Source organism: Miscanthus floridulus, chromosome 3 (genome assembly GCF_019320115.1).
Source record: "Miscanthus floridulus cultivar M001 chromosome 3, ASM1932011v1, whole genome shotgun sequence".
NCBI classification, from domain to species: Eukaryota; Viridiplantae; Streptophyta; class Magnoliopsida; order Poales; family Poaceae; genus Miscanthus; species Miscanthus floridulus.
Window position 1 is genome coordinate 145,113,141 of NC_089582.1, and position 114,245 is coordinate 145,227,385.

General features: G+C 45.4%; 3 protein-coding genes and 5 pseudogenes across 3 annotated transcripts; all 8 read right to left on the reverse strand.

Moving 5' to 3' along the window:
* Positions 1-6,488: 6,488 nt before the first annotated feature.
* Positions 6,489-25,355, reverse strand: LOC136544635 (uncharacterized). The gene is made up of 12 exons (XM_066536724.1): positions 25,218-25,355; positions 24,918-25,073; positions 13,601-13,675; positions 13,416-13,485; positions 12,458-12,543; positions 10,864-10,920; positions 10,446-10,538; positions 9,727-10,360; positions 9,447-9,650; positions 9,192-9,322; positions 8,054-8,097; positions 6,489-7,964 (listed from the first exon to the last, which is right to left on the reverse strand). The coding sequence occupies exons 1-8, from the start codon at positions 25,353-25,355 to the stop codon at positions 10,238-10,240; spliced, it is 798 nt and encodes a 265-aa protein (XP_066392821.1). The 3' UTR covers positions 6,489-7,964; positions 8,054-8,097; positions 9,192-9,322; positions 9,447-9,650; positions 9,727-10,237.
* A 3,506-nt stretch (positions 25,356-28,861) lies between these two features.
* LOC136547387 (uncharacterized) lies at positions 28,862-31,761 on the reverse strand. The gene is made up of 4 exons (XM_066539343.1): positions 31,632-31,761; positions 30,217-31,110; positions 29,740-29,889; positions 28,862-29,278 (listed from the first exon to the last, which is right to left on the reverse strand). The coding sequence occupies exons 1-4, from the start codon at positions 31,656-31,658 to the stop codon at positions 28,892-28,894; spliced, it is 1,458 nt and encodes a 485-aa protein (XP_066395440.1). The 5' UTR covers positions 31,659-31,761; the 3' UTR covers positions 28,862-28,891.
* Positions 31,762-32,643: 882 nt separating this feature from the next.
* LOC136547388 (uncharacterized) lies at positions 32,644-54,757 on the reverse strand (annotated as a pseudogene).
* A 2,261-nt stretch (positions 54,758-57,018) lies between these two features.
* On the reverse strand, positions 57,019-60,535 carry LOC136544636 (protein NLP1-like; annotated as a pseudogene).
* Positions 60,536-68,451: 7,916 nt separating this feature from the next.
* LOC136547390 (uncharacterized) lies at positions 68,452-73,190 on the reverse strand (annotated as a pseudogene).
* A 5,675-nt stretch (positions 73,191-78,865) lies between these two features.
* On the reverse strand, positions 78,866-80,783 carry LOC136544637 (uncharacterized; annotated as a pseudogene).
* Positions 80,784-81,850: 1,067 nt separating this feature from the next.
* LOC136547389 (uncharacterized) lies at positions 81,851-86,471 on the reverse strand (annotated as a pseudogene).
* Positions 86,472-89,432: 2,961 nt separating this feature from the next.
* On the reverse strand, positions 89,433-93,427 carry LOC136547392 (uncharacterized). The gene is made up of 4 exons (XM_066539344.1): positions 93,277-93,427; positions 92,871-93,125; positions 90,320-91,234; positions 89,433-90,243 (listed from the first exon to the last, which is right to left on the reverse strand). The coding sequence occupies exons 1-4, from the start codon at positions 93,295-93,297 to the stop codon at positions 89,824-89,826; spliced, it is 1,611 nt and encodes a 536-aa protein (XP_066395441.1). The 5' UTR covers positions 93,298-93,427; the 3' UTR covers positions 89,433-89,823.
* Positions 93,428-114,245: the final 20,818 nt, after the last annotated feature.

Below are 114,245 nucleotides of genomic sequence, written 5' to 3' on the forward strand. Positions count from 1 at the left end.
AATGGCTCGAAGGTAGAAAAGGCAAATGCAGGCAAGGTAAGGAGGAAAGGGGCGAGACTCATCGCGTATTTATGCAGGAAGGGGGGCGAAATGGATGGGCGACAAAATCGAGGAAGTTTCCCTTAGATCTGGCGCAGTTAATCCGGATCCAATTAAACCGCCCACGCGTCCACCTTTTCCTTATTAAATGCACGCACAGTAATGTCCCATCCACTGACATCGCATCGCATCCAACCGCAGTGACAGCAGGCACCGTTCCATCTCCCCAAGAAACCGCCTCAAAAGGCGCACCTACCGATTGTCAGCCGATGGGAAGGGAATATTCCCCACCCGATTCCTTTTAGGCTAAGGAACTAGGCGCCGAGCCCGCTATGGTCAAGGGGTTCGAAGGCTAGGCCCCCGAGGGTCTCGATAGCTGCCCTAGGACAACAGAGTCAGGGATGACTATGGGCGAGCCCGTACATGGCCGAGGCCCAAGCAGGCGACTGCTTGGGATGCCCTAAGTCATGTCCGAGACCGGCATGGAGGTCTCTGAATGGGATCCCACCATAGGGAGGCATCGAGCCCCTGGGGCCAATCGAACGGCCCTAGGACCCACTAGAGAAGCCCTCTGGTACTTTTGGAGTACGTCCCTAGACCACCAGCCGACCCATATCGAATGGGACACGGGCCTCCACTCGGACTTACCCAATAACAGCTCACCGAAAGTGTCATCGCTCGTGCCCACCGAGGGTAGCCTAGCATATTCCACCCCTCCTTCCGAGCAAAAAGGATGCGCGAGGGTCGCACAAAAAAGACAGGGAAACTCCTGATCGCCCTCTCGCTCTGTGCGGAGGCTCGGGGGCTCTTCCTGCAACCAAGCCAAGACCCAGCGACCTAGGCTCGCACTCGAGGGCTCAGCACACAACCCCTCCTTCCGAGCGAAAAGGATGCGCGAGGGTCGCACAAAAAAGATAGGAAAACTCCTGATCGCCCTCTCGCTCCGTGCGGAGGCTCGGGGGCTCTTCCTGCAACCAAGCCAAGACCCAGTGACCTAGGCTCGCACTCGAGGGCTCAGCAAACGAACCCTCCTTCTGAATGAAAAGGATGCACGAGGGTCACACTTCCAGCAACCAGGTCGAAGACAAGCAACCTGAACTCGCACTCGGGGGCTCGGCAAAATGTGATAAAGGACATCGAGCCCGTTATGGTCTAGGGGTTTGAAGGCTGGGCCCCTGAGGGTTTCGACAGCCGCCCCAGGACAACAGAGTCAGGGATGACTATGGGCAAGCCCATACGTGGCCGAGGCCCAAGCAGGCGACTGTTTGGGATGCCCTAAGTCGTGTCCGAGACCGGCAGGGAGGTCTCTGAATGGGATCCCACCGTAGGGAGGCATCGAGCCTCCGAGGCCAATCGAAGGCCCTGGGACTCACTAGAGAAGCCCTCTAGTACTTTTGGAGTGTGTCCCTGGACCACCAGCCGACCCCTATCGAATGGGGCACGGGCCTCTACTCGGACTTACCCGATAACAGCTCACTGGAGGTGTCACTGCTCGTGCCCACTGAGGGTAGCCTGGCATACTCCACCCCTCCCTCCGAATGAAAAGGATGCGTGAGGGCCGCCCAAAAAAGATAGGGAAACTCCTGACTGCCCTCTCGCTCCGTACAAAGGCTCGGGGGCTCTTCCTGCAACTAAGCCAAGGCCCAGCGACCCGACCTCGCACTCATGGGCCCGACAAACGCGATAAAACTCCTCACTCAATAGGGAAAAAGCCCCTGGAGGAGTAAATCCACTCCTCTAGGGCCTCGGGGGCTACACCCGGTGGGTGCGCTCGTGCACATCCACCGGAACGACAAGTACAAAACACAATCCCGATAGGAGTTGCTGCGAGCCAAGTCTCGATAAAAGCCTCAGGGAGAGTGCTCGCACTCCCCCCAAGGCTCAGGGGCTACTGTCAGATACCATAAAAAGAGGTACCCTAAGCAAGAACCAAAAAAATTGCTTAGACCTTGTAAATATCGAAGCCAAGTGACAACCGCGAGGCCTCAGCTGATTCTCCGATTCGCCCGAGGCCCCGCGCCGCACAGCCTCTACGCGAGGTGCCGACTCTTCTCCTTGCCGAGGCCCCCTCGCCTGAGGCCCCAACCCGCAAGGCCTTGGACGAGGTACTGATTCTTCGCCTCGCCCGAGGCCCCGCCCGTAAGGCCTCGGACGAAGTACCGATTCTCCGCCTCGCTCGAGGCCGGCTCGACAACTACCCGTCACCGCTGCCTTGACCGACTTCTCTGACAAAACGTCACGTCCAATTAACGCGTCCAACCACTCCCACAACGTCAGCCGCGCGTCGGCACAGTACAGCGAAGTGGCCGACGGGACGAGAGTCACATCAACGCCATGCAGTCAGGGACAATGCGAGGCAGGGGTTACCGGCCACTGTGCTCGGCACTGTGCCCCCTGCTGATGCTCGTACTGAACTATGCTACCTAACTCCTGCTCCAAGGACAGCGCGGCGTAGAGAGTCAGGTCTGGGTCCCTGTAGCCTCGAAATTAGTGTACAGGACCAACTGCTCCCTCCGAGCCTCGGCAATCCACTTCAGGGTCTCGGCAGCCTCAGGATTCGCGCCCGCTGAGCCCCCCACGATGGCTCGGCCTCGGCACCAACTGAGTCTCGGCTCTTTACGCTGTCGACACACAGCGACCGACACGTCATCTGCAGTACGCATCGTACCCTGCGCCAAGCTGCACCCACGTCACACATAGGGCCAAACCCCTGTATCCTCAGAGTCAGCACACTCGCGCCATCGCATCAGCCCGGCCTCAGCACTCCACGCCGGTCAAACATACAGCAACCGGTACGCCTCTCGCAGGAGAAGACGCGCCTGCCACCATAGGAGCTCCCACGTCTCACAGGACCAGGCGTGACCAGCACGTCGCTCTAGTGCACCAAGGACAAGACCGCTCCATCGACCATGCCGCCACAGTGACAAGCTATAGGGCTTGGCACGCCGCCTCTGCTCACAAAACGCCACGTAGCAATCCATGTACCATCCCCGTGCCTTCCTTCGACTATAAAAGGGAGTGACCGGGGTCGCTTCTAGATAGAGGGAGAACAGATCGAGGACCACGCTCGCACACACGCGCAAGCAACACTCTGTAACACACGCTCTTCCTCACTGCGAGAGATCAACATCTCAAGCAACCCACGCCGCTCCACGCTGAGACCTGGAACTAACTCCCTCTCTCGCCCTGCTTGTAAACCCCTACTACAAGCACCTCGGTGCAAGGAATACAGGATCGCTCTCTCGGACTGGACGTAGGGCACCTATTGCCTGAACCAGTATAAACCTTGTGTCTCTTTGCATCACCATTCGGGATTAGAGGCACGCAGTTCAAATTCACTAGTTGGTTGAGGACCCCCGGTCCAAAACACCGATAAATACTATGCTAAAATACTAAATGGATATTTATCGTACTAATATTCTAGAATAGTCACACTAATATTCTAGAAAAGTGCTATGCTAAAGTACTAAATAGATATTTATCGTACTAATATCCTCGAACAATGTAATTTTAGAACAAATTTATTGAAAAAATATAAATATTTATCGTACTAAATAGATATAATTAGATTCGTCACTAGAGTACCTATATATAGTATATAGGTACTTTCCCTCATGGTATTAATAAATACTCTAAGCCTAAGTATTCCTCGATAACCCATAGCGTACAAGTACTATGAGGGAAAGTACCTATATAGATCAAATTTTAGGCACTTTGAATAAAGAATGCACCTAGAATTCGATTCCTTTTAGGCAGAATTAGTACAAAAAACAATTGTCGCTATGGTTAATGTGCCGGTCAAACTTTTTTTAAGTTCGACTGGGTTTATAAAAAACATTAGCAACATTTGCATCTCCAATTAAGTTTATTATGAAAATATATTCAATGATCTATCTAATAATACTAATTATGTACTATAAGTATTAATATATTTTTATTTATATTTGGTCAAAGTTAAAAATATTTGACTTTTCAGGAAGTAAGAACGACACTTATTTTAGTACGAAGGGAGTACACCCACAACACCAAAATAAATGCATATCGCATACTCCTAGAAGTCAAACAAACTTAACTTTGACCAAATCTACATAAAAATACTAAGATTTATAATATCAATAATTATCATTAGATTAATCATATCATATCATATATTTTTATACTAATCCTATTTAGATGTACAAATTTTAATATTATTTTCTATAAATCTAGTTGAACTTGAGAGTTGTTTGACTTCTAGAAGTGCGCGATGTATACTTATTTTGGAACAGAGGGGGGAGTAGAATGAGCTCATGGATGGTACTGGTGTGATGTTCTTAATACTCCCTCTATCCTAAAATAAGTGTCGTTATAGTTTTCGTGCCGGTCAAACTTTTTTAAGTTCGACTAGGTTTATAAAAAATATAAGGAACATTTGCATCTCCAATTAAATTTGTTATGAAAATAGATTCAGTGATATAATGATACTAATTATGTACTATAATTATTAATATTTTCTTATATATATTTGGCAAAAGTTAAAAATATTTGACTACTCGGAAAGCGCGAACGACACTTATTTTGGGACGATGGGAGTACACCCACAGTACCAAAATGAATGCATATTTCATACTTCTAGGAGTCAAACAAACTTAAGTTTGTTCAAATCTACATAAAAAATACTAAGATTTATAATATCAAATATTATGATTTGATTAATCATATCATATATTTTTAAACTAATCCTATTTAGAAGTACAAATATAGATAATTATCTTTCTATAAATCTAGTTAAACTTGAGATTTGTTTGACTTCTCGATGCGTGATGTGTACTTATTTTGGAACAGATGGAGTACAATGAGCTCATGGATGGTACTAATGTGATGTTCTAAAATACTCCATCTGTCCTAAAATAAGTGTCGCTATGGTTTTCATGATGGTCATTTTTTTTAAGTTCGACTAGGTTTATAAAAAAATTAGCAACATTTCTATCTCCAATTAAGTTTGTTATAAAAATAGATTCAATGATCTATCTAATGGTACTAATTATGTACTATAACTATTAATATTTTATTATATATATTTTGTCAAAGTTAATAACAAATTGGATGTACCAAAAAAAGTAATGAGGCGAAATACATATAGAACATGCACAAAAATAATAAGCATAGAATGGTAAATACTCATCAGCAGTCCGAGAAACATGAGTATAAAAGATTGCTAATTAGAAGGCCAACGGATACGAGAATAAATTTCTTAGATGCCTAAAGGCAATCAATTAGGACTACCAATTTCTGCATTAGGTACAAAGTAGCTGCAAAAGTAGTTGTACGACCAATAGGAGATGCCTAAAGGCAGTCCGAGTGAATTCTACTCCCGTTGTTTCCAAAATCATAGATAAAAGGTACAAAGTTGTTGTATGACATCATGGACTATTCTATATATATAAAAAGGTATTGAGTAGCTGTATGGCCTAAGCAGATGATGTATGACATCGTGTTCAGCATTTACCCATGGCTGACTTGTACTAAGTAGCTACTACTTCGTCTCTTCCAAATCATAAATCGTTTTGACTTTTTTAGATACATCAAAGTTTTTATTTAAACATAACGTATATCTAAATACATATTTAAACACTTTGATATAAAAAAAGCCAAAACGACTTCTAATCATCGTGTTCCACCGTTTCCCTCTAGTTGACCTGCACCATTTCCCTCTAGTTGACTTGTCACAATGTAGTTTTTTAATGTACCTATCTGGCCACCTATAGGGGATGGTAATGTACGGAGTACTGTCTGCTGACCTACAAGGAATGATACTGATGTGATGTTAGCAATATTTGTATCTCCAAATGATTTTATTATGAAAATAGATTCAATAATCTATTTAATGATACTAATTATATACTATAGCCCTGTTCGCTTGTCTTATGAGCCGCAGTAAAGGAACAATATTTTTCTCTCACAACAAATCAGCGAACAATACTTTTAGCCATGACTTTTCAGTGAAGCGAATAGGGCCTATAAATATTAATGTTTTCTTATATATATTTGTTCAAAATTTAAAATCTTTAACTTTTTAAAAAAACGAGAATGACACTTATTTTGTGAAGGAAATTTGGGCTCTAGCCACTATATTTTGACTTTTTTTATGCTGAGAAATTTTGTTGATAGAGTAGGGCTGCAGCCTGCAGCAGTACCACCAGCACTACTCTGTCGAGTAGTAGTCAGTAGAGGCAAAACAGGGTTATGGATAGTACTGATGTGATGTTTTAAAGAATGGACGTATAAATACTCAATTCGTTTTAAAATATTTATGACAAGATAATTAAATAAAAAAATATAATTAACGTGTGCTAAGCATCATTTTAAAAACATTAGGAGTATATTAAATCAAAATAATTTGTATCTCAAGTATGAACATATGACAACTAACAACATATGACAAGTATGGTGGGTGAGGGATGGGAGAATAGCAGTGAAAGAGTACAATGGACACCAGGAGAGAGCGTCCAGTAGGACATCAAAGCTAATATTTTGACACGTAACTATTACAATACCTGCAAATAGCCTATGAACATCCATAAAGAAACATCCTCCCACAGTACAATAGTACGTCCACTTTAGCACTACTGGATTGGAAGCAGCAACTCCAATACACTTTTAGTCAAGCCAGAGCTGCACAGCATTGCGGAGGTGAAATGATTATTTACTCATGTACTTTCCAGCTGGACAATTCCTCGGCCCTCCCCCTTCGTGCCTTAGCTTCAGCTTTTTTAAAATTTCCTGTCGATTTGTTTCAGAGTTAATATAATACACGCCTTCGTGCCTTAGTTCCAGCTTTGTTCCAATCAGAAGCAGCAACCGTGAGAAATAAAGGACATCATATATATGATAGTAATCAGCAAAAACAAAGAGGCAAATAAATACTCCTGAATAGTATGAGAGTATCAGTAAGGATTAGCAGCCTGTTTGTTTGGTCATAAACGATCATGATGGATTATAAGCCAGAACAGTATTTTTCTCTCACAACAAACCAGCCAGCAGTAATAATCCACGATCGTTTCAGCCGAAATGAACATGCTGTAGTTCTTTCAGCCAGTGAAACTAACGAGATCCAGAAGTAGGAATGCCACCCTGAACCAACAAATTGTAGGTTATCGTTGTAAGTCCTAAAAATACAGGTACTACTAGGCAAACAAATTGAGATCAAATAAATGACCGACTTCAAAAACTTAGCTAGAGGCCCATTCACAGAATGGTTAAAATATTAAGAGCAAGCATTACGAACAAAAGAAGGAAATGTTAGCTAGCATTTGCCTTCTTTTTATAATTAGCTCAAGTTCTCAACTTGTACAACATGCATATCTCACATTCATGGCAGATTTGAACAGACGATATTTTTGGATTTATTTTAGAAAAATTCTTTGCCCACAAATTAGACATACTAGGGTGCACCCCGCGCTTCGCTGCGGGCAAGGGGTGAAGAATGATTTGACTGCTATAATATTGAATAAGCCATATCTAAAAAACTTATTATGTTTCAAGGTATGTAAAAAAAAGATGCATCCACCTATATAAGAAAACATGTCCAACGTACCTGACAGTTGGTATAAAGTGACATACTGAGATTTGGAGTTGTACAAAGAAAAAGGCCAATTCTTACATGGGCGATAGTTTGCTCAACCTATAACAGAATCGACATGGCTTCCAAATCTCGAATTCTAGGAAACTGTTGCATAACTGTATCAGAGGTAAGGCAAGAAGTGGCTTTCTCATGTTGCAGGAAAACCATTCCTTCTTTCGTCTCATCAGTTTAGTGCCTGCATTGGGTGAAATTTTTCATTCAATGAAGAGCTTGCTGCGTACCGCAGCACACTTTTAGAAGGCACCAGTCCTGTCACTTGGTGAGGTAATGAATGTTCATGCCACTGCAAAGGAAAATGAACCTGAAATTTTAGATAAGTCAGTTACCCTACCCTATGTGATTGAGTAATACTGGCAGCAACAAACATCACTCTATGGTGAGAAAATGAACCTGAAATTTTAGAAATCTTGAGCTGAAGAAATCAGATCACAAGGCTGCAAGGAAAAAAATCAGATTAACTTCCTATACCGCTATAAAGTTGGAGTTAATTGGTATTTTGAGCAATCGCATGTAGCTTGCAGGGAAAAAACTACACGTAAGATGATGGTTGGGACCTCAAACCTCAGAGTAAATGCGAGAACAAAATAGAGTTCAATTAAAAAAGGGACTGCATGGAAGTCATACAGCATACATGATGTCCCGTTAAAGCGACAGGCATAAAATTATAACAAACTGAAATGCAAAATAACCTTTGATCTGAAATTAGAATAAACCACAATGCATAATGTTAATTTGAAATCCAGCAGATATTCCTTATGATAAGTAGACAATGTGCGTATAATTTAAAAGGTTTACATGTGAAATCTAAGTAGCTTGGTAAGTGGGTCTGGAGTTGAGGTCACTATACCTGCCTATTTCATCTCTCTGTAATAAGCCTTACAAAAAGCATTGGTGTGCTGACTATAGAGAACATGCGTATCACAAGTTCATAGAATGTAATCATCTATCCAATGGACACGGACATATATGTATATCTTCACATCAGAAGCTCAACGTGGCTGGAGGCACGAAGCAGGCAGTTATGAAGCCACTGAGTGTTGCTAGGTTTGTTATAGGAATAGAGAAATTACAGAAACAACAAAATGGAATTGCACTTAATAGAAATAAAAGCAGACCATGAATGAATTGAACTTTCTAAGATGCGTCCAAGGAAAATTGAGACATTCAGGTTCGATCTCAAACCCGGGCACTGTCAGACAATTGATCTAAGCAGTTTGTTATAGGAATAGGGAAATTACAGAAACAACAAAATGGAATTGCACTGAAAAAGAAATAAAAGTAGACCATGAATGAATTGAACTTTCCAAGATGCGTCCAAGGAACCTATATGTAACTCATTGAGACATTCAGGTTCGATCACAAACCCGAGCACTGTCAGACGAAGCAATATGACAAGCGGCTTAAATTTCTGAGTTTACCAAAATGAATATGGCTAAAAATTTAATAACCAAAAGTAGGGAGTAATGGAACACACAGAGCTCCTTTGTAAATAAGCTGATCACAGGTGTATCAAGATTGAAGTAGCTACCTTGAGAGGAACTAGGCCCTGATCCAATATCTGAGTGGACATCGATATGCAAATGCTCTGCGATGATGCTCCCCCTGACCTGTACTCCAATCACCTCAATGACGTCGGGCATCAGGATGGAGCGATAATAGCTGGAACCATATATTAAGAACAAAAATCAATCTGGAACCATAGATCAAGAACCAAATCGTTCGGGGGACATAAGAACCGTCGATGAAGAACCAAACCAATTTGGGGAGCTAAGAGAGGCTGTACCTACGCCAGTGATGGAGAGGCCGACGCTGATCCCTGCTCGTGTTGCCGCGCGGGGAAAGACATTTTTTTTTATTGAGGGTGGGCCGTGGGGCGACGGAGAAGCGGAGGCGTACGCGCAGACTGCACATCTGCGCACCGGCACCACTGAGCATCTGTGCCGCGCAGACGCTGGGGATGGGGGAGATGAAGAGGCGAGGAAGCCATCTGTACGCGCAACCGGCAGCATGAGCGAATCGTATAGGAGCTACGGAGCACTGACGAGCGGACATGAAGGGCGTACCTGATTGCGCCATCCTCAGAGGCGGCCGTGGACTCACACATCAGCGACGAAGTGAGCGTCGGAGGAGACGATGTTATGTAAGGGCCTGTTCGGCTGCTCTAGACCGGCTGGCTGGGCTGGTCAATCAGCTGATTTGAATCAGCCCAGCACAAGCCAGGCAACAAGCTGCTGCTGCTGCTTGATTTGAATGAACTGGATTCAAATCAAATAATAGCACCAATGAAATATAGTTGGCGTCAACTCTCAAGCCCATTCAAATACATGTCAGTCAACCAGTAACAACATTGACATATACAAATTAGTACCAACCAGTTCTAATACAATTTCATTACATCTCATTCAAATGTGCTTTCAAGGCCATTGAAATAACACTTCATTACAACAACAGTGAACCATTCAAATGTGCCCCCCACTCAAACCTGCTGCATCTGGATGCATCTCGTTCTGAGGTCAGTGTGTTCCTTACCTTGCTCCATAGTTTCTGTCAGCATGGGGAGCCCCTCCATTTCTTCTATGCTGGGATTGGATGATATGTGGCAAGAAGTATGGGACTATTTGACTGTCCACACTTCCTTAGGCAAGCTACACCTTCTTCCTGGTACTCCTGCGTGGTTATCCAGCACTCAGGTGCATCCTGCATGGTCCAAACAATACGCAGGGAAGTATATTACTAGCAATCCATCATGGTGTAATATGATTCTGCATGACAGCACATATACAAGAATTATCTTCATGATTCCAGCAAAAATTGCACCTCCCAGGTACACCATGTGCTTTCTCCGAGGAGGATCCTCTATCCACAGTCGTAATTTCTATGCACAATGAGAGGCAATGTGTCACAGTTGGAAACAGAGAGCAAACGCTAAAACTGAGATGAATGCATATCCTTTCAGAAAGTGTATTTGGATTGTTCTGTCTATAAGTTCAATAAGTTTATGCACTTATATCTTCTATTTGTAAGAAAGGAAAAGCGCAGATTATTATCTAACAGAAATTTGTTGTAAAGGTCAACAGAGAAGAATAACAACTGTGGACCAACGATTACAACAATGCAAGGTAGAACTTCAACAATCTTACAACTCGGCTAGCGATCAACAATTTCCTTCATGCCATACAAATATAATGCATGTATATTACCTTCAGGCCATCTTTGTTTCCCTTCAAATCTACATCAAGATAGCGATCAAGAATTTCCTTCTCCACAACAACAACAACAACAACAAAGCCTTTAAGTCCCAAACAAGTTGGGGTAGGCTAGAGTTGAAACCCATCAGAAGCAATCAAGGTTCAGGCACGTGAATAGCTGTCTTCCAAGCACTCCTATCTAAGGCTAAGTCTTTGGGTATATTCCATCCTTTCAAGTCTCCTTTTATTGCCTCTACCCAAGTCAACTTCGGTCTTCCTCTGCCTCTCTTCACGTTACTGTCCTGGCTTAGGATTCCGCTACGCACCGGTGCATCTGGAGGTCTCCGTTGCACATGTCCAAACCATCTCAACCGGTGTTGGACAAGCTTTTCTTCAATTGGCGCTACCCCTAATCTCTCACGTATATCATCATTCCGAACTCGATCCTTTCTTGTATGACCGCAAATCCAACGCAACATACGCATTTCCGCGACACTTAGCTGTTGAACATGTCGTCTTTTCGTAGGCCAACATTCTGCACCATACAACATAGCAGGTCTAATCGTCGTCCTATAAAACTTGCCTTTTAGCTTCTGTGGTACCCTTTTGTCGCATAGGACACCAGACGCTTGCCGCCACTTCATCCACCCTGCTTTGATTCTATGGCTAACATCTTCATCAATATCCCCGTCCCTCTGTAGCATTGATCCTAAATATCGAAAGGTATCCTTCCTAGGCACTACTTGACCTTCCAAACTAACATCTTCCTCCTCCCGAGTAGTAGTGCCGAAATCACATCTCATATACTCAGTTTTAGTTCTACTGAGTCTAAAACCTTTGGACTCCAAAGTCTCCCGCCATAACTCCAGTTTCTGGTTCACTCCTGTCCGGCTTTCATCAACTAGCACTACATCGTCCGCGAAAAGCATACACCAAGGGATGTCCCCTTGTATGTCCCTTGTGACCTCATCCATCACTAAAGCAAACAAATAAGGGCTCAAAGCTGACCCTTGATGTAGTCCTATCCTAATCGGGAAGTCATCCGTGTCTCCATCACTTGTTCGAACTCTAGTCACAACATTGTTGTACATGTCCTTAATGAGCCCGACGTACTTCGTTGGGACTTTATGTTTGTCCAAAGCCCACCACATAACATTCCTTGGTACTCCAATCGTGTAAAAAAGTAGCAACTTGTTAAGCATATGCAACTCGGGTAGAAACTTATATGAACCAGGAAAATAATCACTACAAGAAACATTACAGGCAATCAGCTGATTTGAATCAGCCCAGCACAAGCCAACCCAGCTGCTGCTGCAATTTGATTTCAATGAACTGGATTCAAATCAAATTATGGTGCCAATGAACCATAGTTGGCCCCAACTCTCGGACCCTTTCAAACACATGTCCGTTAACAAGTAACAACATTAACACATACAAATTAGTATCAACCAGTTCTAATACCATTTCATTACATCTCACTCAAATGTGCTTCCAAGGCCATTGAAATAACACTTAATTACAACAGCAGTTAACCATTCAAATGTGCCCCCAAGATAATCCTGCTGTATCTGGATGCATCTCATTCACAGGTCAGTATGTTTCTTACCTTGCTCCATAGTTTCTGACTGAATGAATTCTTGTATGCAAAGATGTTGTACCAAGAGCAATCAAAGCATCCTTTATCTTGACCATCTGTACAAACCATAAGGTATTGTTTAGGAGCAAGGGGTAGAATTCTCATTTCTCAATGAGACTTCCACAAATAAGACAAGATGCAGTGCTTGTCAGCTAGTAAGAGCCGAGGGTACTTGCACGCCAAGAGCCGTGGCTCCGATGGCGAGTTCCTCTCCTACATCTGGCTCCAATTTGCAGTAATTACAACAACTCATTCAAATTTCTAAGATCGAATTACAACAATTCATTACAGCAGTACATTCATGACTTGTCCATAACACTACTACTTGGAGGATTAATAGAGCATTTACAAAACTTGTAGGAGTTGCACAAAATATTTGCATCACCTTCAGCAAAATGCGCCTTCTAATATGCGCATGTACTCCATGTACAACATCAATCTACTCTGGCATACAATCCTACAATTTCTAATTGGTACCATTTCAGTACACTAACCTACTGACCTAAGTGGTATCTGTACAAAAAATGTACTCTTTTCTAGGCACACAAGATTAAGCATGAAGGCAGTTCCCAATGGGTGCAGCACCTCTGCACAATCATTGTCCCCACATTCCCAAAGATATGAACTCTCTAACCACTGACATACTGTTACTAGCATTGAGCTCAACCCAGGGAGATGGTGGGTAGGTAGGGGATCCTAATCCATGCTCCCTACTGAACAAGTAATTGTGGAGTGCAAAGCAAGAAATTATAATAATCTTTTGCTTTGTCCGATGGCAGTACGGTACCCATCAAGAATCTGCCACCGGTTTTTAAGAACCCCAAATGACCGTTCTACAACATTGTGTAGCCTAGAATGAGTCAAGTTAAATTTCTCCTGTCGAGACATATTATCTACAGGTACACCCCTAAAGTCATCCAGATGGTACCTTGTATTTCTGAAAGGACCCATGTACCTTGACTCAAGTGCGTAACCAACGTCCACCAGATAGTAGCGGCCTGCAACACATTAACCAATTGCACAATTAGGTTTTGCGGACTGCACAAGCTACAGAAACAATGTAACACATTATTCTTTGGCAATAGTCACTCATCGATGGTTGTAGTGCCTAGCTTGAGGTGAAGAGCACGATGAAGTGGAGGACGCTGCTAGTGTGTGTAGCGTTATGAAGCACTTGCGAGCGGTGCACTGAAATAAACAAACACAATACCACATTGCCAATAAAAATTACTGTGCACAATGGAACATAATACATTGGCTTTGAAGAGAGGGCAGGTTAAATGGTATTCGCATTAGACAGCTGCTCAACTAGAAATAACTGAACAATAGCTAGAAGCAGGTTGCAAGCCCGGATAGAAAAAATAGAAAACATGAGTTCTACATATGAGGAGAATTTAACTTTTCTTATACAACTCTGTTAACCTTTCAATTGATAGAACAATGGCATTGAAGTAACCCGTAGCTGTGATTTATTGTTGGGGTGTAATCTAAGCATGAAACAATCATCTCATTGGTTGCTTTTCTCTGAATCTTGATCAGTCGTCAGCCTTAAGCCCTTAACAATGTCAGTATCAGTGAAGACTTCAATAGTGGTAGCATTTCCTTTTAAGTACTGGCCTATGTAGCTAGTTTCATATGAAAACCTTATAGGCTACTAAATCCCTATGAAGAAGTGTTTGATTAATAATGGACATAATTGTAAAATCAAGAAGTGCACTTAACCAACTACCAAATTAATGAAAAAGAAGACATAAATGATGGTTGATAAAAACGAAAGGAAGAAATAAGAAACCTAATGTCGGTGTTTCGGACCGGGGGGTCCTCAACCAACTAGTAAATTTGTACTGCGTGTTCCCGATCCCGGATTGTGATGCAAAGAGACACAAGGCTTATACTGGTTCAGGCAATCGGTGCCCTACGTCCAGTCTGAGAGATCGATCTTGTATTCCTTGCACCGAAGCGCTTGTAGTAGGGGGTTACAAGCTGGTGAGAGAGGGAGCTAGTCCCAAGTCTCGGCGCGGAGCGGTGCGGGCTGCTTGAGACGTTGCTCTCAGGCAGCGGGGGAGTGTGCGTGTTACAGAGTGTTGCTTGTGCGCGCGTGTCTTCCTCCCCTAGAAACGGCCCAGGTCCTTTCCTTTTATAGTTGAAGGGGGGACAAGGGTAATACGTGTGCTAACTACACGGCGTCGTGCGAACGGAGGCGGCGTGTCCGAACCCTGTAGCCTGTTCTTGTGGCGGCGTGGCCGTCGGAGTGGTCCGTCCTTGAAGTACTGGGACGACGTGCTGGTCACCTCCGATCCTGTGCGTCGTGGGAGCTCCAGGGCTACCTCGAAGCGGGCGTGGCGGTCGGCGTGCGGGTCACTGTAGGTTGACTGCGCGCGAAGCCGAGGCTCGGTTGGTGCCTAGGCCGAACCGTCGTGGGGGGTCTCGGCAGACGTGAATCTCGAGATAGCCGAGGCCCTGACGTAGAGTGCCGAGGCTCGGAGGGAGCGGTTGATCTTGTATGCTGATTCTGAGGTGATGATGACCCGGACTAGACTTCCCATGCCGCGTTGTCTTCGGGGCGGGGGTTACGGGGCACAGTGTAGTGCAGGCGCCGATCGTGGGCACAGCGCCAGAACACAGTGGCCGGTAATCCCCGCCGCGCCTTGTTCTAGCCGGTATGGCGTTGATGCGACTCCTTGTCCCGTCGGCCACTCCGTGGTGTCGAGCCGTCGTCCGGCTGAGATTGCGGGAGTGGTTGACGCATTAATGGGACGTGACGCGCTGTTGGGAAGACTGGTCGAGGCGGGAGCAACGGGTTATTGCCAAGCTAGCCTCGAGCGATACGGAGAATCGCTGTCTCGTTCGAGGCTGTACGCACGGGGCCTCGGGCGAGACGGAGATTGGGCTCCTTGTCGAGGCCTCGCGCGAGAGGCCTCACGCGAGGCGGAGATTCGTCAGGGCGTCGAGACCTCCCGTCGAGGCCTAAGGCGAGGTGGAGAGCCGGTGGGCTCGGACGGGGCCGGTGGTTAACCCATGGCTTACCTTCTGACTATGTTGTTGATGGGGTTTAAGTGACTCTTTTGGTGTACGCTCGGGGTACCCCGTTTTATGGTACCCGACAGTAGCCCCCGAGCCTTAGGAGGAGTGCGAGCACTCTCCCTGAGGGTTTGTCGAGACTTGGCTTGCAGCCGCTCCTGTAGGGATTGCGTTTTGTTTTTTGAGGTTTCGGTGGGTGCGCGCGAGCACACCCACCGGGTGTAGCCCCCGAGGCCCTGGAGGAGTGGATTTACTCCTCCAGGGGTTTTTTCGTATTGAGTGAGAAGTTTTTATCGTATTTGCCGAGCCCACAAGTGCGAGTTCGGGTCGCGGGGTTTTGGCAAGGTCGCAGGAAGAGCCCCCGAGCCTATGCACGGAACGAGAGGGCCGTCGGGAATTCCCCTGGCTTTTTGTACGCCCCTCGCGCGTCCTTTTCGTTCGGAAGGAGGGGTTGTTGTGCCGAGCCCCCTCGTGCGCGAGCCTAGGTCGCTGGGTCTCGGCAAGATTGCAGGAGGAGCCCCCTAGCCTCTGCACGGAGCAAGAGGGCCGTCAGGGGTTCCCCTGACTTTTCGTACGACCCTCGCACTTCCTTTTCGTTTGGAAGGAGGGGTGGAATATGCCAAGCTACCCTCGATGGGCGCGAGCGGTGGCATTTCTGGTGAGCTGTTATCGGGTGAGTCCGCGTGGAGGCCCGCGCCCTGTTCGCTAGGGGTCGGCTAGTGGTCCAGAGACGCACTCCAAGAGTACCAGAGGGTTTCTCTAGTGGGTGCCGAGGCCGTTCGCTGGGCCCCGGTGGCTCGGTGCCTCCCTACGGTGGGATCCCATTCGGAGACCTCCCTGCCGGTCTCGGACACAACTTAGGGCGTCCCAAGCGTTTCGCTTGCTTGGGCCTCGGCCCCGTGTGGGCTCGCCCGCGGTCGTCCCTGACTCTGTTGCCCTGGGGCGGCTGTCGAAACCCTTAGGGGCCCAGCCTCCGAACCCCTGGACCGTAATAGGCTCGGCGCCCAGTTCCTTCATCTGAAAGGAGTAGGGTGGGGGGAATGTCTCCCCCATCGGCTCGACAACGGCTGACGCGCCTTTTGAGGTGATTTTCTGGGGAGACGGAACGACGCCTGTTGCTGCTGCGGTCGGGCGTGACGTGGTGTCAGCGGATGGGACGTAACTGTTCCCGCGATTAATGAGGAAAAGGTGGGCACGTGGGCGGTAAAATCGGATCGGGGTTAACCGCACCGGATCCGGGGGAAACTTTCCCGATTTTGTCGCCCGTCCGTTTTGCCTTTACCCTGCATAAATACGCAATGAGCCTCGCCCCTCCCCGCCTTACCTTGCCTGCGTTAGCTCTGCCCCCATTGAGCCGTCGCTAGAGCAGTGGGCACCGGGAAGAAGGGAGAAGGGCAAGCCAGAGAGAGAGAGAGAGAGAGAGAGAGAGAGAGAGAGAGAGACAGACTCACTGCCGCATTCGAACCCTCCACCGCACTCATGGCCGGCGACATCGTTGTCATCGAGGCGGACCCTTGGGATCCATCTGACGTCACCGTGGAGATGCTTCAGTCGCTCGTCGACGGTGGACTCCTTCGTCCGGTGACTGACCCCAATAGGCCGGAGTGGATCGCTCCGTCGGGCGAGCCGGAGCCGAGGCCTCGCGATGGTTACGTCGTGAGCTTCGTGTCCTTTCACGAGCGCGGCCTCGGTGTTCCGCGGACCGGTTCATGCGGGCGCTCCCGCACTACTATGGCGTGAAGCTCCACAACTTCAACCCCAATTCCATCGCGCAGGCGGCCATCTTCGTCGCTGTCTGCGAGGGGTATTTGGAGATTGCTCCCCATTGGGAGTTGTGGCTTCATCTCTTCCGGGCGGGGCATACCACCAAGCCGACGGGCACGTCGGGCACGAGGAAGGCGGTGAGGGCCGACGGCTGCACTCTCCAAGTGCGCCAGGACCGGCAGCACCTCTACATCCCGGCACAGCTCGCGTCATCCAATCGTCGATGGTACACGAGCTGGTTCTATCTCCGCAACGACGACGGCGGACTTCCCCCCTACACTAGGTGGATTGTGGGGAGCTGCCCGGAGAGGTGGAAGTACGGCGTCCTGAGGGAGGATCAGCCCAAGCTGCAGCCGCTCCTGGAGGGGCTGCAGAGGCTACGGGACCGCAGCCTTACCGCGGCTGTGGTCGTGGCCGCCTTCCACCGCCGGAGGGTGCTGCCGCTGATGGCTCGGCGGCGGCGCCTGTTCGAGATGAGGCCGGATGAGCCGATCGCGGGCATCCGGATGTCTGCCTCCGCCCTCTCCGACGAGGAAATTCTTCGCCGGGTGAGGGAGACGGTGGATGCGAAGCTGAGGAGCAGTGGTTTGACCACCCTCGCGATGCGTCCGTCGTGGGGGTTCCTCTCGCTGGTAAGTTGCGCGCCGCCGCAGCCCCCGAGCCCTCTCCGTTTCTCATTATTTCTCGTTCCCTCATGCGCGTTCGCCGTTCCTGCAGGGGATGAGGGACGTGCGAGCCTCTCCGCCGCCCGTTCCCGAGGACGCGAGGCGGCGGGCGATCAACCGGGCGCACGCCGAGGCGCAGAAAAAGCGGAAGGACGCCAAGGCAGCGAAGCGCACGAAGCAGATCCTTGCGCGCGAGAAACTAGATGAGCGTCGCCGGCAGCAAAGGAAGGACGGCCTCCCGTTGGAGGAGTCCCCGTCGCCGTCGCTATCGACAGATGCCTCGGACGGAGATGACGAGGGCGAGATGGGCGCTCCCAGGGGGAGGAGGAGCTGTCCCGGGGTCGGCAATCGCCCGCCCCGGGGTCAAGGCCGACACGCCCGAAGCGCGGGCGCTGGGCAAGCGTGCCATCAGCCCGGTGGGCTCGACGGCAGTAGCGGAGCAGGTGGCGGCGGGGGCGACGCAACCGCCCCCGCAGAGGACCGAGGGGGCGCCGGGGTCCGTCGTGGACCGGCCGGCGCTGGCGGATACAGAGGCCGTGCCTCTGCCACCGCCACCGCCTTTGCAGACGAGGGTTGCCGTGCCGAAGCGGTTGTAGCCTCGCTCGAGGTAAGCGTATTTTTGGCAGAGCCGCAGCGTTTTTCTGTGTGTTCTTCAGTCCCGTGCTGACCCTGCGAGTGTTCTGTTCTTAGTCGGAAGCGACCTGTGGAGGTGCCTACCTTGGCGCCCCTTAAGGCGCTCAAGGTGAACCCCGGTTCCACCGCCCACTAGGTGGCGGAGGCGCAAGCCGCCCTACAACATGGCGTGGCGTCGGCAAGGGCCGACCCGAAGGAGCCGGCCACCCAAGGAGGGGCTGCCGAGGCAGCCCCGACATGGACGAGGGAGGGAGCGCCTACGCCCCACGAGGGCGAGGCCCGTGAGTCGGATGGGGTCGAAGTGCCCTCAGTTGCCGAGGCCACCGAGGTCGAGGCCCCCTTGGTCTCCGAGGCCGAGGCGGCGGAGGCCGGGGCGCCCAGGACCATCGAGGCCGCTGCGGCGGGCGCCAGAGCCCTTGCGACCACCGAGGCCACCCCCCCGGGACCACTGAGGCCACGATGGCGAAGGCCGGAGCCCCCGGGACCACTGAGGCCACGATGGCGGAGGCCGGAGCCCCCGGGACCACCGAGGCCGACGTGATCGCGGTGAGGCCGTTGGCCCAGGAAGTGGAGATGAAGGCGGCGGAGGCTTCGGTGGCACCCTTGGTTCAAGGCCCGCCGTCGTTGCGGGAGAGCGCCCGGGAGGTGGAGGTCCTTCCGATCTCCTCCGACGATACTTCCCGGGCGCAGGAGATGGCCGACGCCGAGGTGGCCGGTGCCGTGGAACAGCCGGTTCCGACCCCGAGCGAGGGAAGCTCGGCCCTCGCGCGGGTACGACCCGAGCCCCGCGGGTGGGATCACCCGCGTGTCCTGTGGCAGAGCCGGGAGGACCCTGAGGCGGAGCCTCTGTTTGCCTTCGAGGACGCGGCCGAGGGCGGGCGCTGGGACACGTTCGAGTAGTACCGCCAGCTGGCGGAGCGGTCACTGCGGACGATGCTGTCCGTGGTGACCGACGATCTGCCCGGAGTCGCCCAGGTTCGTGCTTTGTTTTCTCACGTGGTGGTCTTTTTCCGAGTTTTCTTTGTAGGGATTGACCGCTGTTCTGTTTCCCCCAGGAGCTCGAGACCCGGTCCCTTGGGAAGTCGGTCTTTCTCCGGCGGGAGAGGGACGTCTGGGACCAGCTTCAGCGGCAGAAGGGCCTTCTTGCCGGCGCCAACGAGCTCCTGTCGGCGCGGAGCGCAGAGGTGGAGGACCTCCGCCTTCGTTGTGCCGATGCGAAGGTCGAGGCGGCCACGGCCTAGGAGCAGGTCGCCCCTCTGGCAGCGCGGGTCAAGGAGTTGGAGGAGCTCACCCACGTGGCCGGTGATCGGGATGCCTTCAGGTCTCGAGCCGAAGAAGCCACGGCCTCGGGCAAGGTTCTTGCTGGGCAGCTAGGAGCAGAGCAGAGTGCGCACTAGCTGACAAAAGGCGCTTTGGATGAGGCCCTTACGGTGGTTGAGGCCTCCCGGACCGAGGCTGTGGTCTGGAGGGGAAAGGCCGAGGGTGAGTCCTATTCCCCTCGTTTTATTCGCTTTTCTTGTATTCGCCCCTCATTCTCTGGTGTGATGCAGAGCTAGGGAGAGAGGCTTTCAAGGCGGCCGAGGCCACTCGGGTCGAGGCCCAGCGCCTGAGGGAGAAAGCCGAGGCTTCCCGGGCCGAGGCCCTACGCTGGAAGGAGAAAGCCGAGGCCTCTCGGGTCGAGGCCCGACGCTGGGAGCAGAAGGCCAAGGGTGAGTCCCGTAGGCTTCCATCCCTATTTCGCTTATTTTCCTTTGCGCTCAACCCCATTCTGTTTCCCATGGCGTAGAGTCAGAGGCGGAGGTTACCCGGGCAGCCGAGGCTTCCGTCGTGGTGCAGGCGGTGCTCGAGACCGAGATCGGGGAGCACGAGGCGCTGAAGAGTGTCGCCCGTACTGCCTGCGAGGCCTTGGAGGTCGAGGGGGTTCAATCAGGCAGCTCCCTTGGGAGCCGTCTGATTGCATTGAGCGGTCAAGTGCATGAGCGGCTCCGAGGAGCGCTGCATACGGGCGTCAAGCGCGCGCTGGCCGTCATCGCCTCGCAGTACATAGGCGTTGACCTCCAAGCCATCAGCGATGGCTACGTCCTGCCCGATGATGACGAGGAGGCCGACGAGGCGGTTGCGAAGCTGATGGAGGCGGCGGAGGGCCCCGGTACGACGTTGGCCAAGCTGTTCGAAGAGGAGGTGGTCGCTCCTTCGCCGTCTGCCGATGCTGGAGGCCCTGAGCCGTGACCTGGGCCTAAGAGGCCATGTAAATAGAATAGGAATTAACTTTGTATCGTAATGCTTGTGGCCGTCGAGGCCTTTCTTTTAAAGTACTCGTGTTTCTTAATCGTTTGTCTTGTATTTCCGAGCCTCTGCCCTCTTGTTGTCTCTGATCAGATTTCTTCGCAAAAAACTTCCTTGGAGCCTAAGCCGTCCCCTGGGCGATAGGTGGTGAGGGAGCGTCGTAGCCCGGAGGCTTAGGCCGTCTCGCGACTCTACCGGCCTTCCGGCCCTGATACGGGCTTTCGGTCCTTGGGTTTTTCGCAACCGATTCGTCAGAGCGTGCTAGAGGGTTTGGCGTAGGAATTTTTTCGAAAAACGACTAAAAAATAGTGCGTAGGACTTAGGGGGGAATCCCCCATCTAGCCCCCGAGGGAGGCTCGGTTCTGCGGAGGCAGAGCCGAGTCTCCCTTACAGTGTTATCGTATTGCCGAGACCCACGATGGGCTCGGGGGGGTTTCTCGAAAAATTAGAACAACTAAAGAACGCTTCTCAATTGTATTCCGAGAAACTAAAGAACGCTTCTCAATTGTATTCCGAGAAACAATATATACAATGCTTGGAAATTTAAAGGTAAAAGCGACGTAGCTGTTCTATGTTCCAAGCGTTGGTGAAGATTTCGCCCTTCTTGTTGGCTAGCTCGTAGGTCCCGGTCTTCAGCACTTGGGCGACGATGTACGGCCCTTCCCATGGTGGGGACAGCTTGTGGCGGCCCTTGTTGGTCTGTGTCAGCCTCAACACCAACACCAGGTCGCCTACCTTCAAGTCTCGGCTTCGAATGCGCCGGGCTTGAAAGCGCCGTAGGGCTTGCTGGTATTTGGTCGAGTGCAGCAGCGCGACGTCTCAGGCTTCCTCCAGTTGGTCTCGCGTTGGTTGCCGAGGCGGTCGAGCCGCAAGGGGACCCCGTGGGTTGTTGGCGCCCGAGCGGGCTCGGGACGAACCGAGGCCTCCTTATCCTGCCGATGCGGTGCCGAGGGGAGGTCCGAGGCGGCTCCGCGCCGCCAGGAGGCGGAACTCTCGGCCTGCTGCACCGCGGCGGTCTTGAGGAGATCCCGGAGCTCGCCGCGAACCCGTCGCCCTTCCGTGGTAGAGGGCTCGGGCATCGCGCGCACTAGCATCGCCGCAGCCGCGACATTCTGACTAGCGCGATTGAAGATTGGGGGACGATCGTCCCCTTCGTCGTCGTTGATGCGGTGGTGCACGTCGCGGGCCCGCCGCCGGGCTCCTCCGCCGTCACCGCGGCCCTGTTGCTCCTGCTCGAGAGTGTTTCGGAGCTGTTGTAGAAGGAGTCGATCTTGCTTGACCTTGGCCTGAAGCTCACGGAGCTGCTCCAGGTCCGGGCGTCGAAGTTGTCCGAGGGTAAGGTTCTCGTTCCGTGCTGTCGGTGGGACAATGCGTGAGGGCGTGGCATCGCCCGTTCCCTGATGAAGCGGAGTACGGTTGCCTACCCCCTCGTCCTCATCGCCCGTGCTTGGCATCCCAAGTCCGACGTGTAAGCACTCACGAGTGGGATCGTAAGTACCTTCATCGTCAGAGTCAGAGTAGCCAAAGCAATAGTCACTCGCGGCTAGGAAACGGCACATGGCTTCAGGGTCGTGAAGCCCGGAGAGATCCGCTCTGGCCCACGCCTCGTCCTCCTCCAAGGAGTCGGCGTGGGAGTGAGTCGAAGTCGCGGTACCGAAGTCGAGGGCGAAGCGTTGGTGGTGTCCTGAGGGCTCCGCGTGAATGGAAGCGTAGGCATAAGTATAGGAGGCGGCGGCATTTCTCAACCCGAAGGGGTACGGAGATGGTGCCATCGCCGGATTCCGCTTTGCCGGAGCCGGCTCCTCAGGAGGTGACGGAGAAGAGCACGGTGACGGGGCGTTGCCGCACGCCACCGGCGTCTCTCCCTTGTCCAGGCTCAGGCCAGATAGGTCCCCAACCAGGGACCTTGTGCCAACAGCTGGGCACGGGATACCGGCGGAGCGCGGCGTGTCGTCCTGTGTTCGCGTGGAGTCGGCGTGGCTCCACTCGCGTCGCGCCTGGCGAGCGCGACGAGAGCGGCCGCCCGGGCGCCTGGGCTGTGGGTGCGTGACGTCGTCGTCGGCAGGCGGGGCTCGGGGTGTGAGGAGTACCATGTCGTACTCGTGCCCTAGAGACATGAACTCTAGGCTCCCAAACCAGACCACCGTGCCAAGACGCAGTGGTCGTACGGGGTCTGCCATCCGGAACTTGTTGGGATGACGAAGCTGACACGCAGAGTCCCCTACCTGGCGCGCCAACTGTCGGTGTTTCGGACCGGGGGGTCCTCAACCAACTAGTAAATTTGTACTGCGTGTTCCCAATCCCGGATGGTGATGCAAAGAGACACAAGGCTTATACTGGTTCAGACAATCGGTGCCCTACGTCCAGTCTGAGAGATCGATCTTGTATTCCTTGCACCGAAGCGCTTGTAGTAGGGGGTTACAAGCTGATGAGAGAGGGAGCTAGTCCCAAGTCTCGGCGCGGAGCGGTGTGGGCTGCTTGAGACGTTGCTCTCAGGCAGCGGGGGAGTGTGTGTGTTACAGAGTGTTGCTTGTGCGCGCATGTCTTCCTCCCCTAGAAACGGCCCAGGTCCTTTCCTTTTATAGTTGAAGGGAGGACAAGGGTAGTACGTGTGCTAACTACACGGCGTCGTGCGAACGGAGGCGGCGTGTCCGAACCCTGTAGCCTGTTCCTGTGGCGGCGTGGCCGTCGGAGTGGTCCGTCCTTGAAGTACTGGGGCGACGTGCTGGTCACCTCCGATCCTGTGCGTCGTGGGAGCTCCAGGGCTACCTCGAAGCGGGCGTGGCGGTCGGCGTGCGGGTCACTGTAGGTTGACTGCGCGCGAAGCCGAGGCTCGGTTGGTGCCTAGGCCGAACCGTCGTGGGGGGTCTCGGCAGACGTGAATCTCGAGATAGCCGAGGCCCTGACGTAGAGCGCCGAGGCTCGGAGGGAGCGGTTGATCTTGTATGCTGATTCTGAGGCGATGATGATCCGGACTAGACTTCCCATGCCGCGTTGTCTTCGGGGCGGGGGTTACGGGGCAGTGTAGTGCAGGCGCCGATCGTGGGCACAGCGCCAGAACACAGTGGCCGGTAATCCCCGCCGCGCCTTGTCCTAGCCGGTATGGCGTTGATGCGACTCCTTGTCCCGTCGGCCACTCCGTGGTGTCGAGCCGTCGTCCGACTGAGATTGCGGGAGTGGTTGACGCATTAATGGGACATGACGCGCTGTTGGGAAGACTGGTCGAGGCGGGAGCGACGGGTTATTGCCAAGCCAGCCTCGAGCGATACGGAGAATCGCTGTCTCGTTCGAGGCTGTACGCACGGGGCCTCAGGCGAGACGGAGATTGGGCTCCTTGTCGAGGCCTCGCGCGAGGCGGAGATTCGTCAGGGCGTCGAGACCTCCCGTCGAGGCCTAAGGCGAGGTGGAGAGCCGGTGGGCTCGGACGGGGCCGGTGGTTAACCCACGGCTTACCTTCTGACTATGTTATTGATGGGGTTTAAGTGACTTTTTCGGTGTACGCTCGAGGTACCCCGTTTTATGGTACCCGACACCTAACATTTCATACATATGTCTGCTTTCTTTCAAAATCCAACAGGATGTCACTGGGATGGATACTTCATCTCATTACAGTACTTCAACATGTATCCTGTGCAAGTCCAGTTTTAAAGATTAAAAAAAATACTAGAACCTGATCTATCATTGAGCCAGAATAGGAAAATCAGAATCGTTATGGAAACCACGCATGCATCATCCCATCCATATTACATGTGTACAAGTCATAGCCAATTAGATTGGTTTTTGTTGGAAGACCAAGAATTATTAGTATCTAAAGGAAGTATAAGAGTTTTTTTAATAATAATAAGGAAAAGAAGTATAAGAGTTAGAATGGATTTGCTAGGCTGTGATGAATACGTGAAATCATGTAAACAGAAACAAATGTACAATCGCACATGTATTAAATACAATGGAAATAGCAGTCCAAATGTGCCCATAATGTTCATACAAAATCAGATACTTGTAAAGAAAGAAAGGTTTTTGTTCAATGAAGAAGGTGCTCACTGGTTACTGAATAACATCACCTGTAGTTTTAGCTGATTAGTTCCAAGCGTCCCCGGATCCGTGGGCGGCGCTTGGGAAAGACCTGCAAAAAGAGCACGTGGGGGGGTAGATCCGGAGGGTGTGGACGACGGCGGCCTCGCAGTCGGAGGGGGGGGGGGGAGACAGAGACTACATAACTGGGGTTGAGGGGGAAGACAAAGGCGGGAGATCCGGAGGGGGGAGGGGAGACGGCGTCCTCAGAGCCGGAGGGGAGGCAAGTGAAGGACGGAGGAGGCACATTAGGAGGGGGGGGACGACGACGGCGGCGGATCCGGAGGTACCTTGTCGACGGCGGCGGGTTCTGGGAGTGATGCGGAGCTCACGTTCGTCGCGGAGACTGTCGGCCGCGAGGGAGGGCCTCTCACGGTGGAGAGAGGCAGGAGGGGACGGAGGCGCTGATAGCAGCGGGGGGCAGGCATGGCAAACCGGAGCTGACGAACGCCGCGGCCCGCGCGGAGGAAGGAGGAGAAGAGACGACCGAGCGCAAACCCTAGCCGCGCGATGCGCAGGGTGACAGACTGAGGGAGGGGAGCAGAACGCGGCTGTAGGCGTTCGCTTGTAGTCAGCCGTTCGGCTGGACCTGGGCCGCCGAACGGCTGGGCTAATCAGCCCAGCCAGCCGGTCCAGAGCAGCCGAACAGGCCCTAAAGCAATAGCAGCAGCCAAGTTCGGACCCACATAAAAACCCTGCAGTTTTTTATTGTGACAAAAAGCAACCAATTCAAGCACAAAACAATCATAATAAATAAGAACACTTGGAACACAACATGATGTTTAGGATGCAGCCCTTCCAGAACTAACAAAGCTAGGCACAAGCAGCAATAAGTCCTACAGTTCTCTGTTTGAAAAAAATGCAGGGCATGATGAATCCCACATTTGCAATCAACCAAAAAATGGAATATACAAAAGGAATTAGCAAGACAAGCAGCATTTTGAAGTGTACCTCAAGTCAATAAACTCTTCTAATAACCTATTGTGGTGGTCTTGTACCACCCAAGCAATTGCCAATCCAACAGTTGGCTTCAAATCTTGAATTAGTTGTAGCCCCTTATTTAATTGGTCTTCAATAGTTGTGGCACCTTTGTTTCAGTCCTATTTATGTCAAGATTGATTTTAATATCTTGGGATACGAAAGCCTTCTGGAAATTAGTTGATAGATGAGAAATTCAAACAAACCTCGCTGTGGCTATTGTTAGCCACTCCTTTCATTTTCCTTGCCCAACTGTAGCAGACTGAGTTAGCAGGGCGTGGCTGCATACATGAGAGAAAGATTGAATTGTCATGACATGAATTATTATTCTTCCCATTTATGCAGCTTATAAGTAGTTGGGGTTCTGACCCTAGACCAGCCATAAGGATCAAGTGTTCTATCCTGAGTTGGTTAGGTGATAAGTGCTGAAATCAGCTCTTATGAGTCCTTTTATAGCAAACTCATGTTGTTAGAAAGACTAAACTAATGCAAATAGAAAGAGGGGCAGCTTTCCTGTTAGTTTTGAAAAAAAAACATCTAATTCATTGCATGTTGTTGTTTCTCTTCTAAAAGAAATGATGGAATATACAAAAACTTTTGTAAAATGTAATTCCTAGAATGCTGCCATTTCTATCGATAAAGAGAAGCCAAGGCTCGCTAACCATTTTTCATGATCGGCTCGAAATAAAATGTTCAGGGTACTTTCGTCCACATCAGTCAAAAAGAAAAGAAAAAAGAATAAATCAAAAACCTATGAACAGATTAATACATTTTAGGAAAAATATTTAGGAAGTTAGTAAGTAATGTGCATAATTCATGTTCATTAGTGAACTCACATGATAACTGTCAACCTCAGACTAAATATTCTCACATACAAACATGCACAAAATACTCAAGGCATACCTTACAAGGAATAAACATTTGAAATAGACAATAAGTACCAACTCCATTATAAAGCCACAACAGGAACATCTTGGGCAATCTATCAACGCTGAGAAAGAACCTTCTATTTCAGAGAAAAAAGTCTTTACCTTGAAAACAATTAATTAATGGGACCTCATTTAATTTAATTTTGATAAGGATCTCAGTTTCAAAATTTACAGAAAGTTTTAAAATTAACGGTGACCCAATAAAGGTATCAAGTTCAATAGAATAAAATGTTAGTATGAGCAAATAAAATGTTAGAACCTATGTGCAGTCATACACATGAGCAAATCAAACAAAATTCGTTCAGTGAGAATGATTTTCTCCGCCGTTCAGAAAGTTAAAAGCTACATACAGAGGAATCGAATCGAAACCTAGAGAGGATGCAAAGTGAATTGAAACATACAGAAAGCTGCACTATGGCATCGAATAGGAATGTGAGCAAATCAATTCATTAGAAAGGTACCTTCGTGAAGAACAAATCCCGGATCTGAAGACCTAGATATGAAATCCCAGGTCAAGAATCTGGCACTTCCCATGGAGAGAGAGAGAGAGGAAGGAGGAGGGACGAGGAGCTAACGCAACAGCACCGAAGAGAGAGGAACGACGGCGGAGAGGAGCTCAGACAGAGAGGTAGGAGCAGTGCGAGAGAGACGGGGGAGGAGGAGATAGTACCGTTGCGTGCTCGTCGCAGATGTGCCACGGTCTGACGGAGGCCTTGGCGGCGTCCCAGTAAGAAGGCGACTGCGGCGTTGTAGGAAGATGGCGGCGGCGCAACCCCCTACGTGAGAAGGAGACGGAACCGAATGGAAGGGGATACGAGACAGAGAGAGAGAGAGGCGAGTGTGAACAGGCTGAACGAGCCGAGCCAGAGCAAACGAGCCAAACACCCTGAGCCGGCTGCATGCATGTGGTCCACTGCTGCGAAAAGTGACATGCACATGGGGTCCATAATAAAAAAGCAGCCAATCAGGAGCTCGGAAATAAGCTCTACGGCCGCTGATAGCTAAGGTTTATTCACTCTCCGCTGGCGTGCGTGGCACGGCAGGCCTGGGCGCGCCGGCGAGCCGCCGCCGCCACGCGTGGCTCATCCTCCGCCCAGCTGGCAACGGCGCCTAGGAGCCCTGGGCGCGCCTTGAGTGCTGGCGCGAGTGTGGCGGCGACGACGTGTCCGATAGCCTGGGATAGGATGCTGCATCGCGGCTTGAAGATGAGGTAGAGGACGAGGACGAGGATGTTGAGCGTGACGGCTACGTGGCGCGCAGCAGGGTCACGACTGTGGAGACTGCTGGCGGCATTGGTTGGGTGCTCGCTCGCCCGCGTGGCCGCGGCGGGCGTGCTTGCGCGCTCGTGTGACGACGGTGGTGGCGGCGCCTGCTCGTGCGCCCGTGTGCCCGCAGCGGGCCTGCCCGCGCGACCGCGACTCCTGCGAGCACCCGCGTGGCCGCAACGTCGGCTCGCCGACACACCCGCAATCTGTTTGACAAAATGCATTGGCAAAAAGCTACTTCAGAGAGCCTAGTCATCATGCCACATCAGCACGAGAAGCCAATGTAGACAACTATGGACCTAAGTGGTACATCACAAAAGTTTGGATAAAAAAAACCACTTTGAAAGTTAATGAACCTAACTGAAACCAGCTCACAAGTTAATAGACATATGTTACATTTAACTCTTTTACATAATACTCAAAACCACCTTTGAAACCAGCTAAGGGGATTTTAATAGTTGTAGGGTCACCCATGTTCGGTTTTAGAGCTTAAGGTCGAGAGCTAAATTACACAGTTTGAGGACTAAAAGTGGATTTTTAAAATACAATGAATTAAACAGAAATGGTGTTCCGCTATACAGCATTTAAACGGGATGTAAACGAGCCAAATAACTATTTAGGCGAACAATGGTTATTATACAACTCACAATGCCTAGATTAATATTAATGAACCACTCGTATCTTTTCTGAAATAGATTATGCTGGCAGCTTGATTTTATAAGAAAACCATAGACCATATCGACGAGCAATACATATAGTCAAACATGAACAATCTTCAGTATCTTTTTCATTTCAGGCAAACACACATTCGCTGACAACCTTGCAGTCACTGAAAATTATCTGAGCACTAGAGGAGAACCGGTCTCTGAGCTTATTCACTACCAGCTCTTGTTCATCTTCATTTTCTGGAAATTTATGTTTTACTGACGCTGTACTGGTTGCTTCGCATTCCTTACAGCGCTTGTCTTTCAAAACAACCGACTGTAAGTTAGAAGCCCGTTCCATCACTGCTCCTATAAACACTAGATGTTCTTCTGATGCATTGAAACCTATGATTTCGAGCTCTTTCAGTGGCAAATGCTTCGGGTATGCAAACTCTGACACTTCCCATGGCGCATTACTTCTTTTAGCACACAACTTAGTTACTTTCTCGTCCTCCTCACATCGATGGTCATACACCTGCATATACATGTAACATGTTTTATGAAGCGAAAATGATTAAATGAACCAAGTTCTTATCAATAATCACAAATATTATTTGCAGGGAACTAATAGTACTGAGCGACACATAGCACGTGCATATGCATGAAAACATGTGGCATTCCATGATGGCAGCTAGGAGTCATGTTCATTTCTTCCATATATATGGTGAACTACCAATAGTTCTTGCATTGCATCATCTCTCATGAGGTGATAACTTTTTTGAGAATTTTAGAAAGTGCCTACTGATTAGTATTTCCAATGTAAGTATCATTGCAACAAATCCATTAATTCTATTAGGCGCACTCTTCCACCACATGAACCACTCAGCAATATTCATAAATGACAAAGGCATAAAGGTCACTGGATATTTTTTTTCTTGATAAAAAAGGTTTTGCTCAATTTTATTATTAAAGAAACAAGCAAAACTGCAAAAGTACCTCAACTTCAAGTATCTCGAGGGACGGCGCAACTTCAAAAAGAGCTATTGTCCACAAAAGGCCAAATCCAACAAAGATATCATATATACACAAGTTCCTCAAATTGCTAAATGCTGAGGAAAGTTGGTGTTTTTCAGGTAGTAGCCAAATCTGGAGAGTTGAGAAAGAAAGAATACAGGAAAAAATGTTCAGTTAGTGAATGAAAAGAAGAAAAAAATGTTATGTGAGTATTTGGCCAAGTATATGCTCCCTAAATGAATGATAACAGAATCAATCAGTTCTATATGATCATTCAATGTAATTAAAGAAACCTATATCAACAAAGTCTTCCAAACAGTAAGACACACAAAACATAATTTCATTGTTCTGCTCTAAAGTTAATACACACTGTTTAGCTCAAAAGTTAATACTATGCCTAGGCATAAGGCCAGAGCTGATAACTGTAGAGACAGTAGTGATTGAATATATATGTATTACCTTTTGCCCGAGGAAATCCAATGATAAAGTATTTATACATGCCGCACCACATAGAAACTCACTTAACTTGAATTGTTCCTGATGAGGTGGCATGGCTGAAAAGACTTCCACTTCCTTGAGGCATGGGATGTGTCCCCAGGTCAAGGGCACACATCTAGTTAGCCAAAATCCAAATATGACTTTCTCTAGCATTGGAAGGCAATGCAACTCAATTTGTGAAAAATAACAGTGGAAAAGTTCTAGAATGTTGAGTTTTGAGTTTGGTGCGTCTATCTTGAATGTTGATTGGAAGCCAGTATCACACCGGCCGAGATAAAGATAACGAAGTTCCGTGCATACATTTGCAATAAGATTATGTAGATCTGATTCCGCAAAGGTCGCATTAAAAAGGAGGAGCCTTGTGAGGCAACAAGATATATTTGGATAGTTACCAAAGAAACTATTCACACCATTAGCATGTTTTACCATTTCATCATCACTGACAGCGCCCAGGTTCCTCTCAATCCCACTTGTGAGCTCTATATCTTTTACCATCCCATTTTCAACCACTTCATTAACAAGATGACCGATTTCACTCGAATAACTGTTGGCAACAATTAGTGAAATACAAAGTCTGGTGATGATTGTCTTCCGGCAGGACGGAGACAACATGCTTCTAACTGCTTCTGTCAGAGATGACATTGCTTTATCAATGTGATCATCCACTGTGGGATCGGCATATGGTTCATGAAAGAAGTCCATCATATCTATGTTTAGTTGTCCGAGCAACCACGGAAGGTGTCTCCATCGTGTGGATAGGACACTTGCCCTCACTGATGTTGTTAAGTCGACATTTTCTAAGATTGAGAGCAAAACATCGTCATTTAACTTGCTTATCATGTCTTCCCCAACTTGCTGCAAGATCAAAAGCAGTTAATATTTTAATGCAAAGTTTCCACGTAAATTCGTACCTATAAAAATATAAATATATTAAAGCAATAACATATAGTCCATGGGTGAACAAGTCCCTATATACTCTACATATCTACTTGTCTCTTCTGATTATAGTCTATATCAAGTCCTTTTGGCATCCCTAGCTGTAGGCCAAGTGGTGTAAACACACTGGAACTAAACCAGTTCTGTTGACCAAATGCTAAATTACTCTCTTCTAAACCTGATGTCTAGAAAAAAACAACAAAACAATATATTAATCTTACACAATTATCAGCCTTATTTTAAATCCTGTGTAAAGGGCTTCTTCCTCTGATTCATAATGTATGTATATTTGAAAAATCGACAATGTTAAAAAAACTATGTTTGAGTTTTTCTTTGGTACATAGAATTTATTTAAATTTTCATATAATGCCATACGAGGAAGAACAATATAACCTTAAGAAAGTAACTAGTTAACAGAGATGTTTCAACATAGAACTTACATGGGTATGTCCGGCCTCGTGTGCCATCAGGAATACGACACAAGCTTGCAAGAATTCTTGCGTTTAATTATATATGGGGGGTGTAGGTCCCTCCAAACGCAAGCCTAGACCAGCCTTCAATCCAATTGTAAGACTTCGATTGAAGGTGCGAAACAATTTTGTACTCTTGTGTCTATATTTGTATATGGCAATGCAGATTCCTCCAAATACAATTGGATTGGAGGGGCCTTCAATCTGATTATGAACCTTTGAAACTGGAGATGGAATAATTGTGTACTTGTGTTTATTTATACAGGCGTGAGTGTCTCCAAATACAGATCGGACCAGCCCTTAAATCTGATCCGAATACGTTTTCCGAATTATCCGAGTCGTCGATGGGGGCATTTTGAAATTGAAAAAGAAAAAAAAACGGAGGGAGAAAATGAACTGCACTCCGACCTTAAGTCCGTCGACCATTGCAGGCAGGAAATTATTCTCTTCGAACACAAAAAGGTTTGGATCGTGGGGCAGGGGCGCCGGGCTCACGGCCCCGGCGATGCATGAGGCGGAGGCAAGGGTTAGCGGCGGCGTGTGGGTGTGGTGTCGGTGGAGGGGAGCGTGGCGGCAGTAAGCTAGCGATGTTTTGGGAGCTCCGGAGCTGGTGGCGGAGCACTCTAGATGGAGCGGAGTTTTTTTTTTTTTTTTTTTTTTTTTTTTTTTTTTTTTTTGAGGAACCGGAGCCGCGGATGATGGAGATCGGCACACGGCAGTAGGCTAGCCCGGCCAACAAAAGGTGAAGGCCAGCTGCCGCGAGATAGGCTAGGCGGCGCACGGCGTAAGGGAAAAGGGATGCAGCCATGCAGGCGACAGAGAGCTCCAGCGCTCGATTTTTTTTTAATTTTATATAGACAATCGTTATTTCCTGAATTAGATCGTGCTGGCAGCTTGATTTTATAAGAAAACCATATACTATAGCGACGAGCAATACATACATATAGTCAAACATGAACAATCTTCAGGTATCTTTTTCATTTCAGGCAAACACACGTTCGCTGACAACCTTACGGTCACTGAAAATTATCTGAGCATGGGTGGAGAACCGGTCTGTGAGCTTATTCACTACCAGCTCTTGTTCATCTTCACTCTCTGGAAATTTACGTTTTACTGACGCTGTACTGGTTGCTTCGCATTCCTTACAGCACTTGTCTTTCAAAACAACCGACTGTAAGTTAGAAGCCCGCTCCATCACCTGCTCCTGTAAAATTTCGTCCCGTACCAAGGGCACACGAGCAAGTCAGAAGGGTCTGCTCGATAGAACTGTAGATCCGCCTAGCTTCAACGCAGGGGTAGTCGATCTTGCGCACTCCTCCCGAGACGTGCCAGTCAATTTGACCCTATAATTGATAAGGAGAGAAAGCTAATAAGTAATTTAAGGCGGAACATACCGATGTTGCCCGACAATTCCGAATGTGCAGCTCTGAGAGCCGATATGGAAGGAGATCGACTAAATAGTCGATTCTAGCATATTCATAAGAATAAATCAGTTAAACCTCGTGGGGTTGTGTAAGAAAAATCGGTTATCATTCAGGATGAATCTCGTTATTTAGACAATATTAGTCGATGGCAATAAGATGTCAACAATAATCAGTTTATGCTAAGCCAATGACTGCAAGTAACCGAATCCCTTTTATATAAAGAAGCAGCTCATCATCATTTAACCATTTAATAAAGATAAATCTAATGAATATACTAGATCTCATCTATCGCTATGACCAGTGGGGCATGAGGCAGAATCATGCAGGCCGTAGAAACAACAATAGATTCGACGACCCTAACTTACTACTAATATCAGTGGGGCATGAGACAGAAGCATGCAGACCGTAATATAATAATAAGATCATGGGGCTAACATATCTTTCAACCTATCTCTACTTCAACGGTCTCGTGACGTAAACTGCATATGTGAAAGCGCTCAATATCGGCTAAAACAGCCGATTCAGACATAGCGCATAGTTAAGGTCATGCCCTATCATAAAGAGATCTACCAAATAACGATCCCCACTCCACGGTGCTAACAGTGGGATATGAGGCAGAATCACACATGTCAGTGATAGCGGGCCATGGAACGGTTTTAGCTTGCCAATAGATCTATTTAAGACCAGACACGCCTTAACCGTATACTATGCACGATCAAGATTGATATAAAACAGCCGATAAAACATAGCTCATCGTTTAAGATGTAGATTGGATCAGTTTAGATTAACAAACGATGGGTTAAACAGGATATAAGGCCGATCTAGATCAATCCCAATCGGACGAAGTAATATTGCTGTAATTAAATAAATAATTGAAGCAATAAGCAATATCGGTAACTTAATGAATCTATCCGAAGGAACGCCACCCTTAGATAGAGCCGATAACTTGACCTTAATCTAGTTCGAGCAGTGGAGGTCTACCGGATCGATGCAGCCGTACTTGAACTAAACAAGAGTCGATAACTAGCTTATACCAGAGTCGCAGTGGAGGTCGACCGGATCGATGCAGCCGTACGAATAGAAGTATAAGCCATAACGGTACTTACAGACAAGCCGGAGGCCGGCCGGACCGATATAGCCCTGCTCGCTGAAGAACTCGCCGAGATCTACTCTACTCTTACTCCTAAGGGATGGTCGGAGCCGAAAAAAATAAGTAACTTGTATTGGATTGATTGTGTGTCCTTTACAATAGCCGGGGTCTGATATTTATACCCGAAGCCTAAACATGAATCCTACTCGAGCACGACTCATTACAATCTTCGGCATAGAAGAAAACATTCCTAATTTAAGATAACTTGGACTCTAATCTTTTTCTTTTTTAAGTCCGATATGTAGTTTCCTGGCGCAAACCGTAGCTCAGTATTGCTATCTACTGACGTCATCCAAAGAGATCCGAATCCAGAGTCGTATCTGAATCAGCTGATATTGATCCTTATGCAATCGATTTCTTGATTGACACAATTTTGGAAGCTTTCGAATTTCCACGTTCTTCTCCCAAATTTTAGTGTAAACAAACACTATACGTTCTTCTGATGCATTGAAACCAATGATTTCAAGCTCTGTCAGTGGCAAATGCTTCGGGTATGCAAACTCTGACACTTCCCATGGCGCATTAGTTCTTTCAGCACACGTCTCAGTTACTTTCTCATCCTCCTCGCATCGATGGTCATACACCTGCATATACATGCAACATGTTCTATGAAGTGAAAATGATTAAATGAACTAAGTTGTTCTTTTCAATAGTCATTATTTGCAGGGAACATAGCATGTGCATAAATGTATATCTTTGTGTCAACTTTCGTCATGAAAACGTTGCATGATGACAGCTAGGAATCATGCTCATTTCTCCCATATATATGATGACGCCACCAACAATTCTTGCACTGCATCTTCACTCTCATGATTCATGAGGTGATATTTTCAAAATTTTGAGAAAGTGCCTACTGATTAGTATGTCCAATCTGATTTACCTACTACATAACATATAACATGGAAACGGTCCCCTTTACACATACTTTGGTCATTGCTTATTTCAAATTAACAAAAATAAAACATTTGGTGATGAATCAATTTATATATCATTCTTGTTAGATGAACCCAATTTTCTGACATATGGTACCGGCCAAAGTTTAATAAGTTTTGAATTGGCATTCTAAGAATCTAGCTTGTACCTGAACTAGTAGCAAATATAGTAAACTTGTAGTTGTTCATGCTTAATCACTAGGTCCATGACAAGATTTTGGAGAGGCATAAGTATAAGGCCTTCTCACGTGCTTTGTTGTACGTTTTGGCACATACGACAATAGTAGAGGTACAAAAGCAACAGCCACCTATACATGGCAGGGAATAGAACATGATTATTGTTTAACAGGCTGAACCATTATGTCCCATTGTCAACCCAGTAAATTTTGGTGGTGGTTTATATCAATTAAAGAATTTAACAAGTTCACCCCCAATAGATCACCCTAAATGAAGAAAAAGATTGATGATGCTAACCATTTTACAACTAAGTGTAAGTATCATTGTACCAAATCCATTAATTCTATTAGGCACACTCTCTTCCACCACATAAATCACTCAGCAATACTCATAAATGACAAAGGCATAAAGGTCATTGGATATTTTTTCTTAATAAAAAGGGTTTGCTAAATTGGTCTAAAGAAACAAGCAAAACTGAAAAAGTACCTCAACTTTAAGTATCTCGAGGGATGGCGCAGATTAAAGAAGAGCTATTGTCCACAAAAGGCCAAATCCAACAAAGACATCATATATACACAATTTCCTCAAATTGCTAAATGCTAAGGAAAGTTGATGTTTTTCAGGTAGTAGCCAAGTCTGGAGAGTTGAGAAAGAAAGAAAACAGGAGGAAAGTTGATGTTTTCAGTTAGTGAATGAAAACAAAAAAAAAGTTCGCTGAGTATTTGAGCAAATATGCTCCCTAAATGAACGAACACAAATCAATCAGTTCTACATGATCAACAACAACAACATAGTCTTTCAGTCCCAAGCAAATTGGGGTAGGCTGGAGTTGAAACTCACCAAGAGCCCCAAGTCACGGTTCAGGCACTTCAATAGCTGATTTCCAAGTAATCCTATTCAAACATAAATCTCTAGGTATATCCCAAGCTTTTAAATATCTTTTTATTGCCTCACCCCCATGTCAATTTTGGTCTTCCTCTATCTCTCCTCATATTATTAGCTTGGCTTAGAACTCCACAATGCACTGGTGTCTCTGGAGGTCTCTTTTGGACATGGCCAAATCATCTCAACCGATGTTGGACAAGCTTTTCTTCAATTGGTGCTACCTCTAAGTGATCACGTATATCATCATTCCGAACTCGGTCCATTCTTGTGTGACCGCAAATCCATCGCAACATACGTATTTCTGCAACACTCAGTTGTTGAACATGTCGAATCTTTGTAGGCCAACATTCTACTCCATACAATATAGCCGGTCTAATCGCCGTTCTATAGAACTTGCCTTTTAGCTTTTGCGGTATCCTTTTGTCACAGAGAATGCCAGAAGCTTGTCGCCACTTGATCCACCCTGCTTTGATTCTATGGCTAACGTCCGCATCAATATCTTCATCCCTCTGTAGCATCGATCCTAGATATTGAAAGGTATCCTTTTTAGGCACTACTTGACCTTCTAAACTCACATCTCCTTCCTCCTGTACAACTCCATCAAAGTCGCATCTCATATATTCGGTTTTAGTTTTTAAAACCTTTAGACTCAAGAGTCTGCTGCCATAACTCTAGTTTCCTATTTACTCCCGCCTAGCTTTTGTCCACTAACACTACATCATCAGCGAACAACATACACTAAGGGATATCCCCTTGTATGTTCCTGGTAACCTCATCCATTACCAAGGCAAAGAGATACGGGCTTAAGACTGACCCTTGATGAAGTCCAATTTTAATCGGGAATTAATCTGTGTTACCATCGTTTGTTCAAACACTAGTCACAACATTGTTGTACATGTCCTTGATGAGGGTCACGTACTTTGATGGGACTTTATGTTTGTCCAAAGACCACCACATAATATTTCTTGATATCTTATCATAAGCCTTCTCCAAGTCAATGAAAACCAAGTGGAGGTCCTTCTTCTGCTCTCTAAACCGCTCCATAACCTGTCTTATTAAGAAGATTGCTTCTATGGTTGACCTTTCGGGCATGTGAAGGGTCGAGATGGCGACTAGAGGGGGGGTGAATAGTCTTTTCTAAAACTTAATCGCGTCGGCTAACCGATACAAATGCGGAATTAAAACTATCGGTCTAGCCAAGACTATACCCCACTATATATGTTCACTAGCACCTTGCAAAGATAACAATTATGCAACAAAGGTGCCGGGCTAGTTAGAGCTCTCCTAAACAATTCTAGGAGCAAGGTTACACAAACCTATGCCACTAGTACATTAAGCAACAAGGGAGCTCCTACACATGCTAGTAAGCAAAAGCACAAAGCTAACTAAGCTCACTAGCAATGCTCAATAACAAGGCAACCAATGCCTAATTAGAGAGCACAAATACTTAGCTACACAAACTAAGCAATGTGACTAACAAGGTTACTAAAACCAAATTAGCCACGCAAGGGAGCTACTTCTATACTACACAAGCAAGAAGGTAATTAGCAAGCTACACAAGCTATCTAATTACAAGAACAACTACACAAGCTTAATATGTATAAAAGTAATTGCAAGCTTGTGTAATGGGGATGCAAACCAACGGGAAGAACAAGGTTGACACGATGATTTTTCTCCTGAGGTTCATGTGTTTGCCAACACGCTAGTCCCCGTTGTGTCGACCGCTCACTTGGTGGTTCGGCGGCTAATTAGCATCACCCGCTAAGCCCGCACGTCGGGCGCCGCAAGAACCTACCCCCTGAGTGAGGGTAGCTCAATGACATGCTTTTACTAGAGTTGCTCTTCGCGGCTCCCACGGGGCGAGCACAATGCCCCTCACAAGCACTTCTCTGGAGCGCCGCACAAGCTTCTTGCGCGCTTCGACGGAGACCACCACCAAGCCGTCTAGGAGGTGGCAACCTCCAAGAGTAACAAGCACCACTGGCTTGCAACTTGATCACCTAGTGCCACTCGATGCAACCTCACGATGCAATCGCACTAGAATCGCTCACTCACACAATTGAATGATCACTATCAAGTATATGTGTGATGGAGGGCTCCCAAGCACTCACAAGCATGGACACTAAGTCCCCTTAGGTGCTCAACACCAGCCATGGTCGAAGGCCACTTCTATTTATAGCCCCAAGGACTAAACTAGTCGTTACCCCTTCACTGGGCAACGGTCGGGCCGACCGGACGCTCCGGTCGTGTTGACCGGACGCTGGACCTCAGCGTCCGGTCGCTCGCAGACGACCACGTGTCCCGATTCCAACGGTCACTTGACCTGACCGGACGCTCCAGCTTCAACTGACCGGACGCTGAACCCCAGCGTCTGGTTGTTTCTAGTAAGCTCCCGAGCATGACCGGATACGTCCGGTCGAACGCGATCGGACGCAGCCAGCGTCCGGTCACTCTCCAGCTACTGCTACACTCCACGTCAGCGCGACCGGACGCAGCCTGCCAGCGTCCGGTGCATTCAGATCTAGCGTCCGGTCAGTTGACCGATGCCAGCATCTTCGCGACCAACTCATTTTCACTTCTAACTTCTTCACCCTTGCTCCAATGTGCTAACCACCAAGAATTTGCATCCGGCGCAATAGAATATAGACATTTCATTTTCCCGAAAGCGCCGAATCCCGCCGAGCTTGCAAACACCACCTCCTTTGTAAATGTGCCAACACCACCAAGTGTACACCACCATGTGTATGTGTGTTAGCATTTTCACAATCATTTCCCAAAGGATGTTAGCCACTCAACTTGCCATGCCACTTGATCCTAGCGACAATGCAAAGTTAGATCACTCGAGTGGCACTAGATGACCGATATGCAAACAAGTTTGCCCCTCTTGATAGTACGGCCATCTATCCTAAACCCAGTCATAAACTTCTCTACACACCTATGACCGGTGAAATGAAATGCCCTAGGTTATACCTTTGCCTTGCGCATTCCATTCCATCTCCTCCAATGTTGATGCAACATATGCATCAACACGATCAACAATGATATGATCCACTTCATATCATCACATGATCATATTGGTTCATCGATCTTGAATCTACTTGCTCTTCACCGTTGCCATCGTCCATCGGCGCCAAGTCTTGCTCAAGCTTCACCGCCACGCGGTCCATTACTCCAAAGCCTTCGACTTGCCCTTCACGCTTGCAACCGGTCCATCAAGCCAAGTCTTGTCTTGATCTTCTCCACCTTGATCACATGACTCAATGTCATGTCTCATGTGCATTTAAGCTCCTTCATCATCACATGTGTGAGCTTTGCAACATCTCCAAGCCATTTTCACCTTCATGGCATATGTTGCTCACACACATGTACCTGTGGACTAATCACCTATGTATCTCACATAAACACAATTAGTCCACCTAGGTTGTCACTCAATTACCAAAACCAAACAAGGACCTTTCAGCATGAAACCAAATTGATTTGTTGATATCTGCGTTGTTCCTCGCAGGCGCTCCTCGATGACTCTCTCCCATAACTTCATAGTGTGGCTCATCAACTTAATTCCCCAATAATTAGTACAACTTTGGATATCTCCCTTGTTCTTGTAGATCGGTACCAATATGATTTTTCTCCACTCCTCAGGCATCTTGTTCGATTGAAAGATATTGTTAAACATCTTGGTTAGTCATACTATAGCTATATCCCCAAGACATCTCCACACCTTGATTGGGATACCATCAGGGCCCATTGCTTTGCCCCATTTCATCCTTTTCAAGGCTTCTCTGACCTCTGATTCTTGAATCCTCCGCACAAAGCGCCTGTTAGTGTCATCAAACGAGTCGTCCAACTAAACAGTGATGTTCTCGTTCTCACCATTGAATAATTTATCAAAATACTCTTGCCATCTATGTCTGATCTCATCCTCCTTCACCAAGAGCTGCTCCCTCTCATCCTTTATGTATTTGACTTGGTTGAAGTCCCTTGTCTTCCTATTGCGAGCCCTAGCCATTCTATAAATGTCATTCTCTCCTTCCTTCGTACTCAAACATTGGTAAAGGTCCTCATAGGCCCACCCCTTTGCCTTACTCATCGCTCATTTTGTAGTCTTCTTTGCCACCTTATACTTCTCTATGTTGTTTGCACACCTGTCATGATACAAGCGCTTATAGCACTCCTTTTTCTTAATAGTCTTTTGCACATCTTCATTCCACCACCAAGTGTCTTTTGAGTCGTATCTGCTCCCTTTGGTCACTTCAAGCACCTCTAAAGCAACCTTTCGAACGCATGTTGCCATCTTCTCCCACATGCTGTTTGCATCGCCTTTATCATTCCAAGGGCCTTCTTCAATGACCTTTTTTCTTAAAGACCTTTGATACTTCCCCTTCTAATTTCCACCACTTCATTCTAGCAACCATAGCTTGTTTGTTCCCACGAGCTTGCACCAGAAAGCAGAAGTCAGCCACCACCAGCTTGTGTTGAGCGACCACACATTCTCCAGGCATCACCTTATAGTCCACGCATGTTCATTTATCACTCCTTGTAAGGACAAAGTCGATTTGACTAGAGTACTGGCCGCTACTAAAGGTCACTAAATAGGACTATCTCTTACGGAAGAAATTGTTAGCTATCATCAGATCACAAGCTATGGCGAAGTCTAAGACTTTCTCTTCCTCCTGGTTCCTGCTACCATATCCGAAACCCCCATGAACCGCCTCAAAACCTGCACTTGATGTACCTACATGGCCATTAAGATCATCTCCTATAAAGAGCTTCTCGCTACTAGGGACAGCTCTAACCAAGCGATCTAAGTCTTCCTAGAAAAGCTGCTTAGCACTCTCATCATGGCCTACTTGGGGGCATACACACTAATTACGTTTAAGACCATATCACTAATGACAAGTTTAACTAAGATGATCCTATCTCCTTGCCTTCTCACCTTCACCACACCGTCCTTGAGGCTATCAATCAAAACTCCTACTCCATTTTTATTTGAAGTTGTCCTTGTGTACCAGAGCTTGAAGCCAGTATTATCCACATCCTTCGCCTTCTGTGCCTTCCATTTAGTCTCTTGGATGCATAAGATATTTACACGCCTCCTAACCGCTGTGTCCACTAACTCTCTTAACTTACCTATAAGGGACCCTACATTCCAGCTACATAAACGGATCCTAGTTGGCTCGACTAGCTTCCTTACCCTTCGCACCTGCCGAGGTAGGTGTGAAGACCCTTGCTCATTTTGCACCACACCCGGACACCGATGTGGCGCGCCACTAAGGATGCGATGACCCGATCCTTACTGAAAGTGCATCTAGCCCTTTAGTGGGTTTTGGATGATTGAAAGACAACATAATTAAAGGTCTAACCCGTTTACTGAGTGTGGACAGGTAATAGGTTATCTCACAGGTACCTAACGAAAGCCAAAACGATATGTTGTTGTGTAAATAATCTAGTTCAAGCACAAGACAACAATGCAAATGGAATTCATGCAAAGGCTTGTTTATTGTGGGATTTCCATGTACTATGCAAAAGCAAGCTTGTGAGAATTAATTAATGAGACATAAGGGTTTGCATATGGAATGGTCTCATATTTGAAGCTTGCTAAAATTAAAATGAAAAAGATAACAATACATGAATGAATGATTCAACACAAGATGTGACTTGATGGCTTGAGATGGTGAAGATAGCAAGGAAAGGCTTCGAGGTACTAAGCAAGGGTGAAGGGCAAGCGATGGCTTGGTGGCCGAAGAACCTAGCTAGGGTGAAGAAGGAAGTACTTGCATTTAGTTGAGGTACTAATCCAGCTATGATGGCCATGTTTATGTGGAGGATCAAATCACTATTGGAAGGTTTGATGGAAGTGACTTGATACATTTGGGATTATTCAAAATTGATGAATGAAATCAAGTCACGTGCTCAAGATGGCTATGCTCAAGTGAAAAAGATCAAAGTTGACATGTTAGCACCCTCACTTGATGAAGTTTGGAACACACGGCTTCGGTTGAAAGAGAACAACTCAAAAGGTTTAAATTCGTTATACATTTGAATTTGAGTAAATAGGAATGTCGTACTATTAAGAGGGATGCATCATGTTGATAGATAATGTTTCATAAGTGCTCAAGCCAACCCATGTGAGTTTTGAGTATTTGAGCAACAAAAGAGCTAACTTTATTTTTGCTGGTCTGGCAATACCGAACGTGTTCGGTATTCATACCGGACGTGTCCGGTATTTACCCAGCAGTTGTAAAATTATTGTTCTCGGGTTGGTTCGTCGGGAGTTCCGACGGTTGGGAGTTTCGGCAAGGGTCGGGTGTTCCGATGTCTCGCACTTTAACTGATTTGGAGGGTTCACTGTCCTGGTCATACCGGACGTGTCCGGTATGCACGACCAGAGGCCAACGGCTAGTTTTCCAAAGCCTTGAGGGTCGGAAGTTCCGACGTAAGTCAGGAGTTCCGACGGTCGGAAGTTCCGGCATGAGTCGGGAGTTCCGACACCTCATATACTTTAACTCAGTTGCATGGTTTTCAAATTTGCTGAGGATAGGGAGTTCCGACGTGGGTCGGGAGTTCCGACGGTCGGGAGTTCCAGCATTCATCGGGAGTTCCGACGCCTCACATTATCACTGTAACTTAGTTACCGTTGGGGCAGTGTAAGTCATATCGGACGTGTCCGGTATGCATACCGGACGTGTCCGTTATTGCAACGGCTATAAAACGGCTAGTTTTTCAAGGGGGTTATAAATACCCCCAAGCCTCCACCTTTGGAGGCTGCTGATTCTACTAGTTGCTATACATGTTTTTGAGCCTTGCCAACTCTCCTAACCTTCTCTTAGTGAGTGTGTGATCCAAATTGCAAAATTCATTTGTGGGTTAAGAGAAAATTTGAAAAAAGAGCAAGCCACCACTTGAGCACTTGTGCATATTGTCGATCTCATGATTTGCATTTGTTACTCTTGGACTCTTCAGTCCTAGACGGTTAGGCATCGCCGGAGAGCACCCGAGAGATTATGGTGTGCCTCGAAAAGTCTGTAACAGTCGATTCTGCCACCTCGGAATCAACTAGTGGAAGGAGGAAAAGGAGTTGAAAAAGACTCTAGCTAGAGTGACCTTCGTGGTACCCTCTAGGGCTGACCTTCGCTGGGTCGCCCACAGCCCCCTCAACGGATAGTAGGACTTGAACGAGTCCGAACTTCGGTAAAACAAATATCGTGTCTTAATTCGCATTTTAGTTCGAAGATAGAAATTGAAAGGAGCAAGTTCGGGGCTGATCTGCAGAAATCATGTATACCGGACACGTCCGGTATTCATACCGGACACGTCCGGTATTTACTATCTGTGCAGAAAATATTAATTCTCAGTTCTAACTTTGTGTTGCAGGGTTGTAGGTTCTAGATATATTCTTTATACCTTGTATGCTCTGTGGCTAACTTGTGAGGGGTGGTATTACTCTTTATTTGGAGTTTCCATTTTGGAAACTCCCCTTTCTAATCGTTTCCGCATTTAAAAGGTGTTAATTTTCATAAACGCCTATTCACCCCCCCTCTAGGCGGCATCTTAGGTCCTTTCAATTGGTATCAGAGCAAGGTTCTCACCTAAAGCTTCACCGCCGTAAGAAAAGGATGTCGACGCCTATCGAGTTGGAGCCGATGCTTCTCCAAAATGATGGTTCAAACTTTCTACCTTGGTTAATTCATATACTCAATGCTTTTAGAGATATTAGTCCTCTTGTTGAGCATATTGTGTTTGCAAGCATACCTCTTCCTATAGTTAATTGGAGCGACTATAAGAATTTATCAAAAGAGGAAGAAATATGCGTGCAACTCAATGCTCAAGCTATTAATATCATTTTGAGTACATTGAGTGCAGAGGTTCAAGATGAGGCAATATTCAATGGACAACCACATCCGGAGAGTGCTCATCTCATTTGGACCAAACTCATTGAGTTATATGGAAAATCCAAATGTGATGATGCACTTGAGGTCGAGTCAATGGAAAGTATGTCCATTGTGTCTTCATGCAGTGAAGAAGCCTCACAAGACCTCAAGAGTGCCGAGCCGGAGCAAGAAGTCCAAGCAACGCGTGATATGCTATCTGCCTGCACATACCAGACATGTCCGGTATGCATACCAGACGTGTCCGGTATGGATGTGGCAGCAGGACAGCAAGCTGTCTATGATGATGAGGCTCAAGCCCGGTGGCGACCAAGTGATGAGTCAACCTCAGTATCTCATGATACTCATCACTTGTGTCTCATGACCAAGAAAAGCAAGAAGAAGGCTAGCAAGAAAGATCAAGAGAAGGAGAAAGCACAAGTAGATGATCAAGATGAGAGTGACGTTGAAGTTGAAGATAACTACAATCTTGATCATCTCAACCGCAAAGACAAGATCATCATCATGAAGATAGTTGAAAAGAATGATGAGCTTGAAGAAGAGATTGAGAAGCAAGAGCAATCACTTCAAAAGCAAGAATTGTTTCTCATCTCTAAGATGAAAGAACTAAAGGCTCTAAATGAAAGGTATGAAAAATTGTCAATTGAGCATGCTTTAGTTACTAACTCCTCTTCTAGTGTTTCACAACTAGAGAAGGAAAACTTTGAGCTCAAGGCAAGGCTAGATGAACTATCAAGCAAGTATAATATGCTACAAGCAAACTATGTTCATCTAAAGTGCTCTCATGATGAAGTAGTAGAATCAAGCATCATGCTTGAGGTGGCTTATGAGGTTGTGATCACATCGGTAAAATTTTCTCAACCTCTCACACTTCCACTCACTAGTACACCATCTCAATTAAATGTTTCTTGTACTAATGAGTGTGCTCCTCAAGCAAGCCAATCTTTGATTGAGCTAAATCTCATAGAAAACATAGAGCTCAAAGAAGAGGTGAAAAGATTAAAGAAAGATGTGATTCAATTGAAGGGTAAGGAGAAAGCACAACCTTCTCAAGATAACCGTGATAACATGGTGAAGAAGCTTGAGAAGGGTTCAAACCTTGCTTCCTCCAAAGCCCAACAAAAGAATCACATTTCAAGTAAGGCCAACACAACCAAGAGCAAGAAACATGGAAAAAGGATGTGCTATGGTTGTAGATTGTATGGACATGAGTGGGCTATATGTCCACACAAGAGTTGGGCCGACAAGTGTGAAGTGGCCGAACAAAAGGCCTCAAACAAGTTGGCCAACCAAAAAAAAGTGATGGACAAAGCACTTGTCTCATAAGCAAGAAGTTAGGGCAACCTACCAAGAAATGCCCAGTGTACCAAGAGGCAAGAAAGGAAGCCCAAGTTGCAACAAGAAGATGCTATGGATGCAATAAGATGGGCCACAAGGTTGACAGATGTCCATACAAGCAAAGCAAGCATAGAGCAAACAAAGGTCGCATATGCTATGCTTGTAGAAGAAAGGGGCATCTAAGCTATAAATGCCCAAATGGTAACGCTCCTAAGCCAAACACATTTATTTATAATGATATGCTTAGGAAGACCACAAATGGAGTTAACACTAGCAAGGTGATGTGTTCACCACAAACTAGTGCTAAAGCCATTTGGGTGCCTAAGCACTTGTTGACTAACCCAAAAGGACCCAACAAGATTTGGGTACCAAAGTGTGCTTAGGTTAATGATGTAGGTACTTGGTGATGAGATAGAAGCTTCAGGGTGGTTGAGCAAGCAATTTGACAATATCCACCCAATCTATCAACCAACTCTTATCATAATCCATTATATGGTTGACCCGAAGATAATTCAATGAATACATCATATATTTCATCCTCACCATTAGTAACAAGTATCTAAACCTTATAGATAGCCACTTTGTTCGTTTCGTGTTCTATAGTTCACAAATAGGCATATTTGTGAAATAATGAAAGTGGCTAATTAGATTCAATTAAAAAGAATTTTACTTTGCCATATGATGTTTTAACGGCTCTCTAGTAAAGCAATTCATTTGTTGAGATGCAAGTATACAATAAATACTAGAGCTAAATAAAGAATCACAAGCAGCGAATTAATTGGTTCTGTCCTGCACCTATCGGACGTGTCCGGTATTACTATCGAACGTGTCTGGTATGGTCAGGGACAGAAAGTAAGTGTTTCTATTCTGTGTATTCCGAACGTGTCTGGTATACCTACCAGACGTGTCCGGTATTACAGGAACCAGAACACTAATTGGATTGCAACTGAGTCTTTGATTCATATATTTTCATATATCACTAATTTACTCAGAAGCTTGTGATTTATTAAATCTAAGTGGATTGTGAGCATCTCCCGAACTCAATTTTAAATATGGCAATTTTATTTGATTTATGGTCAAAATAGAAAATTGGCTCTCGATTCCCTAATAGAATAAAAGTGCTTGTTGAAAGTCATTCAAATTACTTGAAGCACTTATTTAGGGGGAGCTAAGATTCTATTTTGCACCATTGTAGACTAACAAATTTATCTAGCATTCTTTGTAGTTCTTTGGATGAAAAGTGATTTAGAATCTAGCATGATTATTTGGCAATCAAGGTCAACATAAAGATTATCATGCCATGAATCTTCTTAGTGGTATTCTTGTGGGCTCAAGGCAAAGGTATGTGTTTACATATATACATTGCAAGTGCATCTAAGGCCCTTTATATGTTAGAATGTGCATTTATGTGACATAGGAGAGATAATTTTCAAAACCCATAACTAGCATGCATAGTTGGTGTGAATTTGAAAAACTATTTGAATCTTGGTCTTTGTGACCTAGCCTTGCCATGTGATGATTATAGCTCTCCTTGGTTGTTTGATCAGCTAATCACACATGACATGGTTTTCTTAAGTCCACAATCTACTATGTCTCACTCTATCTCTCTCGAGTAAGCAAAATCTTGTATATGCCAAATATTTGGAAAAGAGAAAATCACTTTATGGCATTGGATAAGAGAAGTGATCATATTCGGTTTGGATCAAGATTTTATATCTTTCTAGACTGAGAAATAATAGAAAAGGGGATTGGAAGAGAGAAATCACATTTTGGAATGACTTGGGCTAGCCCGCGTATACCGGACGTGTCCGGTATGAGCGGGACTATAAAACCAGCCGTACCCCTTTGGCCCAGACAGACTCATCTTCTTCCAAGCCACCCAGCTGTCGCCTTCCTCCACACCTAGGGCGACCAAACATCTCACCAAGAAGAGGGAGAGAGGGAGATTACATTAGAGAAGGCTTGCATCAAGATTGAAGGCCCAGGGATTTGGATTTCACACCGCCTTCTCATCTCTTCTCCAAAGGTACCCTAATCGTGGACCTCGTCTGATCTTCATGGATGATGATTGGTTTTGAAATTCCTTTGGTTAATATGCTACATTGGTGATGTAGAAGCAATGGCCAAAGTTTGGAATTGATCCGTGACGGTTTGAATCGAGAAACCCTAGTTAGGGTTGCTGGACACCCATATCGAACGTGTCTGGTATGCTACCGGACGTGTCCGGTATGGCCCAGCAGAGCAGGCTCTCTGCTTTCCTTTGATTCAATCCTATCCTAGAATTGTTTGTTAGACTTAGCTTCTTTTGTATCTACATTTTGCAAACCTATTGACAGTTGTGTGTCAAAGATGGATGTAAAACCATGGATCAAAGATTCTACATCTAAATTGCAATTCACGATTAAATTTTGGGCATGTATCTGAAATTTCTTGCAAATCTTTGAATACAGGACAACAGCCATGAGTGGACGTCAGGAGCCTAGGTCCAAGCACAGGCATGATCCCACACTTGAAAAGTACAAGAAGGCAAGATAGGAGATGCATCCTGGATTCCAGCCGAGCAGCAGGAGGCCTTCCAGAGCCACCTCTAGTGCATCACCTCAATATGCAGAGGGGTCAGGGAGCTCTTCTTCTGACACTAACACTGATGAGTTCAGAGTAGAGTCTAGAGAAGAAAGAAAGAGAAAGAGCACTGATAGAGGATTAGATGGTGATAGCTTAGATGAGGAGTAGGAGATTGAGGAGGAGGAGCCAGTTCCTCCAGTTCAGCACCAGCCTGGTCAGGGTATGCATTATGGTCTCCTTGAGACATGTCTGCCCAATGTGCCCTCCTATGTTTCTAGGGTTGACTATAGGGGAAAGGGTATGATCAGGAAAGCTACAGATGAGCGAAGGGTAGATCCGAGAGGCTTACCTAAGGTTCAGTATGATCACCGCTTCCAGACAACCTTTCACTTGGATTACTACTCCAGTGTGATTCTCACTAGGAACCCAGTTATTGCCAGGTCTCATTGGATTGACTAGTAGTACATTAGAGAGTTATAGAAGGCCTCAGTTGATCATGCCATTGCTATTTGCCAGCGCACTGGGGTTTATGGGATCATGGAGTTCCAGCATGACTGGAATACCGAGGTAGTAGCTCAGTTTTATGCTACCCTGTTCGTTGAGGAGGATGACAGGCGAATGCACTGGATGCTCGAGGGCTAGTGGTACAGTGTGGACTATGATGTGTTTGCCGCTCACCTTGGCTTCTCAGAGGATGACCTACAGAGGGATAGGATCCACACCGAGCAGGTGTTACCCCCTGAGCAACTTGCCTATATATATCCACCAGGAGGTGAGAGGGGAGCAGTGGGGAAGGTTCAGGGTCTTCACCCTACTTATAGATACCTGGACAGGATGTTTAGGAAGTCTATTGACTGCAAGGGTGGAGACAAGGGCAACATTGCAGATTACTCTAGGAACCTGCTCCACAGGATGGCACCTGATGCTCATCCCTTCAGCGTGTTTGACTTCATATGGTTAGAGATTAGGAGTGTGGGAGAGAGGCCCCTCAAGGGCTATGGATTTGCTCCCTATATCATGTATATGATTGAGCAGGTGACAGGGCACACATTTGAGTATGACAAGAGTCACAAGGCCCTGAAGATTGTTGCAGATCTGCCTGAGACAGGGTTACCTCCAGCAGGACCAGGAGGAGCAGCAGCAGCACCAGAGGCAGATGCACCTAGGAGTGGTGCACCAGTAGGAGCTTCACCTTCACCACGTGCTCCTTCACGTTCTACTTCATGCCGTGGCAGTCCTCTCTCGCCTATCCACAGGCTTTTCAGCTCCATATTTGGGATGTGCAGAGACATCTAGACCCGATAGCAGAAGGAGAGGGAGGCTAGGAGGAAGGACACTCAGACTTTGAAGCAAATTGCTTCTAATCTTGAGCTTGATCCTTCTAGGTCTCCACTATCAGATGAGACATCTAGTGAGCCTGAGACTGAGGAGCAGCAGCAGTCAAGATATGATAGAGAGTATGTCGAGTTCATTCAGCGACAGCAGCAGGCACCAGAGCACCCTGACACTCTTCCTCTTCAGGCTCGTGTGCCTACTCACTCCCAGCCCCGTCCTGGTACTGTAGACGACTTTGCTTCAGACTGGTGGAGTGACCTCACAGGTGGTGGCGGCTTCTACGGGTCTGGTAGCTATGACCCGTCTAGTGTGGGTGGTTCTCGTCTAGCTGGTGTTACACGCTCAAATGACGAGGATGCTGGTAGAGATGATGATGATGATGATGAGTGATGCATGAGATCAGAGACAGCTTGTAGCCCCTTTTGTCCTTAGTTTGTCATTTTGGGACCTTTGTGGTGATAGATGACAAAGGGAGAGAGTGACTGATTAAAAGCTTCAGGATAGTTTCATTTGTTTCTCTTTGTACCTGAGGATATGTACTGCAGGTTGTAGTGGTTTTCATTTTTTTCGTTTTTTGAGCTTCACTGATGTATCTTGAGTTTGAGACAGTTTGTATCATGTGAAAGATGAGACTCACTTATGCTTTATCCATGTATCTCTTGAGACATGATCTTAATATATTTTTCAGTGGCTTATGGACTTGAGAAAATGTGTAATGAGTGCTATGTGTGGTATACATGTGTTGTATTTATTTTTCATAAGGTCTATGCATGATAGAATGAAAATATTTGATGTGATGTCTTTATATTTATTCTTGTGTGATATATCCTGTCATATGCATCACAATTCTATTTTGTCACACACACATGCACCCCATGGATGCAATGATTTAGGGGGAGTCTCCTATATGTTTTAGTATGTGCAATTGATAAGTTGAGGTCATTTTGTGAATTCCAATCACAAGCACATATTAAGGGGGAGTCTCTTACAAATCATTGAACACAAAAACTTAAATGTTTATATTCTTGTGTAAGCTTTAATCAAGTTGTCATCAATCACCAAAAAGGGGGAAGATTAAAAGTGCATCTAGCCCTTTAGTGGGTTTTGGATGATTGAAAGACAACATGATTATAGGTCTAACCCGTTTACTGAGTATGGACAGGTAATAGGTTATCTCACAGGTACCTAACGAAAGCCAAAATGATGTGTTGTTGTATAAACAATCTAGTTCAAGGACAAGCCAATAATGCAAATGGAATTCATGCAAATGCTTGTTTATTGTGGGATTTCCATGTACTATGCAAAAGCAAGCTTGTGAGAATTAATTAATGAGACATAAGGGTTTGCATATGGAATGGTCTCATATTTGAAGCTTGCTAAAATTGAAATAAAAAAGATAACAATACATGAATGAATGATTCAACACAAGATGTGACTTGATGGCTTGAGATGGTGAAGATAGCAAGGAAAGGCTTTGAGGTACTAAGCAAGGGTGAAGGGCAAGCGATGGCTTGGTGGCCGAAGAACCTAGCTAGGGTGAAGAAGGAAGTACTTGCATTTAGTTGAGGTACTAATCCAGCTATGATGGCCATGTTTATGTGGAGGATCAAATCACTATTAGAAGGTTTGATGGAAATGACTTGATACATTTGGGATTATTCAAAATTGATGAATGAAATCAAGTCACGTGCTCAAGATGGCTATGCTCAAGTGAAAAAGATCAAAGTTGACATGTTAGCACCCTCACTTGATGAAGTTTGGAACACACGGCTTCGGTTGAAAGAGAACAACTCAAAAGGTTTAAATTCGTTATACATTTGAATTTGAGTAAATAGAAATGTTGTACTATTAAGAGGGATGCATCATGTTGATAGATAATGTTTCATAAGTGCTCAAGCCAACCCATGTGAGTTTTGAGTATTTGAGCGACAAAAGAGCTAACTTTATTTTTGCTGGTCTGGCAATACCGGACGTGTCCGGTATTCATACCAGACGTGTCCGGTATTTACCCAGCAGTTGTAAAATTGTTGTTCTCGGGTTGGTTCGTCGGGAGTTCCAACGGTCGGGAGTTCCGACGTCTCGCACTTTAACTGACTTGGAGGGTTCACTGTCCTGGTCATACCGGACGTGTCCGGTATGCACGACCAGAGGCCAACGGCTAGTTTTCCAAAGCCTTAAGGGTCGGGAGTTCCGATGTGAGTCGGGAGTTCCGACGGTCGGAAGTTCCGGCATGAGTCGGGAGTGCTGACACCTCATATACTTTAACTCAGTTGCATGGTTTTCAAATTTGCTGAGGATAGGGAGTTCCGACATGGGTCGGGAGTTCCGACGGTCAAGAGTTCCGGCATTCATCGGGAGTTCCGATGCCTCATATTGTCACTGTAACTTAGTTACCGTTGGAGTAGTGTAAGTCATATCAAACGTGTCTGGTATGCATACCGGACGTGTCCGGTATTGCAACAGCTATAAAACGACTAGTTTTTCAAGGGGGTTATAAATACCCCCAAGCCTCCACCTTTGGAGGCTGCTGATTCTACTGGTTGCTATACACGTTTTTGAGCCTTGCCAACTCTCCCAACCCTCTCTTAGTGAGTGTGTGATCCAAATTGCAAAATTCATTTGTGGGTTAAGAGAAAATTTGAAAAAGAGAGCAAGCCACCACTTGAGCACTTGTGCATATTGTCGATCTCGTGATTTGTATTTGTTACTCTTGGACTCTTTGGTCCTAGACGGTTAGGCGTCGCCGGAGAGCACCCGAGAGATTGTGGTGTGCCTCGGAAAGTCTGTAACGGTCGATTCCGCTGCCTCGGAATCAACTAGTGGAAAGAGGAAAAAGAGTTGGAAAAGACTCCGGCTAGAGTGACCTTCGTGGTACCCTCTAGGGCTGACCTTCGCTGGGTCACCCACAACCCCCTCAACGGAGAGTAGGACTCGAACGAGTCCGAACTTCGGTAAAACAAATATCGTGTCTCAATTCGTATTTTGTTTGATATTTGTGTTGCTCCAGCTCTTGTGCAGGTTCTCTGTGTATATTGTCATCTCTAGCTAGAGCCTGCAATTTGGTTCGAAGATAGAAATCGAAAGGAGCAAGTTCGGGGCTGATCTGCAGAAATCGTGTATACCGGACACGTCCGGTATTTACTGTCTGTGCAGAAAATATTAATTCTCAGTTCTAACTTTATGTTGCAGGGTTGTAGGTTCTAGATATATTCTTTATACCTTGTATGCTCTGTGGCTAACTTGTGAGGGGTGGTATTACTCTTTATTTGGAGTTTCCATTTTGGAAACTCCCCTTTCTAATCGTTTCCGCATTTAAAAGGTGTTAATTTTCATAAATGCCTATTCACCCCCCTCTAGGCGGCATCTTAGGTCCTTTCACTTACTCACTTGACATCGTGTCCAGATTACGACACGGCGCGTCACGAGGGTGACGACCCGGCCCTTGCTCATTTAACACCATACCCGGGTTCCGACATGGCGCGTCCATAAGAGGGTTATGCCCCAATAGGATTCTTTTGGGTTTCATCTCCATTAAAGTGGCTAAGTTTTTACATTGGCTCGTCGCGCCTAACATAACCCTCCTCGTTTACCAGGGCTTGGGACCTGCTATGCTGGGACACTAAAAGCGCCCCACCATAGGCGGAGTTAATCAGTTCTACATGATCATTCAATGTAATTAAACAAACCTATATCAAGAAAGTCTTATGAACAGTAAGATACACAAAACATAATGTCATTGTTGTGCTCTACAGTTAATACACACTGTTTAGCTCAAAAGTTAAATACTTTGCCTAGGCATAAGGCCAGAGCTGATGACAATTGTAGATACAGTAGTGACTGAATATATGAATGTATTACCTTTTGCCCGAGGAAATCCAATGATAAAGTATTTATACATGTGGTACCACATAGAAACTCACTTAACTTGAATGGTTCCTGAGGAGGGGGCAAGGCTGAAAAGATTTCCACTTCCTTGAGGCATGGGATGTATCCCCAAGTCAAGGGCACACATCTAGTTAGCCAAAAGCCAAATATGACTTTCTCTAGCTTTGGAAGGCAATGCAACTCAACTTGCGCAAAATAACAATGGACAAGTTCTACAATGTTGAGTTTTGAGTTTGGTGCATCTATCTTGAATGTTGATTGGAAGCCAGTATCACACTGGCTGAGATAAAGATACTGAAGTTCCGTGCATACATTTGCAATGAGATTATGTAGATCTGATTCCGCAAAGGTTGCATTAAAAAGGAGGAGTCTTGTGAGGCAACAAGATATATTTGGATAGTTACCAAAGAAACTATTCACACCATTTGCATGTTTTTCCATTTCTTCATCACTGACAGCGCCTGGGGTCCTCTCAACCCCACTTGTGAGCTCTATATCTTTTACCATTCCATTTTCAAGCACTTCATTAACAAGGTGACCGATTTCACTCGAGTAACTGTTGGCCATGACTAATGAAACACAAAGTCTGGTGATGACTGTCTTTCTGCGGGAAGGAGACAACATGGTTCTAACTGCTTCTGCAAGAGATGACATTGCTTTATCGATGTGATCATCCACTGTGGGATCGGCATATGGTTCATGAAGAAAGTCCATCATATCTATTTTGAGTTGTCCGAGCAACCACAGAAGGTGTCTCCATCGTGTGGATAGGACACTTGCCCTCACTGATGTTGTTAAGTCGACATTTTCTAAGATTGAGAGCAAAACATCGTCATTTAACTTGCTTATCATGTCTTCCCCAACTTGCTGCAAGATCACAAGCAGTTAATATTTTAATGCAAAAGTTCCATGCAAATTCATACCAATAAAGATATAAATATATTAAAGCAATAACATATAATCCATGGGTGAACAAGTCCCTATACTCTACATATCTACTCGTCTCTTCTGATTATAGCCTATATCAAGTCCTTTTGGCTCATCCCTAGCTGTAGGCCAAGTGGTGTAAAAACACTGGAACTAAACCAGTTCTGTCCACCAGCTGCTAAATTACTCTCTTCTAAACCTGATGTGTAGAAAAAAAACAATAAAAAACGTATTAATCTTACACAATTTTCAGCCTTATTTTAAAACCTGTGTAAAAGGCTTCTTCCTCTGATTCATAATGTATAAGCAGCTATATTTGAAAAATTGACAATGTTAAAACAAACTATGTTTGTGTTTTTCTTCGTTACATAGAATTTATTTAAATTTCCGAGGAAGAACAATATAACCTTAAGAAAGTAACTAGTAACAGTGATGTTTCAAGACAGTAAAAAAAGAAGAAGATATGTTTCAAGATAGAACTTACATGGGTATGTTCGGCCTCGTGTGCCATCAGGAATACGACACAAGCTTGCAAGCCTTTCAAGCTGAGATGAAATAAATCGGAATGCTTGTGTTTAATTATGGAAGGGTGTGTGTGTGTGGGTGGGTGGGTGGGGGGGTTAGATCCCTCCAAACAAACACGCCTACACCATCCTTCAATCGAATTGTAAGACTTTGATTGATGGTGTGATGAAACAATTCTGTATTCTTTTGTCTATATTTGTATATGCGTGTGCAGATTCCTCCAAATACAATGGGATTGGAGGGGCCTTCAATCTGATTATGAACCTTTGAAACTGGAGATGGAATAATTCTGTACTTGTGTTTATTTATACAGGCATGCGTGTCTCCAAATACAGATAGGACCAGCCCTCAAATCTGATTCGAATATGTTTTCTGAATTATTCGGAAATCAAATGATACACTACAACAAAGGCTGATTTGTTAGCAATCCGAGTCCGCGATGGGAGAGAGAAAATAAACTGCACTCCGACCACCGGTAAGCACACAGTAAATTTATTCGTTGCCGAGCGTAGGGATGAGAGGAATTCTCCTCTGATGATCACATACAAGAAGGGACTTGGCGCTGGGGCTTCACGGCGCTAGCCGTGGGGCGGCGCTCACGGCCCCGGCGATGCATAAGGCGGAGCAGGGGCGTGGGCAGAGGCTAGAGACGATTGGGAGCTCCGGAGTTGATGGCGGCGCCCGCTGGGACGGAGCGGAGGACTTTTTTTCGGAAATGCTAAACACCACGGGTGTTTCATCAAGAGCTGGCACACGATTTTTTTTAGCCATCGCATCCCCACGCCGCCATCGAGAAGCGCGGCTACCCGTGGTGCTGTAACACACGTGGTGCAGCCGAGGGTCTCGACGCTAGGCAGCTTCCTGACGAGCGCATTCTTGGCAGCCATCTTCCTAGTCCCGAGCGCGAGGCAGGTGGTGACGACGGCGGGCAGATCAATTTGTCCGCATAGAAAAAAATTATTTATTGTGATATGTGGATCCGTAGAACTGTGATTTTGTTATTTGTGATTGTCTGGAGGTAGAAAAAGACTGAAGGTAAAAGAAAGATGGAGGTTGTTGGATCTTAATTCTATGGTGTAAAAAAATTCATATGTTGAAACTACATAAAACACATGGTTTTGTTGGGCAGACTCTTTTTTTTTTTTTTTTTTTTTTTTTTTAGGACAGGAGCGGAGGAAGATGGAGATCGGTCGATAGTAGGCTAGCCCAGGCCACTGAAACTGGAGACGAGCTGCCGCGTTGGGCTGGGCCAGGGCGATGAGGCCGCGAGCTAGGCCCCCCGTAGCCGGCGCACGGCGGAATAAGGGACCGCAGGTGACAGAGAGCTCCAACGCTCGATTATTTTATTTTAGATATTGTTAGAATTTTTTTAAAAATAATATTTTTTAATAATTAATTGCAAATCTAGCATTTAGATTGTAAAAATTATAAATATAGTATATTGTTGGCCTCTGGCTAGCCGACAGTGGCCTATTGGCAACCGGTGGGCCGATAGGATTCTGTCGGCCGTCCAGTAGCCGACTAGGTACCCGTTATTGTTAGACATGACAGCCCAGTGGACCTATATCGACATGATAGGCATGTCGGCACCCGATTAGCCGATAGGACCTTGTCGGCCTTCTGATAGCCGACAGGCCCTATAAATATCTAATCAATCATCTTCTCCCTCGCGTTGTTTCTCTCGCTCGCTCTTTCTCTCTCGCTCACCGGCGTGCCGTCACCCGCCGCTTCTCCTTAGCCGCGCGAGCGGCTTGGGCTTGCCGCCGGCCGTCGGATCCTGCGGAGGACTTGCCGCCGCTGGCGGCCCCTGGCCCGGGCGGGCCGCCGCCCCCACAGCGTCGCCGCCGACCCCTTGGAGGCATCTCAGGTACGTTTTTTTTTTCTTTTTTTAGTTAGTTTAGTTAGGTTTTGTTAGTTTAGTTTTTTAGTTTAGTTAGATTTTGTTAGTTTAGTTTATTAGCTAGAATTAGTTTTAGGAGTACTTTTAGTTTTAGGGTTAGGTTAACTTTTAGGGTTAGTTATTAGTTTTTTCTATTTGGGGCTCTTGCGTTTGTACCCTCGTTTTGTATCGAAATTGTGATTTTGCCCCTATTTTTTTGACTTTATGAATTTACCCCTACTGTACCATTCACGAAGCACCAGTTTGCCCCTGCTCCGTCATCCATCCCTAACGGTGTTAAACTTTGTACAAAAGGACATGAATGCCCATGCGATTTTGCCCCTGTTTGTTATGTCTAATTGTGATTTTACCCTGATTTGGAATTAGACTTTTTTATTGTATGCCTAATTGCAATTATTTGAACTCAGATTTAATATTGATAAATATTCAAAATTTTGGCAGCACCTTTACTATATTTTGCTAGCAACAATATGAAGGATACTTCTTACCGAGCAATCATACCAAAAATAACGACACAAAGGAAAATCCCTATGCTCCAATGTCGTCTAGGAGACTAAGATATCTCCTGCCTTCTAACTGTAGAATTATTCAGGATACCAAAAAACCACCATCCCTTCTGCAGGGTTGAAGCAAGAACATGAAAAACTAGCTTGACCTTGAACCAACAAAATTGCATTTCAACAGGTGTGAGCTTGTATTGTTGCCCTGTCATCACTCCAGGTGCTCTCTGCTCGACACCTTTTGCTCTGGGATATGGGGATAAAAACTGCATTAGATTACAGTGACACTGTAGGGAGATTTGCAAAATGAAGGGAAAATAAATGCTGAAAGAATCAGTTTCACCGATACTTACACTGGCGAGAAGACATTTCACCATGCCCACTAAAACGACACATGACGGCGTTGGCATACTTCTGTTGATTCCACAGCTTGTAATTTTTGGCGATTTTTTAAATTTCAAACCTAATCCAAAAGAACTTACAAGTGCGATGTAACTTGGTCGTGGCTGCTTAACCTAATCCAAAGCTTCATATTGACAAGATGCTTTCTTCTGCATCCTGATGAGCTTTGTGCCATTGTCAGGACAAACTAGTTTGACCAAAGGAAGGAACAAGCACTTACTGGCCATTAGAATGTACCAAGATTCTTACTGTTTGAGTACTTGATGACTTGTACACATCAATACACTCAAGCAGGTCTGCATCGCATGTTAAAAGAACCCACTCAGATTCATCATCCAAGTACTTGAGGTCCACATGCATCTCCTGAGCAACGCCGAACCGCTTTAGAATTTCTTCTTTTAGCTTTTCAAATCCCCAACTAGGCTGAAGTCGGAATATACATCTTTCTTCGCCGTACATGGCTTTTATCTTGAGAGAATCAGGCTTAGACATTTGCATACCTGCCATGTTTTCCACTGGTTTTTGTTCACTAAAAAGCATTTGACTATGAGACCTAGGCAGGGTGACAGGTCTTTCTTCAGGAAACATCTGCAATTCCGCATGGCTCGCATCTTTGAGTAGTGTGGAGCTCTGATTCACCTCCATGAAAACTTCTTTCTTTACTGCAAGTTGAGGAGCACTGCCATGTTGTTGTGATTTCGAACCACTGGAATAACCATGGCTGGAATTTGAGCTTTGGCTGCAAGAGGGGGAGAGGGAATTAGAACCAGAATTATGCGAGGTGAATCTGCCCTCGCAATGCCGATCAGGAACAGAAGGTTCCAAGAGACCTTTTTCCTCAGACAACGGATAAGTTCTCATAGAGTGAGCTGAGCTGAACAGTTCCTTCACTACCATGTACTGAATCAATCACCATTTGCAATTTCTTCAGGGAGTTACCTCCTAAATTCTTTGCAGCTTCTTTCAGGCTACCAGCAAAATGCTTCCGAAGTTCTCATAGAGTGAGCTGAGCTGAACAGTTCCTTCACTACCATGTACTGAATCAATCACCATTTGCAATTTCATCCTCTTGCTTGCTGAATCCAAATGGCAGATCACCATCCATTTCTTTCACTCCCTTATTTTGAGCACACACAAGGCTTGCTATCCATGAGGATACCTCCTCAGAAGTTTCCAGCGATGCTGTCCTTGCAGGAACATCAATGCCACTACAAACCTCATCTAGGTTTTCATGCATAGTTTTGGCATATTATGGTGGAGCTAGTGCACTTGTTTCAATTGATCCTTCATCCACCAGTTCTTTCAAGCTGACAACTCGAAGCATATAGCATGTTTTCTGTATTGTAATGGACAAAGAATTCAGCATGGCTCGTTGCTGTTCAATCTCTATACAGTCCACTGGCAGGAAGAATTCCAAGACATAGTCAAGACTGATTACTTCGGTGATTGGCATGCCCGGTAGTTATCACGTCTTTCCTAAGGGCATTTCATCAAACAGGTTAAGAGCGTAACGGCATAACAGCCTGCAGAGCAGTAGCGATTGTCTACCTTGAGAGCGCTGCAGATGTTCTGGATCTCGGCATTGTAGTTGACCTTCTCGGTGGTCATGACAAGCTCGACGACGCCAAGGCATGCCCGGCTGCGAGGCTCGAAGATGGGGAGCGCGACGCTGCCCCGGATGTTGAAGAACTGCGCGTGGCGTACGCGCGGGTACTCCTCGGTGGAGAAGTAGCGGACGTCGGGGGTCCACTCGGGGACGCGGCCGACGAAGACGCGGCCGGGCATCCCCAGGTCGGTGCGCGCGGTCTCGTCGGCGGAGAACTGGTACTTCATGGACACCGTCCGGTAGCTGGCGAGGCGCTCGTTCCGGCGGTCGAGCCAGAAGGGCTGGCCGCACGTGGTGAGCACCTGGCGGTCGCCGATGACGGTGGGGACCCAGACCTGCGCCAGCAGCTCCCCGGGCTGCGTCTGCGACAGCAACGCTATGCGCTCCAGCGCGCGCCGCAGCCGCTCCTTTACCGTGGCCTCGACCTCCGGCCCGCTCCGCGCCCACGTCGCCCCGATGCCGCACCTGCTCCGCCCGCCCTGATGCCGACGCTGCTTCGAGCCGCCGCACGCTCCGCCGCCTGGAACCGCGCCGCCCGCTCCCTTCCTCTCCGATGCAGTCGGTGTCTCGTGGAGTCGAGAAACAGTCAGAAACGGATAAGGGGCAGTGTGGGCATTTGGATTTTTCTTTTCAGGTTTGGAATTTTTTTAATTCATCTATTCAATGGGTATTTGACGCACATCCAAAGCAGGGGCAGACGGACACTTCAGTTCAAAATAACAAGGGCAAAAACACAAAGTTAAAAAAATAGAGATAAAATCACAATTAGAGTACTGAACAAGAACAAGAACACAATTATCTCTTTCTATTTAGGGTTAGTTAGTTTAGTTATTAGTTTTCCTTCTAGCGTAGGGTTAGTTATTAGGTTTTTTTTTCTAGTTTTAGGGTTAGTTTTAGATTAGTTATTAGTTTTGGTTGTAGTTGTAGATTAAACCAACACTACAACGACTAAACAGAGTAGCACATGTCCATAGCATCACAAGAAATAGACCGGCGCGAAGGCACGACATAGGCATAAGGATAGATATCATGTATGAAGTGTGTGAACATGATAAAAAGATGTATGAACAAGTGTATGAAAGAGCAAGAAAGGGTTTTCGTCGGTGTCGGGAACGGCGTCGACTAGGGTTCGACCTTGTTGTGTAGATGGGAAAGGCTGTTGGCTTGCTGCTGCCACTCTCAGCTGGCTGCGGCTTGCTGTCAGCTAGCTGCGGCTGGCTGGAGGCGTGCTGCGGCTGGCCGACGGCTTGCTCCAGGTGGCCGAGGTTGGCTGCTGCTACTGGACGCGACTCCGGTGGCGACGGTGGTGGCCGGGGTCGACGACGGAAGTTGCAAGGCTGTGGCCGAGGTGCAGGAATGTAGGGTGACGGAGGTGGTGGCGCTGCTGTCCGGCGAGGTGGTCGGCGTCATGGTCAGCAGCTTTGGCTCTTGGCCCATGGCGGCGGCGAGCAGGGGTGGCTTCCCGGTGTGGAGGAGGACGACGGGCTACCAGAGAGGTGGTGTTGGTCGTGGTGGTTGGGGGACATGGCAAACAGCAGGAGGCCGACATGGTCTGCAGCTCCGGTTCCTAGCTCCTGGCGGCGACGAGGGAAGGAGGCCGGCGACGGACGCGCTCAGCAAAGATGATGCAGCTCAGCTCCAACGTCCAGGCGGGGCAGGGCACGACCATTGCAGGCTCACGGTCGGCCCGGAGCATGGCAGCACAGGGAGCAAGACGGTCAGGAATGTCAACAGAAAGGGTAAAGGCGAAACCTTGGTGTTGGGGGCTCACCAGCGGGCGGGGCTCGGTGAGGAGGAGCTCGGCGGTGGCGAGGTGGAGCTCGACGGCGCTGACGAGGAACGCCGATGGCGAGGAAGGGCGCAGCTTGGTCACGACGCGGAGCAGGGAGGTAGCAAGTGGTGAGGCTGCTCCTCGGTAAGGTCACGTGCGACCACCTGCTCGGCAAACGGAGCAGAGGCGCGGCGAGGACGAAGCAGGGGCTTGACGGAGACATGGCTCGACGGAGAGAAAGCTGAGGCCACGGTGCTGCTGACGAGGAGCCAGCGTCGAGGAAGGACGTCCGCTGGGGCTCGGGTGTGGGCTTGGCGCGAGGAGGAGGCAGAGCGCGACGTGGACGGCATCGAGGTAGGCACGGGAGGACAAGGCGAGGCTTGGCGCTGCTCCGACATGCTGCAACAGTGAAACACGACGTCACGGCGCGACGTGGGCACGACGACGCGGTAAGGAACGCCGGCGGCACGAGGCGAGCGGGGAGGAGCTCGCAGTGCAGGGGGCACAGCGTGGAGGTCAGTGAGGTGGAGGCAGGATCAGAGGCGTGGAAGAGGAGGTGGACGCGGAGGCACTGTTGCGGTGGCTCGGGGTCGCGGCCACGGTCGCTCGGCCGATGGTGGGCGGAGCTAGGGCGGGCTAGGCTGGTGCTGTGGCCGGCAGCGGCGAGTGGAGCTACGGCCATGGTCGGCTTGGGGTTCGGCGCTGTGGAGGGGAAGAAAGGGAGCAGAGGAGTGCGGCGGCTACCGGGAGCCCGACAGGGGAGCGGCGGCTGCGACGCTTTATAGGTGCGGCACCTAGGGTTGCAGGGTAGGGCGATGGTCCTCGTCGTCCGTGCGGGAGCGGGGACACGAGGCGCGCATCCTACGGGCGGTGGTACGGACGCCGAGGCAGGGCGCGGGACGCGGCTGCGCGTTGGGCGAGCGGCGACGACGGCTGAGGGTAGGGGCGCACGGCTCCTAGGGTTTAGGCGCGGGCCCGCGGGGGTTGGTGACCGGCCTACAGGGCCCGGCTCGGGCCTGCGGGGCTCCCAGCTGGGCTAGCTGGCTGGTGCCGCTACTAGAGAGGCAAGCTAGGCCGAGGGAGGGAGCGCGGGGCATGCCGGCCTGGTGGCGGCTTGGGCCAACTCGAGGGGGAAGAGGCCGGGCGTGCCAGCGGGAAAGAGAAAAGGGGAGGGGAGTTGGGCCGCGGGAAGGGAGGAGGAGAAGGGTTTTGGCCCAAGAGAATGGAAAATGATTGTCTATTTATGACTAAGGGATTTTTAGATGGAACCAAAAGGAATTCGGGAAGGAATTCGAGAGGGAATTCAAAAGAGATTTGGGACGAATTTCAAGGGGGGATTAGAATAGTTCAAGGAGAGAAGGAAAATGATGTTTCCTTTATGAATTATGACTCAGGGGATTGGAAGTAATTCGAGAGGAGGGAAAAGGATATCCCGATTCCTTTTGGGAAAAGGTAGGAGTGGTTTCCCATGTATGATTCGAGGAACTTGAGAGATTCGAAAGGGATTTTGAGGGGACTTTGCTATGGCTTTGTGCACTCCGAACAAAACACAAAACCCGAAACCGATTCAAGAACAAGGCACACACCTACAATCAAACCTAGATGGATGCAACGGTTTAGTGGTAAATTCTCCTAGGTTTGACTCAGGTTTGACCTAGCGACTACATGATTCACACACTACAGGAAAAAAATTAAAAAGCTCATATTGTTTAGCCTTTGCATCGAGTATTCTAGCCGGAGATGGTTGTGTTCGTCAAAAAGTCTCACATCGGGTGATGGCTGTGTCTAGAAAAGAAGAAATCCAGCATGAAATAGAGTTGTCGGCCGAGTGATGCCCGACAGTTGTATCGGCAACTGGGCTGCCGACTTCCCTGTATAGGATTGGGCAACCCAAGCATCTTGGCTACAATTAAAATCTTAATCCACCCGACATGGAAAATAAATAAAAATCCTTTCAGGAGAATGAGGGACATGCACATTATTGTTGGGCTTGGCAACAAATCCTAGTGTCTCTCCTAACCGGAAAAATGAGACGTGAAGCACAAGTATAGTCACCGCTGATAATAAGAGAAGATCCAAGCATCATAGCATCACAATTCATTGTGGAGAACAAAGCCATAAATAGATAGATAAAAGAAGACCAAACAATGCTCCTTTGTATGCCCCCACACGGCAGCGGAGGACTAAATAAAATTGAGATAGGGCGAGTGAATAATTAGCTAATGAAGCATAGTACAAAAAGTGTGATGAAAAAAAAAGTTCATGCTTGAAAATTGAAAATAACCCGCTTACCTGATCATGCTCGCCGCTCAGCTGCAGTACAATGATGGTGTGCTCCATACATCGGTTGCTCTTTGCTGGTATGCACGGCGGGCTGTTAGAGTGCACAGCGGGGCGGCAGGGGTGGCATGCTGGATCATGCCTCCGTGGAGCTTTTTCAGCGTCAGGACACCAGGGTCATTAATCCCTACAACTAAAAAGAATAAAGCGTGGACATTTTTTGGTGCGACATTTGTTTTGGTTCGTCCGTCTGCCCAGGACCATGCGATACCTCGCTCGCTTCGTCGCTCTGCCTTCGCCCGTGCGAAAAAAACACATGTGCTCTATGCTCCGCGCCGCCCCTCCCTCTCCCTCTCCCTCTCCCTCTCCCTCTTCCTCTTTTGATATCCCTTGCGTCATCGTCCTCCTCCATCCCGCAGCCCTGCATCCGGCCGCCCGTGCCCTCTCTCTCGCATTCTCACATCTACCTCCTCCGCAACCCTCCGCCGGCTCCACGCTTCGCTGCATTCCCCCCCCCCCCCCCCTCGATCCTCTGCCGGGCGCCCGTGCTCCCTGTATCGGTTTTGGTAGGCGAGGGCTCAGATCTGGCGCCGCCAGGACTGGATCCGGTGCCCCTGTGGCAGGATTCGTCAAGCCCCTGGCCGGATCTGGAGACGGCGTGTGATCTCCGCTTGCGGGCGGAGGCGCAGCGCAGAGGCGGCTGGATCCCTATCAATTCCTCCACTGCCACATCCGCATGTGGGATGAATTAGCCGCTACTGCCGGAGTTCTCGGTTGGCAGCCATGGCTGCTGCGTGACCTCGGTCTCCGGCGTGGGGTGGGCCGTGGGCGGTCGCAGCTGCCGATGGTGGCAAGTAGGGGGTGACGCATTCGGCCGCGCCGGCGCTTCCATGCACCTCGGTCTCCAGCTTCCTCCTCATCATCGGTAAGCTAGCTACCTCTGCGAACCTCATCATCATCTCCTTTGGATAGGTCGATTTGTTTTGTGACAGCTGAAAGATGGCAAGGATACGAGAGCCTCATCAGTGCGTTTCTGCACGCGGAAGAGCACTTTTTGAAGAAGACTAACTTTGGAGCCATCGGTATTGACTCTAGAGACCTTATTGTTTGCTTCGTTTCACCGTCTGTCCACTCTTGAGTATTTGTTGTACCGTGACTAAATAAGTTCCTTTCCGGTGGCTATAGGCTGGGAAAAAATGTGTTACCGAAAACACATGAAGTTGGTTATTCCTGCACTGCTTAATAAGAACAACCAATAATCTCTTTGCTCAGTGCATTGAATGAAACAATCCCAATTTTTGTTAAGTAGCAGCCGCCATGTATCCTTACTGAAGCTTGAACTTGATTGTCATGGAAACTGTCAGTGATTTCCAAATCACTGCACAAGAAATAAATCGAACATTTTCTTCTTTATATGCTAAATTGCAGTACATCTTTTTCTGCTCTTTTAGAGTATAGAAAATGGTATTCATGAGCTAGCATTTGCCTGCACAGTTTTTATTCCTTAATAATATGATTTTAACACCTTCGAAAGCAATGACTGGGAGGGCTTAATATGGGCTTAATATTCTTTTTTGTTGTGTGTTATGATTTTTTTCTTATATCTTAACTAGAATACATATAAAATAATGGGGATGACATCTTAGAACTTCCATGCCGAGGAGAAGAATGTAACTTGTCATTTGTCTGTCGTCGATGAGGGAAGCAGCTGGAAATGGAGAAACGAAAAATGGATTATCTATTGGATTTATTCAGTTGAGATTCTATTTCGGTTGTAATTTTGTTCAGCTTAAAACTTGGGATCATTCTAAGATCAGATCTAGCATGTGTTCATTTTTTTTCAATATAGTAAACTGCTCTGCTCATATGCTGGGACTTGTGGCCGGGTCTTGAATACTTGAATCAGCTCGTCCCTCCCTGCTGTTTAGTTCAAGTGATTCTCTCCATTTGCAGTAGACCTTATTGTTCTGTGATTGACTGTTTATCACCGGTGGATGCTAATAGCATTTGGTTTGGAGACCTGTCGTGATGACACTGTTCATGCATGAGTTTCAGTTTTATCTTACCACCTATACCGTGCAACACGTATGATTTTTTGTCACAGCTTTTATGTTCATGTAAAAAATAGCTTCAGATTTATACTATAAACAAACAAAAAAGAAAAAATTCACAGAAGCTAGCGACTTCAGTTCTTGCACCAACCCTCCTTCAGGTTTTGCATAGAACGCCTCTGCTGCCAACTCTTGCTGGAGTGTGAGCGCATTGGTCTCTAGGGTTAGTCTGCCAACCCCCAAGTTCAGTGTCGCTTGGACACCTTACAGAGCTGCTATTACTTCAGCATGGAAAGCACTCAGCAAATGATTGGCGTAGTAGTGAAATTTTTTTTTGAGTACTAGAAGATATTGTAACGTGCTTGGCTATTTATGACAGCTAATGTTTCTCAATGATCCATTATTTTAGGAAAAAAATAAGAATCATCTTCCATTGTAAATAAAATGGAAAAAGTCTACTTAAACCCCCCATCTTTCATACTTGGTCTACTTCACCCCCAACTATGAAACCGTCTGTTTTACCCCCTGGGCGGTTTTCAGCGGCGGGTTGCTACAGTAACGGCGGGTTTGCTACAGTGCCAGTGGTTTTGAATTTTCTTTTTTTTTATTTATTTTTGGTGAATTTTTGAAAAATCATAGTAAATCATAAAAAAATCATAAAATAAAAAATCTAATTTTGTTGGACTCCACATGAGTAGATCTACATAGTGAATATATAATACGGTATGCTTTAGTATAAAATTTTTACTGTAGCCTTAGATTAATTGGAAAATCTAATTTTGTCTGTAATTAATTAGAATAATTCAAAGCTGCAGCTTCTATGGTCCAATTATGGTGAAATTTTTATGGTACGCTAATTATTGTATGCTTGAACTATAGTAAAAATTTCGTACTCATTGGACTATGTATAACTTAGTTATAGATAAATTCTAATTAGTTACAGATAAAATTGGATTTTCCAATTAATCTAAAGCTACAAAAAAAAATTTGTACTAAAGCATACCGTATTATATATTCACTGTGTAGATCTACTCATGTGGAGTCCAATAAAATTAGATTTTTCATTTTATGATTTTTCTATGATTTTTCAAAAATTCACCGAAAATAAATTAGAAAAAGAAATTCAAAACGCCGGCACTGTAGCAAACCCACTGTTACTGTAGCAAACCCGCCGCTAAAAACCGCCTAGGGGTAAAATAGACGGTTTTAGAAAGTTCAGGGGGGTAAACAGACGGTTTCATAGTTTGGGGGGTGAAGTAGACCAAGTATGAAAAGTGGGGGGTTAAGTAGACTTTTTTCTAAATAAAATTGTGGAAGATAGCCAATAGCAAGAGTGGAATGACTCCCTCATCACACTTAGAGAATCGTTTTTTATAACAGTCAAACATTAAATATGAAGAAGGGTGGCCTTGGTATACGAGTCTTATATGAAGCAAACTGATAATTCAAAAAGATGATTAGTTCTAAAAGGTTGATGAATCAATTAATCTTGTTATGATGATATGAACTTTTATGTGCGTATGCACAAATGTACAATACTATAAATGCATATTGCGATAATTGCAAACAATCACTGAGAATTTTAGCCATGCATAAAATTCAATTTGTAATATTGATATTCCGAACATCACGCTTGTATTATCGTTTTTTGTAACAATACAACACGTTCATGCTCAAATTATCAGGGCATTATTTGTTCCTGTTGCAACGCACGGAAATGTCTATACGGTAGAGTTGGTGAGCCTACGACGCTGCGCTCTCCGTGACTGTATTAATTTCATGAACTTTGTTTTTTATTTAAATACCACTTAAGTCGATATTTAATTTCACTTATTGTTATCTTATGATGCGACCCGTGTATTTTTAGTACAAAAATTTAGTTGTCGTGTAGCAACGCACGGACACACTACGTATATATAAATGGTGGGATGCGGGCATGTCACATGTAGAGGAGCACGAGCAGCACCATGATCCTTCATATGCCCACAGGCACAGAATGCATGGAATTAATGCTTGCTTGGTGGAGATTAATTTGTATGCTTCAGAGTAAGTATATTTATGGGCTGCTTGAAACCGAATGGATTCAAATCCCTCCACTTTCAATAGTGGCCACGTAGTGGAGGCACGGAGCCACGAAGACACGCACTAGATTTTTTTGTTGTTGTTGACGTGACGGCATGAGAAGCGAGAGAAATATTGTAGTGGGAATCTCCTATTTAGTTATAGAAGATTATATAGGCAAAAAACAACTTCCTCCATCCATATAAAAGAATAAAATTCTCGTTTTTCAACAAATCAAATAATTTAAATTTTATTAATGTTATATAAAAAGGTATTAATATTCATGATATGAAATAAGTATCATTAGATTAACTACGAAATATATTTTCACAATTAATTTTATTGAAGACACAAATGTCAATATTATTTATTACAAATTTGGTCAAACTTAAACTAGTTTTACTGACAAAAATCCTATAGTTGCATCCTCTTGCGAAGCAGCTTCTCTATCGGGAGCTAAAGCTATTTTAAAAACATTTAGCAAATACAGTTTTGTTATAATTTATTTATGTCGAGTTTGTGAGAAGAAATGAAGAGAAGCTACGTTTTAACGGCTCTAGCTCTTTGGTAGGCTTTTTTGCCAAAGCCGTTTAATCGATGACCTTTTGGCAGGTCTTAAGCCGGAGACGGAGCCGCTACAGAAGCCTTTCTGGCAAACGAGCCCTTAGACTACAGTCATCAGCTCTCCCCAAATATAGATACACCCAAAAACGAGCACTGAACGATGATCACAACTATAATTAGAATTTAGCATGCAGAGGTTGCCAACAACTCTCCCCAAGTATTGATATACATCCAAAAACGAGCACTAAATGATGATCACAACTATAACTAGAATTTAGCACGCAAAGGTTGCTAATATAAAAAGGTTTACAGTCAGCTAACGAGCTTGCACACAAAATGGTCACACATCACAATTATTTCCATGATAGACGCCAACCGATTTATACAGACGGAATAAGCACAACTGCTGCATCTATCAAGATGCCAGGGATATAGCAGCGACATAGGCAGGTTCTGGGGTCAGGGAAGGTCCACTCAGACCGTATTCCTCCCATATGAAGGTTCTTGGATCAGGGCAGGTTCCACTGAACTGAGCCTGCGAAAAGTTGAACCCTGGGCTCTACAAATGGTAGATACCAGAATTAGAAAAGGTGCGTGCGGTAGACGTGGTTCAGGCGGATAAAACACTCATGTTAAGGGCACGGTTTTATCAAACTAGCAGTAGCGCATACAGAAAACTTATACTCGTTGAAACTAGCAGTAGCACATACTGAAACTGTAGTCTGCACAGAAGAGATGAGCATAACACCCCCTAATCACTAAAAAACTTGTAGTCATTGAATATTATCTGGGCACAGGAGGAGAAACGGCTTCTAAGACTATTTGCTACCATCTCTTGTTCATCTCCCTTCTTTGGAAATTTGCATTTGCTTGTAGTAGTAGGAACACAGATCGCAATGCACTTCTTGCAATACTGTTCTTCCAGAACAACTGACTGCAGGTTGGAAGCTCGCTCCATCACGGCTCCTATAAATGTGATATGATCTTCATTAGCACTGAAACCATCTAGTCGAAGTTCTTTTAGAGGCAAACACTTGGAAAAGCCCTCACATCCACACGTTTCCCATGGTACATTAGTTCTTTCTCCATATAATTCATTCCTTTCCTCCTCACCAATGCAAATATGGTCACACACCTGCATACATATAGAATGAGCATGTCATTATGAAGGGAAAATGAAATAACATTTTAGTTTCAGTAGTCATAGTTCTTTATATGCAGGGGATAATTACAATAAGCACCACACACTTTATATGTATGCATTTGTTTGAGTATTGAGCGACGACTGTATTAGAAGAAAAAGGATGTAAAACTTCAACTACCTTTGCAGCCTTATATGATTTCTGTGTCTATTTGTTTCTTGATCCTCTTATTCAATTTTATATCCACAAGAAAGTTGAGTTTGGACTTGAAATTTTAATTGTTTGTATATCAAGGATATCTACATGTGTGAGCTTTTACTTCAAGGAAGTTAAGGTGCATACATATTGACAAGTCGACATGATATAGGATTATAGCACATTGTCAGACCTCTAGATTTTGGTTGTACATCAATTTAAACCATATCAAGAACTAAAGCTTGTTTGGCAGATTGTTGCAGCAAGATAAGCTCCGCATATCCATGAAGCCCCTGAAGCCATGGGTACTTCGAGGTGATCCATTTTCTAATTATTTTAGACCAAAAATAGAGACTTAGTCACTTTATTTTAGCCTACAAACTACAGATTCTGCGTGGAGCTGAGAGTTTAGCAAGAAAACAGGACCTATGTGTTCATTCCTAGAATATCACTTTAAATAAAAAATATGGAAGATACTAAGGTTTTCAACTAAACATGAGTATGACGGGGTGAAGGTGAACCCTGCCGATTTTGTTAAGTGTGCTTTTCCTGCACAGGAATTACTTATAATTGTTAGCCAGGTAAACACACAAGCAGTTGTTCTGCCAGAGGGCAGCTTGGCCATAGGCCACTTGTTCTCATTATATAGAGATAGCAAACTTGGTTTACAAGGAATAGTTCAACTACTACAGCATATTCTACCGCATAAAGCAGATGCTTACTTAGATGCCAAGGCAACTAGCTGAAAACGGCATTACTAGGAATAGTAAATAGCTAAATAGATAACTAGATACATAGAGCAGCACTCTCAATAATCCAATAAACAGAACTAATAAAACCAGAGACAAAGAACACCAGAGCATTTTAAAACTTTTATAAAAATATATTGGCCAAATTAACAAATTAAAAAAGCACCTCAACATGTAGTATCTCAAGGTAGTGCGCAGCTTCAAGAAGCGTTATTGTCCACAATAGGCCAAATCCAACAAATATACCCTGCAGGCTCAATGCCCTCAGATTGCTAAATGCTGAGTGAAGTTGATTTTTTTCTGGCTGTAACCAAATCTGAAGAGACAAGAAATGATGAAAACTATAAGAAAAATAAATGTTCTGAGTGTATATCAGATCAAACGTGCTAACCAAATGAATTATTAATAATTAAAACAATTACTTCTAAGATCATAGTGCAATGTAAACAAAATTATGTCAATGAACGCCTACAGAATGTACGATATGTGACAATAACAAATAAACTCTCAGGTTTATCTTTATAATGATGTAAGCATAAATGCACTGCAAATGAAAACCGCAATGGCAGTAGCAATGATGAAAAGACGAACATATTACCTTTTGTCCTTGGAAATCCAATGCTAGAGTATTTATGCATTTTGTACCACATAGAAGCTCACTTAACTTGAATGGGCTCTGATAAGATTCCATTGAAGAGAATATCTCTACTTCCTTGAGACATGGAACATCTCCCAAAGTTAAGGGCAGGTATGGCGATATCCAATAGCCATATATAAGTATCTCTAACTTTGGAAGACAAACTAACTCAACTTGCTTGCAAGAACAATAGGTAATTTCTAGAGTACTGAGTTTTGAGTTTGGTGCATCTATCTTCACTGATGTGTTAAACCCTGTGCCACACTGTAAGAGACGTAGAGAATGCAACTGTGTTCATGTATTTGCAATGAGATTATGCATATCGGATTCAGCAAATGTTGCATTGAAAAGGCCGAGACTTCTAAGGCAAAAATATATATTAGGATAGTTACGGAAGAAACCATTCACACCATCCGCATGTTTTACCATTTCCTCATCACTAATATCAGAAGCGATACTCTCCAACCCACTTGTGATATTTAAATCTTTTACCACTTCATTTTCAATGGCTTCACTAACAAGACGACCAATTTCATCTGAGTAACTGTTTGTTAAGAAGAATGAAATGCAAAGCCTTCTGATGATAGACTTTCTGGTAGGAGCCAACATGGTCTTAACTGCTTCTGTTAGGGATGACATTGCTTTATCTATATGACCATCCACTGTGGGATCAGTGTACGGTTCATGAAGAAAGTCCTCGATATTTATTCGGAGTTGTGTGAGCAACCAAGGAAGATGCTTCCATCGTTTTGATACAACACTAGCCCTCATAGCTGTTGTCAAATTGACATTTCCCAGGATAGAGACTAAAAGATCATCATTTAACTTGCTTACCATGTCTTCCTCAGTTTGCTGCAAGATCATAACAACTGAATGGTTTAGCCCAAAGTTTAGGTAAATATAAATGAACCATCAAAAAATTATTACAGAGATAATATATGGTTTAATAGGATGATATGTATCCAAGTATAAACATAAATGCTGTTATATTACATGTTCTAACACATCTCTTGTGATCAAAGATACAAAATGTTCTTTTGGATCATTGCTAATTATCAGGCAAGTGCATTGAAACACTGAAGTAGAACAAAGAGTAAAATACATGACAAGTTCAAGGTGTAAGGGATTCCCTCACTATGTAACAAGTTCAACTCTCCCTCCCACCACCAATCTAGGACAATTCCAATAGTTCTATGGTGTAGTCTAGGTCCCTTGAACTCTTAAAATGAACAATTGGATCCCTAAACCTTGCTAAGTGTGTAGAAAGAAGTAGAGCATGGGACATCTCAAGCTCCATGCAAGAATCCACATTTGTAATCATCTGCTAATTAGGGTGATTCGGACCTCATAACACACTTAATAATAATATATCACCAGGACTTGGATGACATCACAATATGAGTTTGAGGACCATCGCTGCATTTTACTCTAAAATAATTATGTTGAGCAGCTGCTCATCTACTGTCTTATAAAGCAGACCATAAATAAAACCAATTAAACACACTTTATAACTTACACACTTTGCAGCCTTACTTATAAATCATGCTTAAAAGTCTTCTTATGCACTATATTAATATAAATAGTACTAGCAGCAACAGAATGTACATAACATGCAGAAGTGAGGTACCACCATAATTAGAAGTACTCCAAAGTATGTTTATCTGCAACAAGTAGAACTGTAGTAGAGGACATATCTTAATCATCTCTATCTAGGCATATAATTTATTTAAATTTCCATAAAGACCCCACTCATGTCGGAGCCGCCAGCACTTGGTCTGTCCTTTTATCTCTATCTCTACACCTAAAAGACTTTAATGTCATCATCTACCCGGTGATACCAAAGTCTCGATCCATGATCACATGTCCGTGTCCGATATGGAATCATCCCCCATTCGGAGCTCACGTGTCCGCTTCATATCCGGTTCCGATACGAAGACCAGATCCACGTGTCTGTGTCCGATACAAAATCGTTAGAGCTCACGTGTTCACATCCCATTACAGAGGTTCAGTCAAAAATCGTAACCTCGGTGCAACGCACGGGCATGTATCTAGTATAATACCATATGAGAAAGAACAATTATAACCTTAAGAAAGTAACTAGTAACAGAGATGTTTCAAGATAGAACTTACATGGGTATGTCCGGCCTCATGTGCCATCAAGAACGACACAAGCTTGCAAGCCTTTGAAGCTGAGATGAAATAAATCAGAATGCTTGTGTTTAATTATATAGAGCTGAGTAGATCCCTCCAAACACAAGCATAGACCAGCCTTGTAAGACTTTGATTGATGGTGCGATGAAACAATTCTGTACTCTTGTGTTTATATTTGTATATGGGTGTGCAGATTCCTCCAAATACAATTGGATTGGAGGGGGAAACTGGAGATGGAACAATTATGTACTTGTGTTTATTTATATAGGCGTAAGTGTCTCCAAATACAGATCGGACCAGCTCTGAAACCCGAAAATAAACTGCACTCCGACCTTTAAGTCCGTCGACCATTACAGTTGCAGCCTGGAAATTCTTCGGACAGAAAAAGGTTTGGACCGTGGGGCAGGGGCTCGGGGCTCGCCCCGGCGATGCATGAGGCGGAGGCAGGGGCTGGCGGCGGGGTGTGGGTCGGTGGAGGGGAGCTGTGGCGGCGCCCGCTGGACGGAGCGGAGGATGATGGAGATCGGCAGTAGGCTAGCCCGGCCCACTAAAAGGTGGAGGCGAGCTGCCGCGTTGGGCTGGGCCAGGGCGTTGAGGCCGCGAGATAGGTGGTAGCCGGCGCACGGCGGAAGAAAGGGATGCAGGCGACAGAGGGCTCCAGCGCTCGATTTTTTTAAAATTTTTATATAGACACAAAAAAAATACTACCTCTATCCATAGAAGAACTCATGAAAATATTATTTTTCAAGAAGTATAAAAATTTAAATTTTATTAAAGTTATATAAAAAATATTAATGTTCATGGTATAAATAAGTATTAATAAATTAATTAAGGAATATATCTTTATAATTAACTTTATTGAAGACACAAAAGTCAATACTATTCATTACAAATTTGGTCAAACTTAAACTAGTTTTACTGGCACAAATCTCATAGTTGCATCCTCTTTTGAAGCAACTTCTCTAGAGGGGTTAAAGCTATTAATTTTTTTTAGCAAATACAGTTCTAGTCCAGTGATAGTTTTGTTATAATTTGTACCAAGTTTATGAAGAGAAACTTCTCTAAAGGATTTAAAGCTACATTAAAAAAATTAGCAAATACAATTCTAGTGATAGTTTTGTTATAATTTGTACCAAGTTTATAAAAAGAAACGGAGAGAAGCTACATTTCAGCAGCTCTAGCTCTCTGGTAAACAAACGGCTCCGGAGGAATCACGCTCTTTTTTTTTTTGGCAAAGCTGTTTTCTTGGATGACCTTGTGAAGAGGAAGGGAGAGGAGAAGCTACCTTTTAGAAGCTCTAGCTCTTCGGTAGACAAAAAGCTACAGAAGAGCTTTTTTTTTTTTGGCCAAAGCCATTTTTTGGATGACCTTTTGGCAGGTCTTCAGCCCGGAGCCGGAGCCGGAGCCGCTACAGAAGCCATTCTGGCAAACGAGCCCTTAGACTACAGTCACCAGCTCACCCCAAATATAGATACATCAAAAAAACGAGCGCTGAATGATGATCACAATCACAACTATAACTAGAATTTAGCATGCAGAGGTTGCCATCAGCTCTCCCTATATATATTGAACATCCAAAAACGAGCACTGAATGATGATCACAACTATATAATTAGAATTTAGCACGCAAAGGTTGCCAAAAAGGTTTACAGTCAGCTAGTGAGCTTGCACACAAAATAGTGACACGTCACAATTATTTCCATGATACACGCCAACCAATTTACAGACGGAATAAGCACACCTGCTGTATCTTACAAGATTCTGGGGATATAGCAGCAACATAGGCAGGTAGGGGGCTTCACTCGGAGCGTATTCCTCCCATGAAGGTTCTTGGGTCAGGGCAGGTTCCACTGAACTGAGCCTGTGAAAAGTCGAACCCTGGGTTCTACAAATGGTAGATAACGGAATTAGAAAAGCTGCATGCGAAATGAAACTCAAAAGGCGTATGATAATAGTGTTGCATGTCATAAGAAACTTATACATACGTTATACATAATTATACTCCAGAATGGTATTATTCAGTGTTCGGGTTTAGAGATGGGCCTTAAAAAAAGTGGACACTGTTATTTTGCCATTTTTTGCTCTTACTACCACGCCTCGTGTAAACATGGCAGCGTTTTGCCATTTTTGCTATTACTACCACCAAATTACTACATAATAGAGCCAGGGTATTCTCTTTATTATTCTGATGTTTGACAATACAGAGTTAGGCTACCACACCCACAGTAAACTTCTCTTATTAGCAGTAGATATTTTCTATGATTGCAGAATTTGGCAAGATCAGTTCTAGGAAATAACTACCAGCAGCCTGAGCATATTATCATAAAAACAATCCAGCAAGTCAGGGTAGGCTAGAGTTGAAACCCAACATGAGCCACTAGTCACGGTTCATGCATGTCAATAGCTATTTTCCAAGAACTCCTATCAAACAAAGATCTCTAGGTATATCCCAACCCTTTAAATCTCTTTTTATTGCCTCCCTCATGTCAGCTTCAGTCTTCCTCTACCTCTCCTCGACTTAGAACTCCACGATACACTGGTGCCTCCGAAGGTCTCCTTTAAACATGGCAAAACCACCTCAATCGATGTTGAATAAACTTTTCTTCAATTGGTGCTACCCCTAGACAGTCACGTATACCATCGTTCCAAACTCGATCCATCCTTGTGTGACCACAAATCCAACGCAACATACACATTTCCGCGACACTTAGTTGTTGGACATGTATTTTTTAGGCCAATATTCAGCTCCATACAACATAGCGGGTCTAATCGTCGTTCTATAAAACTTGCCTTTAAGCTTTTGTGCTACCCTCTTGTCACAGAGAATGCTAGATGCTTGGCGCCACTTCATCCACCCTGCTTTAATCATATGGCAAACGTCTACATCAATATCTCCATCCTTCTGCAGCATCGATCCTAGATAACGGAAGGTATTTTTCTTAGGCACCACTTGACATTTCAAACTCACATCTCCCTCCTCATGCGTAGCGTTGCCAAAGTCACATCTCATGTATTCTGTTTTAGTTCGACTTACTCGAAAACCTTTGGACTCAAAGGTCTGCCGCCACAATTCCAGTTTCCTATTTACTCCTACTTAGCTTTCATCAACTAGCACTACATGGTCTGCAAATAGCATATACCAAGAGATATCCCCTTGAATGTCCCTAATCACTTCATCCATTACCAAGGCAAAGAGGTACGAGCTTAAGGCTGACCCTTGATGAAGTCCTATTTTAATCGGGAAGTAATCTGTGTTACCATCATTTGTTCGGACACTAGTCACACCATTGTTGTACATGTCCTTGACGAGGGTAACATACTTTGTTGGAACTTTATGTTTGTCCAACGCCCACCACATAATATTCCAAAGTATCTTGTCATAAGCCTTCTCCAAGTTAATGAAAACCATGTGTAGGTCATTCTTCTGCTCCCTGAACCGCTCCATAACTTGTCTTATTAAGAAAATTGCTTCTATGGTTGACCTTCCGGGTATGAAACCGAATTGGTTCGTAGATACACGTGTCGTTCCTCGCAGTCGATGCTCGATAACTCTCTCCTACAGCTTCATCGTGTGGCTCATCAATATAATTCCCCTATAATTAGTACAACTTTAGTTGTCTCCCTTGTTCTTGTAGGTTGTTACCAATATGCTTCTTCTCCACTCCTCAGTCATTTTGTTCGATTGATAGATATTGTTGAACATCTTCGTTAGCCATACTATAGCTAAATCCCCGAGACACCTCCACACCTTGATCGGAATACCATCAGGGCCCATGACTTTACCCACTTTCATCCTTTTCAAAGCTTCTCTAACCTCCTGCACTTGGATCCTACGCACAAAGCGCCTATTGGTGTCATCAAACGAGTCGTCCAACCGAACGGTGGAGTTCTCATTCTCTCCATTGAACAGCTTATCAAAATACTCTTGCCATCTATGTCTGATCTCATCCTCCTTCACCAAGAGTTGCTCCTTCTCATCCTTAATGCACTTGACTTGGTTGAAGTCCCTTGTCTCTCTATCACGAGCCCTAGCTATCATATAGATGTCCTTCTCTCCTTCCTTCGTATTCAGATGTAGGTAAAGACCCTCATAAGCCCGCCCCTTCACCTCTCCCACCGCTCGTTTTGCAGTCTTTTTTGCCACCTTGTACACACTGGAGTAATACCGACAACTGTGCTTTTAAGGAATGGAGGAATGAACATACACAATATCATAAACGAAACATGCCCCTGCAAGTCCTAAAGCTCTGGACTCAACCAAGTATTCTCCAGCTCTAGCTTATTACACAACACCAATCATTTTCAATTCAAAGTTACCACACCCAAGTGAATCATGCAACCTATATAGTTTTAGGCCCTTAATCAGTAACAATCATGAGATTAGTCCAGATCGCAGGAAAACTTTTCAGATCCAAATTCAAACTGGCTAGATATCGTTATTAGCTTGTTTATCGTACTCTGATTCAACCATCTTAGCTACATTCTCTAGTTACATTGCAAGCTCCTTTAACAATACGCAAATTTGAATGCGAAACTAATCTTGCCAAACAAGACTTTTTGATCGGATCTGTAATTTCACTTGAGGCATTAGAATGCAAACCATGTTAATATGGTCGGTGATTCAATATCCGGCCCTGCTTCATATTGTATTCATGTACAAATAATCTGAGTTAGAAAACTGAAAACTCAACAAACTAAGAAAAGAAAGTAAAGCGTGAAAGCATGAGATAGGAATACACAACAATGAAACTTGTACAGGGGGGGGGGGGGGGGGAGGGAGAGAGATCAAACCTCTTCTTGAAACCTTTGGAGCATAAGCCGCTTTTGCTCTTGATCTGCAGCATATGGATCCAAAATTCCTTGCCCTTGTATTGGAGATGACCATGTTTTCCCCTTCTCTCTTTTTTGCAGTGTGATATGCATCTCACCATCCTCTGTATTGTCATCACCATTGCCCATGTTAAAAATGATGTTAGAAATGATAGTCAATAAGATGTATATGGCTCAGATGTCGTTACAGACATATCCTAATATCCATAGTACTAAATTTCATGTGAGTGGCAGATGCTAGCATGCCAGTAGCTCACAAGTTTTACTGGCTGTTCAAAAAATCATCACAGCATAGAAGCATCCTAATTGTTGTTTCTAGCAAAGCACGTTGTCAAATTCACTTGTTCTGTAGATTGGCAGATAATATGACTAACTCAGATTATAAAAAAAAAACAGCCAACAATAGCCAATACTTGATGCTAGCGAGTTTCTACCATAAACTATACAGACTGATAAGATCATTGGCATGAAACTGATACTGCATTTGTCACGAAAGATATATTCATATCATAATATTTATGATAAGCTGATAACTATTGCCAGCATAAGTAAGACTATAAAAGGTCAAAGATGTGTACTGGAGACATATTTTGTTGTCTAAAGCGACTAGTAAGACACAAAAGGGTACCAAATCAGTAGCAGCTGTACAATTGTACTCATCAACAATTTCTGCTATCTAGCTATCAACTAACCCTGGCAAAAACTAAAGCCACCCAATAATATCCAACGCAGCTGCTAAGTAGTTTTTTATTTGTATCAGCGAAGCAGGAGCAATCGCTTTCATCAACTATTAATAGGTAAAAGTAGCTCACGGATCCTATATGAAAAATGTGTTTCCTAAGATTGGAGTCTCTAGGGGATATTTTATTATAGCAAATCAGCATTTTACACACATTTTGTATTGGAAACCAAATACAAAATTCGAATTCAAATTTAAATATAAAGACATTGACGGTACCATAAGCATTGCATTGACATTCATGAACCCATACATGCATTGCATTGTCACGATATATGATCATGATGGTCCCCTAATACATATCGACTACAAACTGTCACATAACATCCAGCATTAGTTTCAAAAGGGCATGGATATCCCTAGCTACATTCTGTCCAAGCCATGTTTCTGCAAGAAAATATATCAAAACAATGGAAAATCACCCAGCGGAGGAGAGTAAGGGTTCTACAATTAATACTGCCGCCAAGAATAATTAAGTTCAACATACTGTTTGAGAAGACATAATAATACATGTTCCTCAACTATTAACTTCCAAACAGAAAAAAAAACATTTGATACTATTCACCGAATAAGACGCACCACATGTTCTATGACTTTTTAGTTCCCAAAAATTATCTGAACATTGCAGTCAGGCATGTCTCTAATCAGCTGCTCAACTGCAGCGTCCTGCTCGCCCTTTCCCTTTGGGAACACCCGTTCTGGTGGTAATCTTGCACAACGAGGAAGTGCACCGATCTCATCACGGTCATCACAAGGCTGGTAATCTTTTAGGACAATGGTTTGTAGGTTGGAAGCTCGCTGCATCACAGCCCTTATAAGTGCTATTTGTTGCTCCATTGGGCTAAAGCCTGTAACATGCACCTCTTTCAATTGCCATTCCTTACAACTTTTGAACTCAGCTACATTCCATGATGGATTTGTTCTTTCACCAAAAGTTTTCCTTCTACCTTCTGTGTCTACTATGCATGGATGTTCCCATATCTGTACAGAATGATACATAAAAAGAGTAGATTCCTTTAAGAAAACAAGATAATTGTGGAACTTTGGTTATAACAAAACCACCACACCCAGGGCCTGACCACACCGCCCTCCAAATACAGAAAGGTTTGAACCAACCTTATCTTGTAAAGGAAAACATTTAATAAACAGAAAACAAGCAAATAGAAGTACCTCGATATCAAATATTTCAACTGATGGCGCGGCTTCAAGGAGAACTATCATCCATAACAAATCGAATTCAACAAAAATACCATGTAGAGAGAACTTCCTCAGCTTCTTGAATGCAGTGCAGAGCTGCTTCCCTTCCGGTTTTATCCAAAGCTGAAGAAACATAAATGCGGAAATAACAGTTACTATGTTTTCTAGATCATTAGATCATGCTCAATTATGTCAGCCATTTGATATTTCAGTTATTAGCTAAACAAAAAATGAAGGGATTTGCTAGATATAGACACACCCAAACAACAGTGCACTAAAATGAGTGAGAGTTTACCTTTTCTCCTTCGAAATTTAATGTTAAGTTCTGTATAGATGTTGTATCCCTCAGAACCTTACTCAACTTAAACCCTTGATGATCAACTGTCGCACCACATATGAGGCTCAATTCCTTAAGGAATGGGGCAACACCAAATGACAGGGGTGTTACTGGAAAAATCCCAAGTATCCCAACGAAGCTTCTCTAGTTTTGAAAGACAGAGCACCTCAAGCTTCCCCAAGCAGCAGAAGTCAAGTTCAAGAAGACTAAGCTTCGAATCTAGTGCTTTAATCTTCCAAGCCGAGAGCCCCCCTGCATCACAGTTGTGGAGAGAGAGATGCTGCAGCTGCTTGCAACAGTCAAATAACAGGTGGTGCAGGTCCCATTCAGCAAAACAAACATTGTATAGTTCAAGTTTTGAGAGGCAATGGAGCACACTAGGATAGGCACTTAAAAAGCCATCCACAGTACGAGCTTGCTGACGCATTTCCTCTTCGTAACAGTCGTCAGGCTCCTTCTCATCCACAATGGCCAAGTCTAAATCTTCTAAAGTCCCAATTTCAGTTGCTTGACTAACTAGATGGCCAATGACATCCGAGTAAGTGTTGACCAGATAGAGCTTGAGCTGCAGCCTTGTGACGGTGGATTCGCTCCGGGGAGTAGCCAAGAAGCTAATGGCTGCTCTGGTTAGGGAAGCCATTGCTTCGTCCATATGTCCAACTTGAATGGGGTTTGGGGGAGGAACAGATAGGAATTCTCTGACATCAATTGTGAGCTCACGGAGCAACCAGGGCAGGTGTTTCCACAGCGTGGATAAGATGCTTATCCTTGTGGCCGTAGCTATGTCAACTCTCCCTAGGATTAAGAGTAACACGTCGTCAGGCAGCATGCTGAGCCTATCTTCATCGTCTGATTTCTGAAAAGGGAAAAACAGAAGAAGAAAACAGATTGAGACTTTGTAGTCCTGCTGGTGATAGTAGTAGCACAAAAAGAGCGTGAGCGTGAATGACTTACCTGAATGCATCCGTTATTTAGCTCCATGATGAATATTGAATAATTTGTGTGGCCTTCAGAACCCCTGAAGACTGAAGCTAGGACCCTCAATAATTCGTTTTTTTTAAGGTTCAATAATTCGTTTTTGAACTCCGGAATCCTCGAGGGCAACAATTTATATTCTCCCAAAGAACCAACATTGGAGTCGACTTTGAAAACAAATTCGAAATTGAATCGTACACGAACAGAAAACCTTGTCGTTTTTCCAAAGAACCAACTATGGGGTCGGATGATGACAGGCAAATCTAACTTCGCTCTCTTTTCAGCCTGCGTGTTGAGTAATCGGCCTATAGCCTGTAATGGAGGCTTTAAAGTTTGGTTGGCATTCTGGGTGCGGATGGTTCTCAACGCTGTTTTGCTCCATTAGCTCGGATCCCTGGCCCTGGGTGATCGAAGTGATGGTCTGATGGAGGTTTGTTAGGGCCTATATATATATAGTTTCCTGGGATGTTTAAAGCTGTTATCAGGGATGAAAACGGATCAGATACGGACGGATATCACCGATATTATATTTGTTTTCATATTTCTGTCCGGATTCGGATTCGAATACGGATAGTGTCAACTATGTCGGATAGGATACGATTGGATAACGACATCATAAATATGCGATTTGAGTATTCGGATACGGATACGGTATCGGATGTTGGATATCCGGATTTGGATACGGACAAATCTCAACCCCTCTAAACGGATTCGGTTTCGAATACGGTCGGAAAATATCCGTACCGTTTTCATCCCTAGCTGTTATCATTGTAATTTTTCATTGCTTAGGTAAAAAATTCGGATATTCCGTGGTGGAAAAAAAAGGCAAGAACTATTCGGTAATAAACTTGAGAGAGCCAACTTGTTCCTATTTTTTGGACTGAAAACCTTAAACCACTTGATCTTATTCTATAAACTACATATTCAGATAGATTCCATGAACCACATCTCTCGCACTAAGAAAGCCATCCAAAAAAAACAAGATACACATAAAACCAGTATGAGAATAACTTTGCATCAAATTTTGCACGGGTATAAAAAGCAAAAGTGACAGCAAATAATGATGATCATAGTTACCGAAAATGATTATGTATTACATTTTGTCCAAAGAAATCCAATGTTAGAGAGAATCTATGCATGATGTGCCACATAGAAACAGGTACAAGACAGACTATTTTCAGACACCAAAAGTTATATCAACATGGCAGCAGGCCATATGTCCAATAAGTTGGTTGACTACCATGCCTTGCTCCTCCTTGCCCTTTCGGGTATACTCGTTCTGCTGGTAATCTTTCAGATCGAGGCAGTACACCCATCTGCTCGCAGTCCTCACAAGGTGAGTAATCCTTCAGGACAAGAGTTCGTAAGTTGGGAGCTCGTTTAATCACAGCTCTAATAAATGTCATCTGTTGATCCATCGGACTAAACCCAGTAATCTGTACTTCTTTCAATAGCCACTCCTTATCATTTGTGAACTCAGACAAGTTCCATGAAGGATTTGTCCTTTCACCATAAGTTTTTCCTCTAGCCTCAGGACCCATTGTGCATGGATGTTCCCATATCTATATTCAAAAGCAAACAGATTGTTATCGTAGACTATTTTTGAGTCTCAGATTTTTTTTTACAGAAAAAATATCTCTAATTTCCAAACACTCCACTCCTTGAAGTAAAATCTCAACCAGAGGAGTTCAATGAGTTAGAAACTATTTAAGCTTTCTTCAACGGAAGTCATGTTTGCAACAGTTGAGGTAGATTTGGGCCATCGTGATTCAATCACTGCCACCTAAGAGCATCTCCAAGAGTTCCCAAGAATTTTTTCCCAAAACCATGGAGTTTTTCAACTCGCCAAAAAGTATTGGGAGGAATAAATAAAACCATCTTCAACAGTTTCCAATAATTCACTCCTAAAATATAAAAGATAATTTTACATCAGGAATCTTATACTATTTCTAAATTATCCTAACCACTTTTATATATTCTCTCTCTTTTGTACATTTGCATCAGGAACCTTTCCTACTCTTTATTTTTTCCCACGCCCTTCCACCTTAGATTGGCAGGCAGATACGTGCGTCTTCTACGCGCGGATATATCCGCTCTTTCAGTGATGTTTTCCAAGTGCCAAAAGATTGAGAAGTGGGATTGGGAACTCTTGGAGATGGGTTTTTTCTATTCTTGCCAAAAATCCTAGATTGGGACACTTGGAGATGCTCGTTGGGCTTGATGGCTAACTACAATCTCCTTTCACTTAATACATAAAAAAAGGATAAGACAACTACTACTTTTGTTTCTTCATTTCTTAGACTTGTTAGCACCTAATTCTAGTGAAGCCCTAGTGATATCTAACCTTTAATTGGACCAGAGCAGAGAAAAGGAGCAGCTGAGTGCTCCTCATGTAAGCACACGCTACCCAGCCCAAGTTGCTGTGGTTCATCTGTGTGCGGCACGCACACTCTCTGCAAAAAGGAGTAGCTGATGGCCTGTCAGTGACGAGGCCGCACATCCCCATCCTAGCTTGGCTTAGAGAAGGATAGGAATGAGGTAAAAGAAGGGCAATTTATATAGAGGAGATATATTGTTATGCAACACAGGTCAAGGTTTTCAGTAACTCAAATCACATACCCAGCAATTTTCTGTTACTCTCTAGACCATCTGGTTCAGAAAAATAGGCAAAGATTAAGATGGCCACCTCAGTTTCTATATCACTACATCTTCAAGGGAATGTACATGATGATAGTTGAAACTGAATAAAAATATAAAGGTTTCAACTGAACTTATTTTATGAAAGAGAACAAGTTCAGTACGAATGATGAGAAAACAAATAGACGTACCTCAACATCAAATATCTCGACAGATCGTGCAGCTTCAAGGAGAACTATTGTCCAAAGCAGATCAAATTCAACAAATATGTCATGCAGGCATAGCTTCTTTAGCTTACTGAATATGGTGCAGAGTTGTTTTCCTTCAGGTTGCATCCAAAGCTGATAAAACAGAGAAGCACACAACAAGAATGAGAAATGTTGCTGCCTTTTTTACTTCTTGTAGAGGTCAACTGCGCTCAATTAAGTCAATTTCTTTATCATATAGATGTTGCTTATGTACAATCACTAATAACATTGTCTCATTTCGAAGTAGTTCCAAACAAAATGAAGAGAAGCACGAGCTAAATTGTCTGATATATACAACAATAACCAAATATTTTAAGTGTCAATTTACGTATAATATTGAACACAGATACATGTTGAAAAATTATAAAACAAGAGGCGCAGCTACAGTATAATAATAATCCATAAAGATTGAAAAAAATAGTGCATGAGAATCAGCATGGATTTATACCTTTTCTCCTTGGAAATTCAATGTTAGGTTATGTACCATGGTACCTCTTAGAATCTCACTAAGGTTGAATCCTTTAAAATAAAATGCTGCACCAGATAAGAGCTGCAATTCCTTGAGGGCTGGAACAACACCAAATGACAAGGGGGCATTTGGACACATCCAGCCATCCCAGTGCAACCGCTCTAATTTTGGAAGGTGTAGCACCTCAAGTTTCCCCAAGTAGCACGTTTCAAGCTCTAGCACACCAATATTTGAATCTGGTGCATGTATCTTCCATGCCGGGAGTCCCCCAGTATCACAGTTGGACAGGTACAGATACCGTAGTTGCCTGCAACAATCAAACAGGAAGTGATTCATGTCCCGTTCAGCAAAGCAAATGTTATATAATGAGAGTCTTGTCAGGCAATGCAGCACACCAGGATAGGTATTGAAAAAACCATCCACAGAACAAGCTTGCTGAAGCATATCTTCATCGTTGCAGTCCTCAGGCTCCTCCTTACCCAAAACAGCAAGGTCTAAATCTTTAACGGTACCAACAGCAATTGCTTCACTAAGTAGAGAGCCAATGATGCCTGAGTAATTGTCCACCAAATAGAGTTTAAGTTGCAGGCTTGAGATGATAGCCTCACGCTGACGAATAGCCAAGAAACTCCTGACCATGGCAGATGCTTCAATGGGGCCATTGCTCCATCAATATGTTCAGCTTCAATGGGGTTTGGGAGTGGGGAAGGTAAGAAATCTTTAGCATCAATGGTCAGCTCTGGAAGCAACCATGGCAGATGCTTCCACCGTGATGACAGGACACCTCCCTTGCAGCCGTGGCTATGCCGACTCTCCCCAAGATGGACAATAGAACATCGTCAGTCAGCGAGCTGAGCCTATCTTCATCCTCGGCTTTCTGCAACAAAACATATGATTCGTGATGATGTTAGTGAGAAACTAGTTTGAAAAGGTCACAGCATTAAAACAAACTATGCTTGTGTCTTCCTCTGGCATCTAATAAAGCAGGCTCAATGCCTACTGTTTCAAGTGTTACAGCATGCAGCAGTTCACATAGAAACATGAATTAACTATATCCCGGTAAAGCTAATTATAATAGTAAAAGAATCAGAACAGAACAGAGGTGGGAAAGATGAGAGGCGAAGACTTACGTCAATGTGTCCATTATTTAACTCCATGAATAACAGCGCAGGCGGGGAAGCACGCGGAGAGCTCTAATGATGGCAAGAACACAAGGCTTTAAGTTTATTTATTATCGAATCATAAGCTACGAACAAAGCCTGGTCTGTTAGTCCGAGTCGGCGAGCAGCGCGAAACGGCCGCCAACCTTCCGACCACCGCAAGGGATCGGTTCCCCCAATTGCTTGTACTTATTTATACCCGGGCAAGAAAAAAAATCGATCAAACTCCAATCCAATCGACGATGAGATCACTGGAGGATGCAGCTCCAATCGGCGGGCGGCAAAGGCTCGGGTGCCCGGAGCCCCGGAGGCGGAGCGGAGGGGAGTAGCGACTAGCGAGGGTTCCTGGATTCGGTTTTGGCTCGACCGCTGGACACTCTCGCTATGACGCTGCTACGGACGGCTGGAAATTGGGAATTTGGGATACGCCTCCCCTAGTCGCCTTGGATCTTCTATCTATCTTTTTTTTTTAAGAAATATTACATAAACTTCTTAATGTTTACGCCAAATCTTACAAATACCTTCACGGGAAAATAAAACTACAACCTAGTCCTTGCAAGATCATGGTCCTCCTGTTGACCTCGTTGCCGGTGATCGGAGCAATCTGCAGCTTGAAGCCGACCCCCTTCCGGACGAAAGCTCTTCACAATTTTTCGATGCCACCATGAGTCACATATCGAGTGCATCGACATGTTGTAAACTCGTTGAACGTCCTGGCTAAAGAATATGGCCGCCGACCCCCATCACATCGCCGGTAAAACAAGGAATCTGACGCCTCAAAGGCCACCAGCAGCCCTGACTCACCGAAGAAAGATACAACCCGAAGGGAAGCAAAACCACCAGAGAAGGTGGGATCTAAACCTACCCCGGTTTCTCTACGAGTTGGTAGACATACCTTCCAAAATTTCTTCATATATACATTGCCGTATTCTGGATTACAGGTCCAGTACTATCGTTGGCACCATGGGCACCAACGGCACCACCTCAGACAGCACCAGGACTTGCTCACCACGAACACAAGCAACAGTAGAGAAACTCTGGAAGGGACAAAAGCTTACCGACAAGATCTCCACCGGCAAGAAATCCAACCTTATTTTGGGTAAAACTAATCTATTAGAAGAGGATATGTACATCACCCACCGGATCCGCCGTTCCCCAAGCACATCGGCGCTAAAAGGCCACCGACGGCGAGGAGAAGCAGCGAATCCGGCGGGGAGTCGAGAAATCGCCAGCGCATCACCTCTCTTTACTGTTGGAGAACGGACGCTTCGCGATTATTCTGACAGCCTATTTGACAAGGGTTTTTATTTTGCCGAGTGTTTTAGCACAACACTAGGCAAAGAATTTGTTTGCCGAGTGTCCGAGGGAATGCACTCGGCAAATATAAAAACACTCGACAAATTTGAGGTTTCCGGTAGTGAAGGTCTAAACTAACAAAACAGCCTCACAGGCCCAACAGTTATGTTTCTTTCTTAATGGCTCCTTTTGTATTCGTCCAAGCAGTACCGGTGTTTTTATTTGTCCTTTTGAAAACAAATGTTTTTGTAAATAAAGCATTGGATTTCAGAATTGTTGTGCCTTCTATGACGGTCAATCGCCGTGTGAGCTATAGGGAATGTCTGCCAGAGGCCAAAGCTGCTGACCGCTGGTGAAGTTCAGTTTGGTGTCTCTTTGGTCTTCTTCGCTGGCATTTGGATTCATATAGGACATACAACATAAAACATTTTGTTTCCAAAAACTATCTGAACATTGCAGGAGATCATGTCTCCCATAAGTTTCTTGAACATCATGTCCCGCTAACTCTTATCCTCTGGAAATGCACGTTGTGGTGATAGTCTTTCAAAACGAGGGAGTGCAGCTACCTACTCACACATGTACCTCCTCGCAGTCCTCGTGCTGCTAATCATTCAATACAACTCTTTATAGACCGGAAACTCGCTGTATCACAACCCCTAAAATGGTCATTTGTTGCTTCACCAGACTAAACCACTAGCCTGGACCCTCTTTGGATAGCCGTTCCTTGTGGCTTTTGAACTCAGATGCCTTCCATGAAAAAAAAATGTTCTTTTACCAAAAAGTCTCCCGTCTTTCTTCGGTATCCACTATGCACCGAGATGCTCCATGCTCTAAATTCAAATGGAAGCACAATTTTATATAAAAATGATAGTAGTCCATCATTAGTCCATGGTTAGCCTATTGTCCCAAAGAATTTAGACAACTAAAGTTTAATCCAAAGCTTTTTTGATACATGGACTGGCTAGTTGGTATGGACTAGAGTTGAGCCAAATCTGTATTGGTGTGTGTGTCGTGACAGTTGGCGGCGCTTGGGAGATGTATCGCTGCAGGATTATTGGAGGAAGTAGAAAACACGCCCATGCCCACGACGCAGCGGCGACACCCCATTGTTAGGGTATGGAGGGAGCATCTCCAGCCTTAGAAAAGGAAGCCCAAGGGTGACGGTGGCTGAACCGGCGATTGTGGTGGTTTGACCAAGCGAGGCGACAAACGTAAAGGGGGAGGGGGGGCAAGTCCTCCTCTAACTCCAGTTGGGATTAGGGGAGGGCGGGAGCTGGACAACGGGGTTGGGTGGTGGCAGCATGCCCGTAGCGAGGCGTCGCTGGCCAGAGCTAGTGGGCGAGATAGGCGGCTCAGGGTTGAGTCATCCGATGTGGATTAGGGAACAACGGTGGTGGTGGATCGGATCGGTAAGGGTATGGATAGTTAGGAAATGGAAGGAGATGAATATACGTGCGATACGAGTATAAGCGCTTAAGTGTTAGAAAAGGACTCTCAGAGTTGAGTCCTCTCGTTTGGATGTCTTAAGCTCAACTCTAGATAGGATCCTTAGCTAGATTATCGTATGGCTGAAGCCTGGTTTGGGTGGGCTAAGAGAACCAAATGCCAGATTTTTTTGCTTAAGGACGACCAAGTTTAGCCATATAACCAACCGTAATAAACCTACGAACCACACACGACAACAATGTCCTTTGCCGGCCCTGGGTCCAAACTCCTTCGCGTGCACGCGCAGCTTCTATGCACGTCGCGTGGCTGTTTGTCCGTTCATGGACCCTGGCTATTCGTCCGTTCGTGTGTTGGAGCCACGAGAAGAAAGGAGCCGAGCCAGAGCCACAGATGAGATAGGAGCCATGCGTGCGCGAGGCAGCTGGCATTCATCGAAGCTGTGCGCGCACGCGGACGAGTTTGGACCTAGGGTACATCTAATTTTGCTCCTGCCTTGTACCAGCTGCCACCACACCTCAGGAGACCGAGGAGTCTGGAGAGTCAAGACGTGACATTGTTAGAGCAAGTACAGTATGGGCTTATAGCCGAACGCTAACGTGAAGGAGAGAAGAGATGAGAGAGATAAAAGCTTAGCTCTTATGCAAATAAATAAAAGCTTGGCTCTCATGACTCATGCAAATAAATAAAAGCTCGGCTCTCATGCAAGCAAGACCTATGTAGCAAGTGTTGTGAGAAAAAAAAAAAGAAAGAATTTTTTTTTATTTAAGACAGATAGAAGACACCTATTGTAAACTTAGCTCTTATAACTTGACTACTCTCTCCGTCCTAAAAAAAATCACCTCGTGTCTATGTTCAAAGTTAGAATTACGTTTTTTTTAAGTACGGAGGGAGTAATAGGTAAGCAATTGGCTCTATTATTGACGTTGCTCTTAGCGTTGGCTGCTATCCACCACCCATTCGCCCATTCCATTACTGCACTGCACCTAACCAATACTGCACAGCACAGAGTTGTTAAATGTTCCCCCACAAGGGTACTAGTCCATTTTATATCAAGGTGGTGTTTAAATGCAGGGAGTAAAGTTTAAGAATGTCACATCGGAGTGTTTGTATAGTAATAATAAAATAAATTACAGAAGTCCTCAGTAATTCGCGAGACAAATTTATTAAGCCTAATTAATCCATCATTAACACATGTTAATGTAGCACCACATTGTCAAATCATGGACTAATTAGGTTTAAAAAATCATCTCGTAAAGTAGTCACAATCTATGCAATTAGTTATTTTTTTAGTCTATATATTAATACTCCGTGTATGTGTCTAAACATCTGATTTAATAGGGAGTAAACTTTAAGAGGATGAACTAACAAGGCCTAAGTGTTTGATACTCTGTGGCCTCAAACTATGAACTGATGAGTATTGTTCGCGCTCACCATGGTCTCTCAAACCCAGTGATTCTGATTCGGTCAGTTAAAATATTCACAGTTTCACACTAATTAACTACGAAAGAAAATAGTACTACTATCTGTCTACATACCCAGAATATCAGGGATTCACCATTTCTACCGGCTAAAAAATGGATAAATAAATTTAGAAAACTAGAAAAAGAAAATTCGATCTCCAGAAGACTCCCAATTATCCAGCCGTACGAGCCGCCGCCTCATCCGGATCAGCTCGGGCAGCGCATTCCGGTTCCGGCCACGAGTCAGTTTCAGTCCACACCGACAAGCGGCGGCACACGAGGAGAAAAGAACCGCCGCGCCGGGCGGAAGCTCCAGCTCCGTCGTCTCACTCACGCGCCGCCGACGTGCTGGTGTGGGAACCGCGGCGTGGGCACGAGCGGGTCGCGGCCCTCCTGCATCTTGCTCAGCCGGTCCGGTATGGTGCCGTCGAAGAGCCTCGACGTGGGGTTCTCGGCGTAGCAGACGTAGTAGCAGCCAACGCACGCCTGCGGCAGCGCCATGCCGATGCGGGTCATCAGGTACCCGACGTAGAAGGCCAGCAGCGACACGGTGGCCGTGTAGTGCCGGTGCGTCGCGAACGCCCACGACCCTGCCAGCGCCACGCAGAGCGCGCCGCTCGTCACGCCCGTCAGGAAGCACACGGAGCTGGTGATGTCCGAGTCCACCAGCGCAGCCATCCCGGGAAGCGCCTCGAACTGGCCCCACGTGCTCCGGGACGCCTGCACGAACCCGCGCCCGTACGCCGCGATCTGCATCATCTTGCTCGTCAGTGCCATGGTTCCAGTTCGAAGACGAAGACCAGACCAACAGTGCGCTCGTGCTTACGTGGACGAAGGCCCAGCTGTTGCCGAAACTGAAGATGGCGTTCATGACGTGGAGGCAGCAGTGCGCGCAGGAGAACATGAACTCGTCCTCGCCCTCCAGGAGGTTGAGCCCGCGCGCCAGGATGCGGAGCGCCTCGATGGTGGGCACGAACAGCGACCCCAGGCAGGCGCTGCCGAGGTTGTACGACAGCGCGCGCTGGAAGCTGAACTGCACGCTCGACTGCATGCCGCGCAGGTAGTAGAGCGCGATCACCCGGCTCGCCGTCAGGTTCGCCACGTTCCGCATCACCTCCGCGGTCCACGCCAGGCTCACCACCAGCCCAAAGATGGTGAGCCCGGGGAAGCGGAAGTTCACCGCGCCGATCACAGCCACGCACCACACGGAGATCCATGCGAAACCCGCCGCCACCATCAGGTACGCGGGCCCGTTCAGCCCACGGAACTTGTCCACTGGCTTCACCGCGCGCTCGAACACCCGCGCCGTGAAGCCCACGCGCCGCGTCACCCAGCACGTGTACAGCCCGGTCCCAATGGAGAACACCACCATCGCGACGCCCAGCCCGACGGTGGCCAGCATGGAGAAGCACATGAGCAGCGCGCCCACGGCTAGGGTCACGGCGAAGCTGGACCAGAGGATCACGCGCACCATGGCGCGTGGCCACGCGCGCACGGCCTTCTGCCACACGAAGGCCAGGACGATGCTGAGCGCGACCGCGCCCTCCACGGGCAGCAGCCAGTTGCCCAGAAGGCTGCGCTCGCGCCGCGCATTGTGTGACCGTGGGTGCTGGCTGATCTCCTGGACGGTCTTGAACACGAAGAACCCCATGGCGAATGCCGCGGCGGCGAGGTGGAGCAGGAAGAGGCACAGCGTGATGCCATTGGTGTACTTGCGTGAGTTGAGCGACGGAAGCGGCCCCTGCAATGACAAATAATAAGTTATTCAGTTTTTTTTGTTGCGCCTCCCAAACTTTAGCCGCTGTCCCATCGGATGTTTGGACATGGAGTATTAAATATAGATTAATTACAAAACTAAATGCACAGATTGAGATTAATTTACGAGACGAATTTATCAAGCCTAATTAGCCCATGATTTGACAATGTGGTGCTACAGTAAATATGTGCAAATGACAAATTAGTTAGGCTTAATAAATTCGTCTCGCGGATTACTGACGGATTCTGTAATTTGTTTTTTTATTAGTATCCGAACACCTCATACGACACCCCATGCGACACCTGATGTGACACCTCTTAGACTTTAACCCCTACATCCAAACACCCCCTTAGATAGGATGTCGCTAGCCACTACAGCTTGTCAGCTTCAGGCTTAGATTAGCACGAAGTCATATTCAGATTCAGAGATTTGATCCCATGCAGTGGTACATTCTTGATGATATTTTAGAGGGAATATTAGTGCCTAAAGAAACCCATGAGTCACGCTTGTACCTAGCTAACCAGAGCTATGTCGTTAGGCGACATTGATTAATAATTCGTGTCAAACACTACCACCTATGCTCCTTTTTCTATTGTGGGAGGTTGAGCACTTTGAGTTCTTATATAAAATTGCTTGTTAGTATGTTGTTCACCTCAAAAGAAAACAAGCACAAATTGCTTGTGGTGTTGGATATTCCATCAATCATTACCCAGAGATTCAATTCCAAGTAGTGGTACATTCTTGATGATATTTTGGAGGGGATATTAGATGAAGCACGCATGTAACTAACCAGAGCTATACGTTAAGCGACATTTATTAATACTAAGAGCATCGTATCAAACACTACCGCCTATGCCCCTTTTCTATTGTGGGAGGTAGAGCACTTTGAGTTCTTTATATAAAATTGCTTAGTACTTTGTTCACCTCAAAAGAAAACAAGCACAAATGGCTTGTGGTGTTGGATATTCCATCATGCATTATTTGGTCGTTGCCGGTGCAATGTTAGGCAACATTGTTGAAGCACCTAAGCCTAAGATTATTGAAGTACCTAAGCCTAAAATAGACATGAAAAGATCTCCCTTTTTTGTCCTTTTGGCACCGAACATATCTTGGAATATTAACAATGCAGTAGCAGTGTTGCAGGTAAACTAGTCTGCTTTCCGTCCGTTGTAATCAGAATCAAAATCAACTATCGGCATCAGCATATTCTCTAACCCTTTAACTAAGATTGGACTACTTTCAAATCCGTTCTGTCAATTGCAGCATAGTGATAGAATAATTCAGTGATTCTGTCAATGTGGTGTGGTATGGTAGAATAATTCAGAAAGCAAGCCAGCCTGAACTCCCAAAAGTGTCGAGTACAGGGCGGTGCAGACACACTCTACCAATTGGGCACCAAACAAAATTATTGTACTATCCTACTCGCCTACCAACCAGACTAAATTGACACAGTCGGATCGCAATCAAGCACGCCCACATGTCCTAAAAAGACCGAGCCAATCCCACTATCCAAACCGAAAATCCTAATCAATTCAGGCGATCGAGATTTTATATACATACGTAGTACATATACAATTACAAAAGGAAATCAAGCAATTGGGCGTGGACGTTTCCCCCCTACCTGCTGCGGAGGCTGCATGACAGGCTGGTACGCCGCCACCTGCGGCGGCGGCTCGACGGAGCCGGACGCCACCGACATGGGCGGCGGCGGCGCCTGCGTGGTGACCTGCAGCGGCGCCAGCGGCCGCTGCGCCTGCAGCCTCGCCGCCGCTTCCGGGGGCGGCGCCTGGTCCACGACGACCACCTTCTCCACCGCCTCCGGAGCCGGAGCCGGCGCCGCTCTCCTGACTGGCGCAGCCTCCTGCGGCGGCGGCGCCTGCACGCGTCGCACAGCGAGGACAACAAACCCATGAGCAGTTGAGCACACGGCGGCCGCAAGACCGCAAGAAGCAGCGAGCAGAGCAGACCGCGCGTTACTCGGGAAAGGAACAATCTTTCGGGGAGCCAAAGGAAGAAAGAAGCCGTACGGGGTTCTCGGCGGCGCCCATGACGGGCGTCCCGCAGAGAGCAGCCGCGCCCCTGACGCCTGGCTGCTCTTGGCGGACTGGAGAAGAGGACCGGAGGAATGGAGTTGTGGAGCGGTGGACTCGACTGGTGGCGTGGACCGTGGGTGGAGGAAGGGATGGGAAAGCGAGGCGAGCGAGCGAGCGAGGATTCCAATCTTTTTTATTTTTTTAGCCGTTGTTTTCAAAAAATTTCACAAATATACTTCTCAACGTAAGATTTTAAAATCTAGATTCTTAGCTCGGCGTCAGCAAAGATTTCAATATCTGGACCCTTAGCCCAGTGGCATCGTTGCTGACGCCGAGCTTATACGTCTGTTGGACTCGAAGCAGACGTGGCGATGATTTGGCAGGCATCTCGGCGCCAGTAATCCTAGCGCAGAGGTCGGCGCCGTAGATCTTAGTGCCGAGCTCGGCGCCGGGGTTACGAGCGCCAAGGCTGTCTTACGTATAGGCCCTAATCCTTTCTCTCTTCCACTCCCTCTCTATCACCTCGCCCGAGCAGCGCACCGCCGTCGTCGCCTGCGCCCTTTCCCGCCCTCGGCCGCCCGCGCCGCGCCCCGTGCCCGCGCCGGAACCCGCGGCCACGCTGGTCCCCACGCCCGCGTCGCGCCCTCGCCTCGCTCGACGTGCCGCCCGCGCCCGCGGCCGCCTTGGCCGCGCCGGTGCCGTGCCCATCGTGCCGTGATCGTGCCGTGGCCGCACCGTGCCCGCGCCCGGCCTCGTCCGCCGTGCCGCCCGCCATCGCCAGCCTCGGCCGCGCCCTCGCTGGCCCCTGCACCTGTAGCGCCCCGCCGTGCCACTGTCGGCCTTGCTCGTCAGCCTGACCCATGCCCAGCGTTCGCTGCGACTCCGTCGACGTCCGCGACTCCGTCGTCGGACAGGTAAAAATTGTGAATTTGCAATGTGCGTACTTAGTTAGCTTTGATTGTAGTGTAGTAGTTTTGACATTTGTTATTTACTAGTTAATATGATGACTTAGGTAGTTGATTTAGTTAGTGATCTAATGAGATAGATATGTAGATAGATAGAAACATAGATACATATGTACATAGATATAGTTAGATAGCTACTTAGATAGGTAGTTAAATATTTAGTTAACTAAATAGAATCTAGCTATTTAGTGAGTACACTGTATCTATGTATATAGTTATTATCTTATTTACTTAGTTTGTAGTTATAAAGTACTTGTTAGGTACTATCTATAAGGAAAATGGACCTTAAGCCTATTTACTTTGGATTTTGGTGTTTGATGACCAACATAACCAAATTGGACTAATAAATTTGCAAGTGTTTATTTTATAGTTCAATAGGGTGCAAGACGTGGCTTAGACGAAGGCGACGTGATGATCCGATGATCAATACTATAAGCAAGACCTTAGAAGCACAAGAGAAGACCCAAGATATCAAGGAAACTCTAAGCACGAAGATAGAAACCAAGACGGACGCAAGATCACAAAAAAACGAGCTCACAGAACTGACCGGGCGCTGGTAGCACAATGACAGGACGCCCCAATCAAGAGGCTCGGCAACAGCAGCGACCGGACGCTGAACGAGCAAATCGACCGGACGCAGGACAACAGAGTCCGATCGAGTGCATAGAGGTTCCAGAGCGACGAAATTGCGACCGGACGCGTCCGGTGACAGGTGACCGGATGCTGGCAGTGTCCGATCAGTTGATCGCGGCTCTAACGGTCGGGACGACCGGACGCGTCCGATCAGGACGACCTGAGTGTCCGGTCAGTAGCAAAAAAGCGAGATTTTATCCCCAACGGCTACTTTCTCAGTGAGGCTTATAAATACAACCCTCAACCGGCCAAATAAAATGTGTGGAGCTGAGGAAGCATATCAAGGGTGTTGATACACCATTTTAGTGATCTTCACTTGTATAGTGCTTAGTGATTCATTAGGTGATTATCATAGATGCTTTGCGAAGTGCTTATGTTGATTAGACCACCGCTTATGCGTTTCCTCTAGATTTAGGCCTAGTGTTTAGTGAGGTTTGCATACCTTTTACCACTTGGTGCTTGCGCGCATCATTGTTGTACATCGAAGGGGCTTGTAGTCTTGCGAGATCACACCAACCACGTTTATGATGTGACCGCCACCGTGTACAAGAGGGAACAAGGCCCGTGGTGTTTCGACCGGAAGCTTGATAGTAAAGACGGCGGGGAGCATCTGAGAGAGGCTTGTCGGAAGGCACGTCGGAGACCCACTTGCGTGTGGGGAAGGCCCAAGGCTATCTATGGAGTTACCCGACCGGAAGCTTGGCCCTTGTGAGGGATTCCTTACGAGGGGCTCCAACGAGGACTAGAAGGAAGCCTGCGTGCTTCTCGATACCTCGGTAAAAATACCGGAGTCGTTGACAGGAGTTTGCATATCTCTACCTTGCTCTTTAGCTTCCGTATTTATATTGATTGTATTACTCCTTTTGCGGTAGAGATAGCAACACACTAGCAAAATCGTAGTTGCACATTTAGATAGTTTATCTTTTTTATAGGTTTTGTTAAGGTTAGAAAAAAAGACCGTAGTTTAGAAGTAGATTTTTAAGTTGCCAAATTCACTCCTTTCTTAGGCGTCATGGTCCCCTACAAGTGGTATCAGAGCCGGTTGGCTTAATTTGGATCTTTGGCTTCACCGTCGTTGAGCCAACGCTATTTAGAGCCAACGCACTTTGACGGCACTAACTTCCCTATTATAAAGCTAGAATGACTTGCTACCTTGAGACGGTTGATTTAGGAGTTTGGAGAGTCACTCGTGACAGGATGAAACCCATTAAGAATCTCGATAAACCCACAAAGAGTGAAGAAAATGAAATACATTTCAATGCTAGAACTAAGAATTGCTTGTTTGAATCTTTTAGCATAGATGCGTTTAACCAAGTGTTCACTTTAAATACGGCACATGAAATTTGGTTAAAACTCCAAGAGCTCCATGACGACACATCTAATGTCCATAAGCAAAAACATTGTCTAGCTAAATAAAATTATGATTACTTTACAATGAATAATGATGAGCTTATCCGTGATATGTATTCTCGTTTGAATCTAATTATCAATGAGCTCCATTCAATAGGATTAAGAAAGCTAGATGATGCGGACATCGTGAGAAAGATCATCTCCGTGCTACCACAGAAGAAATATGCAAGCATCATCACCATCCTTCACAATATGGAGAACTTGAGCACCATGACTCCGGACATAGTCATTTGCAAGATAGTGGCATTTAAAATGTCACGTAAGATGGGTCAAGACGAAGCCTCTTCATCGAGCAAAGGCAAAGCTCTCGCATGTAGCGAAAAAAGATGATGAAGGGCAAGTAAGTTGAGACAAGCTCAAGCTCAAGCTCCTCAAGTGAAGATAAAGAAGAAGATGAGGACAACGACGATGATGATGAAAATTCAAGTGAAGATGATCAATCATCCTCTACCTCTGATCTTGATGAAAAATCAATCAAACTAATCAACAAGGTGGAGAAGATGATTCAAAGGCTCAATGTCAAGGGTGTGCCCATCCAAATCCAAGATTTTATTTTTATCAATCAAAGAAATAAGCAAAGAAAGAGAGGATGTTATGGATGCGGCGAGTTGGGGCACTTTGTAGAAGTTTGTCCAAACAAGCCCACACCTAAGACAAAGAAGAAGGCATGCAAGAACCAAGTCCTCACATCAATAAGGTCATGGGATGATTCTTCAAGTGAAGAAAATCGCCATCACAAGAGGCGAGGGCTCAAGCACTCATCATCAAGCTCTTCTCGTATGTGCCATATGGCATGAGGTAACGAAAGCTCATCCTCTAGTGAGAGTGATAGTGATGATGAAATGCCTTCTTATGATGAAATTATACAATAAAATCTTAATTATGCTAAAGTTTGCACTAGTCAACAAAAGAAGCTCGAAAAATTAAAAGAAAAGCTAGATAGTTCACAAGAAGCATACAAAACTTTGCTTCAACAATATGAGAACTTTGCTAATCTCAATGTTGAACTATCTACTAAAATTGAGCAACTTGATACTAGTGCAACAACAAATGCATGCACAATCAATAATGAACAACTTGTAAAGAAAAATGAAAAATTAAAAGAAAAGTTAGCTAGCTCACAAGATGCTTATAAATGTTTGCTTGCTAAAATGAAAACCATGTGCAAATATTGTGATGAGCTAACTAATAAAGTTGTTAATCTTGAAGCCGTTAGTACAACCCCCACCAAGGCATCTAAAAAGAAAAATTTTATCTTTAACATGTCTAAAAAGGATGCCTCTACTTCTTGTAATGATTTATATTTAGACTCATCTTTATGCAACTAAGTTTGTATTGAGAAAGTTATTGTAGATATATGCACACAAGAGGTTGCAAAGGAGAATGAGCAACTCAAGCAAGAAGTAGGTCGCCTCACCAAGGGCTTGACTCAAGTGAAAGGCAAGGTGAAGCAAGCCCAACTTCGTCAAGATAACACCGTCAAGGGAGTGAAGGAGCTTGATGAAGGACAAACCGTGGATTGCTACGTATGCCACAAGGAAGAGCATAAGTCCTATGAGTGTAAGGTGAAGAATGGGGGAGGAGCAAAGAAGAAAGAGAAGAAGCAAACAAGCAAGCTTTCTAACACCAACACCAACAAGGTGGATAAGAAGGCCTCCACACCATACTTGTTAAAGAAGAAGAAAAATGACAAGGTAGTGGCCATCAAGGTGAACAAGCAAGCCATCAATAGGGTCAAACGCTTTTGGGTGCTGTAAGAAAAATGGACCCTAGGCCCATTTACTTTGGATTTTGGTGTTTGATGACCAATACAACCATATTGGACTAATGAATTTGCAAGTGTTTGTTTTGTAGTCTAATAGGGTGTAAGACGTGACTTGGACGAAGGTGACGTGATGATCCTATGATCAACACCTTAAGCAAGACCTTAGGAGCACAACAAAAGACCTAAGATATCAAGTAAAGTCCAAGCATGAAGATAGGAACCAAGCCATACGCAAGATCGCGAAGAAACGAGCTCGCAGAGGCGACCGGACGCTAGACCGGTGGTTCAGTAGACTAACGACCAGATGCTGGACCGGTGGCTCGGCAGATAGGCGACCAGACGCTGGACTGAAAGCTGGCGGCAACCAACCGGACATAGGGCATCAGCGCCCGATCGAGTACAGAGAGGTTCCAGAACGGCGAAACTGTGACCGGACGCGTCCGGTGGCAGGTGATCGGACGCTGGCAGCGTCCGATCAGTGGTTCGTGGTTCAACAGTCGGGACGACCGTACGCATCCGGTCAGGGCGACTTCAGCGTCTGGTCAGTAGCAGAAAAGCGGGATTTCGTCCCCAACGGCTACTTTCTCCATGGGGCTTATAAATAGACCCCCCAACCGGCCATTTGGGAAGTGCGGAGCTGAGGACACATACCAAGGGTGTTGATACACCATTTTAGTGATCTCCACTTGTATAATGCTTAGTGATTCATTAGGTGATTAGCGTAGGTGCTTTGCGAAGTGCTTAGGTTGATTAGACCACCGCTTATGTGCTTGCTCTAGGTTTAGGCCCAGTGTTTAGTGAGGTTTGCATACCTCTTACCACTCGGTGATTGCAAGCACCATTGTTGTACATCGGAGGGGCTTGAAGTCTTGCGAGATCACACCAACCGTGTTTGTGGTGTGGCCGCCACCGTGTACTGGAGGGAACAAGGCCCGCGGTGTTTCGGCCGGAAGCTTGATAGTAAAGACGGCGAGGAGCATCCGGTAGAGGCTTGTCGGAAGGCACGTCGGAGACCCACTTGCTTGTGGGGAAGGCCCGAGGCTATCCACGGAGTTATCCTACCGGGAGCTTGGCCCTTGCGAGGGATTCTTTGCGAGGGGCTCCAACGAGGACTAGGGGGAAGCTTGCGCGCTTCTCGATACCTCGGTAAAAATATCGAAGTCGTCGACGGAAGTTTGCATATCTCTACCTTGCTCTTTAGCTTCCGCATTTACATTGTTTACATTACTTGTTTTGTGGTAGAGATAGCAACTCACTAGCAAAACCGTAGTTGCACATTTAGATAGTTCATCTATTGCATAGGTTTTGCTAGAGTTAGAAAAAGAGGCCATAGTTTTGGAGTTAGAATTTTAAGTTGCCTAATTCACCCCCCCCTCTTAGGCGTCACAGTCCCTTCAATTGGTATCAGAGCCGGTTGGCTCAATTTGGACCTTTGGCTTAACCGCCGTTGAGCCAACGCTATTTAGAGTGGTTGGGATGGATACCGCTAGGCCTTCGCACTTTGACGGCACTAACTTCCCATACTATAAAGCTAGAATGGCTTGCCACCTTGAGGCGGTTGATTTGGGTGTATGGAGAGTCACTCGTGGTGGGATGAAACCCATCAAGAATTCCAAAAAACCCACAAAGAGTGATGAAAAAGAAATATACTTAAATGCTAGAGCTAAAAATTGCTTGTTTGAACCACTTAGTATGGATGTTTTTAACCAAGTATTCACTTTAAATACGGCACATGAAATTTGGTTAAAACTCCAAGAGCTCCATGACGGCACAAGCAATGTCCATGAGCAAAAACATTGTCTAGCAAAGCAAAACTATGATTTCTTTACTATGAATGATGATGAGCTTGTTCATGATATATATTCTCGTTTGAATCTAATTATCAATGAGCTCCATTCTATAGGATTATTAAAGCTAGATGATGTGGACATCATGAGGAAGATCATCTCCGTGCTACCATAAAAGAAATATGCAAGCATCATCACCATCCTTCACAACATAGAGAACTTGAGCAACATGACCCCGGGCATAGCCATTAACAAGTTAGTGACATTTGAAATGTCACGTAAGATGGGTCAAGAAGAAGTTTCTTCATCAAGCAAAGGCAAAGCTCTCGCTTGTAGCGAGAAAAATAAGATGAAGGGCAAGCAAGTTGAGACAAGCTCAAGCTCAAGTTCCTCAAGTGAAGATGAAGAAGAAGATGAGGACGATGATGATAAAGATTCAAGTGATGATCAATCTTCCTCCTCCACCTTCGATCTTGATGAAGAATCAATCAAAGTGATCAACAAGGTGGAGAAGATGATCCAAAGGCTCAATGTCAAGGGCGTGCCCATCCAAATTTAAGATTTCATTTTCACAAATCAAAGAAATGAGCAAAGAAAGAGAGGATGCTATGGATGCGGTGAGTTGGGGCACTTTGTGGAAGTTTGTCCAAATAAGCCCACACCCAAGACAAAGAAGAAGGTATGCAAGAACCAAGCCCTCACATCAATAAGATTATGGGATGATTCTTCAAGTGAAAAAGAACCCCATTACAAGAGGCGAGGCCACAAGCACTCATCATTAAGCTCTTCTCATGTGTGCCTTATGACACGAGGTAATGAAAGCTCTTCCTCTAGTGAGAGTGATAGTGATGATGATATGCCTTCTTATCATGAACTTGGGCAAGAAAATCTTAATTATGCTAAAGCTTGCACTAGTCAACAAAAGAAGCTCAAAAGTTTAAAAAAAAAGTTAGATAGTTCACAAAAAACATACAAAACCTTGCTTGAACAATATGAGAACTTTGCTAATCTCAATGTTGAACTATCTACTAAAATTGAGAAACTTGAGACTAGTGCAACAACAAATGCATGCACAATTAATGATGAGCAACTTTTAAAGAAAAATTAAAAATTAAAAGAAAAGTTAGCTAGCTCACAAGAAGCATATAATAGTTTGCTTGCTAAAATGGAAACCATGTGCAAATATTGTGATGAGCTAACTAATAAAGTTGTTAATCTTGAAGCCGTTAGCACAACCCCCACCAAGGCATCTAAAAAGAAAAGTTCTATCTTTAACATGTCTAAAAAGGATGCCTCTACTTCTTGTAATGATTTATGTTTAGACTCACCTTTGTGCAACCAAGTTTGTATTGAGAAAGTTGTTGTAGATACATGCACATAAGAGGTTGCAAAGGAGAATGAGCAACTCAAGCAAGAAGTAGCTCGCCTCACCAAGGACTTGACTCAAGTGAAAGGCAAGGCGAAGCAAATCCAACTTCATCAAGATAACACCATCAAGGGAGTAAAGAAGCTTGATGAAGGACAAACCGTGGTTTGTTATGTGTACCACAAGGAAGGTCACAAGTCCTATGAGTGCAAGGTGAAGAATAGGGGAGGAGCAAAGAAGAAGGAGAAAAAGCAAACAAGCAAGCTCTCCAACACCTACACCAACAAGGTGGACAAGAAGGCCTCCACACCTTATCTCTTGAAGAAGAAAAATGACAAGGTGGTGGCCATCAAGGTGAACAAGCAAGCCAACAATGGGGTCAAACGCTTTTGGGTGCCAAAGAAAATCATTTCAAACATGAAAAGCACCAAGAAGGTTTGGATCCCGAAAGGGAAGTGAGAAGTCCATCAGACTTTGGGGAATTTGGAGACTTAGCAAAGTGTGGGTGCATTTCATGGGGTGCATCATGATGGACAAAATCATTGCCAAGTGGGTTAGTGAATACTATGGACCCAAATTCTTCTTCCCATGTTAGGTAACTAGATGTTTTTACTTTTTCATTGGTACATCTTTCAATTGGTATTTCTTACAAATTGATATCTTAAGCATCTAGTTACTCTTCATGCCTATGTTTGCATTTGCATGCTTATATCTTTTGTCATGCATACACTAGGTATATCTTATGGTAGGCTTGCTCGGTCTCCTTTTTAACCCTTGGAGCAAACCTATATGGTTCAAAATTGTTTAGGAGCATGGCACATAGCTTGTCTTACTATTGTTCATCTAATATGTGCCAAAGCCCAAATTGTAGACAATCTCTCCTGAATATCTATTTTGAAAATGATTCTCACATTCATGAGATGTCATCTTTCAAGTGGTATTTTTTATTCTAAAATCAATGTGCATGATTTCTACAAAGTATTCTACACTTGTGTGCACAAACTTAGGGGGAGGATTACTCTACAAGTTGGATGCCTTGAGACTAACATCTTTTCAAGCTTATCATGTGTGTAGTAGTCTCATTGCAAGGAAAATAGAGTCCCCGGAGCTAAGCATCATACTTCAAATATCCACCACCTATTGCAAGTGGTAGAAATCAATTTGGTTTCCACATGTGGTATTTCTAAACCAATATCATCATGTTGATTTCATTTTGATATTTATATGCTTTCTCCATGTATTATATAGATTAAATTCTCTTGTGCAATAATGTGTCAATTATGCATATACTTTGCTTTCTATCATATGTATGCATATATTTAGGGGGAGCTTAATCTATATAATGTGAGAGTCAAATTTTGTGACCTATTCCATTCTACATTCAAAGGATCACAAAGTTTGACCCTCCATTGTGCCACTAATGTCTTTCTTTTCGGTGTTTGATTTCAAAGGGGGAGAATTTAGAGGACCAAAGGCAAGCATTAATATAAGATGTAATGGTCCAAAAAAGGGAGGATAGTGGATTATGGATTGCCTATGTAATGGGAAAATTTGTAGGAAGCAAGGCTTAAATCCATAATGCCACATGGGGACATTTACAAGGGCAAGATAAGTTTTATGTAGTATCATTTAGTTTTACAAAGAAGCATCTTTCAGCATCACATAACCTTGCCCCTTGCATTGCATCCTAGCAAGTAGGTAGTTTTCTAATTTCAAAATTTTTATTATTTGCTTGCTTTGGTCATGTTGTCATTAATCACCAAAAAGGGGGAGATTATAAGGAAAATGGACCCTAGGCCCATTTACTTTGGATTTTGGTGTTTGATGACCAACACAACCATATTGGACTAATAAATTTGCAAGTGTTTGTTTTGTAGTGCAATAGGGTGTAAGACGTGACTTGGACGAAGGCGACGTGATGATCCGATAATCAACACCTTAAGCAAGACCTTAGGAGCATAAGAAAAGACCCAAGATATCAAGCAAAGTCCAAGCATAAAGATAGGAACCAAGCCGTATGCAAGATCGCGAAGAAACGAGCTCGCAGAGGCGACCGGACGCTGGACCGGACGCTGGACCGGTGGCTCGGCAGACTGACGACCGGACGTTGGACCGATGGCTCGGTAGACTGACGACCGGACGCTGGACTGGTGGCTCGGTAGACAGGTGACCGGATGCTAGACCGAACGCTGGCGGCAACCGGCCGGACGTAGGGCATCAGCGTCCGATCGAGTACAGAGAGGTTCCAGAACGGTGAAACTACGACCGGACGCGTCTGATGACAGGTGACCGGACGCTGGCAGCGTCCGATCAGTGGTTCGTGGTTCAACGGTCAGGACGACAGGACGTGTCTGGTCAGGACGACTTCAGCGTCCGGTCAGTAGCAGAAAAGCGGGATTTCGTCCCCAATGGCTACTTTCTCCATGGGGCTTATAAAATAGACCCCCCAACCGGCCATTTGGGAAGTGTGGAGCTGAGGTAACATATCAAGGGTGTTGATACACCATTTTAGTGATCTTCACTTGCATAGTGCTTAGTGATTCATCATGTGATTAGCGTAGGTGCTTTACGAAGTGCTTAGGTTAATTAGACCACCGCTTATGCGCTTGCTCTAGGTTTAGGCCTAGTGTTTAGTGAGGTTTGCATACCTCTCACCACTTGATACTTGCGAGCACCATTGTTGTACATCAGAGGGGTTTAAAGTCTTACGAGATCACACCAACCGCGTTTGTGGTGTGGCCGCCACCGTGTACCGGAGGGAACAAGGCCCGCGGTGTTTCGGCCGAAAGCTTGATAGTAAAGACGGCAGGGAGCATCCGGGAGAGGCTTGCCGGAAGGCACGTCGGAGACCCACTTGCGCGTGGGAAAGGACCGAGGCTATCCATGGAGTTACCCAACTAGGAGCTTGGCCCTTGCGAGGGATTCCTTGCGAGAGGCTCCAACGAGGACTAGGGGGAAACTTGCACGCTTCTCGATACCTCGGTAAAAATACCAGAGTCATCGATGGGAGTTTGCATATCTCTACCTTGCTCTTTAGCTTCCACATTTACATTGTTTACATTACTTGTTTTGCGGTAGAGATAGCAACTCACTAGCAAAACCGTAGTTGCACATTTAGATAGTTCATCTATTGCATAGGTTTTGCTAGAGTTAGAAAAAGAGGCCATAGTTTTGGAGTTAGAATTTTAAGTTGCCTAATTCACCCCCCCCCTCTTAGGCATCACAGTCCCTTCAGGTGCCAAAAGAAATCATTTCCAATATGAAGAGCACCAAGAAGGTTTGGATCCCGAAAGGGAAGTGAGAAGACCGATGAACTTCGGGGAATTTGGAGGCTTGGCAAAGTATGGGTGCATTTCATGGGGTGCATCATGATGGACAAAATCATTGCCAAGTGGGTTAGTGAATACTATGGACCCAAATTCCTCTTCCCATGTTAGATAACTAGATTCAATTAGCTTCAAGTGGTCCTAGATTTAATTTCCTACTAGTGGCATCTTTAAGCATCTAGTTACTTTTCATGCCTAGGTTTGCATTTGCTTGCTTATAACTTTTGTCATACATACACTAGGTATATCTTATGGTAGGCTTGCTCGGTTTCATTCGCAACCCTTGGAGCAATCCTATATGGTTTAAAATTATTTAAGAGCATGGCACATAGCTTGTCTTTCGATTGTTCATCTAATATGTGCTAAAGTCTAAATTATAGATAATTTCTCCCGAATATCATCTTCGAAAATGATTCTCACATTCATGTGATGTCATCTTTCAAGTGGTATTATTGATTCTAAAATCAATGTGCATGCTTTCCTACAAGTATTCCATACTTGTGTGCACAAATTTAGGGGGAGGTTACTCTACAAGTTGGATGCTTTGAGACTAACATCTTTTCAAGCTTATCATGTGTGTAGTAGTCTCATTTCAAGGAAAATGGAGTCCCCGGAGTTAAGCATCAATACCTCAAATATCCATCACCTATTGCAAGTGGTAGAAATCAAATTGGTTTTCACATGTGGTATTTCTAAACCGATATCATCATGTTGATTTAATCTTGATGTTTATATGCTTTCTCCATACATTATATAGATTAAATTCCCTTGAGCAATAATTTACCAATTATGCATATGCTTTGCCTTCTACCATATGTATACATATATTTAGGGGGGCTTAGTCTATATAATGTGAGAGTCAAATTTTGTGACCTATTCCACTACATACAAAGGATCACAAAGTTTGACCCTCCCTTGTGCTACTAATGTCTTCCTTTTCGGTGTTTGATTCCAAAGGGAGAGAATTTAGAGGACCAAAAGCAAGCATTAATGTGTAGGACCAAAAGCTAGATCATAACATTTTACAAGTGGTAATGGTCTATAGGTGGTAATGATTCGAGAAAGGGAGGATAGTGGATTATGGATTAGCCTATGTAATGGGGAGAATTTATGGCTTAAATCCATAATACCACATGGGGATTTTTGGAAGGGCAAGATAAGTGTTCAAGTGGTATCTTCTAGTCTTACAAGTAGTATCTTTTAGCATCATATAACCATGCCCCTTGCGTTGCATCCTAGCAAGTAGATAGCTTTTAAATTGCAAATTTTTATTGTTTACTTGCTTTGGTCGTGTTGTCATCAATCACCAAAAAGGGAGAGATTTTAAGGAAAATGGACCCTAAGCCCATTTACTTTGGATTTTGGTGTTTGATGACCAACACAACTAAATTGGACTAATAAATTTGCAAGTGTTTGTTTTGTAGTTTAATAGGGTGCAAGACATGGCTTGGACGAAGGCGCCGTGATGATCCAATGATCAACACCATAAGCAAGACCTTAGAAGCACAAGGGAAGACCCAAGATATCAAGCAAAGTCCAAGCACAAAAATAGGAAACAAGTTGGATGCAAGATCGCAAAGAAACAAGCTCACAGAAGTGACCAGACGCTGGACCGGACGCTGGTAGTACAGTGACCGGATGCCCGGATCAAGAGGCCTGGCAACAGCATCGACCGAACGCTAAACGAGCAAATCGACCGAACACAGGACAGCAGAGTCCGGTTGAGTACAGAGAGGTTCCAGAGCAACGAAATTGTGACTGGACGCGTCCGGTGGCAGGTGACCGGACGTTGGCAGCATCCGATCAGTTGATCGCGGCTCTAACAGTTGGGACAACCGGACGTGTCCGATCAGGACGACCTATGCGTCCGGTCAGTAGCAGAAAAGTGTGATTTTGTCCCCAATGGCTACTTTCTCAGTGGGGCTTATAAATACAACCCACAACCGACTAAATGAAAGGTGTGGAGCTGAGGAAACATATCAAGGGTGTTGATACACCATTTTAGTGATCTCCACTTGCATAGTGCTTAGCGATTCATTAGGTGATTAGCATAGGTGCTTTGCAAAGTGCTTATGTTGATTAGACCACCGTTTATGCGCTTGCTCTAGGTTTAGGCCTAGTGTTTAGTGAGGTTTGCATACCTCTTACCACTCGGTGCTTGCGCGCACCATTGTTGTACATCGGAGGGGCTTGTAGTCTTGCGAGATCACACCAAACATGTTTGTGGTGTGGCCGCCACCGTGTACCGGAGGGAACAAGGCCCATGGCATTTCGACCGGAAGCTTGATAGTAAAGACGTCGGGGAGCATCCGGGAGAGGCTTGCCGGAAGGCATGTCGAAGACCCACTTGTGCGTGGGGAAGGCCAGAGGCTATCTATGGAGTTACTCAACTGGGAGCTTGGCCCTTGCGAGGGATTCCTTGCGAGGGGCTCCAACAAGAACTAGGAGAAAGCTTGCATGCTTCTCGATACCTCGGTAAAAATACCAGAGTCGTCGACGAGAGTTTGCATATCTCTACCTTGCTCTTTAGCCTCCTCATTTACATTGATTGTATTACTTCTTTTGCGGTAGAGATAGCAACATACTAGCAAAACCGTAGTTGCACATTTAGATAGTTTATCTTTTGCACATGTTTTGCTAAGGTTAGAAAAAGAGACCATAGTTTAGAAGTATATTTTTAAGTTGCCCAATTCACCCCCCCCCCTCTTAGGCGTCACGGTCCCCTACACTATCTATCGTCTAATTTGAACTAAAGGACATGTGTTTGGTTATGTGTTTGAAATAGATGGACAACCTAGCGACCATTTATCATGGAGGCACCGTTGAAAGCGATCGCTATGGATATGTTGAGTTTGTTGACATGCAAAGCATGCCTGTGCTATTCAATGAGAAGCCATCGTTTAGTGAGATGGTTGCAAGGGCTCGGGAGGAGCTGTATTGCCTTAGCGATGATGATGATGGCATTGCAGTTGAGGGTGTACTGCACCTAGGTTCTCCTCCCAACATCCTTAGGCGAATGATCCTAATTGGATGTGCGGATCAGTGGGAGAACTATGTGAGATCGGCAATGAAGAGCCAGCTATAATGTTTGGACGTGGTTGTGCGTTGGGTGTTAGTTGATCCCATCCCTCATAGGGTTTTTTTCACCAATGGGTCAACAGGCACACTTCGACCCTCCGGTCCTGGAACCTGATATGGATGTGGAGGTTGCACATATGGTTCTCGATGCTCAATCTACCCCCAATGAGCTAGTTGGATATGCTTGTCATACTCATGATGTTGTGGCAGATCCTCCTCATGAGATCCCTTTGACACAGAAACATCCGAGTAAGTGTCTTATCCGCATAGTTATTGGGAGCTTACCCCCTTCCTTATATCCATTTCTTTCATTCTTTCCTCATTTTTCTACTTATATTGCAGTAGACATTCTTGACAATGTGGATGTGCCCCCTGTTGCTGTGCAAGTGCTCTGTGAAGATAGATTCTATGGCTCCAATAGTGTTGAAACTATGAATGATTGGGAGCCATATGAGATGGCAAGGGCTCTTGATTCTAATGATGATTGCCCTGTTGGAGAGCTAACAGAGAGTGATGTTGAGATGTTGAGGCGTATCTTTCCCGGCCGCCGTGATCCAAGAGTTTATGAGCTCAGCGATCTTGCTCATTCCGATCATACGTGTGCAGAAGGACATGATGATGAGCTCTTAGAAGCTCCTGAGGCTGGCCCTAAAATGGTAATTGACAATGGGAGGGTGTTAAAGGACCTCCCTACATTGAAGAGGTGGTTGCAGGTGTTTGTAGTGTTACAAAAGAGACCTTACAAGGTCCTGTATTCATATGTAGAGCGCTGTTACACAGTTGTGTGTGACAAGGAACGCTGCCCATGGAGGGTTTGTGCAAGGAAGCAAAAGATCACCGGAAAGTGGAAGATCACAAAAGTTATCGGTCCACACAATTGTGCTGACCATGTACTGACACTGAGGCATCGACAGTTGACACCTACCCTCATTGCCAAGCAGTTGATGGGAATATTGTAGAGAGAACCCAACATGAAGGTTATGACAATTATTAGGACCGTTGAGGCGTTGTATGGAGGTTATGTGATAACTTATGGTAAAGCTTGGAGGGCTAAGCGGTGAATCCAGGCATGCATTATGAGTACATCCTAAAACCAAATGCATGGAAGGATGAGAGGTAGATATTCTTTTGTGCTTTCTGGTGCTTCCCTCAGTGTGTCGAGGCCTTTAGGCACTATCGCCATGTCTTCTCCATTGATGGTACGTTCTTAATCGACAAATACCAGGGCACACTTCTTATAGCCATATCCTATGATGCGAACAACAAGTTGATTCCTTTGGCATTTTCTTTGGTTGAGAAGGAGAACAATGACAGTTGGGGATGGTTCTTGAGGCTAGTTCGGATACATATGGTTGGGCCTAGCAGGGAGGTTGGTGTTATATCTGATAGCACCAGGGCATACTTAATGCCGTGCGAGAGTAGATAGAGGGGTATGCATCTTTGCACCATCGTTGGTGTACTCGGCATCATACCGAGAATCTACTCCGGAAGGATGGTGTGAAGGATAACTTTGATCTATTTTAGGAGGCTGCTCGACAGCTTGAGGACAAGTACTTTTAGAAAAAAGTTAGAGCAGGTTAGAACAACATCAAATGTAGAAGATAGACAATGGCTCATAAGTTTGATGAGGGATTTAGAGAAATGGACACGACCTCACGACGTTGGTGGATGGAGGTACAGTTTTAGTGCAGCAACATGGCGGAGTCATTCAATAAGTTGCTATTAGGGATACATGGTATGCTCGTGAATGCAATCATTCAATTCACCTTCTACAAGCTTATTGCCTAGTTCAACGATAGACACGCCCATGCATTGAAGTTGCGGAGTGAAGGAGAGATATGGGCTCCGAAACCAAAGGCACACCTAGAGAAGACAAATGAAAGGGCTGGCACACATGAGGTTCTATGCTTTGACCACACCATAGGGACTTATCAGGTCGAGCATAGGGGCGGTAAAACGTCCGATGGCGAGGTCCGAGAGTCAAGGATGCATGTGGTTATCCTCCAAGATTTCAAGTGCACTTGTGGTAAACCAAGGCAGTACCACTTTTTATGTTCCCATTTAGTGGCAGCAGCTAGACATCGCAACTATAATATCAAGAGCAGGATACCTCATGAGTTCAGTGTCAACACACTTGTGCACACATGAAGCCCCCGCTTCGTGCCTTTTTGGGACCCTAGAGAGTGGCCTCCATATGATGGGCCAAAGTACATTACAGATCCAGCTTACCATTAGAACAAGCATGGATCAAGGAAGAGGAAGAGGCACAGGATGGTTATGGATTAGATACCCGAAAGAACGAGGCGTGGGAGAAGAACCCTGTTTCTTACTTACCCCGAGCAGTACGAGTGCAGCAAGTGTGGTAGACTTGGCCACAATTCACGAAGTTGCCATTGGTAGATTAATGAGGTGCGACTATTGGTTGTTTTCATTATTTCATATTTGTCGTATTCATTTAATTAATTATGCATGTCTCAATTTATGCATGTAATTGTGTCAATGCCTTGTATATTTCTAAGTTCATCTTTCATTGTATATTGAATTTCTAATTCATTGACTTTTTATAGGATGGCGTAATTCCACCTGCTCGACCCGAAGTACGAGGCGACCCACCGAGGATGTCTCATAGCGGAGGGGCAGGTAATAATCTATACATTTTGTTCAAATTTTGGTGAGCGTACATGTGTTCATGAAGTAACAAGAGACTATGTTTTATTCCATGCAGGACCTTCCGCTCCTTCATCCTAGAACCCACAATGGGTTCTTGGACATGCAGTACAACGACAGGTACACTCCTTTCCAACAAAGAGCTGGCCTAGATGCCATCTCTTTTCAGGTTCATCGTGGGTTGCCCAAGTTCAACTCAACGGCCATAACTGTGTTGGTTGAGAGGTATTATCTTTAATCATTGCCTCCATTCATGGCCATTTGTTCACGCTTTGCCTTTTTGATATGTAATCTTGCTTTGTCTAAAATGTAGGTGGCGGTCGGAGACTCACAGCTTCCACCTACCTTTCGGGGAGATGACAGTCATGCTCCAAGACTATCAGAAGATGCTAGGCCTGAGGATTCATGGTAACGTAGTCACCAAGTAGTATAGGTCAGAAGGCTGGAGAGCATGAGTGGAGGCCTTCCTTGGGCGTGAGGTTGGTGAGCAAGGGGCTCGCACTTCTAGAGTTCTCATCTCCTAGCTCCGGCAAGAGTTCGCATAGTGCCCCGAGGAGGCAGATGAGGAGACAGTTGGGTACTACTACAGGGCATGGATCCTACACCTGTTTGCTTACGTTCTCTTCCCTGACGCCACAGGTGACACTACGTCATGGATGTGGGTCCACTGCCTCAGTGACTGGGACCAGGTGGGTCAGTATAGCTAGGGCTCTGCAGTCTTGGGTTTTCTTTACCGGTAGCTTTGCGAGGGGTGTTGTCAGACTTCGTCCACAGCATCACTTGGTGGATGCGTGTACTTGCTTTAGTTGTGGATGTGGGCTCGTCTACCAGTTGGTCGTCCCGAGGTTCTAGCTCCTCATGAGTGGTTCCTAGGTCAGCCTCCACGTCGGCAGCTGTCGTGGGCGTACCTTTAGGACCAGGTTAGGGTTTCGCACGCGAGGTTAGAGCAGGCGTACATTGAGTTCATGAACGACCTAGACACACTCACGGCGTCTAGTGTAAGTAAATTTTATTTCCCATACTGGTTTGAAATGGTTTAGTATACCATCTAACATCTTGTTTAGACATGTTGCAGGTGTCGTGGGAGCCATACGATGGAGAGGGGACACTTCCTTTTCATTTGAGCAATATGTGTGGGTTTGACAATGACTTATATAGGATGAGGTGCCCTCTAATCTATTTCTATGCTGTCGAGTTTCACCTGCCAGATAGAGTTGCACGCCAATTTAGAGTGAGACAGCTTTGGCCAACGACTCCGTTCTTGACTGGCGTTAACGTACACAAGTAAGTGTTTTACTATTTCAAATGTCTCATGATGGTCCATTTCCATTAATATGGTGACATGTACATAGATTCAAGTAACGATGACATACGTGCAGGTTGGATCATCAGAAGAATAGAAAGATTTTTGATTGGGAGAAGCACCACCAGTACTATATTGAGCAATGGGAGGAGATGCCCGACAACATGGACGAGAACAATGAGCCACACACGAACCATGAGTTCAGGCGGTACCAAGCTTGGTACCAACGTGCGACACGTTGCAGACTGAGGGTACAGTGGATAGAAGATGACTACGCCGACATCGAGTCCTCCGACGATGAAGACACGGCGTACAACCAATCTACTCGTGCAGGAAGGCAGGTGGAGGCAGGACCAATCTTGGACAGAGTGGTAAGTCAATTGTCTTATTTTTCTACGTTAAGTTGCATACCAATACATTATGCATTAGAGGTATCTATTTTAGTTAGTGCCACCTTCGAGCCATAGCATCCTTATAATATGTTAGATTGTTGTAGAAAAGAACACAAAACTTATTGCTATCTGTTCAGAAGTATTTTTACTGAGAACTTTGTTGCAGGGCAATACCCTCAAATGCTTCATTGAAGACATTGAGCGCTTTTCAGTCTGGCAGTGTCGTCATTATCCTCGCCCCCCTCATCAGACAACACAATCGGTAATTGAACGGTGCGACCAACTCGTGTTCTGTGCTCATCTAACTTCTTTTCCTCATACCTTGCATGAGCCACCTCTATGTCATGGTCCTCGCTGCATCCAATCCCTTCATGTATAAAATGCAATCAGTTAGCAACACAATTATATTATATTTAAAATCAGGCAACAAAAAAAGGCTTTCAAGCACTCACTGGCACATAATGCAACAACTTGCTCGTTTAAAACATGCATCTGTACTCTTGTCTCCTCCCTTGGCTCCTTCCTTGCCCTCTCCTCCTCTAACGTCCTCTGTATCTCCAATTTTCATTTGTTAAGCCCAACATCGATCGGGTTATGAATATCGCGCTATCTAGCAAACTCACGCATTACTTGCCTCCCCTTCAGTTCATCCAAGAACTTAGCTTGACCATCATAACATTCCCACCTGCATTTCCTAGTGCTCTGTTCAAACAAAAAATTATATCATATATGTTTTAGCAAAAGAAACAAAATACAATTTCATGTTTACCACAAAAATAACCAACCTCATCATAGTCAACCATATGGCCATAATAATGTCCTATTCCAAGCTCCGAAGGGACTAGACCATAGTTGGATTTAACACCACATTCGCACTTGACTAGAGGTGCTTTGTAAATTAACCTTTCTTTCTTCTTTTCCTTTGCCTTTGGTGGCTCCGGCCATTGATTCTTAGGACCATAGAGCCACTCCTTGAAACGACACTTCGCAAATTCATACATCTAAAAGAGGAGACATTAGTACACGCACACATAGAGCTAAACATTTCAACAGATACACTTTCCACTTACTTTGTGTTTGTTCGGACACACAAACTTCAACGTATTCTCAGGGTTTATCATAGCTCGATCTTCGTATTCGCATAGAGGAGGTTCCTCAAGTTATCTAACTGTGGCTAGGTGCTTCTCCTTAGTCGTCATTGGCGGGGGGTTAGGGGGTGAAACCCACCGCTTGAAGTGCTCACGTGGATGTTTTCCTCTAAACCAATCGTTAAAAAGGAGGTATCTAGGGTTAAACTTGTCTGCACCATAGATCCACTGAAAGAAAAAGCACCTCTCATGGTCCTACACAACAAGATTCTAACAAAATATTAGTAGCATACTTACACAAATAAAGAAAAAAAATAGTGGAAACAATTACTTACATTAAAACGACTGCATGTGTAGAAGCAACGCGCCGCTGTGTTTGGATGTCTCGATTGAAATACGTGGGCCGGGAAACCACAGTCATAGTTAGGGACAGGGAGGTCAAGAGAGATGGGGGCATCTTTGCTAGACGTGTCATGGTATAATTCACGAGGATGACCCTGTTTTGCCAAAACACCTCCTGATACATTTCTTTCATCTAACAAAATGGATGTAATTTAACAAACAAAAATCAAAACATCACAAATTAATGTCAATGAGAACCATAACTATAATACAACTAATTTCATTCTAAGAACCGAAAGCAATTAACATTAAACCCTAAACCTAGGGTTTCCTATTTGATGCACAACAATGAACCCATAACATAACTACATGCGCTGCGGTTACCTAGGTTTGCTAGCTTTTCCATGCATTGGCATCATCCTATGGTTGTATAATACAAATATTGAGGGATAGAATGAAACCCTAAGTAATGATGATCCTTAGGTTGAAAAATCTGACTAATATATACCGAATCGATGCGAAAAAACTATGAGGTGAGCGAGGATACCTTGCTCTCGAATATCTACGGATCAAATCAAAGTTTCCAAGGTCCAATATGACGATTCGTGAGGTAGGGCGAAGTGGGGAGAGAAAAAACCCGAGAGGGAGGAGAAAGAAGAGGAAGAAGGCTCGGGCAGGAAGGTTGGAGCCAAGGTTAAAACACCACCTCGGCGCCATAGATCATGGCATCGAGCTCGGCGCCAAGATCTACGGTGCCAAGCTCGGCGCAAGGATCTACGACGCCAAGCTTGGCGCCAGGATCTATGGCGTCGAGCTGCCTACCAAGTCAACGCCACGTCTG

Excerpts from the sequence above, each read along its gene's own strand:
- LOC136547387 (XM_066539343.1), bottom strand. The coding sequence starts at position 31,658 with ATGGCACACGAGGCCGGACATACCCAT. Across the intron at positions 31,111-31,631 it reads ACGAGGCCGGACATACCCAT|CAAGTTGGGGAAGACATGAT; the intron begins GTAAGTTCTATG and ends TTGATCTTGCAG. Across the intron at positions 29,279-29,739 it reads TCGAGATACTTGAAGTTGAG|GTGTATGACCATCGATGTGA; the intron begins GTACTTTTGCAG and ends ATGTATATGCAG.
- LOC136547392 (XM_066539344.1), bottom strand. The coding sequence starts at position 93,297 with ATGGGCGCCGCCGAGAACCCC. Across the intron at positions 93,126-93,276 it reads TGGGCGCCGCCGAGAACCCC|GCGCCGCCGCCGCAGGAGGC; the intron begins GTACGGCTTCTT and ends CGACGCGTGCAG. Across the intron at positions 90,244-90,319 it reads ACAGCTGGGCCTTCGTCCAC|ATCGCGGCGTACGGGCGCGG; the intron begins GTAAGCACGAGC and ends AAGATGATGCAG.
- LOC136544635 (XM_066536724.1), bottom strand. The coding sequence starts at position 25,355 with ATGCCTGCCCCCCGCTGCTATCAGCGCCTCCGTCCCCTCCTGCCTCTC. Across the intron at positions 12,544-13,415 it reads GGTCCTTTCAGAAATACAAG|ATGGTCAAGATAAAGGATGC; the intron begins GTACCATCTGGA and ends TGGTTTGTACAG. Across the intron at positions 10,539-10,863 it reads GAAACAAAGATGGCCTGAAG|AAATTACGACTGTGGATAGA; the intron begins GTAATATACATG and ends CATTGTGCATAG.